We start from the raw sequence: 144,179 nt of genomic DNA on the forward strand, positions 1-144,179 counted from the left end.
GGCGGCAAACTTGAAAGGCACCCCTCCCTGCGCGCGTTGTGACATCACAACGTGTGTGCAGCCTCCTGGGTGGACTGCGCATGTGTGGACATGCGCAGTCCACCCAAGATGGCAGGCGCGATCACCGGCACCGCTTCTGACCGGCACCAGGCCACGCCGCGCTGCGTTTTAAGGCTGCAGCGGGCGAACAGCAGCGCTGCTGTTCACCCGCTGCAGCCTTAAAATGTGGCGTGGCGCAATCGCCGGTCGAAAGGTGCCGGCCGATCACACCCGTCATCTTGGGTGGACTGCGCACCTTTTAAAAGTTGCCGTGTCACCCTCCCCAGGGCGGTACCCGCCCCCTTGCTCCGCCCCTGCAGAGGTGAGCAATATAGTCAGCCCAGAAAAAAGGAGTGGCACTGTAGGAATGAGGAAAGCAGAGGCACATTCTAAAAAATAAATAAAGCAAACTCTCTTATATAAGCAAGCTCATTACTAAGGTCTCTGTGGGTTGTATTCAATGTGGTGCTAAGCTGCTGGTTCCAGCAGTGCAAGGATTTCCCTTGTTAAAACAGAATATTCTCCCCTTTTTCTCCCCCTTCTGCACCCCCTTAAATCCATTCTGGGGGCCCACAGAGCAGATTTGAGGATGGTGTGCGGTGCATACAAGGGGAATGTCCCCTTGCTCTAGTGCTAATTCTTGCAGGTGCACAGCTATTTAGTAGAAGACCACCCTGAGGATCAATTTCCACACAAGTTCTCTCCTGGAAGACTTCTTGCTAACAGGAATGAGCCATGTCTGAATAAGTTTGAAGGGAAGCGAAGGCCATCTATGATGGGGGCCTCAAGTACGGGCACACCTGAGGCAGCGGACAAAGGTACACAGAAAGATCAGAAGCTACTTTAAACAGTAGGTCAGATTATTGGTCCATCCAGCTCAGTATTTGTGTCACCTGTGGGAATGTTTATATAATATAGTAGCAGAGTTAAACGTTCCTTATTTAAACCTGCACAGCGGCAAACGGCTGCTGACTCATTTGAGTCTTTCGTCCTTTCTTGATTGTCAATCCCTATATCTCTCTCAAAATAAAGATACACATGAATCTGATTAATAACTGAAATAAAGTAATTTACTGACAGATTCATTCATGTACATGTTTAGGTTACAAAACAAAAGATATAAACTATATTAGTGAGTCCCTTCACATCTTTAAGCAGCAGCAGCCTAACCGACCAACAGACCAAAACTAACTGACACAAAGTGGCAGTTGGTCCTCCTTTAGAATGTTGGACTTGACTGACATCATCCCACATCACCAACTGGCCTTAACTATGCCAGATTTCAGACGGGGGGCATTCCCAGTAACCCCCGCAGCTGCCGGGGACTGAACCCTATCAGCATAGACTATGGCCTGAGCTGAAAGGACCAGTAGTCTGACTTGTAATGAGATAGCTTTCTATGCTTTTAAACCCTCTGGCTCCAGGCCTCTGTATCCGACTTTTGGAAGTCCTCCTAGACAACAGCCTTTTCCAGGCCACACCCATATCCCCAAGCTACACCTCAACGGCCTGGTTCTCCACCCTCCTCAAGTGCCTTTGCCTGGCTGGATAAGTGTTCTCAAGCTGTGCTAAATTCTTTCGCTTGCCTGGACAGGGAACAGAGAGAGCTGCAAGAGAGAGAGAGAGAGAGAGAGAGAGAGAGTGTCACGGCTGCTGTTCCACCCGTTCCTGCCCTGTCCACCGTCGGCATGTGGCTCCTGGAAGATGGCCTCTGAGGGAAGGCTCCCCACCCCTGCCCTGAATGCCAACAGCTTCCTGCCTGCCTGGGTATTGCAGAAAATCCACGCTGCTGTGTTCGATGCTGCCGTTAGGCACCAAACGGGGTCAGCCCTTCCCATCAGCCTCAACAGAGAGATGTTCTTGCCGCGGCATCTTTCGGTTAAAGCAACAGCCTCGCCATTCGGGCCGCTCTGCCGCAGCACTCCTGTTCCTAATGACTGCCATTGCTCAGAAGGTTCCAGTCGATTAGTTAAAAGAACCAGAGCAGCTCCCATTGGTCATTTTTAGCCTTAAGGCCCCTCGGAAAGCGAGCGGCAGGCACATCCATCTTCCTCGGAGGTGAAGACGCCCTTGGTGATTCTCTTTATAGTTGTGGGCCTATGAGAAATCACGCTCCCTCCTGCCAACGTTTTGAAAAGAAGAACAATTCTTAAGCTTTGTCCTTTTACTGTTGAGAGAGAGAGAGAGAGAAAGAAAGAGAGAGAGAAAGAAAGAGAGAGAAGATCTGCATGGACTGGGCTTACTGGGACAATCGCTGCTCTTCACAGTACGCAGAGTGGCCATCGAGCTGTCAGAGTAAATTTCCATGTGATTAAAAGGTAAGCCTGCTGTAAGTAATGAGGCTGCTTGTGTGCCCTAATTTACAGAGGAGAGTTGGAGACATCTGGTTGAATGTCTTCCCTGCCCAAGGCTAAATTAAAGCAGCGCTGTGCCAAAGTCTGTCCTGTAAGAACATAAGAAAAGCCGGCTGGATCAGGCCAATGGCCCATTTCAGCCCAGCATCTTGTCCTCACAGGGCAACCAGATGCCTGTGAGAAACCCCCTGAGCACGACAGCACTCTCCCCTTTTGTGGTTACCAGCGATGGGTATTCAGAAGCATTAGCTACTCTTCTCCACAAATTTGTCTAATCTCTTTGAAAGGCACAGTAAGTGGGTGGCCTTCACCGCTTCTTGTCGGAGCGAGTTCCATATTTAAGTAGGCACTGTGTGAAGAAGGACTTCCGCCGGACAACAGTCCTCAGATGAGGTAAAAATGGGAGCGGGTGGCACTGTGGTCTAAACCACTGAGCCTCTTGGGCAGGGGTAAGCAACCTAAGGCTCGTGGGCCGGATGTGGCCCAATTGCCTTCTCAATCCAGCCCACGGATGGTCCGAGAATCAGCATGTTTTTACATGACTAGAATGTGTCCTTTTGTTTAACATGCATCTCTGGGTTATTTGTGGGGCCTGCCTGGTTTTTTTTACATGAGTAGAATGTGTGCTTTTATTTAAAATGCATCTCTGGGTTATTTGTAGGGCATAGGAATTTGTTCATTCCCCCCCCCCCCAAATATAGTCCAGCCCACCACATGGTCTGAGGGACGGTGGACCGGCCCATGGCTGAAAAAGGTTGCTGACCCCTGCTCTTGGGCTTGCCGATCAGAAGGTTGGCGGTTCAAATCCCCATGACGGAGTGAGCTCCTGTTGCTCTGTCCCAGCTCCTGCCAACATAGTAATTCGAAAGCATCCATGTGCAAGTAGATAAATAGGTACAGTACTGCTGTGGCGGGAAGGTAAATGGCATTTCTGTGCACTCTGGCTTCCGTCATGGTGTCCCGTTGCTCCAGAAGCAGTTTAGTCATGCTGGCCACATGACCTGGAAAGCTGTCTGTGGACAAACGCCAGCTCCCTCAACCTGAAAGCGAGATGAGCGCCGCAACCCCATAGCTGTCCAGGGGTCCTTTACCTTTTTACCTCAGATGAAAATAGGGACATTCCTCACTTCTCCCCACAACTGACCCTCCTCGAACTCCCATTTTTTTGGTGTCTCCCCTCCCCAGCATTTCCTATTAAGACTCCTTGCAGTCCTCTCTGCTCTCCCTTTCTTCCCGCCCAGAGGCCTTGGCGGTCCCTGCCTCTCCTCCTCCTTGCCCACTCTCCAGCAACCACTATGAGCTGCCCAAGGCGGGAGGCCATGGAGAGGCGACAGGATTCTCCCTCGCTACCACTACTCTGGACAAGTACTGGCTCATCCTCTTCCTGGAGCACTGGCGGGGCAAATAGGGACATTCCAGGATCAAATCAGAAGCTTTCATAATTCCAGGACTATCCCTGGAAAATAGGGACACTTGGAGGGCATGGGGATGGAATGAAAGTTTTTAAAGATCTTCCATGTTGATTAAATGTTCTACTGGTGGCATTCAAAACTTTATTGCCAAGACCGATTAGTATAGTGAATCTGCTGTAGTCAACCTGTTGCCACGAAGGAATGCCTGGCCCTGACCAAAAACTCATAAAGGGGAACAAGGAGTCTCTCCCAGCCCTACGTGGAGATGCTGGGAATTGATCCTATGATGTTCTGCAAGCAAAGCAGCAAACTTTCCCTTGAAGGGAGTGACAGCAAGGAGGAACAGCTGTAGGGCCAGGAGGCTCTGGGTGTCAGCCTTTGACTCCATTGGCAGATGCCTGATGATGCCAAACCTGCTCACGGGCAGGCTGCTTGTGACATCTGTCTGTTCCCCTTCCCCTTTACCATATTCCCATGGAGCTACTCCACCCACCAATGTAGCAATCACAGGAGAACGCTAAATACACAAAGGATCCATTGAAAGGCAGCTCAGCATTACCAAACATCATTTCTTAATTTGTTGTGAACTCTTCCAGGAAATTGTTTCTCCAAGAACAAGCAAAGTTTGAAAGCCTGGGATATTTGTTCTTTTGTCTCATACTGGTTTCCCTGGAGAACAGCCTTCAGGTCTGAAACATACCCAGACCTGTTCCTTACAAACACTGTAGGTTTCTATGGGTTTATCTTTCTGTTGTGTTACACGGCTTGGAAACCTATACTGAACTCAAGAACTCCGATATACGTATAAGTTAGGTCTGCAGTTGCATTTTAGTCCTTGGGCCAATAGCAATATTTGCCTCCTGGTACCACAACTTTGGCCAAATATCTCTATGTCTAGGTCAAGTCACACCCACCCATGCCTTCCTCCCAACAATCCTGAGAACTGTAGTTTGTTATGAGTCCTGGGAACTGCAGCTCTCTCAGGGTTAACTACGGTTCCTGGTATTTTTTGGGGGAAGTCATGTGCTTTGAATGTATGGTGCAGATGTGACCTTAGATTTAAGGTCCAGGTTTAAAGTGGAGATTCCCAAGAGGGAGGGAGGAAGGGTCTGGATGATGCCAGCCTGGGATTATTTTCTTGGTGTCAATAGAACATCACCCACACTAGTCCTCTGTATGTGTTTGCTTCGTTTGCATGAGCAGGCGAGAGAAGGAGCATGATGACATCAACATGCACATCTTTACAGCAGTGGTTCTCAATTAGCTAAGTACTGCGGGGCTCCTGTTTTTCAAAAGCCAAGCCATGAACCTCCTGTTTTTGAAAATGTTGACACCTCTGTGGTAGTTTTTATACGCGAATGGTGCCACCATACCCTCCAACATGTCCCAGCACAAAACTGGGAGTGTGCTTCTGGGCTGCACTCACATGTGAGTCATGTACCTGTGCAAGAGCACAGCACCCCAAAGTGTGTGTTTGGGGACACCATGACCTTGCACAACATATGCACCTGGTAGGGTTACAATTTTTCAAACAGTGAAAATATGGACAGAAAAGTTGTTTTTGAGCTATTTTGATGGAAAAACTGCAAAAACGGCACTGCTGGCATGAGCTATCATGGATTTCCCAGGACATCTGACAAATTTTCACCCAGACACTGCTGTCGACCGCATTATTCTGGGAAAATCCGGACATATGGCAGCTCACGTCGGCAGTGCCACTTTGGTCGTTTTTCCATGTGAGAGCATGGCCCCCCAAAATGGGATGTCCCAGACTGTTGATGGGTATATTCCATGGACCCCCTGGGTGGGTTACCTGGACACTCGGGGGGTCTGATCTATGGATCTCCCCGCTGGCCAATTGTCTTTTGATGCTGTGCCACCTGAGCAGATGCTCAAGTGTATTTGGGCATTCTCTATGCATGGAGGTCAAGCCACATCTGAAAATGGCTCTGTTCCTATTTTATTAGTTTACGTTGAGTTTGAGTCCCCAGTTTCATCGGTGTTCATTGGCTAATGGACTTACCAGGATATTTTGGAGAACGGATTGCGCTTCTGCTATTCTTTGCCACGCTCTCAGCAATAAAGCCCCATTTGTGTCCAAATCCATTGTGTTACGTATCATTTGATGCTCTTTATGGAACCATTCTGAACAGATTCAAGGGCTTCTGATAGCCAACTTTTCATGCCCAAATGCTTGAATATAGCACTAACCGACTCATCAATTGGATTCAACCTGCCCATCTGCTTGTGCATTTAAATCTCTATGAGAATAGACACGGTGGATGGCTTGAGAATTGCAATGTTACAGGTGGATAACAGTGAGGCATCAGTGGTTAAATTTAGCGGGTAACGACATGTCTAAAGCTATAAGTGTACAGACCTGACATTGAGGAGGTCTAAGTTGAATGCTGTCCTGCTTCATCCAGGCTGCAATGCCAGGAGATGCTAAGTAAAGTTTGAAGGGGTCTAGTAGTCAGTGCAGGTGTAGATACCCCAGGGCCTGCAGGAAGCATTCAGTTCCCATAAGAGGCTCTTTGCAGTCCCCCGAGGCTACCCCAAATCTGTCATTTATTTATTTTTAAAAGAATTAACTGCTCCTATGTGGTGCAATGCTGAAGAAACTGAAATTGACCAATTCTATGATGACTTACAACACCTTCTAGAAATGACACCAAAGAAGGATGTTCTTCTCATTAAAGGGGATTGGAATGCTAAAGTAGGGAGTCAAGAGATATAAGGAACAACTGGCAAGTTTGGCCTTGGAGTTCAAAACGAAGCAGGGCAAAGGTTCTGTCAAGAGAACAAGATGGTCATCACAAACACTCTTTTCCAACAACACAAGAGACAACTCTACACATGGACATCACCAGATGGGCAGCATCGAAATCAGATTGATTTTGGAAGTGAGAGCTGGACCATAAAGAAGGCTGATCGCCGAAGAATTGATGCTTTTGAATTATGGTGCTGGAGGAGACTCTTGAGGGTCCCATGGACTGCAAGAAGATCAAACCTATCCATTCTTAAGAAAATCAGCTCTGAGTGCTCACTGGAAGGACAGATCCTGAAGCTGAGGCTCCAATACTTTGGCCACCTCATGAGAAGAGAAGACTCCCTGGAAAAGACCCTGATGTTGGGAAAGATTGAGGCCACAAGGAGGAGGGGACGACAGAGGACGAGATGGTTGGACAGTGTTCTCGAAGCTACCAACATGAGTTTGACCAAACTTTGGGAGGCAGTGGAAGACAGGAGTGCCTGGCGTGCTCTGGTCCGTGAGGTCATGAAGAGTCGGACACGACTAAACGGCTAAACAACAAATGTGGTGCAATCATTTTGAAGGGTTTTTTTTTGTCTCTAAGACACTTCCCCAGACATGTGGCCCCCAGAAAGTTAACTGGGTGTCCATGTGGCCCTCGGCCTGAAAGAGGTCCTCCACTCCTACTGTAACGGGCATCATCCACAACAGAGAGCAGGTAACAGATTCCAAGCCACTGTGAAAGGCCAGCAGTGGCCCCACCAGGCAGGACTTGGGGCCAGAAGACCAGGGAGCCACTCGGAATGAGTAGGAGGGACCCCCAAATACAACAGAGCTGACTTGCCACATTTTGGTGGGGTCGAAAAAGTACATGCTGCCATCTGAATGGAGGGCTGTGAGACAGGGAAGTACAGAATCTGAAATGACTCAGCTGCACCATGGAAACCCAGCCTCTCCCTTTCATATTTTTTTTCCCAAGCCGAGAGCAGCCAACTCCTTAGTTTTTGCAGTGACATGTCACCTCTAGTTTACCTGACAAAAGGAATGGTTGCCAGGGCTAGTAAGGTAAACTTCAGCCATCTTTCCTGCCTGAACCTCAAAGTTAGATAAACATGATCACAGAGGCTGCACACACAGGGTGTTTTTAATGCATATGTGGGGATCAACCGAGCCATTTTGTGTATGTGTGTGTGTGTGTGCTTTTTTGTGTGCTTTCATCCACACACGAGTGCTTTTAGTTATCTTGATGTTACTCATCTATACCGCTGGGCTGTGCTCGCTGGGCTGAATTTGCACTGTGTCCTGTTGTACCTCCCCCTCAAATACTACTTCCCTGCCCTCCAGAAATTCCAGAAACCTGAGGTCTATAATGATTATTATTATTATTATTTTGCAAAGGCCAAAGTTTGAAACATGTTTTGCAGTTGGAGGGTGGCAGGCAGGAAGCATCGGCCAATTTTTTAAAAAATTTTTGAAACACATTTTTTTAAAACGTATTTGTGCCAAACAGCAGTTTCCAAAATAAATATGCATTTGTGTGCCGTTTTCATTGGGGCAGTGGCTATGGATGGAGAGGCGGAGGACATAATTTCAGTTTGAATGATTGCTTTCAGAAGCTGTATATTATTATTATTATTATTATTATTATTATTATTATTATTATTATTATTATTATATATTTTCACAATAATCTTCATATATCACATAGTTACGTTGTTTCATAAAATGAATTTCCCACCTCCACAGTGTTCTTAATCAAACATTTTCTACTGCATTATATCTTTTTCTATTACGAAAAGTTACAGTTATTTTATCATCTTTCTTCTGTTGCTCTTATCTCGAGTTCTGCCCATGATTTCACTTGACTACAGTATTATTTTTTTAAAAAATAGTCCATGAAAGGCCCTCCATTCTTATATAATAAGTTCATCATTTTGATCTCTTAATTTCGCTGTCAGCTTTGCCATTTGTGCGTAGTCCATTACTTTCAAAAGCCACTCTCAGAAGAAGGGATTTTAAGGAGGCAAAGCTCAGAGGAACATTGCTCTATCTGTTGTCAACACTGGCAGGCAGCAGCTCTCCAGGTTTTCAGACAGAGGTGTTTCCCAGTCCTACCTGGAGATGCCATGGGTTGAACCCGTGACCGTGTGCAAGTAGAGCACATGCTCTGCCACAGAGGGGGCTACTCGCTTTTGCATGGCAAACTGCACCCATGACGCTTCCACCTCCCAGGAGAAGTCCAGCCAGGCAGCCTCTCTCCAGACATCCAGCCTCCTTGATGCAAACATATTTCTCCTGACCGGGTGTCCTATTAAAAACTGGAGGTGTATTCCGCTGGCAGCGAGCGTGTCCATGCCTCGCTGATTGTTTTCTCCAAACCTTCAGTTTAGATTATTAACCACGTCGGAGCCCAAACATTTCCAGTCTGCGGTGGAGTTTTAGCATTCCAGCCTTGCTCCGCCGTGTTCTCAGCAAATTATTCAGGCTTCTAATCCAAATGACACATATGGGGGAAACTACATTTCAATTTAAGCTCAAGTTAATAGAAGCAAAAGTGCAGGCAATGGCAGGCCAAGCCGATCCCGGCTGTTTGATGCTGTATAGATTTGTTTGTATTGGCTCAGGGTTTTAAATTGCTCTATTTGCATACATAATCATGGAGCGTTTACTTGCAAATGAGGCCTGTGCTCCTGTGAAGGAGAGCCAAAGTGTCTCTCTTGCAACCGCCATCTGATCACCAGGAGAACTGCAGTCTCTGTGTGTTTTTATTAACACTCACACATCTGGGAAGTTTGCTTTATTGTCACTTTCTTCTTAGCTTGCGTTTCTTGGCAGGGAGAGGCGCTGCAATGTCTTAAATCCCAGAAATACATAGCATGGGATGCTTATAATTCTATACAGCCCTTTATTTCCTTTAGGTACAAGTATCGGTAATCTGAAAGGGACGCGGGTGGTACTATGGTCTAAACCACTGAGCCTAGGGCTTGCCAATCAGAAGGTGGGCGGTTCGAATCCCTGCGACGGAATGAGCTCCCATTGCTCAGTCCCAGCTCCTGCCCACCTAGCAGTTCAAAAGCACGTCAAAGTGCAAGTAGATAAATAGGTACCGCTCCGGTGGGAAGGTAAACGGCGTTTCCGTGTGCTGCTCTGGTTCGCCAGAAGCGGCTTAGTCATGCTGGCCACATGACCCGGAAGCTGTCTGCGGACAAACACCGGCTCCCTCAGCCTATAGAGCAAGATGAGCGCGCAACCCCAGAGTCGTCCGCGACTGGACCTAACGGTCAGGGGTACCTTTACCTTTACCTTATTGGTAATCTGACCCAATGTCCACCCAGTGTGCTGTTGGAATTTCATTCCTCTCATTGCTGATGTGTGATGGTTTTCATCACATGTCTGTGCTGACATTCCACACTGCTGGAGTCATGAGAACGGAAGTTCTGTTACACTGTTCCGTTCTGTTATGTTTTTGCATTTGCTGTTCTCTCTTGGACAAGGAGGAGAGAGGAGCCCTGACTTCTTTGTTCTGCAACAACTTGAACTTGTACATAATAAATCAGCTTAGTATTCACACCTCAAATCCAGCTTCTTTGAAATCTACTATGTTTGTGTGTGCATATATCTTTGGATATATGTCACAGTAGCGACTCGGGACAGAAAAGTGATGAATCATCCCAAGGGGCACTTTGGAGGGAAAGATGCAGTTCCCTGGCATTTTCCTAACATGTGCTGCATCTGTTGAAAAGGTAACAGACCTGGGAAATGATATACAATGAAATGAAAAGGATGTTTAAAATAACATATGTAAAAAAGCAAACAAACACCCAGAAGCCTTTATCTTGGGAATTATAGGGATAGAACTACCTCAATTGTATAGAAATTTATTCATGTATGCCACTACAGCAACAAGAATGTTACTTGCCCAAAAATGGAAAGAAGAAGAAGTCGCAGCAAAGGAAGAATGGATACAAAAACTTATGGAATACGCAGAAATGGCGAAACTTACCGGAAGAATAAGAAATCAAGAGAGCAAACTTTTTATAAAAGAATGGAAATGGTTTATTGAATATTTACAGATAAATTGTAAACAGATAAAAGCACTGGCAGGATTATTGTAATAACCTTCAGCTACATAAGGGTATATATTTAAAGAAGATAAATATATAATTTGGATATGCAGAAGATATTTCAAATAAATTTAAGGAACTGCAGAAAGAGGGGGAAGGAAGTCAAGTTTTAAAATGTCAAAATGATTGTAAAATCAGTGAAATGTATATATCTGAAAAGTGTGTGTGCGCGCACACACACACACACGTAAATTCCATTGTAGGGGTGACTGGTGAGGGCTGGGCTCCAGCAGTCCTGTTTATTGTGCATTCATGATGACTTGTGCACATAGAACCATAAAATTGTAGAGTTGGAAGGGACCCTGAGGGGGTCCAACCCCCTGCAATCTTTTGCCCAATGTGGGGCTTGAACTCACGACTCTGAGATTAAGAGCCTCCTGCTCTACTGACTGACCTATCCAAGAGGTGTTCCCTCTTACAATACTGTAAACATTTCTGAGCTAGGGTTGCCAGGAAAAGAACATCCTGGACCCTGAGACCCAAGCCTGAGAACTAAGGGCACCCCCAAGTGATATTTCCCCCCTCTCCATCTCTCTGAACATTGGGGAGACTGTCCTGAATTCCCAACATTTGGCTTCCTTGGATGCCCACAATTTCTAGTACAGTGGTACCTCTGGATGCGAGCGGGATCCGTTCCGGAGCCCCTTTCGCATCATGAGAAGTCCGCAACTTGAAGTGCCGTGTCTGCACATGTGCGCGCCGCGATTCAGAGCTTCTGCGCATGCGCGTGACGACATTTGATGCGTCTGCGCATGCATGAACTGCTGAACCCGGAAGTAACCCATTCCAGTACTTCTGGGTTCGGCGCGTTCGTATCCCATGACGAACGCAACATGCAGCGTTCGCAACACGAGGTATGACTGTGTTATGAGAACTTCGCACCCTGGAAGTTACCAAAGTGTGGAAAAGTGTAGGCGGGCTATCTCTAGCCAGATAAAGTGGACACGTCAACCAAAGCTGGTTGGAGGTGCTCCTACTATTAGCGGCTGCCATTTCTTTGGGGGTCTCCGACATCATTTGGGACAAACAATTCAAATCCACCCCTCCCTCTTACCATTGCATACAGAATGTAGTGCCTTTAGTAATAATGCAAATGCTAAAGGCTATAAAACTAAATGCAAGGGGCATCCATATTAGCCTTTGGAAAAGTTGCAAATCTGACTTAGACTAAGTTCCAGGCTTCCTCAAACTCGGCCCTCCAGAAGTTTTGAGACTACAATTCCCATCATCCCTGACCACTGGTCCTGCTAGCTAGGGATCATGGGAGTTGTAGGCCAAAAACACATGGAGGGCCGAGTTTGAGGAAGCCTGGACTAAGCTATACCCCCACAATAGTGCCCTGCCTTTGCTTAGAGTTAGACCATTTACTTTTTTCCAAGCTATCTAACACCCCTTCCCCTCTCCAATACCTAAGGGCACACAGCCTGTAGCCAAAAATGGGAAACGCAATCTTCTGCCTCCTTTAGGGTCATCCTCACTGTAGCAAGACTATTCCCTCCTCCCCACCTGGTCCATATTGTGCTAATACCCTTGCAATGTTATATTTACGCGATGGCGTCATGTGATCCCCAGATGACGTCCGTTGAAACGCAAGCTGCTGCACCGTATGCAATCTTTTGGACTACCACTAGAGGGCAACCCATGCCCATATTTACATTTCTCTTCCTTTTTAATCAAAAGAGAACTACTGTATTGAGCAAAACGATGTTTCTTATAGAGTGGAACCAATGTTTTGCAGGATGAATCCCCACCCCACCCCTTTTCCTCAACTTTACAGAATTTCCCCCAAATATTATCTGCTTCTGTTTGGATGGCAGCAACCATGCTACACCCCGCCCCACACAGAGTGCCCCGGAGTGATGCTCCGTCCAGGTCATTGTGGAGGAGGCAAAATGGCTGTGAGGCAGCCAACACAGTTGCTGAAAAAGAAAGGGAGGGAGGGAGGGAGGGGCTGGGGCAGAGGGGAGAGAAACTGCTACTGGTGAATTTCTTCCCTGCGAAATGGTTGGAGAGTTTTTCCTCGCCTTGGAGAAACATGGAGAAATGTGTGGCGATTTTGTACGGGCGAAACCGTGTGTGCTTTTGCGTTGCTGTGGTCCATTAAAAGTTTTTATAGATGCAGAGCATGAAATCATAAGGTGCTTTTAATGTACATATATTTTGCATGCCGACAGGCTCAATGCAAGCTGTTTGTTTAATGTGAGATTGTTAACTTTGCGTGGCAGCCGTACCTATGCATGCAAATGTAAAAAAAAAAAGTGTCTTATTTCTATTTGCATTGTCCTTTCTATCACATTTTGCGGGTGATGCTATGGGGCAGCCTATCCTTGACCCACCTTAGGCCTCCGCATGTCTTCTTAATCTGGCTCTGCCTGTGACCTTCTGCTGGTCATTGAGTGATGGTTCCCTCCCTTTGGATGACAGTGACACATTCCTGTGTGTGTTAGATAAGCCTCGTAGTTAGATAAGCTTGCAAGCTTCAAAAAAGCAGTGGAAAGAATATATACTTTCCTTCTTTGTTTCTCAATAAAGTCATCAGCTTTTTCTCTGCCAGAGCTCCTGCTGCCTTGGCAGCGTGACAAGCAGAATTTCAACAGGTAAAACTTTCTCAATCTCAGCATGTCTATGCTGGTGGAAAGCTTTTGTGGTTGAATTTCAGCTTTGCAGTCCATTATCAAAAGCACAGGAGCCCCCCTGCCAGGAAAGCTCCACCCTGCATCCTTGTTCTCACTACATGAATGGCCAGTGGTGCCATCAAGTTGGGAGTTTAGGGCAGACACCCAGGGTCCTGGTCCAGTAGATTAAACAGGAGGGCCCCCAAGCATAGCTTGGCTGGCCGACCACATTTTGAAGTGGGTGCCATCTAAGATTCTGTCCCGTAGTGCCCTCCCTAGTGAGCTGCACCTGTCCCCAACACTATTAACTTTCAGGAGGAATTTTAAAATGTCTCTGTCTACCCAGGCAAGTATACCTGAAGCAGAATCTTCACCCCAATTGTTCAGCCCCGACACTGAGATCCAGCTCCGAGGGTCTTCTGCCACTTCCCTCACTGCGAGAAGTGAAGCTACAGGGAACCAGGCAGAGGGCCTTCTTGGTATTGGTGCCCCATCAGATGTCAATGAGATAAAGAACTGCACAACTTTTAAAGGACACCTGAAGGCAGCCCTGTATCAGGAAGTTTTCAAAGTTTGATTTTTTATCATGCTTTTATATGTGCTGGGGAAACTCAGACAGATGGGCGGAGTATAAATAATGAAATAATAATAATAATTATTATTATTATTATTTAGTGTCTGAAAGGTACAGATCCTTGAGATCATTGGATGGAATACTGTTTTTAATTGCAAATGCTTTTATAATGTTTTTAATTCTAAGTGTATTCAATTCAGATGGTTTCTAGAATGCTTTTGGTTTGCTGTTCTTTCTTAACAGGATGTCTGTTTGCTTCCCCAAGTTCCTTGGGGGGGGGGAAGGGTGGGGAGAGAAAATCAGCCAGTCAGATCTGAGAATGACAGCTCTCTTCTCTTTCTCAAGGCTCAAGAAAGGCATTCTTGCCTGAATTCGCTGGCAGTTCCAACCACCAAGGTGCCAGTCCCATTTCCCAGATTTTCCTGCCTCTAGTTGTGCGACAGAAGAGGAGCAGCTGTTGGAAGACAGGGAGCAGATAGATGCCACTGATGAAGAGTTTCAGCTGCTCACCGGCAGCAACTGCAGTTAGGGGAAGAAGAAAAAAAACAACAACCCTAGATGGCAAAGCAATTCTGGAAGGAACATTCCTGCCGTTGAAATCCAGCCGTCTGATTTTTATCCCCCACCTGCCTGCCTCCAAGGCCACGTTCCAGGTGATGGGCAGCAATGGGGCCCAGCGGAGGCAATTGCTTCGAATTGCTCTTCAAGAGCTCTCGAAGCTCACGCGACAGCTCTCTGCAAGGCTTTGACACCTTCCTGGGCTTTTCTGGCTTGCCAGTCAAAGTGAAGCAGGCAGTCGAGAGCAAGGAAGTGAAAAGTCTTCAGAAAGCAAAGGGGTGGGGGAACAAACCTTTGCCGGGAGTGAAGAGTGCCGTATGGAAGCCGGCACTCAGAAGAGGAATGGGGAGGGAGGCTCATGTCAACACTGGATGTAAAAAAGAATGATTTGCAATGCTGGATGGCCTAAGTCACCTTAGACTTTCTCTCTCTTAAATATATTGTTAAACCCTAGAAATTAATAAATGGTAGGATTTTGGCTAATTGGGGTATGGATGAAAGTATAAGCTGCAGAGCTGTGCCAGACAAGGATATCCCTGGGCTGACTTAATGCAAATCAGCCTGGCTGGCCCAGCGAAGGGCAAATCTGTTAACATGACAAAATATGTTGATGGGCCACCTGAGAGGGATCCTTTGGCCTGGGGAGACAGATGTTGCCAAGGTGATGGGGTGCGTGTTTGAAGGGAAAGAGAGGTTTTGAGCAAGGTGTTCTGGGAAGAAGGAACAAAATCGAAAATTCTTTCTAGTAGCACCTTAGAGACCAACTGAGTTTGTTCCTGGTATGAGCTTTCGTGTGCATGCACACTTCTTCAGATAACTTCTTCAGGTATCTGAAGAAGTGTGCATGCACACGAAAGCTCATACCAGGAACAAACTCAGTTGGTCTCTAAGGTGCTACTAGAAAGAATTTTCGATTTTGTTTTGACTATGGCAGACCAACACGGCTACCCACCTGTAACTGGGAAGAAGGAGGGAGAGAAAAGACTGGGATCCATCTTGGGCAGGATGGCTGAAGGCTGGCTGCACTGCTGTGGGGGACAAACCCTTCCTGAAATGCCCACGTTGTAAGATCTGGACTCCCTCCATGCAGATTGAAGGTGTAAATAGGCGAATAAACCATATTTCTTAAAGCTGTGACAGTCTCTGTCGTGTCTCGGTTCTCCAAAGGAACACAGACTCTGAGTATCTGGAGACCCATGGACTCTTGCTACTGCTCGGCAGTGAAAGTGGGTGGCACCAAACTGTAACAATATTTTGTGCTTCTACAAACCTTGGGGGGGGGGGTCCCCCTGGAGATGATCCCACCCTCCCCTTCCCATTGGCACCATCAAAGGAAGTTATTTGGGACAACAGAAGGAGGTAAACCCAAACCAGCCAGACTCTGAGCAGAGCACAAGAGAGCAGAGAAGGGAAAGGGATAGAAAAATTTATATGAATAAAATAAAATCCACCTGGGGGGGGGTTCTTTTAATACCCTGGACACACCAAGCCATAAAGCAATGGGCAGTGGGCATTTTCCTTGGTATGGCAAAGAACCAAATTAGCAAGAGGCTTGCTATGCAGCGTAAGATACCGTATTTTTTGCTCCATAAGAGGCACTTTTTTCCTCCTGAAAAGTAAGGGGAAATGCCTGTGCGTCTTATGGAGCGAATGGTGGTCCCTGGAGCTGAATTGCCCAGGGGCCAAAAGAGGATCATGCTTTTTATTTTACAAAGAGAAAAGGGAGTGTTGAAAGGACCCGCTCAGCAGCTGATCAGCAAGAGATCGGGAGAGAGATAAGAGTCCCGGCTCCCTTTCAGCCCCGCCCTCCTTTGTTGAATGTGCTGCAGAGGGAGGTTGTTTGTTTCCCCAGGACATGTGACTGGCTGATTAGATTATCTGTCTGGAAACTGTAGAAATGGCTCCCTTTCCTTAAGATTTTTCAGAAATGTGAGTTAAACCTCATAAAAATGGGGCTTTTCCTCTTTGCTTTTCCCCCTTTGCAAAAGGAGCTTTGCTTTTCCCCCTTTGCAAAAAAAGCTGCAAAACCTTTAGCTGATCCTGGGGGGGGGGGAAACCCAGGGCTTTTCCCTTTGCAAAAAAAGCTGCAAAACTTTTAGCTGATCCTAAAAAAAGCCTTTTGCCTTTGCAAAAACAGCTGCAAAACTTTTAGCTGATCCTCAAAAAAGCCAGGGATTTTCCCTTTGCAAAAAAGCTGCAAAACTTTTAGCTGATCCTCCAAAAAAACAACAACACAAAAAAGGGCTTTTAGAGGAGGAAAACCAGAAAAATATTTTTTTTCCTTGTTTCCTCCTCTAAAAATGAGGTGCGCCCTATGGTCCGGTGCGTTCTATGGAGCGAAAAATACGGTGAGCTTCAAATGAAGATGTTTGGGAGATAAACAGTACAAATGCTTGATAAGAAAGCAATTAGAATTAACAAAGAGTTTGCTAATCACTCACCCACCAGTGACACAGAAGGAAGGTGTGTGTCTCTCTGTGCGTGTCTAAATATATACCTATGTGGACCCCATGAGAAAGATTAAAAACACACACATTTCCTCTCCCCCCCCCTACCTGCCACATCCTTTCCTGTTGCTTCATGGTAAACAAATATCCTCACACTGATCCTGGGTGTGCATTGCACTTTTGGCACAGGTCACAGGCTGCAATAAGCACATTTAATGTTTGGATCCATCATCCTACCCATCACTGACTGGTTGGATGCAGAGGGTTGGTGGGGGGAAGCAGCTGGGGGACCCCCACGGGAAGAAGGTTCAGAGCCTGGGGAATGGTGGCGAGACAGCAAGTGGCCACTGAAGATGTAATAGGACTTAGTGAGCTGGGAGAGTCTGGGGCAGAGAAATCCAGAATCAGGCAGAAGCCATGGGTGTCTCCTCCTCCTGCTACGACAAGCTCCCCTCCCCTTTGTCTCCCAGAACCAGAAGAGGCATGAAAGGGGCTCAGGAGAGGTTGGCTTCACAGCTGGTAAAGGTACCCCTGACCGTTAGATCCAGTCACGGACGACTCTGAGATTGTGGTGCTCATCTCACTTTATTGGCCAAGGGAGCTGGTGTACAGCTTCTGGGTCATGTGGCCAGCATGACAAAGCCGCTTCTGGCGAACCAGAGCAGCGCACGGAAATGCCGTTTACCTTCCCACCAGAGCGGTACCTATTTATCTACTTGCACTTTGACGTGCTTTTGAACTGCTAGGTGGGCAGGAGCTGGGACCGAACAACGGGAGCTCACCCCGCCGTGGGGATTCGAACCTCCAACCTTCTGATCGGCAAGCCCTAGGTTCAGTGGTTTAGACCACGGCGCCACCCGCTGATTAATAAAACAATGAAAAATGGAAGAGCACCCTCGGTAAGTCCTGGCACACGCAAGGGCACTGAGCCCACCCAGGGATGGCTGTGGACAGGATTCCTTTATTGCAGGGGGTTGGACTAGATGACTCTCAGGGTCCCTTCCAAATCTACGATTCTATGATTCTAAATCAGGGCACCCTCTTGCCCAGACTGGCTGTCTAGCCATGATGCTCGCTCACCAGACACAGCACCTCACTGACCTTCTCCGCCATTTATTTAAGGCTACAGCTCTTTAAAAATGTATAAAATACAGGAGTCATGTTGGAACACAATAGGCTCCCCAGTTGGGCTGTGGTTCAGTGATGTGGATGGAGTGACAAAAAGCAGCCAGAGAGGAGAGACTTTGGCATCTAAGCCTCCCGAGGGAGCCTCATGCATTTATCGGTGTCACCAGAGCTAAAAAGATAGGCAGGGAAGAGACTTCTAGGAAGGTTAAACCTACAGTGTGAATTGTGTTTGGGAGAGCTTTTCTAACATGCCTCGTGCAGTTGAGCATGAAACCCTCCGAATCTGTTCAAAATGCCGTTTGTGATAACAGAGGGGTTAGCTGACAGCATGCACGCTCTGTCTGGAACAAATAAACAAGGCTTTTAGTGGAAATTCAGAGGGATGGGGAGAAGATCTTCTTTTACTGCTAGGGAGTCTAGAAGGCTCAAGGTCACCTTCTCAGGACCTCAAGGTAAAAGCACACTTTCAGGCTTGAGGTCGCAGCAAGGGTTGCCAGCTTTTCAAGAGGCCCCTGCAGAAGTAGCATGAGCAACGGTTTACAGGGTAGCCGCTTACATCTTGGCAAAAAGGCGGAGGGGCATGACCCCAAAGACAAAAGGTACAGAGGGGGGAGATTCGATTCCAAAAGGCAAACCCTTCCAGTTTCCCCTTTCCCAAACAATATGTGAACCAAAACTCAGCCGCCACCCTTCTTCTAAACTTGTGCTTCTCTGAATTTAGCAATGCTGTTCTTCGGCCAAATAATTTTTTTGCAATATTCCATATACTAGCGTAAAGTGTACGTAAAGACACATGGCATGGAAAAATAGGGGAAATTAGGAGAAATTCGCTGGTGACTTAAAGAGAAAACTGCAAGACAACTGAACTTAATTAAGACTGGTAAAATGAGAAACCAAAGGTGAGCTCCCTTTATTCGGTCCCTGCTCCTGCCAACCTAGCAGTTTGAAAGCACGTCAAAGTGCAAGTAGATAAATAGGTACCGCTCCGGTGGGAAGGTAAACGGCGTTTTCGTGCACTGCTCTGGTTCGCCAGACGCGGCTTTGTCATGCCGGCCACATGACCAGGAAGCTGTACACCGGCTCCCTTGGCCAGTAACGCGAGATGAGTGCTGCAACCCCAGAGTTGGACACGACTGGACCTAATGGTCAGGGGTCCCTTTACCTTTTATTGAGAAGACACATATTTCTATTTCTATCACATATCCCAACCCAATCAGTGAGATCAGTGGGGGTGTTTCAGTGCACCCCCCCATGCCTTAGGTGCACATCCAGAAATATATTTATGAGAGGGCAAATGGGGCAATTTCCCAGGGCAGTGAAGGGCCATGGTTTGCAACACCAGCAGAAGGACCTAGCTAGAGTCTTAGCCTTCATTTAAAAAAAGAAGAAGCTCCTATTTCCTATTTAGGACAAAACGGCAAACCTAAATCCTGTGCATATTGACTCAGAAGTAAGTCTTACAGCATTCAATGGTGCTTACACTCAAGCAATGTACATAGAATTTCAGCCTCAGTCTGGGGAGAGGGGGGCTTATTCTGTACCCATTGCTGTTAGCTAGGTTCCCTGCTGCCCAATTTATCCTCATCACAGCCTTGTGGGGTGGGCTAGGCTGAACAAGAGTGATTTGCCCAAGACCATCCAGTGAGCTTCAGGGCTGAGTGGAGATTTGAAGTCTTGTCTCCTGTCTTGAAAAGAAGATGTAGAACTGAACAAGCTGGAGGGGTGGGAGGAGTGAAGATGCTCTCCCCCCCCCCCGCTCCCCGGGGCGCATTCCCCATTTCTTGCTGTGTAATTAGAATCTTGTACGCCTGTTATCTTCTGCCACAGCTCAACTGCGTCTGTTCGGCTGGTTCTGTCTTGGATATCTTGCAGATGCATCTGGCTCCCTGGCACAATTGCCTGTATGTTTAGGTAGCTTGCAGCTCTGTCAATTACCACATTTGGATACTAAAATCCAAGCCTTTATTTCAGTCAGAGCTCACCAGAGCTGAGCTCCGGCACCTCTCAGGTGGGCACCATTGCCTTTCTAAGAGGACAAGGAAGAAGTTCACGGTGAGCTCCGGAAACTCTTTTTCTAGAAAAATAGCTCTGCTAAAATCTGTCTCAACCATTCATCATCATCATCATCATCATCATCATCATTTATTATTTATACCCCGCCCATCTGGCTGGGTTTCCCCAGCCACTCTGGGCGGCTTCCAACAGAATATTAAAATGCAATAATCTATTCAACATTAAAAGCCTCCCTAAACAGGGCTGCCTTCAGATGTCTTCTAAAAGTCTGGTAGTTGTTTTTCTCTTTGACAACTGGTAGGAGGGTGTTCCACAGGGCGGGTGCCACTACTGAGAAGGCCCTCTGTCTGGGTCCCTGTAACTTGGCTTCTCGTAGTGAGGGAACTGCCAGAAGGCCCTTGGCACTGGACCTCAGTGTCCAGGCAGAATGATGGGGGTGGAGACGCTCCTTCAGGTATACTGGACCGAGGCCGTTTAGGGCTTTAAAGGTCAGCACCAACACTTTGAATTGTGCTCAGAAACGTACTGGGAGCCAATGTAGGTCTTTCAAGACCGGTGTTATGTGGTCTCGGTGGCTGCTCCCAGTCACCAGTCTAGGTGCTGCATTCTGGATTAGTTGTAGTTTCCGGGTCACCTTCAAAGGTATCCCCACATAGAGCGCATTGCAGTAATCCAAGTGAGAGATAACTAGAGCATGCACCACTCTGGCGAGACAGTCCGCGGGCAGGTAGGGTCTCAGCCCTGGACACAGAATTAACCTGCGCCTCCATGGAGAGCTGTGAGTCCAAAATAACTCCCAGGCTGCGCACCTGGTCCTTCAGGGGCACAGTTACCCCATTCAGGGAGTCTGCCACACCTGCCCACCTCCTGTCCCCAAAAAACAGTACTTCTGTCTTGTCAGGATTCAACCTCAATCTGTTAGCCGCCATCCATCCTCCAACCGCCTCCAGACACTCACACAGGACCTTCACCGCCTTCACTGGTTCTGATTTGAAAGAGAGGTAGAGCTGGGTATCATCCGCATACTGATGAACACCCAGCCCAAACCCCCTGATGATCTCTCCCAGCAGCTGCATGTAGATATTGAAAAGCATGGGGGAGAGGACAGAACCCTGAGGCACCCCACAAGTGAGAGACCAGGGGTCTGAACACACATCCCCCACCACCACTTTCTGAACATGGCCCAGGAGGAAGGAGCGGAACCACTGTGTAACAGTGCCCCCAGCTCCCAAGCCCTCTAGACGGTCCAGAAGGATGTTATGGTCGATGGTGTCAAAGGCCGCTGAGAGATCCAGCAGAACTAGGGAACAGCTCTCACCTTTGTCCCTAGCCCGCCGGAGATCATCGACCAGTGTGACCAAGGCAGTTTCAGTCCCATGATGAGGTCTGAATCCCGACTGGAGTTGTTCAGCAACCACTCGCTCAATCACCAAGAATGGAAGATTTGAGACTGGGTGATAGTTGGCCATATTGGCCGGGTCTAAAGATGTTTTTTTAAGAAGCGGATTAATAACCGCCTCTTTCAGCGGGTCTGGGAAGGCTCCCTCGCAGAGAGAAGCATTCACCAACCCGCGAAGCCCATCACCCAGCCCTTCCTGGCTAGCTTTTATAAGCCAGGATGGGCAAAGGATCAAGGAGTCAGGTGGTTGGTTTCACTTGTCCAAGCAGCCTGTCCACATCCTCGGAGGTAACAGATTGGAATTGATCCCACGCCACCGGACTAGACAGGACTCTAGCACTCTCCCGCCCCGGCCCTGCTCCCATGGTGGAGTCTATCTGTTCCTGAATCTGAGCAACTTTATCTGCAAAGAAACTTTTTTATACACCTTTAGGTGAAAACATTCCTTTTTAACCAAACCTCTGACTGATTCAGTTGGTAGCCGTGTTGGTCTTACGTAGTAGAAATATATATTAAAAATTTTAAAAAAAATCCAGTAGCATCTTAGAGACCAACTAAGTTTGTTCTTGGTATGAGCTTTCGTGTGCATGCACACTTCTTCAGATACAGTGGTACCTCAAGTTACAAACGTCTCAGGTAACAAACACTTCAGGTTACAAACTCCGCTAATCTGGAAGAGTTACCTCGAGTTGAGAACTTTGCCCCAGGGTGAGAATGGAAATCGTGTGCCGGCGGCGCAGTGGCAGGAAGAGGCCCCATTAGCAAATGTTAAGAACAGTTTCAGGTTAAGGAAGGACCTCCGGAACAAATTAAGTTTGTAACTAGAGGTACAACTGTACACTGAAACAGAAGTCACCAGACCCTTATATATAGTGGGAGGGTGGGGTGGGGTTTTTCTCAGGAGGCTGTTATGTATTGAAGTTCTCACCCTAGGCCACTAAGGGTGTTGTGTATATAGTTTCACTCTGCCCACCATGACTACAGTTCTCACTCAGGTCCACATGCAAATTAAGGATTGAGAGTGCCATTCACGGATTGGGTAGCTAGAGAGAGTTGTTACTGTTGCATGTTACTGAGTACTATATAAGCAGGCTGGCTCAGCCCTTCAGTTCAGTTTTGTTCCAGCCTGAGAACAAAGAGAGCTGTTTGGAGAATCACTGTGTCGTCTGCCATGTCCACCCACTACTTAATACTTAATACTAGCAGTGACAAGCAGTGCAAGTAAGAGGGCCGCAGGTGGGGACAAGCTGAAGGCAGGCTGTGCTTGGTGGGGCAGTGCCCCCCCCACTGCACCCTCATGGTCAAGGCTCCACTGCGTAGGTTTGCATGAAAATGCAGAGCTAACCGAACCAAAATTTCTCCTACCATCCTTACAATTTAAGGACATGGGCCCTCTGCATGCTAACTTGCCCTTGGAAAGAGCAACAAAGTTCTACCTCAGTTCTGGGACTGAACAACTGCTTAAGATCCCTAGCCCAGGGCAAACTGAGCAGCAGCAGAGTGGAAATTACTGTTTGGGATTATAAATTTCTGCCACAGGGACTTTACAACCGGATCCCTCCCTCGCGCCACCTCAATAAGCTATAAGAAGGGAGCTGCTAAAATGAGAAGACAAAGAACCCCCATCTTCCGTGAGGTACCTGATGCGCTGAGGCATCGCTGCACCCATTATGGCTGCAAATTGATAGCCTTGTCTATCATAAAATGAGCCTCTTTAATACACTCAGACCATTTATGGCCTCTCTTTCTCCAGGCCCAGGAATGCGGCTTCCCGTTACTTGGTCTGCATCTGTCTGAGACGGCTGGAGGACCAGATCAATTGCTTCCTCTGCCGTGGAAAGTTTGCCCTGTAGACTAATACAATCCAAAGTGACACTACATTTTGGGGAGATGAGTTTTTGTGACTTGGGCTGGGGTGGAAGAGAAAGGATGCATGGCCAGGAACCCGTAATGGAGGAGAAGAAGCCAGACCAGGAAAGATGTGCGAAGATTGCTAATGTCATCCACGAGCACCGTTTCTAGAGGGGCAGCCTCCGCTCCAAAGCCTTGTGCAATTAGCTGCAGTGCAACAGGTAGAAATCCAACACAGGTGCAGATTTCTCCTCAGTGGACCGCACTTCAGGGCAACACTGCACTTGTTGAAGTCCTGGCTGTTCTGTAGTAGTTAAAGGTGACCCTGTTGGCGAAAGTGGGGAGGAAAACCCCAGGAGTGCCCCACACTTGTTGGGATAAAATGTGGTCATGCATGCAAACTCATACCAGAATGCAGGGGTACCTCCTGGCCCATCTCCGTGGAGAACCTGAGGCTCTTCAGTTGTTGTTGGACTCCAGCTCCCATGATGCCGAGCCAGCTCGGCCAACAGCCATGGATGATGGGACTTGTAGTCCAACAAGATCAGGAGCACTACAGGCCCCTAAACCCTGCTGTGGGGCTAATGGGTTTGCAGTTGGGTTGCTGACAGACAAGGCGGCTTCTTCTGCCTACTCCAACTCCTCCTGTTGTGTTTTTTTTTCCAGTGAGCAAGTCTCCAAGACTGCTCCAAAGGGGCACTCTCCAGATTGCAGACCAATAACCCCACATATCTGCTCTGGGATTGAGAATTTTGCAGAGCACCACAAGCAGTCAGGAGGGGAGGTGGGGGAAGGAAAAGTGACTGTTCCAAGGGAGCAGGGCGGGAGGCCCAGCACCACCTTGCAGCCTCTTCCAGAGGTAAGCGGAAACTCCGCACTTGTGCCTGACTGGCACGTATAGTTGCAACGCCAACTTTTCACTGGCATTGTTACTGTGCCTTTATCAACAACTCCACAGACAAGAATTTAGCAGCCACAGAGTTTCCTTCTGTGCCAAGGAAAGCTCCTGCTGCCAAATTTCTGCATGCTGGGCTGATGAGTAAAGCTAATACAAACAAATAGTGCTAATAGAAGTTGGCAAGCCTCCTGGGAAGCTGATTTCAGGACTTAAGATGCAATCCCCAACTTCCTCCTGCCACCCCGCAGTAGAATTTCTGAACTTTTAACAGAAAAACCTACAAAAATACTCTTCTGTTCACACCATGCTCAGAAGTAAATGGTCCCTGTGTTTCCCTGTCAATATTCTAGTTGACTCATTTCCCCCCCCCCCAATACCTAAGTTGAACTCCTAAGTAAATGTTCAAAACTATGACATTTACTTTCTTCCTTTTCTTCCGGTTAGTGTAAACTTTCCTCTACCCTCCAACTGCCCTCTCCTTTTGCCTCATTTTTTTAAAGACTGGGAGTCTGTGGACAGACCTTAACTTGTGTGTGTTGCTATCAAGTTTCTCTTTTGTACTGTGTCTTTAAACTTGATCTCTTTGTTATTAGTATCACCTGGGGTTGGCTATATATATTTTTCCAAAAATGTTGTTAGTAGCAGTGACTACATAATTGCATGAGCACTGTTCCAGAGTATTTTTCATTTTCATGTATATTATATCTATTTGAAAAAAGATTGGGTATGTAACTTCTTTTTGTTGTTGTTCAGTCGTGTCCAACTCTTCATGACTCCATGGACCAGAGCACGCCAGGCACGCCTATCCTTCACTGCCTCCTGCAGTTTGGTCAGAATCATGTTGGTAACCTCGAGAACACCGTCCAACCATCTCATCCTCTGTCGTCCCCTTCTCCTTGTGCCCTCAATCTTTCCCAGCATCAGGGTCTTTTCCAGGGAGTCTTCTCTTCTCATGAGGTGGCCAAAGTATTGGAGCCTCAGCTTCAGGATCTGTCCTTCCAGTGAGCATTCAGGGCTGATTTCTTTAAGAATGGATAGGTTTGATCTTCTTGCAGTCCATGGGACTCTCAAGAGTCTCCTCCAGCACTATAATTCAAAAGCATCAATTCTTCGGTGATCAGCCTTCTTTATGGTCCAGCTCTCACTTCCATACATCACTACTGGGAAAACCAGTAACTTTTTTATATTACAGTTTATAATTTCTACGCTATTTGAAGTTGTTGTTATGCATGTGCAGGTCATAGTTTGAAATTTTTATGTTCAGTTAATGAAGAAATTACATATATTTCTACCTACGAGTGTTGAACTAACTCGCTGATGAAGAATTCAATGAAACAGTAGTTGATATCCGGAAACACTGTTCAGAGTTGGACATCAGAATGGGACACTTTCTGATCATACAAAGCTTCATAGCTTGTTCTCTGCCAGGTAAAATCTGGCACCTTGATTCATTTAAGGACTTTCAGAGACTTCCGTTTGTTAGTTTTGATGTTTTGAATCATTTCATAAAGTTTTTCGTATTGTGTTTGTTTCTGGTCATCGTGTTCCTTTTGATATTGCTGACTCACATTTTGCTACACAGGGGTTTGTTTGTTTACTGGACTGATCCAGGCTCAGCACGCAGCATAAAACAAGCATTTTAACAAACAATAATAAATGAGGATGGTGCCCACTGGACTGGTAGGGCAAAAGGCAAGGAGACCGACAGCATTTGGCACTAGCACGAATGACAGACAGAACCATACCTTGACCAGTTGTAAGGAAGAAGGCAGGCAGTTGGGGCATGGAAAAGGGCAGACTAAGGTTGGTGGGGCAGCGCCCTACTTGCCCTAACAGAGTAGCCTCCGCGGATGATGCCCAAGTCTGCATCCAGATCCCTCCTTCTTCTCTCTCTTCTGAAGGGCAATCAAATAGTGTAATGCAGGGCTAATTCCATATAAATAGCAAATACTCTGGATTGATTTACTTGGACCAAAAGTCATGTCTGAATTGAGGGGGGGGGGAGGTTTGTCCTCTTTGCTCCTTTAAAAATTTGTTATGTACTGAGTTGAATAGGATCCAAACTGCAGCAGGCTGATTGGTCCTAGAACAATAGGATTGAGATTGCAGCAGTCTGACTGGTCCCAGAACAATAGGATTGAGATTGCAGCAGTCTGACTGGTCCCAGAACAATAGGATTGAGATTGCAGCAGTCTGACTGGTCCCAGAACAATAGGATTGAGATTGCAGCAGTCCGATTGGTCTGCAGGAGCCACCCAATCCAGCTCCAGGTGAAAGTGAATCCGCATTCGGATTGGCATACAGGAGTATCCCGGAATTAGCCAATCACGTGGGGCCCATTGTGTAAATAGTGTATATAAAGCAAACATTTTGGGGGAACTGGATTCCTCACTACTATGAGCTGAATAAAGAGCATGAAAATCACACTGGACTCCGAGTATCTTTCACTGGCGACGAGGATGGGATCCCGCTGAGCTGACTGCCACACACAGCACCGCAGCAACGCCACCTGCCGCACAGCTGCCTCGCACCGTGTATCCAGGCTTCAGCTCCAGGTCCCAAGGAACTCAAGATGGCAACGGACAGCAGCTTCTCGCCGTTCAACCCAGCATCAGGAGACTGGGAAGGATACGCCACCCGTTTCACCTTTCTTCTAGAAGCTAAAGGGGTCACCAACGATGCCAAGAAGAGGGCGATATTCTTCAGCGTCTGTGGAGAGGAGACATTCGAAATCGCCCGGGCTCTCCTTGCACCTGATGATGTCGCTAGCGTTCCTTACAAAACAATAGTGGAACGGCTGAAGGGGCACTTCTCGCCACAGCCCTCGGTGGTGGCTCATCGAAATGCCTTCTATGCAAAGCGGCAAGCCCCTGGGGAAACCATAACGGGGTTTGTGACCTCCCTCCGCCAAGCCGCTCGGTTTTGCAACTTCTCAGAGTTGGAGAACATGCTGCGTGACCGCCTCGTTGGTGGCCCGAGGGACGAGAAGCTGCAACGACGCCTCTATGCCAAGAAGGACCTAACGTTCCAGGTCGCTCTGGAGGAGGCCCTAGCAACAGAAGCCGCCGAGAGGTCGATGCAAGAGGCACGGCCGAGCGTGCCGTCCCAACCAAGGGTCCACCACGAGGACCTCATCGATGATTCAGGATCAGACAGGGAGGAGGTGCACAGAGTACAGCAGCGCACTCAAGCCGTGCACACACCACAGCTGCCTCGACCAGAAGGAGGGAACTGCGCAAGCTGCGGGGAGAATCACGAGAGGAGGACCTGCCGTTTCCGCAATGCCGAGTGCAGGCAGTGCAGAAAATCAGGCCACATCGCCCGGGTGTGTCGGGCTCGGCCCATCCGACGCCAGGCATCAGATGACCGCCCCAAGAGCCCCAGGTCCCGGGGCCCAACACACCAAGGCAACTCGACGGAGACCACGGACTACCAGGTATACCAGTTGCCCCACCCCAACATAGAGAAAATTTATGTAGAGGTACAGATAGAGGGGGCCCCGTGCCACATGGAGCTGGACACAGGTTCAACCCTATCCATAATCTCGGCACGGACTTTAAGGAAACTGTGCCCTAGTGGGGGTCCCAAACTCAGGCCAGCCCCATTCACCCTCCGGGACTTCCAGAAACGTAAGGTCCCCACAATGGGGGTGGGGACCTTCAGGGTGCAATATCGAGGGCGGACGCGGCAACTGGACTTGCTCGTGGTCAAGGGCTCCTACGTTAGCTTACTGGGATTGGCACGGTTTGGACCACTGGGGCTAGCCGTCACCGGGGTGAACCGCACTAGCTTACAAGTGGATGTGGACGCCATATGCAAGGAGTTTCCGGCGGTTTTCGATGGGAAATTGGGACAGTATACGGGCCCCCCTATTGCCCTACAGCTGGACCCTGCAGTACGACCTATCAGGCTCAAGGGCCGCCGGGTCCCGTTCGCCCTGAAACCCCGTATAGACGAGGAATTGGACCAGCTCGTGGAGCAAGGAGTGCTGGAGCCTGTGCCTAATGCCACCTGGGAAACCCCGATCGTCACACCCGTCAAGCCTAATGGTTCGGTCCGCATCTGCGCAGACTACAAATGTACCATAAACAAGGCCCTCATGGCCCACGCATACCCAGTGCCAGTGGTCAGCCATGTCCTCGCCACCCTGGCTGGGTCAAAATTTTTTGGCAAGCTGGACTTGGCCCAAGCCTATCAACAGCTGCCAGTAGATGAAGCCACAGCAGAGGCACAGACAATTGTGACGCACAGGGGAGCGTTCAAGGTAAAGCGGCTGCAATTCGGTGTCAGCGTGGCACCAGGCATATTCCAGAATCTAATGGACTCGCTGCTTAAAGGGATTCCTGGCATCACCCCCTTCTTCGATGATGTGTTGATTGCCGGGCCCACAGCAGAGGAGTTTGAGGACCGCCTTCGCACCGTTCTGCACCATTTCCAGACGGCGGGTCTCAAGGTGAAGCGGGAAAAGTGTCTACTAGGAGTGCCTCAGGTGGACTTTCTGGGATTTATGGTGGATGCAGAAGGGGTCCACCCGACTGGGGACAAGGTACGGGCCATTTGTGATGCCCCAGCGCCCAAGGGCAAGACTGAACTTCAGGCCTTCTTGGGGCTATTGAACTTTTACCATGCCTTCCTTCCCCATAAGGCAGCAGTAGCAGAGCCCCTACACAGACTCCTGGACAAGCGGGCCCCTTGGGTGTGGGGCCAGCACCAGGAGGCCGCATTCCAGGCAGTCAAGGACTTGCTCGTCGCAAACTCTGTCTTGGCACACTTCGATGAGAGGCTGCCGGTGGTGCTAGCATGCGACGCCTCACCCTACGGCATCGGCGCTGTCCTTGGACACCAACTCCCAGATGGAAGAGAGGTGCCAGTGGCATACTTTTCCCAGACACTCACCGCAGCCGAGCGGAACTACTCGCAAATCGACAAGGAAGGTCTGGCAATCGTGAAGGGAGTAAAAAAATTCCATGATTTCTTGTACGGGCGGCCCTTTACCGTGGTGACTGATCACAAGCCGTTGCTTGGCTTGTTTGCCCCCGAAAAGCAGACCCCCCAAGTGCTGTCTCCTCGCGTTCTCAGGTGGTCAATTTTCCTTGCCGGCTACCAGTATGCACTGATTCACCGCCCTGGGAAGGCGATGGGCCACGCAGACGCCCTCAGCAGGCTACCACTACCAGAAACAGGCCCCGACCCAGCACCCGCACAAGAGGTTATGAGCCTGGAGCTGCTTCCCGACCGCCCTATTCAGGCACAAGAAGTTGCACACCATTCCAAGAAAGATAGGGTCATCTCCCGGGTCCTGGACTGGGTGTGGAGGGGATGGCCCAGCAGCAGCCCCGGGCCAGAATTTGCTGGCTACAGAACCCGTAAACATGAACTGTCGGCCCACAAGGGGTGCCTGTTATGGGGAAGCAGGGTCGTCGTTCCTGAGCCCCTTCGCAAAAGGGTCCTTATAGCCCTACACGAGACACACCCAGGGGTAGTGAGAATGAAGGCCCTCGCCAGGAGTTATGTATGGTGGCCAGGAATTGACGGAGAGATAGAGACCTGGGTCAAACACTGCCAGGCCTGCCAAGAATCCCGCCCAGATCCCCCAAGGGCCCTAGTCCAGTCGTGGGAGTCCGCCCGAGCACCATGGTCATGCCTGCACATGGACTTCGCGGGCCCCTTCCAGGGGAAAACATTCTTCATAGTGGTGGACTCCTACACCAAATGGCTGGAAGTCGCACTGGTACCATCCACTTCTACGTCTGCAGCCATCCGGGTACTACGCAGGCTGTTTGCAACCCATGGACTCCCTGACACTCTCGTCTCAGACAATGGAACCGCATTTACGTCAGAAGAATTCCAGACCTTCACAGCGCAGAATGCCATCCGCCACATCCGCTCAGCACCATTCCACCCTGCCACCAATGGCCAAGCAGAGCGCATGGTGCGGACCACCAAGGACACCCTACGCCACATGACGCAAGGGGACTGGGAGTACCGCCTTGCCACATTCCTTCTAGCACAGCACAGCACCCCTAGCTCAACGACTGGCCGGAGCCCCGCGGAACTACTAATGGGCCGGCGCCTCGCAATCAGACTGGACCGCCTCCACCCCGACAGAGCTCAGGATGAGGTAGTGGTGGGTGAAGGCAGGAACCCCCGGACCTTTGTGGCCCAGGATCCAGTGTATGCAAAGAATTTTGGGGCAGGCCCGGCATGGGTACCCGCCACAGTCACCAGGGTGACTGGCCCCGTGTCATACGAGGTGCTAACAGAGGGGGGGCAATGCTGGCACCGCCACTGCGACCAGCTACGGCGACGATTCCCAGGAGAAAACCAGGAGGAGGACAGGTCAGAGGAGTCCCAAGGGAACAGTGGGGCATTGAGACCCGTAGAGCAGGAGGGGCTGGCAGGGGAGGCAGAATCAGTAAATACTGAGAGGACCCGCGAGGCCGAAAGGGCACCGGAACCAGAGCCACGACAGAGCGAGCTGGTTGCGCCAGACCAAACAGCCCCATCACAACCAGCAGCCTCGGAACACGAGCCAGAACCAGAACCCCTGACCAGGGAACAGCCTAGGCCGCAACGCACACGTAGGCGACCAGCGTACCTTGAGGACTATGGATGCAACCTTCCAGGCACTACTGGAACTTAGAGGGGAGGGGTGTTATGTACTGAGTTGAATAGGATCCAAACTGCAGCAGGCTGATTGGTCCTAGAACAATAGGATTGAGATTGCAGCAGTCTGACTGGTCCCAGAACAATAGGATTGAGATTGCAGCAGTCTGACTGGTCCCAGAACAATAGGATTGAGATTGCAGCAGTCTGATTGGTCTGCAGGAGCCACCCAATCCAGCTCCAGGTGGAAGTGAATCCGCATTCCGATTGGCATACAGGAGTATCCCGGAATTAGCCAATCACGTGGGGCCCATTGTGTAAATAGTGTATATAAAGCAAACATTTTGGGGGAACTGGATTCCTCACTACTATGAGCTGAATAAAGAGCATGAAAATCACACTGGACTCCGAGTATCTTTCAAAATTCTTCGATAATTCAGGGTTCAATCTATGAATGGAGGGTGAGCTGAAATATGATAAGTGAAAATGGATCTGTGACAAATGATCTTGGAGTTTCCCTTATAAAGTCCGGAGTGTTTATTGTAATCCTGGTTACTGGCAGCGAGAACAGAACTAAGGAGTGGCTTTTTAAAAACTAATCTCAAACCAAATAATCCGGGCTGGCCAACTTTTCAGCATTTTTTATGTCTCTTGCACCTCCGACTGTTGTGTACATTGGGTCCATTCCCACATACACCTGCAGGAAGGAGGATGGGGCTCAACGAGAGTAAGCTGGCTCTGCCTCCTGTTGGCTCTTCCGCCTTCTGACTCACCCATTCCAACAGGCACCAGTTCCCACTGAGCTAACCTCTTGCCTGCTCCCCACACCCCATGGCATATAGCAATAAGGCCTCACAAAAAAGAGGACAACACAGAGCTCTGCATAAAATGTGCATATTCCAATTCATCGGTGTAGATGCAAATTGAGAAATATTTACTGCGATTACAACCTTATCATATTGGGGGAAGACTCTGTGACAGGTCTGCCTGCTGTCTAGGTTATCCCTACTGACAAGCAGATTCAAGGCTCTCGCTCCCCGTCTTATTTATGTTATTATCACATTTGTAGTCTACCTTTAGCGACGCGGGTGGCGCTGTGGTCTAAACCACTGAGTCTTTTGGACTTGCCGACTGGAAGGTTGGCGGTTCTAATCCCCACAATGGGGTGAGCTCCCATTGTTCTGCCTCAGCTCCTGCCAACCTAGCAGATCGAAAGCACGGCGGTGCAAGTAGATAAATAGGTACCGGTGCGGCAGAAAGGTAAATGGTGTTTCCGTGTGCTCTGGTTTCCGTCACAATGTTTCCGTTGCTCCAGAAGCGGTTTAGTCATGCTGGCCACATGTCCCAGAAAGCTTCTGTGGACAAATACCGGCTCCCTCGGCCTGAAACCGAGATGAGTGCCACAACCCCATAATCGCCTGGACTTAACCATCCAGAGGTCCTTTACCTAGTCAACCTTTCCTCCAAAGAACTCCAAGTGGTGTAAGCGGTTCCCCATTTTATCCTCACAACATCCCTGTGAGGTAGGGGTGTGATGTTTGGTAGGGCAAAGTACAGGACAGGTCAGGGGATGGGGATTGGGGGGCACACACACACTCGTGACATCAAATCCTCCCCGCATTCAGCTTCCTGCCTCCCTTACCACCCTGGCATGGCCCCGCTCTTTCCCTTGACAGGCAGGGGCCATGGGTAGATGGCTCCCACAGAAGACTTCAGCCGCAGCTCCAGCCTCTCACCGTCGTGAGACACTCAAGCGGGGGGGGGGCAGGTCGGGTGGTGGAGGGGGCCAAGCAGCAGTGGACCTGCACCTTGCTAGACCAAAGGGTGGCAGTTGAGGAGGAGCATCAGCAAGAGGGAAGGAAGGAGGAGGCAAAGGAGGGAGAAGGGAGACCGCTCCTTCCCCCTTCTCTCTATTGTCACTCATGCTGGGCCGGGCTCCTGGTCAGCTGCACCAACAGCAACACAACCGCCATTTTGGGTTGGCCAAACTCGAATACAGGAGAAAAGGCATCCCGTTTGAAGTCCAAACAGGACACTTTTGTCCAAAAATGGGGCGATCCTGTTTTACTAGGGATGAGTGGCAACCCTACTGTGAGGTAAGGTAGGCCGAGAGGCCTTGACTGGCCATCGCCCAATGAACGCAGTGTCTGGCTGGGGATTTGGGCCCCGGTCTTCCATGTCTAGACCCCTCAAACAGAGGACTGACCTCTGTACAGCGGGACATGTTGGCAACCCCATTGCTGAGGTAACCAACTGGCAAGAAAGAATATACCTGCCACAACTTTTAGGAGAGGGTTGGCGATAATACAGAGATAAGCAAGCGAACGTTTACTTGCTTGGAGCTAAATATGCTCACCTGCTAAATGTAATCACCTGCTAATTATTGCAGCTCAAACTGCTGCTGGAGGGAAAGCCAGAGGAAGGCAAAGCTGGCAACTTGACTCTGGTTTCCGAACTACTAGGCCTTTGATTTATTAGGCTGGCCAGCATAGCTGTCAAGTTTTACCTTTTCTCATGGGAAGCCTATTTGGCATAATGGAATTTCCCTTAAAATAAGGGAGAAATTGACAGCTATGCTGGCCAGATGGAAAGGAGGCTGGGGCTGCATCTTGCACCTTTTAATAGTTGCAGAAATGAGGGGGATCTGGCCGGTGTTGCTTGCCAGGTAGGTACAGTTGTTGTTGTTCAGTCGTTCAGTCGTGTCCGACTCTTCGTGACCCCATGGACCAGAGCACGCCAGGCACGCCTATCCTTCACTGCCTCTCGCAGTTTGGCCAAACTCATGTTAGTAGCTTCGAGAACACTGTCCAACCATCTCATCCTCTGTCGTCCCCTTCTCCTTGTCACTCCTCTGTCGTCCCCTTCTCCTTGTCACTCAAGAAGGGAGAAGGAGGAGGAGAAGGTAGGTACAGAGAGAAGCTGAAATCCCCTAGGTCTGTGTAACCACTAGGAAAAGTACTAGCCCAGAGCCCTCACTTTCAGCACAGATAAGTGGGCAGGTAATTTGGGGGCTTTCCCCCTTCTTGATTCAGGATCGTGGACTGGCTCTTTCTCTGTCTCCTTCCCAGCGTTTGGGAAAGGGACGTGCGTTGAAGCCGTCCAAAGCCCTGCCAAGTGTACGCAGAGGCTCCAGGGGCAGGAGAGACGCTGATGATCTCCTATTAAGGTCTGTCAGAGCAGATGGCCTGTTCTGCTTGCTGATTCCGGAGAAAGCGGCAAAACTGCTTGCGCCTTGCCCAAAAGCAAACAGGAGTTGTCAGCTCAGGAGTTTGCTCCCTTGCCTGGTATTCAAGCGGGTTCATTTTAGCAAGGCTCATTGACCGGGGGTAATTACAATGGCCCAGCAGCTGCAGAAGGGCCCACAGACCCGAGCTGGCTGCTGTTCAGGGAGCCGACAGAGATGGCAGAGGAGATGCACGGCTCTGCGTGTTATGTGATGAGCTTTTAGTGCCTGCGACAGAGCGAGGGTCCCAGGCGGCCACGGGGGCTGATTTGCACAACCGTTTTGACACGCAGGCAACACGATGGAGTGGCTGCCGTTGCCAAACTCTCACTTCACTGCAGCCGAGGAAATCTTATTATCGCTCTGAAAAGGGCGCTGCGGCTCAGGCAGTCATTTGCCAAGCAGGGCAATCTGTTGCCAGGAATGTCTCTTCCTCCTCGAATGGGTATGTAAGGGTGAGCAGGGTTGCCAACCGGCCGGAAGCAACAACAAAACACTGCTCCTGTGCCTTTTGCTGAGATCTGATGGTGCAGAAATCAGCATTAGCTAAGTATAGGGATTTCCTAAGTGCTGCAGAATCAAACTGCTCCCAGAGAGATGGGTACATGCAGTCAAACCCTGTGCTGCTCTCTTATTTACTGTGCACTTATCTAAAAATGCATATGTACCTTGTACTTTGTTATGGAATGCTACTGTTTGATGTGTTGTTTCTCAAAGCAGCCTCTCTCCAATCAATGTCTGTACTGAGCCATTCCTAATTCTAGCAAAGGTGTGAACCACCTTTGCATAGGTTAAAGACACCCCAGCACTGTCAGCTTCCTCTGGTGTGCACACAAACAAAAATAAACCTCACAGCAATCACAGAATTGTAGAGTTGGAAGGAACCCCAAGCACCATCTAGTTCATGGGTAGGCAAACTAAGGCCCGGGGGCTGGATGCGGCCCAATCGCCTTCTCAATCTGGCCCGCGGATGGTCCGGGATTCAGCGTGTTTTTACATGAGTAGAATGTGTCCTTTATTTAAAATGCATCTCTGGGTTATTTGTGGGGCATAGGAATTCGTTCATTCCCCCCCCCCTTCAAAATATAGTCTGGCCCCCGCACAAGGTCTGAGGGACAGTGGACTGGCCCCCTGATGAAAATGTTTGCTGAACCCTGGTGCAACCGCCTGCAGTGCAGGAATCTCAACATAGGGTCCCCCCATCCAAACCATTAGCTTGCAGAGATGTGAACAACTGGGGATGGGGGTGGGGGGAAGAACTGTGAAACTGAAAAAGCAACATGGTGCCCTAAGAGGGTAACTGAGGGTTTTTTTTAAAATAAACACACATGGCCAAGTTTCCAGTCCTCTTGATCACACGGCGGGCAGGGGAAGCTGAGTGTGGAAGCATTGTCTGCTGATGGCTCAGAAACTCATGGGATTCTTGCAGGGGTGCAAAATAGCAGGCCTAATGATATCCCCTCATCTGCACAACTACATATATTGGCCCTATATGTAGTGGCAAGGCTGATAATTCAGAGACATAGACTTACACCACACTATTCTGTTGACTAGTTTATGGCATGTTCTCCTTAGGGAGGCTCACATTTTGGTTTTCTGGCAACTACATTATTGTTTTCCTGGCCATTTGGGCAGTACCAGCACGATTACATTGTTAAATCTGTTTTTAATATGTTTTTTCTAGTTTTATTATTGTATTTTATTTTTACTCGTTTGCAAGCTTTGCTTCGGTACTTTAAAAAATGCAAACCTCTTAAGGAAATGACCATTTGGATCCCAAATCATTATACTGTCTTGCTTTGCATCTGACCATCCTAACCCAATATGAAAATGTGATCTGGGGGCAATCTTGCAGTGTGCAGAAGTATCCCGCATCTCATGGCTTGGTGTTCTAGTTTCACCTTGGTTACTTGAGGAGAAGACATTGTCCCAGGATATGCAGACTGAGATGTCTTAAGTCCTACTGCTGAGCTTCACCTGCCTTGGTCACACTGGTCGATGATCTCCGGCGGGCTAGGGACAAAGGTGAGAGCTGTTTCCTAGTTCTGCTGGATCTCTCAGCGGCCTTTGACACCATTGACCATAACATCCTTCTGGACCGTCTAGAGGGCTTGGGAGCTGGGGGCACTGTTACACAGTGGTTCCGCTCCTTCCTCCTGGGCCGTTTTCAGAAAGTGGTGGTGGGGGATGAGTGTTCAGACCCCTGGTCTCTCACTTGTGGGGTGCCTCAGGGTTCTGTCCTCTCCCCCATGCTTTTTAATATCTACATGCAGCCGCTGGGAGAGATCATCAGGGGGTTTGGGCTGGGAGTTCATCAGTATGCGGATGATACCCAGCTCTACCTCTCTTTCAAATCAGAACCAGTGAAGGCGGTGAAGGTCCTGTGTGAGTGCCTGGAGGTGGTTGGAGGATGGATGGCGGCTAACAGTTTGAGGTTGAATCCTGACAAGGCAGAAGTACTGTTTTGGGGGGACAGGAGGCGGGCAGGTGTGGTGGACTCCCTGGTCCTGAATGGCATAACTGTGCCCCTGAATGACCAGGTGCGCAGCCTGGGAGTCATTTTGGACTCACAGCTGTCCATGGAGGTGCAGGTAAATTCTTTGTCCAGGGCAGCTGTCTATCAGCTCCATCTGGTATGCAGGCTGGGACCCTCCGTGCTCGCAGACTGTCTCGCCGGAGTGGTGCATGCTCTGGTTATCTCCCGCTTGGACTATTGCAATGCACTGTACGTGGGGCTACCTTTGAAGGTGACCTGGAAACTGCAATTAATCCAGAATGCGGCAGCTAGACTGGTGACTGGGAGTGGCCGCTGGGACCACATAACACCGGTCCTGAGAGATCTAAATTGGCTCCCAGTACGTTTCCGAGCACAATTCAAAGTGTTGGTGCTGACCTTTAAAGCCCTAAGGAATGGTAAAACACAAATAAGCAGTAGGGTGCTCTGTTTGTAGGCATCCTTGATTTCAGGTGTTGCTAAAATAGGACTCTACTTTTGAGCATGCAGGAATACTGTGAATATGTTGTTCTGAAGTGTTTGTGTAATAACTTATCATTAGCATCTCCCCTACAAGGGAGAAGCAACTTCTCTTTCCCATTCCTTCCCCACCTGCTGCAGCTCAGGGTAAACTTTTTGCTAGCTGACTTGATCATAGCAGGGTTGCCAACTGATTAGAAAAAAAGCTCTTTGGTCTGCTCTTGCACTATTTAACACCACCTTGATGTGCAGAAATCTGTGCAACTTTTTACAGTTCGGGAAGAAACATTATCTCCTGCTAGTGGCTGTGTACACGTTCCCATTTACTCCACATCCAATGCACTCCTGCTTCTGGTTGCACCCCCAACCAGCTTCAGTCCAAATTGAGACAGAGAACAACCCAGCTGTGCTTTAAGCTAGTAATGTGTAAACAGCTTTGTGTTTCAGGCAGCTGCTAAAGGCACAGGGATGGTGGCATGTTAAAAAGTTGACAACCCTCGTCCAAACCGCTTCCCTCCCCTCTCCATTAGTATTCAGAAGCCCGAGAGGCTGAAAAATAGTCACAGTTCAGCTGGAATGAGAATTTGGCCCGTATTGGGGATGGAGGCAGTAATTTTTGGAGAAGGCAGATTTGTCTGCCAACTTAAAAGCACAGTATTGGTCCCCTGTACCACTGACAAATGAGCTGTCCTCCCCTCTCCTTGATACGGTGTCATTAACCAAGGAGATTGAAACCTTTCCATATTCTCATGCCCCGGAGGGACTTGCATTTGCAGTTCTATTAGTTCGGCAGAAGGTGGAGCGCAGCGAGCAACAGAACTCACACTTAATTGAACCAGTGCTTAGTGGTTTTGCACGAGCAAATTTATTTTTTGGGGGAGGAGGGAGGGCAGGGAAGTACAATTTCTGCACAACAATCAAGTTCTTAAGCAGAGAAATAGAGGGTTTGGGTTGGTGGTGTGGTTTATTTTGTTTCCATGTGGCAGGGATGGGTGGTGCTGTGGAATCCACAGCTGTAGCCCTTGGTAGTTCAGTGGTGGCCACTGGGTGGTCAGTCTGGAGTGAGGGATTCAGGTTTTGGGTAGGATTTCCAGCTTTTAAAGGGTGTAAAAAAGATAGGCTCGCAAACAGTTGGAAGTTGTTCGAGTTTGTTTGCTAGCTACCCTGATCTCAAGAGTTCTGCATAGCACCAATAAGGTCTGAAGCCCAGAACATCTCATCTAACCTGGCCAGCTGTTAGTGGAGATCTGTGTTTTAAAATACACAGGCTGCCTGGCTAGATGTTTAAGGTTCCAGTTGTGCAAAGATTTGCGTGTGCGCTTAAAACTTGTTCACATGGACCCAGCACCAGGTTACAGAATAGACGGGTCACGAGCAAACCATAATCTGGGGTCTCACATCTTGTTACCTTCTCTGTCTAGCCACAAATTTCCTGCCCTGTGATTAGGAAGCAGCCCTCATGGACTGCATCGTGGGTAAACCTCACAGAAGCACCTGAAGGCAGAAAGATGCTGTAGCACCACCCACTGAGTTACTGGGTCACAAGTCAGTCATTGCCCATGGACCTTTAAATCTCCCGCTAAATCAGGGCACGGCACAGTAGTGACTTCTCACATTCACTTTGCCCTATATTTTTGTCTATTTTTTCTCCTGCCCTGCTTGCCCTGCTTCTGTCCTCCTAGTGCCCTACTTGCTTCAGCAGACAAAAGAGAGGGCTACACAAAAGAATCAGGAGACCAGTGGATGAGAAACATCAAGGCTTCCTGATTGCCTGAATCAGCAGTGGATTTAAAGCCACAAGGGAAAATTCTGGGTTGCACAAGAAGGTTGCTGTCTTCTTTGGTGACCCTTCTATAGCCTGACATATTTCCATGCTTCAGGCTATTTAGGTGGCAACTCTAATGCAGAGGCGCTACAGCAGAGGGCTAGCTTTCTTTGTGCCAGGACTCTATTCCACAGTGTCCTCAAGCTAGTGGCTAATTAGTCTGCACAGATTATTCTGTGGACCCCAATAAGACACATTATGGTAGTAAAGTTGTCGGTGTGCATGCAACTTTGCAGAATCATCTGGGCTTGCTTGCTTATTTGCATGTGCTCATGCTGGCTATGAGCCTGTTGTCACAAAATCTGGGCGCATCCTTTCGCATTGTAGTCCTGGAAATCCGGGACAGATCAGATGTCCCATCCTGTTTCTTGTTTGTTGTTCCCACTCACATCATAGACAACATGCTAGTTTACAACAGCAGCTTTGCTGAGACCACCAGTGGACCAAGGCATCTGCCACGTTTTGCATGACTCATGCTTTGCCATGCTTGCTACAGCTACAACCAGCATTTTCTCGGCATTAAGGGTAACAAGTATACATATAAAGGAAGCTCCTTCCATCTCGATGGATCCCAAAGTGCTTTACAAGCCTCTGAGCGACGGGCTGGTACATGAAACACGTGCAGCAGTCGCTTTGCAAACGCTGCAGGAGTGTCAGTGCTCCTGCAGTGAAGTGCAGCAAACTGTCTGACAACTCAGAGCAACGCTACATGCTAGGTTTTTTTTTCTTTTTAAGGACAGCAAGCGAGGAAGAACACTTTACCCAATGGAAACGGCACGAGGGAATTTCAGGTACAAAGCATCTAAATGGCAACTCGGGATTCGATGAATTTGCCAGCACGAATACGTGAAGTGTCTGCGATATTGGTCTTCCTCTTTCAGCCTAAATGAGACTAAAGCACGCGAGAAATACCATGGGAAGAACAGCTCAGAAGGGGGAAATATCAAGCAATCAAAGCTAGGTAAAGTTTTTGTTCTTTCATCCAATACTTTCATCCGGGGGTGGCTGAGCAGCACGTTCTACTTGGACGATTACTGGATGGGCTGCACGGAGCAAGCATATCCAGGTTACTTTTGAACTGGGGTTGCCAACTGATCTAGCGAAAAAAATTGCCCAGTGGTCTGCCCCAATAGCAAGTTTGGTCTGCAGCAGAATTCGGCAGATGAGTTTATCCGCAGCATGGAAGATAAGCCTTATGTCACTTGCCGTTCCCGTTGCAGTGCATGGAGCAGAGTGGCTGGCTGAACAGTCGGCAACCCCAGCCACTGGTCTTATTTTAACCACATGCATGCAGGCCCCAGTCAACCCTTAGGTTGCAATCACACTCAGCCCCAATCACGACCCAACAATAGGCAGGCAGGGAGTTAAGAGAAGGAATCTCCATTGCATTTATACTGCCTATGTGGTATCATGGAAGAAAGACTGTGTCCACTTCCTGTCTCGGGTGCCAACCAGATGACAGCTCACCCCGGTTTCTTTTACAGGGCCCGAACAGGAAATGTTTCCTGTTAGTCCATTTGATACTTCACCAATGTTATCACTCTGTGGGTGTTCCTTTCCCTCCTTTTTTTTTTTTGCATAAGCTAGTTGCGTATTTGCATAAATATTTGCTTTGCAAAGAGGGTGCAATGGCATATTAACCTAGCTAAGAACTGAAACGGCTAGCAAATGCCCAATAATATATTGCACAAATGGCTGGCCCTCAGCTGGCCTTGCTTTGAAACTTTGACAAGATTGAGGAACCACAGGAGCGGTGTTGCTCCAAACTGTGCCCCTCTGCTACAAAGGGCAAGAGAGGAGGTTCCTATCCTGATCATCTTAGGTTGACGTGTGTCTCATGTGTCTCGTAGACGTGTTCCCAATAGCGAAAGCCACTGGTTTGTGGTTTTGTTTTGTTTTTCCCCTTTGTATCCCTTCATTTGTCTTCCTTGGATGTAGCTATTCTTTTGACATTATCTCCCCTGTGTAGAGAAATGCTTCAATGAAGCAGAGGAGATTACTTGCCAACAGTGACGTGCTTACAGATCTCTTGCTCTGTGCCCCAGTTAAACAAGAGGAAAGCACTTCAGATATTGTCTGGGGTTTCTCTCTCTCTCTTGGCCTGGACTGACTCCCACTGCATAGTTTGTTTTTCTTTTTCTTTTAAAAAAAAAGAAATATCAATTTCCTCTTCTTAGCCTTACTCAACACCGCATAAGCACAATGAACGTAATCAAGTGGAAGCAAGGGCAGGTTGTTGTTGTTGTTGTTGTTGTTGTTGTTGTTGTTGTTGTTGTGTGTGTGTTTTTGAAGGGCAGTTGTTCAGTGGGAGAGAACATGCTATGCATGCAGAAAGTCCCAGATTCGATCCCTGGTGTCTCTGGTTTAAAAGGATCTCAGGTTGCAACAGGGCTGAGAATGATCCCCGCCCGAGACCTTTAAGAGCTGCCGCCAGTTGATGTGGACAAGTGCTGGGCTTGGTAGACTAACCAAGGTCTGATGGAGCAAAAGGCAGCTTGATAACTTTTGCCATGACATTCCAAGTTGGCAGCCCGTCTGGCTTCTCTGGCGGTGTCTGGACACAAATCTTTTTGCGTGTTGCATTGTCTCTGGTGCTCTGGTTTATCCTTTTGTTTTTCCTAGCTTCGTAGAAGTGGTCGATTAGCAAGGTCTTTCCTCCAGCCTGTCTGGAATAGAGGGGACTTTTGGAGAGACAAAACTGTGGGCTTATCGCCTAAGTATCTCCCTGACAGCCTGCCTCCCAAATTCTTGTCTGGTGGTCTACACGAAAAAAGGTACAGTTCCAACATTCCTTCTTCTTCTTCTTCTTCTACAGGAGTTCACATGGAGAATAGCAATGACTGTATCTCGAGAGAAGGAATCCAGCAGAAGGAGATGAGAATCAGATTATAGAATACAGAAAGACAGGTAATTTATCCTACCCTGTGCAAAGAATATAGAGTAAAGTGGGATGGCAGCTGCCTAGGCTGTGGGAGAGACTCTGCTCTTATGGCTCACTACGGAGCAAAACTGTTTCCCAGCTTCTTTCGTTAAGTGCTTTATTCCCCCTCCAGGGCTCTCAGATAAGCTGCATGTGTGGAGCAGCACAGCTGCTAATGATACCAGACAATTGATAGGACACACAGTGGCAACGAGCATCTCATTCGCCATCGGGGTGCTGGTGCTGGTGGGAGGCAGAGAGGCGAGCCCAGGCTAATGACCCCTGGAAGGCTCTGGCTTCCTTCGCCCCCCCCCCCCAATCTCTGCCCCAGACTTATTTGCAGAGATGCTGAGCAAACTGCTGGATCTCCCTGTGCAAACTCTGCTCACCCACCTTCCCAAAATGGGGGAAGGATAATAAGCCCACCCACCTTGCAGCAAAGATGTCAGGACATGTGATGGATTGCTGACTGCAAAGCAATCTTGAGATGGCGAGGATGAAATGAGATGTGCAAAAACTGCAGAGGAGGCTTATTACAACCATGGTAATTGGGGGCGGAGTAGCAAAAGGGGAAAAAAATACAACCCACCAAATTTGAGTTTGCAATAATGTTTTGGGGAAGGGTCATGGGCACTGGGTTTGGGGCAGAAGCTTGGGTCCATGGACTGTTCTTGAGCTGGGTTGAAAGCATCGTCTTATCCCAGACGTACTCTGACCTTTCCCACTGTCAACTCAGAGGTCAAAACCAAATCATAGGGGCCACAGCAGAATGCATGGTTTGCATGCAGAAAGGTCTAGGTTGACTCCCTGGCATCTCCATTTCAAAGGATCTGGCAGCAGGTGAAGGGAAAGACTTCCATCTGAAACACTAGCACAAGGGTTGGGATGCGGAACCTGTGGTCCTCCTAATGCCGCCCCGCAGTTCAACTCCCATCAGCCCAGCCAGCTTCACCAGGGTCTGAGGATTATGGGAATTGTAGTCCATCAATACCTCAAGGGCTCCTCAACCTCTACTTCAGAGACCTGCTGCCAGTTTGGGTGGCCAAACAGATAAATAGCCTGAATTGGCTTAAAGCTGCTGCTTCCTGTGAAATTGACTGAATGCGAAAGCTCATACCAAGAACAAACTTAGTTGGTCTCTAAGGTGCTACTGGAAGGATTTTTATTTTTTATTTTTTTTACTATGGCAGACCAACACGGCTACCTACCTGTAACTAATTTTCATGGGTTTGTGCTAATCCACACTGCAGATGTGGAACAACCATGCAGCCCATCTTTTTCCCCTGTCAAAGGAAGGGAAGGGGTACCTGTTGGGGTTTGCAACTCTTCTTGTGTGCACCCTCTTATTTAAAGCACAATGTTGTTTTTGAAAGAGCTGCTCTGCTTTTTTTTTTTGTAAAAAAGAATCTGATTCTCAATACTGTATCTCTGTTGGCCCAACTGTACCTTTTCACTGGATGGAGTCTGAGGAGCAGGGCATCGCCGTGCGCTGGCCAGAGAGAACGTTCTAGGTTGTTAGCAGTCTCTTGCCTTTGTCTCTTGCCACAACGACCGCTTCCAAAAGAGTCCGAGCTAGTTTGATAGCTGTGATGGTTTTTCTTTGAGGTTAGGTTTGTTCATTTGTGCCAGACTGAAATGGACGGGATTACTCTCATTGACTCACTGAGGGGGGGTGGGCAAACGGCCTTGTCATTGAAAACGATTTTTCTCACCCCCGGCCCCTCAGTTGTTCGGAATGTCCTGCCTTCTTTTATTGTTAAAACGACGACAAAAATGCTGGGCGAGCTCGTCGTGAAACCCAGACTACAGTCTGGCCAGAAAGGATGCTGTGTCCTTGGAGCCCAGTATCTTCTTATGCCTTGTTTTGGCGTGGACTATATCCATTGGTCATAATTCTTCCATGTAGAACGAGCCTTTATTTCTGGGCCACAAGCGGTTGTTGTGTTCTACAGTATTGATGGCCTCGGAAAAATCAGATGAAGCAATACTGAATGCTGTCGTGTACAAAGCACTGTAAACATGAGGTTGCTTCATCTACTAAACAAGCCTCTCCTGTGAGGTAGAGGTATATCGTCATTCTCCCTCAGATACAAGTGAGGGAAATGAAGCACCTTCACTGTGTGTTTCCACAACTAAATGGAGACCACAGAAGTCAGGGTGAGAAGTTGGTTGGAATAGCACCTCAGGTTTCTTAGCTTCCCACCCTAATGCCTTTTGAGAGAGTTGTGTTCCTTCAGCTTTTTGTTTCTTTAAAAAATTAACCATGAAAATGTGTGTAACAACAGAGGGAGAGGGAGAGAAAGATGCTGCAGGACAGTCTTCCATCAACTACAGGCCCTTCAGATGTTTTGGACCACAACTCCCATCACCCCCTGTGCCAGCAGGGGGTGATGGGAGTTGTAGTCCAAAACATCTGAAGGGCCTCAGGTTGGATGTAGGGTTCCCTGTTGTAGGGAATTAGATGAGTACAGGCTGTGTCTGCACCTGCAGCTGGATCAGGATGAACTTTTCAAAGGAGAATTGTGGTGCAGAGGAGAACCTAACAGTGACACCACTGTAGACATGAACAACATGACTGTACGAGCCGTTGCACCTGCCTGCCATTCTGATGGCATGGGCCTTGCACACCTCTGATGATCTGATCCTCTGCATTTGAGCTATAGCTGACGCAGCTCGATCGGATTAATCTTTTACAGTCTAATTATGCGAGTGGTTAATTGTACCTGCCTCCAATAGCAACCGCTTGGATGGATCTGAATGTTAGCTGTGCAAGTGAACTGTAGCATGCTGCAGACTGCACAGGTGTGGAACCGAAACTTAAATTTATGCCTCACATCAATACAGGTGACTCCCCACTTATGCAGGGGTTATGTTCCGGGGGCCCGTGTGCATAAGTGAAATATGTGTCGTGGGGAGCCCCCTGGAGAGTCCTTGCGGCTTCTGAGGAGACCCTCCCGAGAGCTCAAAGATGTCCTCTTCAGGCTCCGGGGAGGGTCTCCACAGGAGCCAGAGGGACAGCAGGGCTTTGTTGAGGCTGCTCAGCCTCCCCAGCTAACAGCTGATGTGTGAGGTCATCTGAGCAGCCTCAACAAAAGCCCCATTGTGCCTCTGCCTAACGAGGAAACCCTCCCCAGAGTCCGAAGAGATGCTGTGTGCAGTTCTGCGCAAGGACATCTTGCACAAGTGGGGAGTTGCCTGTAGTGGCACTGTGACATCTCAAATGCCAAATGGAACCTATGAAGAGGCAGGATTATTATTATTTTTTTGGCTCTGCATTATTGATCTTTTTTTCTTAAAAAACAAAACAAAAACAAAACAGGTGCAAAATTGTTGGCACAAAATTGCAGCTGTTTAAAGAAACAAAGGAGGGGAATTCTGAGAGGGGCGAGGAATGCTGGTGTAAGATTTGCAGTATCTCCTAGCCTGCAAAGCACACTTTGGAAGCAACTATACATATGGAGAAAAAATGGATTTTGAAATGGCAACCAAACATTCCTGATTGGTCTAGGCAGAAAGGGGGCTCCCCCTGCCTTCGAACCCTCACTCACATAAGATCTCTGACAATATTTGAAGGCAGAACATCCCCAGCCACATTTCTTGTCCCCATCCCGGTCTTCTTCCTTGTCACGAGCACCATGACCTGCACGGTTCTCTTCAGACTTGGCCGGCAAGTTGTTCCGTCCGCCAGGATCGCCAGCGGCTTGGCCTTGGCGGTCGTGTCCGACTTCGGCGTGAGCCTGTAGCACCGGGGATAGTTACTGAAACATTCAAAAGTGTCCGTGCAGTTCCTGCAGGATCCACGGTGGTCGGTAAAAGCGGTGGAGAACTTCATGGAAGCCCGGCCATCTCGGGTGTGGAAGGACTGGAGGGTGATAACCCTCGGCCGGCTGCAGCAGAAGACGGCACAGACAGCTTGCAACAGGGACAGGTCCTTGGAAAGGAACTTCTGGAAGTTGGGCTTGAAGAACAGATAAACCAGAGGGTTGTAGGTTGCCGAAGACTTGGCAAACACAGCAGAGAGGGCAAAGGCCAGGACTGGCACCTGGCTGGCATCGCCAAATGCTGACCACATGGCAACAATAGCGTAGGGGGTCCAAGCGGCAAGAAATCCAATGCACACAGAAACACTAAGCTGGAAGAGAGAGAGGACAACCAATTAAAAAATGGTAGAACAGCCTGCAGGCACTTTCGCCCCATGCCAAGACTCCATGACTCATCCACTGTCGAATTTGACTCCGGTATGCTCATACATCATTTGCAGCGTATGTATTAATCTGGCTCTGCATGTGGAGTCCCATGGCATATTGGTAAGGAGTTACCATAAGATCTGCAAATATTGCGATGAATCAGTACAAAGCTCTGCAGCGCACAACACACTGAGAGAAACTGCACTCCAAACTTACATTAGACACAAAGCCATTTAAAACAAACAAACAAAAACGTATTTCACCCAGCTCCGCAAAATACAGAGCAAGCAGCCCACCAAGGAACACATTGTGAGGGCAAATAATGTCCAGACAGACAAAGGCTTATTTGCAGATTGGGAAAACTAAAATTTAAGCAGAGAGGAGGGGGTGCAGGCTCCTGCTTAGATGAGGACATAATGTGGATGCAACGACAACAAACCTTGAGACACAAGCAGCTTCAAATCCATATTAAACTCCTGTGCGGATGAGCGCTTAGTTTTATACTAGGAATGGGATTTTCCCAGCTTCCGTGAAGAATTCAAGGAACTGTGATTTGATGAGAGTGCCGAGAGTTCTCAGCACTTCCTCACAGAACGGTCACAACTTCCTCACAGAACTGCATCCCCCCGTTTCCCCCAGGGAAAGGATGCAGATTAATCCAGTTTTTAGGTAGGTAATATGCCCAAGGAGGTGCTGGTACGAGATTAATCTGCTGCAGTCCATATCATGGAAGGGAATTGTGCAAGTATCAGCACGATGAAGGAGGGGAGTCATGGTTCCTCCCTTTTTAAGTGTCACCTCCATGCAGTGTGAGCAATCCATGAACATGATCTTTCCAGAGGAAAGGACATAATTTTGAAAATCAACTCCTTGAACCCAGCAACCCAGTGAGTCCAATAGGAACATAGGAAGTTGCCTTTTTACTGAGTCAGGCCATTGATCCATGGAGCTCAGTATTGTCTACACTGACCGGCAGGGTCTCTCCAGGGTTTTAGGCAAGGGACATTCCCAGCCCTGCCTGGAGAAGCCAGGGATTGAACATCTGCATGCATAGCAGATGCTCCAACTCTGAGCTACGACCCTTCCGTGTGTATGATAAACTAGTTTGCTTTTTAATTATCTCACCTTAGAAGCAGGATACCATCAAACAGCACCAGCTGCCTGCAGAAGAGAAGGAGCAAGCCAGCAAACCGACCTCTCCCACCTCTTATGAAAAGCTATACATTGCGGCTGCAAATAATATTCTGTGCATGTGTGTATTAATTGCATTAGTCTGTAATTAATGAGTTAATTAACTGAACCTGTGAATTGGTTAGTGCACTCGGCTGGATTACAAACAAGCCCTGGAGCTCCTCTTCTTTTTCAGATAAGCAGCCCTTAATCTACCGATGACAAAACGCTTGCAAATCAGTAGGGTAAGGTGTATGCACAGTTAAATTAAGTTGTCAAGTCGTGACAGACAGCCGTGCAACATGAGTGAGCAAATCATCCTGGTGTGATAGAAGAGCTCGGTTATATTTTACTTTTGCTCACTCCAGAGCATGTATCACTTCCCTGCTCCCCCACCCGCCACCATATGGCATACAGGAAATATGTGTGGGTGAAACTCTCTTTTTGTTTTTGAAAAAAACAACAACTCTGTGCTGGAGATTCATTATACTTTGTCCCCAAGGGGTTCTGAAAGAACAAATTGTCGGCACAAGTAAGGACCAATGGCTGCATTTCTACTTGTGGTGAGGATGCCATGAAAATCAGATAGATGCACTATTTAGAACCAAGCAAATGGCTGCCCTTGAACATTACCCCACACATGTGCCCATATGGAAGTTTATGGTGACACTGGAGCACCTCCAGTTGTTGGACTTCAATTCCCATCAGCCCCAGCCAGCTCAGCACATGGTCAGGGATGACCTGAAGTTCAAGATGATCTGGAAAGCCACAGGGTGGACTCCAACTAAAAGCTACAATTCTTGATTGTTAAACCACTCTGGGGATTGCATTTCTCTGCGGAGAACAGGGTTCTCCTAGCAACTCTCAGCACCCTCAACAAACTGCAGCTCCCAGAATTTCTTGTGAGAAGCCGGTGTTTTAAAATGTTTGGTGTGAATGTAGCCTGAGCCAGCACAAACAACATAACACACAAGTGTCCCACAATAAAGGGGGACATTCCATTTTCTCACACGAGAGCAAGGCGGCTATTTTGGGTGCCAAAATCTTGTGCAATTTCACCTGGAAAAAAGCGTTTTTTTTTTCGAGGCCACAATCTCACGGAGCTCCCCAAAATGTGCATTTTTTGTGAGCACAGCCCTGAAAAAGCACATCTTTTCAGGTCTGTGATCTTGCACAGGTCACATGACTCGTGCAGGAGCTCAGACGGGAAGATGTGCGTCCTGGTTTTGGCACTCGAGTTGTTGGTGGGTATGAAACAGGCACTGACTCCCATTTCAGCAAGGTCCACCAGCTTCGCAAAACTGACTGGAAAACTCAGGAACCAAGAGGACAAAAACTTTATAAAAGAATGGGAAAATTTTTATAAGTTATTTAGGAGACTGCTGTAAGCAGATGGAAACATTGGCAGGATTTTGATTCCACTTGTAGTGTAACAAATACCATGGACAATATGGATTGATATAAAAGTTAGAGTATGGAAGAACATGCAGTTGTAAATGTTCAAAATGGGACCCTGTGGAGGGGGGGGGGGAGTCGTGAGATTCGGAGTAATCTCTGTATATGGATATATATTTGGATTTTTATAACTTTGTATTTGTAAAATCAAATGAAAATAATTTCAAAAAAAAGAGAGAAAAAGAAACAGGCACTGATTGGAAAGAGAAAGCAGTTTCTCATGCCCTGTGGATTTTTGACATGGTATTTACTGAGACCACTCAGAGGCACTGCAGGAGGTGCTGGCTGGCGTCACACTGGCGACCCCTGCATGAGGGAGTTTTAAGACTTCAGGGGGGAAGCTTAAGGTCACACTTACACATGGTGATGGTTATAACAATAATGCACACACCTATGCCTTTGTTCCCAATCTCTTACCTTAACGATCAGAGTGTGGACGCTGTTGGCTTTGGTCCGCGAGGACATATGCTGCCTGACGGCTCTTCGGGACACTTTCACAGTCCACAGGATGAGGGAGTAAGAGATGAGGATCAGGAGGCAAGGGATGATGTAGCAGAAGACAAAGAGGGCCCCGATGTAGAACTTTGTTTCTCTGGTGGACACTTTCCACTTGATGCAGCAAGCCGTCCCGTAGGGCTCTGGCCCATAGCTGCCCCAGTTGGCCAGAGGGGCCACTGCAAAGATGAGGGCGTAAACCCAGACGCAGGATAGCAGTGCCCCAGCACATGCGGGAGAGAACTTATTGCCTATAAGGACAAACAAAAGAGACGGAAAGTGAGAGCCTGTCTGCTTGGAACTTTCCCCGAGAGGAGGGTTTCTTTCTTTCTTTCAAAAATGATCCTGCTGAGATAATGTGGGGGGCCCCATCTGCACTGTACATTTGAAGCAGCACCATACCACTTCAAACAGCCAGGGCTTCCCCCAAATAACCCTGGGACTTGTAGTTTGCTGAGGGAACAGAGAGTTGTTAAGAAACTCCTGCTCCCCTCTCAGAGCGACAGTTCCAGGAGCCGACTGGTTGTTAAGCCATTCTGGGAACTGTCACTCAGCGAAGTGATTAAGATCCTCCTAACGACATTTGTTAAGCAACCTTAACAAACCACAGTTCCCAAGGATCTGTGACTGTTTAAAGTGGCACAGCACTGATTTAAATGTTTAGTACAGATGGGGCCTGGAATTCAGAAGCAAGGTCAGTGCAAATGGAGCTAGCCATCTAAAATATGGATGGAAAACCAGCTGTCATTAAGCCTCTTGTGCCAGAACTGGTTTACTGGGTGGCGACTAAAAGTCCCTGCCTTCCAACAGCTGCCTAAGTCTCCTCCTCTCCAGGGTTTTCCCCAAGCAATCTGAGACTGTGCCTGCATGCCTGCCTTTGTTCCTCCCACTTCATCCCTCTCCTGGTTCTGGGAGACCAGAGGGGAGGGGAGCTTGTCGCAGCAGGAGGGGAACACCCTGGCTTCTTCACCAGCCTGACTTATCTCTGCCTCTTGGCCTCTCTCCTCTCCTGATTCTGGACTTCCCTTTGCCACAGAATCTCCCTGCTCACTAAGCCCTGTTACCTCTTCAGCTTCCTACTTTGCTTCCTCCCAGTCTTCTCCCTCTTCATCCTCTGACCACTCATTGTCATCCTTTGACCACTCATTGTCATCCTTCTATCAACCCCCAGCTGGTTCCTTCCACCATTCCTCTGCATCCAACCAATCCATGCCAGTGTGGTGCAGTGGTTAAGAGCGGTAGACTCGTCATCTGGGGAACCGGATTTGATTCCCTGCTCCTCCACATACAGCTGCTGGGTGACCTTTGAAGTCTCTCAGCCCCACTCACCTCACAAAGTGTTTGTTGTGGGGGAGGAAGGGAAGGGAGAATGTTAGCCGCTTTGAGACTCCTTCGGGTAGTGATAAAGTGGGATATCAAATCCAAATATCTGGAGGGCAACAGGTGTCCCACATCTACACTGACCAGCAGTGGCTGTCATCTGGAGTCTTTTCCAGTCCTACGTGGAGGAGCCATGGATTGAACCTGGGATTTTTGGCATGCAAAGCATATCCTCTAGTCTAACACTCTGCTATGGCTCTTCCTGCAATTGTTGGAGGTTTGGCTATCCTCGATCTTAGGTGGGGGGGGGGGAGAAAACAAAGTATATGCCCTACAGAAGTTTGATTTAGTTGAGCGAATGTCACAAAAGAAGGCCGCTGGTTTCATTATCTAGAACAAGGGAGAAAGAAGACCTTGAAGGTGCTCAGCCAACGATAGATTAAGGTCCAGCGCTTTTATTTCCCTGGCTAACAATAGGGTAACTTTTAAAGAGCAACTTTGTGTATTACACATAAGTGGTTGAGACCTGTGAGCTTCAGAAGTCATTTGAAGGTTCTTGCAAATTGTTGCAAGTAGGAAGGGCAAATCAATCAAACTCGACTTCCTCCAAGCTGTTCATTGTTGGACCATAAAATAGTACCTGTGGTTATAACATGGGAGGAAGCCATTGCAATGTGGGAGGGCAGTAACCCTACACATAAGGCTGTACAAGCACAGGCTCTAGGCAGAGGTTCAGGTCAGCCTGCAGAACAGCAGTGGCTAAACTTTCTTGACCCAAGGCCACCCTTGGCCAATACTCCATGGGCTGTGTGACTCTGATGGGTGTGGCCAAGATTGAGTGTGGCCACTCCCACGCTTATTTATTATTTTTTGTTGGATTTATTTGCCACACCTTCTTCCAAGGAGCTCAGGATGGCAAACACGTCAGTAATAATACAATTAAAATTTCAAATAATATGGAATTCATCGAAGTCAAGTTAAGATGGCGACTGGCGAGATGAGACTTTTGGATTTAGAATGGAGAGGCACCGTGCCAGGGGGGTGAAAAATGTACGGACATAGAATCCACACAGTCATGATACTTTTTCGGTTGTTTTATCTCACTTGTGAAAGCACTCAGTGGCGTGAAAGAAAAGCAGAAAGAACGACGGATAACATCAGAAAGGAGATGGATGACATCGGATTACGGAAAGCAATGGAATTATGAAGCTGATCAAAATCCTAATTGTCTGAAGCAAGGGAAGTCATACATAAAAATTAATAATTTGGCAATTTATTTGGACTTATTTGGACTATTTGGATTATTTGATATTTATAATTATATGATGTGATTTTTGTAATTGGAAAACCTAATAAAATCAATTAATAATAATAACTTGGGGGTGGGGGGAAGACAGTTTAAAACTTGCACTGTATTATTCCATTACAGTCCCAGAAGAATATAACATGGAACATAACTGTTATGGGAAAGTTGCGAAAATGGAATAAATAAACTGTTGAACAGATGGGAAGAAGGTGGCAAAATTCCTTGAGGTGGGGGAAAGAATGGAATGTACTAGTTATGACTATGGGTTGGGGTGGGGATTCCATTTTTAAATGCTTCCCCTCTCTGTGTGTTTATTGCTTGCTTGCAAGTAGAACAATAGTATAGTAAGCAGGAATTTAAGAGCAAAACTTTTTTTTCCCAAGTGTCGGATCTGCCTTTTGTTTCTTTTAACTTCCGGGCTGCCTTTTTTGTGGGGTGGGGTGGGGTGGCTTCAAAATGGCGCCCTTGCCTCCAGTCTGGACCCTCAGTAGAGCATGAAACTCTTAATCTCAGCATTGTGGGTTCGAGCCCCTCGCTGGGCAAAAGATTCCTGCGTTGCAGAGGGTTGCTCTAGACCAGTGTTTCCCAACCTTGGGCCTCCAGCTGTTTTTGGACTACAACTCCCATGATCCCTAGCTAGCAAGACCAGTGGTCAGGGATGATGGGAATTGTAGTCCGAAAACAGCTGGAGGCCCAAGGTTGGGAAACACTGGTCTAGAGCAACCCTCATGGGCTCTTCCAACTCTATGATTCTAGAATGCTGCAGGTTCTACCACCTCAGGGCCTCTATCAGCTCCTGCTGAATCTACAAACCAGGTCTCAGGCCAAGTATCAAGGACAAGCCTTGCCCACCTGGTGTCCACCAGGTATATTGGACTACCATTTCCACCATAGCCGTAGTGAAGTGGTGTCCCAAACATCTGGAATGCACCAGGTTGGCAAAAGTTAGCCTAGAGAATATAATAAGGGGTTGTTTTTGGAACCAGTGGTGCACTAGTAGGAATGATACCAAGCCTTTGGCTACCAATTGCATGTTCTTAGGGCAAACTCACATTTAGATGTCTCCCCGCCCCTCAAAAAAATACTGTTTGGGATTAGGCAGCTTGCATCCAAGAAGTGGCTTGTGTCATGTGCCCAACTTCTTGGTAGAACCCACCCACGCCCTTATTGGGAGTGACTATGGCTATTATATGACTATTCTTAGTTATCAAGGATTATTGGGGTGGGGGGGTTGGGGGAAGAGGTGTTAGCAGCCCTATCCTCTTGGGAGTTGTTTCCACCTTCCCATTCTCAGTTAGGGTCATTATTTGAAATAACTATTATTTTCCGTTTTTGTTTCTCGGAGAATTGATCTCGGGGAAACGATAACGAACGTTCCGCTGAGGGAAAAAGATTTACATTTGAGGCCCTGAGATTTATGTTGGCTCCGAATGACCTTTTCCAAAGAACTGCTGGCAGAAAATAGAGCGGGGGGGGGGGGGGAACCACTATTTGAATTTGTGCCCTCCCTCCTTCCTCCCCCCTTTTTTTGCAGAAAAGCCTTAGCAAACAGCCTGACAAATAGCCCTTTGAGCACGAAACTGCATATTTACACGCACATGCAGAGCTGCACTGGCAAATATTTTCAGAAGCCCTTTCAACACATTACCTTTAATGTCAGGTCTGATAGAAAGCTTCAGATGTGAGGGCTGTATTATCCTCTCAGTATGCAAGAGTAACTCCCATTTGCTTCGAGATGAGCGATCATACAGGCACATCAGCGCCTGCCTCACAAAGCAATGCACACCATATTGATGCTGCCCTTGTTAACAAGGAAACATCTGCCCTTCCTTCAGACATGCTTTTATCCGTGCCGTAATCAGAAGCAGTAAATGGACTACTTGGAGTCAAGTTGCTGTGTGTGGACAGATCAGCAGCCCATTGATCAAATTCGCATTTGCTTCCCTTTGACACTAGACCAGAAGCAGCAGTAGCTCCTGTAGGGCATGTAGATGCTGGAAAAAAGAGCTTCTCCTGGTCACTCCATAATCTAGACCAGGCATGTACAACAGGTAGATTGTGATCTACCAGTAGATCACTGGTAGATCATTGGCTCCCCCCAAAGAAGCTGAACTTGCCAGTTTTTAACTCTGTGAGTAGATCGCCGTCTCTTGGGAGTTGGCCACCCCTGATCTAGACATATCTGTGCTGCTGTCTGTCTATCTATCTATCTATCTATCTATCTATCTATCTATCATCTATCTATCTATCTATCTATCTATCTATCTATCTATCTGTCATCTATCTACTTACTACCTACCTACCTACCTACCTACCTACCACTTATTCAATCCCATGAATGCTATCTGTAGTTGCTGCTGCTTTCAGTCTGCAAATGTTATGCAACTGATTATGTTATCCCCTGGCTTCGTTTGCATTGCATTTCCTTTGCATTGAAACGAGCGGGTTGGAATAACGCAACGACAACGTAATTGCATATTTTACGCCACAAATCACGTGAAAAATACGCAGGTCACGTCGTTTTGCCAACCGGCGAGCCGAATGACATCGCTTTTGGTGGAAGATGAACTGCAGCGGAAGAGAAACAGTGCTGCAAACACAGTGTTACATGGGATGGGTGCGTGGGATGCATGGGGTGAAGGTGGAATGGAAAACAATGTTCTAGTACAGCCACGTGTGCATGAACAGACACACACTCTCTTAAATTCAGTTCTCCACATTTCAGCAGCAACTTGTGAAACTTCATCAGCATTTCAGTTGGTTGGCTGGCATACTGCATTGGGAAATTAGGAGAAATTTAGCGAATTTCTAAGTAGAGTTGTGTTTTGTTTGGTGCATTGGCTTGAAATTAGAATACATGGGTTTCTAATTAAAACACAAACAAAACCAAATCCCCCTCCACACCCCTAATACATACACACTTAATATACACTACACACTTGTGTGATGTGTGTGTGTGTGTGTGTGTGTATGTGCGCACACACACTACAATCCTATATTGCTGGTGGACCTCCATTCCCATCATCATTGGCCATTGGCTGTGCTGGCTGGGGTTCACTGGAGCTGGGTTCCAACCACATCTGGAGGGACACAGGTTCCCCCATCCCTGCTATATTGGTTTTAGGCCAGTTTGTTATGTTTCCCCAAAGGAACCTGGTAACAGTAGTTTGGAGATAACTCTGCAGGCAGTGAACAGGGCAAGCAGGCATTTGAAGAATGGTGCTGTGATAAGGAAACTCCCCTTTCCGTGCAAGGCCCCATGCAGAGGTGTAGCTAGAAACAGGGTTAATCCAGCTCTTCTATTCTTTATGAGATGCCGCATTGGACAAAGTGAAAGCTCTTAAGTTGTAATAAATTGCCTGCAGCAACTTGGTAAGGCTTCCAAACTGAGCAATGGTGAGGACTAGTAGTAAAGAGTAGAAGTTAAAGATAGCAAAGGAATGGGCTGGAAATTACCGTATACTGGGGTGAAGATGCTAGCCAAGGGACATAAAAGCGGTCCATTATTTTACTTTCAGTCATTTTTACTGCTCATGTTTGGCATCTAAGTTCCATTTGTACATTTGGTAAAAACACTTTAAAAAAACAACAACAACAACGTGGAGAGAAAGATTTTGTATACTGAGATGCAAAGTGACAGAAGGGCAGCTCATGTAAAATAAAATGTTTGTTTTATCAGAATTCCCCTCCTCTAAAAGGCAGTTTGTGCTAGGCAAGCTGGATTTTTCTGTGCACTCCCTTGCCTCCCTTGCTTAAATCCTAAACTCTCTGATCTTCTAAAGGCTTAATTTAAAAAAAACAAACAAACAAACCTTCAGACATATGCAAGGCTAACGTTTCTTTGAAACCAGGCAATTAAAGATATGCTGAGATTAGTCATTTCCTAGTAGGGAAATGCAGTAGTGCGTTAGAGGAAAGATAAGACTGTGAGGCCGTGGAACTGTGTTCCATAGTCCTTGGGAAAACAGAAGCCGTAATCTCAGAGGGGAGGCAGAGCTGCTTGTTGGCTGAAGCTTAGTAGCTAAAGGTAGCCTTTATCTTTCTTCCACCTTCTCCAGTAATCTGTCCAACTAAGAAGAGAGGTCCCTTGAGCTTCGTGTTGGCTCCACACAAAGCCCATGTGCCTCAATGTATGTATAGTGGGGGCGGGCGGGGGGAATCTATAAATGGCATACACTCCAAGTGTCCCGATTTTCAAGGGACAGTCCTGGAATTACGAAAGCCACCCCAGGTTCTGATTGGATCCCAGAAGGTCCTTATTTCCTCCGCCAGTGCCCCCACTGCTGAGCTCGGGAAGGAGGACGACTGCGGTGGCTCCAAAGGTGCATCCCGTTGCCTCTCCATGGCATCTCCATGGCCACCACTGCCGGCCTCCTCCCTTGGGCAGCTTGTAATGGCTGCTGGAGAGCACGCAAGGAGGAAGAGAGGCCACCACCGCCAGGGCCCTGCCCCACGTGATGAGAGGCAGGCAGAAGGCAGGACCACCCTGGGCAGGAAGAAAGGAGGAGCAGAGTGGAGCACAAGGAGTCTTGTTTTTTTTTTTAATGCTTTGTGTGTCTACGTCTAATCTTAAAGGTAAAGGTAAAGGGACCCCTGACCATTAGGTCCAGTCGCGGACGACTCTGGGGTTGCGGCGCTCATCTCGCTTTACTGGCCGAAGGAGCCGTTGTACAGCTTCCAGGTCATGTGGCCAGCATGACTAAGCTGCTTCTGGCGAACCAGAGCAGCACACGGAAACGCAGTTTACCTTCCCGCCAGAGCGGTACCTATTTATCTACTTGCACTTTGACATGCTTTCGAACTGCTAGGTTGGCAGGAGCAGGGACCGAGCAACGGGAGCTCACCCCATCGCGGGGATTCGAACCGCTGACCTTCTGATCAGCAAGCCCTAGGTGCTGTGGTTTAACCCACAACGCCTCCCGCATCCCACCACGTCTAATCTTGCCCTGTTCTAAAATTTATTTATTGGTATGTGTTTATATTTTTGTAAATCAATTGAAGAATAAAATAAAATAAGGATTTGGGGGTTTTCTCAGGACAGTAGAGGGTGCATGTGCTGTGTAGTTTTGGTGGCAATTGCCCCTCTTCTGATAGGAAATGCTCTGAAGTGCCGGGACGACAACAAAAAAAAGGGGTTGAGGAGGGTCAGTTGTGAGGAGTGAGAAATGTCCATGTTTTCACCTGAGGAATGGTGGAGAGTATGGAATGGCAGTAACATGCGCCATCTTTTGTATGGGCCTTCCTATTTCCTCTGTGAACAGAGCTGTCGGTAAAAGCATTTAGCATCTCTAATAGCATCTTGGATGCAGCTGGATTTCAACTTTTTGTGGAGAACCTGGGTTGGAAGAGGAAAAAGGCCACATTTTTGTAGGAGCTGGAAGAGTTGGGAGGAGAAAAGAATTGATGCTACTGATCCCTTGCACTGCAATCTCTGGGCCCCTTCAGACTGATGTGATGTTGCCGGCGCATTCTGCCATGCGCTCGTGACAAAATAATAACAGTGCATTAGCGGTGGATTTATTCTGCTTTCATGGGGTGCATTCAGACGTAGAGAACATTGCATTAGTTTTCCTGATTACGAGGCTACTGATTCTCTGCAGTTTTCTAATGTTCCTTTCACACTGCAGTACCTGTTGAATTACCAAACTGTGAGTTTTTGACTGAAATACAAGCATGTCATGCTAAATTTTGTTCACACAAAGTGGGCAAGGAGTGGCACGACAACAAATGTCCTACAGCCTTTACACACACACACACACACACACACACACACACACACACACACACACACACACACATTTTACTGGTTTTCAGATGAAACAGAGCTAAGAAAAGGCCTGATTTATATTTACATTTTATATTTTGACTGAAATTATGGTGCTGGAGGAGACTCTTGAGAGTCCCATGGACTGCAAGAAGATCAAACCTATCCATTCTCAAGGAAATAGGCCCTGAGTGCTCACTAGAAGGACAGATCCTGAAGTTGAGGCTCCAGTACTTTGGCCACCTCATGAGAAGAGAAGACTCCCTGGAAAAGGCCCTGATGTTGGGAAAGATGGAGGGCACAAGGAGAAGGGGACGACAAAGGATGAGATGGTTGGACAGTATTCTCGAAGCTACTAACATGAGTTTGGCCAAACTGCGGGAGGCAGTGAATGATAGGTGTGCCTGGCGTGCTCTGGTCCATGGGGTCACGAAGAGTCGGACACGACTGAACGACTGAACAACAACAACAATATTTTGTTTGTTGTTTGGTACCCAAAGCTTACATGGTGGCACACAGATGCTGCCAACAAATACAGTGGTACCTTGGTTTAAGAACAGCTTAGTTTATGAACAACTTGGTTTAAGAACACTGCACACCCGGAAGTAGGTGTTTTGGTTTGTGAACTTTGCCTTGGAATAAGAACATGTTCCGCTTCCTGTTGAGTGTGTTCCATTTGTAAATTGAGTCCCTTGCTGCTATGGGAAAGCACGCTTTGGTTTAAGAACGGTCTACTGGAATGGATTAAGTTCGTAAACCAAGGTACCACTGTAAATAAATAAAAAGCAAGGCAGTCTTACCCAGCCTGGTGCCCCCCAGATGTTTTTGACTACAACTCCCAACAATCCCAGACCAATAGGGCCAATGGCAAGGGAGGATGGGACATGTAGTCCCAAAAAAATCTGGTGAGCTCCAGGTTGGGGAAAGCTGGGCTAAGGGATTAACCCCACACTGCCCAAAAGGAAGCTACCGTATTTTCTGGCATATAAGACGACTGGGTGTATAAGATGACCCCCGACTTTTGAGATTTTCCTGGATTAAAGGTTGTTTTTTTTTTTTTTGCTTGCTTGCTTGCTGAGAGAGAAAATGCACTTCTTGGCTGGGTTTAGGGATGGACTAAATTTCACTTCTTATTTTATACATTTCTGCAAGCAGTTCCTCCCCCCCCAAAATATAATGCATATCCACATGCTGATTTCACCAATATAGGCATTTATATGCACACTTTATGCTAGCATACATATTTCTGCACGCATTGCTTGGCTGGAGAACTGCACTGGAAAATTTGGAGAAGTGCAAATTTCAAAGAACGACTTTATCTTGGTTCTTGTACTGTTTTGGAAAGTGTGGATTACATCAAGTTCACCTTTAAACAAGAACTGAAACTAATTCTTCTCCCATCCCTAGTTAGGCCACAGCAGCATTTATGTAGTACCTGGTTAATTTGAGCACCTTACACCGATCCAGTCCCACCGGCACTTGCTACCAATTAGTTTCCAGCCCAGGTTTGGGTTTTGACCTATAAAGCCTTAAACGGCTCAGGACCACAGAACCTCAAGGACTGCCTCTCTTCATATGAGCCTCCTTGGACCCTGAGACCATCATCTGAGGCCCTTCTTTGTGTGCCTCCTCCATGAGAGGTCTGGAGGGTGGCAACACAGGAACGGGTCTTTTCTGCAGTGGCTTCCTGTTTGTGGAATGCTCTCCCAGGGAGGCTTGGCTGGTGTCTTCAATATGCATCTTTAGATGTTGGACAAAAATGTTCCTCTTTAACCAGGCCTTTGGCTAATTGACATCTGATCCCCTTTTAAAATGTGTTGTGGAAGCGGGGGGATTATTGGGTTGTCTTTGTTTTTAATATGTATTCTGTGTGTGTGTGTAGTAATTTTATGTTGTGAACCATCCTGAGGTCTAAGAGTATAGGACGGTATACAAATTTAATTAAGAGAGAGAGAGAGAGAGAGAGAGAGAGAGTTGTGTTTCTGCATGTGCTGTCAGGGTATGTATGGATTTGCAGTGAATGTTATGCATGTTCGAAGGCCACCTTTGCTGCAAACACCAATTGCATACAGCTGCAAATAAAACATTTTAAGTGTGTTTTAAGCACAATATACAATGTGACACTAGATGGCGATGGGGAGCCTTATGGAGAATTCAATGTATTTTTAAATACGCTTTGAAAAAAGCATTTTCAGAACGTTTTTTTATATGTGTGTAGATTCCACCCCAGTTCTACAGAACAAGACAAATAAAAAGGAAAAAAAAAACCCAAAAAGGAGAGAAAGAAGATAACTATAAACCCCTTTAGTTACAGGTAGGTAGCCGTGTTGGTCTGCCATAGTCGAAACGAAATTAAAAAAAATTCCTTCCAGTAGCACCTTAGAGACCAACTAAGTTTGTTATTGTTTCAGTGTATCTGAAGAAGTGTGCATGCACACGAAAGCTCATACCAATAACAAACTTAGTTGGTCTCTAAGGTGCTACTGGAAGGATTTTTTTTTAAATTTTGTTTAATATAAGGCCCTTTATCATATTTATATCCTATCATTTATCCACACAGAGAGAGGTAGACCCTCCCATACCCTCCCATCGGCCACCTGAGAGCCTACTTCTTCCAAGTCTCTCACTATGGGAGACTCTTTCTACCCATTCAACCTTGAATGCCCCTCTTGGGCTGAAAAGGATTAGCCAACCCTGCTTTATGCTTTCAGATTATGCGATTCTGTCATCAAAATGTTAATTTGTGTGAGCAATTTTTATTTGCCTCTTTCACCATTTGTGAACATTTATGTCCTTCTTTACTGATGTACCAAAAGGTTCTGAATTGTCTGAGTGCAGGAAGGAGACAAATAATGATGCCCCCATGACTGGCAGCGGTGAAAAATAAGTTGTCACCCTCCACAATCATATATCTTAGGACTTAGAAGTTGGACACAAAATAGAAGACAGGCTGGTGATTAATCTGCATATGCAAATGAAAAGGGGAAAATGGGTAGCTGCTGTATTATTTTTTTGTGCTAATTACTGCAATTTCAAACCTTTGATGAATAGGCTCCCTAATGGACAGTTCTCCTCGGAGAGATGTTGCTAAGAGATTCACGACTTTCCTAACCCTGTGAAAGAGTTGCCAGGCCCTGGGGTGGGGAGGGAGGAGTGGAGAGAGAGGAACAGAACAGAGACAGAGATGCTTAGCAAGGGGGGGGGGGGGTATTTACGTTGTGTACCCCAGCACCTACCATATGCCGGATAACAGACTTTCATACAGCAAACGGTACTCAGGGCTGTCAGGCTGGTAAGACTGCACAGGCCAAAGAGAACTCCACAAAAGGCATAGAAAGTGCACATAGCATGGTTGAACAGCCACCTGGAAGGGAGAGATAACTAGGGGAAATAAATGATTTTCCCACAAGGCCTTGTGTCCCAGGCAACCCAGTCACAGAAAGAGATGCTTGAGCATCACTGGTCCAAGCAGGACTTTGCACAGCGGCCAATGACAATGATTAAAAAAAGCATCCTAATCACAGAACCGTGTGTGTTCCATGAGATATCCATCCAGCCATCCTGCAGCAGGAAAAGTTGAATTCCGCAACCTGTGTAAAATCGGTATTCAACATACAGTCCCTTGTTCTTTCCTTGTAATTTCGGAAACATAGAATCAATAAAAGGACATCGTAATTGCAACTTTGTGACATGGACCCCATACAAATTATGCACATGGAACAGATTTGCATATATATACTGCTATTGCGTGATTTAGGCTTCAATTCGAACCCTGGTTATCTGAGAGTAAGTCGTCCCAAATTCAGTAGGGCCTACTTCTGAGTAGACTTGGTTAGGATTGTTGATCCTCCCAGAAATCTGTTTCTGCTGGACAAGGAGGGCAGGAACGACCTATGGTGCCAAGGCAGCAGAACGCCACCCCCAGTCCTCTGACACAAGCCTAGTATTGTCCATGCAGTTTTACCCACAAGGATTAGACATTTGGTTTTACTTCAAAATGAAAGCCAAGATGGCCTGGATGCAGCTTTTCTGAACTTTGGCTGGATTTTGCACAGCACTTCCTAAGCACAACAAGCAAAAACTAAACACCTCTTGTCGTTAGAAAATTCTGAAATGCAGAAAATTTCTAGGTGTAGTGGAGCTCAAGCGATGGTGGTGTCAGAGCTGAACTTTCTTAAATATGGCAGATGGTTCAGATGACCCATTTAGATTTAAGAAACATACAGTTGGATCCAGTTGTTAGCAGAGTGGTCTTACGAACCATTCCAAAGGGTGGAAAGTGGGTCAAACTATGTCATGAAAATTCCAGAAGGGTCCAATTTGGGGGAAATATGCAGACTTAAGAACAGAAATCCATACCGTTTTCATTTTGAGGTTGATAGTACTTTTGGGGTGGGAAATGCAAATGGGGGGGGGGAGAGAGCTAACCCAATTTATGCCCTACAGCACCTACCCAAATTGCCCCCCCCTTTTCAAGAATGAAAAAGATGCTGGGAGCTTCAAACATGGAGCTCTCATGCCAAATGTAGTTTGGCCCTGATGCAACATCATCGCTGAAGCTAAGCCAAAGAGGAACCTGATCGCTGCTTGGAGAGGAAGGGCTGTAGCTAAGTGATACAGACTCTGCTTCACATGCAGAAAGTCACAGGTTCAATCCCTGACGTCACATACAGGTATTAGGAGCAACTGCTGTCAATTGGTACGGAAAACAACAACAACAATTTATTATTTATACCCCGCCCACCAATCAAATATTAAAAACACAATACAGCATTAAACATTAAAACTTCCCTAAACAGGGCTGCCTTCAGATGTCTTTTAAAAGAAGGATAGTTGCTTATTTCCTTGACATCTGATGGGAGGGCGTTCCACAGGGCAGACACCGCCACCGAGAAGGCCCTCAGCCTGGTTTCCTGTAACCTCACTTCCCGCAGTGAGGGAACTGCCAGAAGACCCTCGGTGCTGGATCTGTGTCCGGGCTGAATTATGGGGGTGGAGATGCTCCTTCAGGTATACAGGACCAAGGCCGTTTAGGGCTTTAAAGGTCAGCACTAACACTTTGAATTGTGCTCGGAAATGTACTGGGACAAGACTGAGCCAGACCTAGCTTATTAACCGCTCTGAGCTTTTGAAATGAAAGAGTGGAACCCAAGGATGCAACCCCATGACCAAATGAGCAAAGCAAGCTACCTGTGTGCAAAGAAGGATGGCGTGGCCAGAGGGAAGAGGGTTGCGGTCATGCCCACATCGCTGATGGCAAGGTTCACGATGAAGAATTCGGCAGGTTTCAGGACGGCTCTCTTCCGATAAGCTACCAGCAGCAGGAGAGAGTTTCCAAAGAGAGAGACTACACCTGTGGGAAAAGAAAAGAGTGAGCCGTACTAAATTCCACGTTCAGTGGCTGGAGAAAGAATGGGACAAAGGTGTGTCATAGCTACATCCACTTGCAAATACCTGGCTGAGTTGCAATACCCAGTATGCACATGCGTTCTACATATTATTGTACATATGCTACTTATTTATTACCATTGTTTCTGCTAGTAGTATTATTTAGGGCAGTTTCCCCCCAACCACTGTAGAAGTAGGGTGCTGAACTAGATCATAGAACCATAGAATTGTAGACTTGGAAGGGACCCTAAGGATCATCTAGTCCAGCCCCCCTTGTAAGGTAGGAACATGCAGCTGTCTCATATGGGGATCGAACCTGCAACCTTGGTGTTACCAGTGCCAAACTCTATCCAACTGAGCTACCCAAATCCTGATCACTGGCTATGCTGGCGAGGGCTAGTGAGACTTGCAGTTCAATATCATTTGTAAGACCACCCAGCAGCACTTTTTTCACATTGTCTCCCCCTTAATGTCAGTGATGCATAGGGGTATTTTGAGCCGGAATAATGCCCCGTGTGGTTTGAATAGCAGAATCTGACCTTCATGCTGAGAAAGCAGGAGACGCTGTTTTCAGCTGGGTTTCATCCTACAAGCTTGAGAGCGGCGGTGTCCAATTCCTCCCCCCCCCAATGTCCGTCGTCCCCCCCCCCACCTTCCTGGCAATCTTCCTCACATATAGATCTGCTTTCTACAATAATATATTGTGTGCACAAAATAAACAGGAGAAGGAACATTGTGGAGATTATGCAAAATCCAACAGGGGCTGCAGGGACAAGCTGTTCTTTTGTTTGAACATAGTTGAGACAACAGTGGTAATTAAAATTTAATGCCCTGGATTTTCCTTTTCTATTAAGTCATGCTAATTTCATTTAAAAAGAGTTTTCCTGTGTAACCATCAAAGAGATCCTGATTACTCCAAGGGCAGGCTATGGGCGATTGGAATGACTTCTTGATAGATTAGCTTGCAAATTAAATATTATGATAACAGTAACATGCTGGAGGTGTAGAACGGCCTCGATAGCCAGTTTTCCTGTGCCAAGTCTTCTGTGGCCCTAGGACAGTGGTAGCCAACATGGCGCCCTCCAGATATTTTGGGGCTCCCACCAGCCAGTAACTATCAATGGTCATGGATGATGAGATTTTTCCTGTAACGTAGAGCATAATATCTGGTCAGGTTCCCTGGAGGAAGCCTGCCGAACAAACTGTCACCATGAAAGCATGGATATTGCCAGACCAGCTCAAAACATCAGGATAATTGCTAAGGTTTGGCTTGATGGTCAAGGACAAAGCCATAATTTAGGGCAGTGGTAGTCACAAGGTAGCCAGAGGGGGATCTCCAGCAAATGGCAATGGCTTCTCAAGAAACTTCCTGCACAAATACTACTATGTCTATCTTGCAGCCACAGACTTATTCCAACTTGGCACCGACAGCGTAATGCAAAACTGATGCCGAGTTATTCCTGGCAAATGAGTGCTAGTTATTTAGAGCACTTCTGTGTGACACTTTTGGAAAGTGTTTTGAAAGTGCATTAGATGCAGTTCTGGGATCCTCCGACACAAAAGATCGGAGGTGTTGGTGGAGTGCTGATTTCCACCAGAGCCTACAAGCCCTTTGAGGTCCACAGCAAAGAAGGCAATTGGTCCAGTGAGTCATGCCATGACCTCCACTTGCAGCACTAATATGCAGACGGCGGCCATGGTTTTGACATACAAACCCACATTTTCTTCTTCTTTAATTAGAAATGCATGGCATTAATGCGCAGAAAGTGGAATTAAGTAATTAGGCTTCTTTTGAACCCCTGCTTTCGTTTTTAAAAGAGGTAGTGGAATAGAATTCCTAGTAGTTACAGATGGGGCTCCAGGACTAATATAGCTCTTTACTCCTTCCAGAACAGATGATACATAATAGGGCTTGCTTTTTTTTAAAGCATGGCACATTTAGACAAAATAAAAGAAGTTATTCAGATTTATCCAATTTGCATACTTTATGCAGGTTGCAGAATTTAGCTTTGCTAGCTGCAGAATTTGGAGTTGGAGTTTTCTTTTATTTGAAAGATGAGAAATACACATAGCCTTGATCAGAGGGCATGGGAGGCAACTCCTTTGCCCCCCCTAAAATATTTGAGGAAGCTCCCCCCCCCCAGTTGATGGGCATTGCCATTCAAATGTTGTGCATGCACCATGTTATGTGATCAATTATGTGGGGCAGGGCTTACCTGCCCCCCCATATCTTATTCAAGTTGGCACCACTATCAACTGAGTGTGTACGAGGAAATATTCTTCCAGTATGTTCTATATGAAGGTATGTTAACATTCATGAACATTGGTACACTTAAGTATTCTTGTGACTCATGCAATGAAATGTTTTCCACACCCCATTTTGCAGTCTTCTGGTTTAGGAGTAAAAAGTGAGAACGTGAGAGCATGGGACAGATTTGACTGCATCTCCAGGCCCAGAGCACTTGCCTGATAAGACACCCAGGTTGATCCCTTCATTTTCCAAGTTATTTTTGCCAAGGGACCATCAATCCCCTTTCACTCTGACAGCAGTGATCCCTTTTTCAGTGCATCATTAAGCATCTCCAGGAAGCAGACAGGTCTGACACTGATTAATTTCCCCTGCTGCCTTTGGAAGCCTGAAACAGACAAGTCCCCGGCAAGGCAGATGGCTGGGATCGTGTGTATCGAGTTTCTGTTCTCGTGCCGCACTGTTAGCCCAGTGCTGAGAGTGGCTGAAGTAGATTTACCCCGCTTTTGGAACTGTGACCAGGATCACAGCCTGTGAAAGCCGGGTGAGGGTGTTCACTTACATGTCACACGCGCTAAAAAGGAAACGCAACACCAGAAAGAGTGCAGAAGGGGGCACAGATTTGCATAAAATGTGAATGTTGCCATTTATATGCATGGATGCAAATTTAGAAATAATTACTATAATTTAAATAGAAATAGAATACATTTCACCATAGTGGGGGGAACTGCAACCAGGTGTCCTGTGTGTCTGCTCAGTCTGATTTCCAGGTGCAAACAAGACCCTTTTCTCCCTTCTTGTGGTTATTTACCCTATACCATACCTGGTACCTGGCAAAGCATCCTTCCAACAGCCCCCTGTTGCTAATAATAATAATAATAATAATAATAATAATAATAATAATAATAATAATAATAGAATCACACACACACACCCTATCTGGCTGAGTTTCCACTGGGCGGCTCCCAACAGAATATTAAAAACACAATAAAACATCAAACGTTAAACAGGACTGCCTTCAGATGTCTTCTAAATGTCAGGTAGTTGTTTATTTCCTTGACATCTGGTGGGAGGGCATTCCACAGGGCGGGCGCCACTACCGAGAAGGCCCTTTGCCTGGTTCCCTGTGACCTCACTTTTCACAGAAGGCCCTCGGAGCTGGACCTCAGTGTCTGGGCTGAACAATGGGGGTGGAGAGGCTCCTTCAGGTATACTGGGCCAAGACTGCTTAGGGCTTTAAAGGTCAGCACCAACACTTTGAATTGTGCTCGGAAATGTACTGGCAACCATTGAAGATCTAGCCCCATGTAGAGCACATTGCAGTAGTCCAAGCGGGAGATGACTAGAGGATGCACCACTCTGGTGAGACAGTCTGCGGGCAGGTAGGGTCTCAGCCTGCGTACCAGATGGAGCTGGTAGACAGCTGCCTTGGACACAGAGTTGACTTGCATGCCAGGGAGACTAGATTGAACACTCCACAATGACATAATGATTTTCTGTATGCAGGGAAATGAGCCAGAAGAGCAGACTTAGTATAGTAGACAACACCACCTTGAAATTTAAGGAACACCCAATGGGGCTCCAGTCAAGGAGGTGGGGCTGCATCTCAAGCCCTGGGATAAGAGAGACAGTCAATGGCTGCATAGACCCAATACAATTAAAGCACATTCCCCACCCCCACCCCAAAGAATCCTAGGAATTGTAGTTTTTGTAAGGGTGCTGGGAATCGTAGCTCAGTGAGGGGTGAACTACAGTTCCCAGAATTTGTTGTGGGTGGTGGTGGAATGTGCTTTAAACGTATGATGTGTATGCAGCCTTAGTCTTTCATTCCTTCCATTTGGGCCTAACCAGATGTGCTGAAGGAAATCTGAACAGGATCTCTTGTGTGGTTTTAAAAGTGTTAGCAGCAGCAGCAGCAGCAGCAGAATTCAGCTCTGGAATAGCTGCACCGCTGTAATGTGAGGTGCAACTTATAGCACTCCTCTGGGTGGCCTCTGTGATCATGCTGGGAAATAAGGACTCAGACGGTCCCTTAAAGTATCCTGGCCCCAAGTTGTTCAGCGATTTGTACATTAAGACAAGGGCCTTGGTACAATTCCTATAATTTCAGTGGGGTTGATGGGGAGTCAAGAGTCCAGCAGCAGGGAGACAGCTTCCCCATCCTTGCTTTGAATTAAAAATAATACCTATATCCAGTGCCAGGATTTTAATTCCCAAGAGGTTTCCAGTTTTGGATTCCTGCCTCAGGTAGCATTTCCCTGACACGTGAAGCTGTGGTGGAATCTCGTGACCAGAGCCAAACAGCAAAGCACTTCCAAGCAATAAAAATAACGCTGGTTCAAGCAAACCCCAAGGTCCCCGCAACATCGCCATGCTAGATCTGCTGGTAGCTTGCAGGTTTTCGCACCAAGCTACGTCTCTCCCCTTCCCTACTCTTACCAAAGAGAGTGTAGAGGCTTCCAAAAACCAGGTCTTCTCCTTCAGATAAGGTTGACAGGAATGCTGAGGAACTGGAGGCATTTTCCATCTGCAAAAAAAGGGGGGGGAGAGAAAATGCAAGTCAGGATGAATTTGGGTTAGCCGCTGAGCCTTTGGTATGTGTCTCCTCCAGAGAACAGGACGGCTGTCGGGAAAGATGGCATGACTTTGGCCATGTGCCTTTTTTTGCAGGCTGCTGCCAAAGCAAAGTCAACTGCCGGAGCTCTGAGCATGTTGCTATGAAGAAGGGAGCCGACAGTTCCTATAGCTGGTGCCGATGCAACTTGGACTGTGCGTTGGGTTGATAATGGGATTGGGCTGGTCCGCCAGGCTCCCAGTAATCCCACTTGATTACAGGCTGGCACATTTAATTACAGATCGTGCTGATTAGCTGCTGAGTAATACTTTCTTCTCCTCCTTAAGTTTTTTTATTTAAGTACTTTACAGTAAGAAAAGGCCACTTAGCAGGTCCAGCTGTTACGCTTCTATCAATACTATTTGCCGAGGATGTTGTGAGATTCTGATCTCCCCGGCTTGCGGCTCCTCTGGGGACTGCCAGTTTGAGCCTTAATGCTAATTGCAACGGGCTTTGCCAGCTTAATCACAACAGGAGCAGCCAAAGATTACATTTTCCGCCAGGTTCCAGGCTGTCTCTGCGTCAGGTCCAGTTTAAATGACAAATTAAAGCAAGCTGGCAAATAAAGACATGCAGCGTACTAGTCCACATTTTTATTGGCCTGTTTACCGTTTTCGCTTGCCTGTACATTGGTTATTTGCAATGCAACAACAGCCTAAAAGGAGAAACAAAACAAAACAAAACTACTAGTTCTCTCTTAAATGTTCAACTGTTTCTTAGTTTCGTCAACTGGAGGCCACTTCCCCCCAGCTACAATGGCTTCTGACACCTGCGATATGTCTTTGTAGGACCTAACTTACGTGACTGCAAGCTGTTTTAAATTGTTTTTAACATTGTGTTTTAATTGTAACTTTTCCTGGGAGCAGTACATTTTTTTCAGGGGGTACTCCAGGGTACGCAGTAAAGTGGTACCTTGGTTCTCGAACTTAATCCGTTCCGGGAGTCCATTAGACTCCCGAAACCATTCAAAAACCAAGGTGTGGTTTCCGATTGGCTGCAGGACCTTCCTGCACTCAAGGGCAAGCCAAGTCAAACGTTCGGCTTCCGAAAAAATGTTTGCAAACCGGAACCCTTACTTCCGGGTTTGAAGCGTTCAGGAGCCAATTTGTTCGGCAACTAAGCCGTTCGGGAAACAAGGCTTGACTATACCGGCACCTCTTTTTTATTATTAGTATTGAAAAGTGTTGCGCTTACTGTAACAACTTCAAGGTGAGTCCTGGCACCTATTTTTCTGGGGGGAAAGAACTCCCTGGGACCTTAGAGTGAAGAGTGAGTAAATAGTAATAAGGAGGTGGAGAAGGAAGAGCAGGGACTGATTACATATATGAAAGAATATTTGCAGTTTGGAACCTGGGCATGCAAAGTGGGCGTGGAGAATCTGTGGTCTCCAGATGTTGTCTGACTGCAACTCCTATGCTGACTGGGGCTGATGGGAGTTGGAGCCCAACGACATCTGGAGGCCACAGATTTCCCATCCCTGGTCCAAAGGAGCACCTACTGCCCCATGAACCTGTCCAGATATTAAGGACATCTTCTGAGGTCCTTCTTCAAGTGTCCCCTTCTTCTGAGGTTCAATGAGTGGCAGCAAGGGAATAGGCCTTTCAGTGGTGGATGGATCCCGTATGTATCTGCTTGGCTACTGAGATCAGCTGGGGAGGCATGACTCCAAGTGGCCTCATTTTTTAAGGCAAGGTTGGTAGCTACCAGTGGACAAAGAGCAGCTGGAAAGAGTGCGGGGCTGCCGCTTTTGTGCCCTATCTGCAAGTTTCCAGAACATCTGGTTGGCTACTGTTGTAGATGGACTTTTAGTCTGATCCGGCAAAGATCTGCTTTTAAAACCCAGTTGGACATTCTGGCATTTGTTTCTGAGTCGACTTGCACAGAATTGAGCTGCCCAAATCTCTTAACTGAATGGGAGAGGGAAAGGAGGCCTTTGTGATGTAACTTTGGTTTTGACAGAACAGAACAGTTTTTGGCTCTGTATGGTTTCACATCTGTGACGCAGAAGTGTTGCACAACGTCCAGTGGAGGAAAGGTTTGCTGTAAAACATAATCCAAGGCTCAAGAGAATGGAGATGTGAGGGCTCTTGCTCTCTTTTTGCTTCCTCCAACCTGGAGCAAACAGCTTATTGAAGGGCTTTCCATTGGTTTACTTTCATTAAACTGAAAGATGTGAACTAATCTTTGTTGGCTTCCTTAGAACCGAGACGAAAAGAGTTTTACTCAGAAAAAAAACAACTTAACAAGGTAATCCTTAGGTTCTACCCATGCACGTCCTCCAACATTACAAAACCATCAACAAATAATAACAATTAAGGAAGCTATCCTTAATTGGAAGGATGTAACCTAGTGCTGGTCAGCACTCTACATGCAGTGAGTTGGGATAGGGACAATTTGATAATTTCCCTTTTAGTGCAATACTTTTTTTATTCCCCCTATCTCTAGGGATGGATGAACCTGGCAATTTCGGCTGCTCACTTTCCCAGTCTGAAGTTCAGTTCTGCACATTTCCACATCGGTTTGTAATTTTTTTAAATTATTTTTAAATCCCCTAATTTACACAGTTCTGTACTGTTGCATGCTGCCCCAATCTCTGAGCGGTGCAAGATTTCAGGGGTTGCAGGCTCTTAACAAGGCTTCATGTTTCCTTTTGGAAATGAGGCACAGCGGAGACTGTGGTGTCTTGGTGATATATGGTTTATTTACACATATATGCAACCTGGGCCTACGATGGAGGGGTTCACAGCATCAACACCCCAAGAAGGTCTTGTTTCTCCCATAGCTGCAGCCATAGCCTTTCTCTCCCTCTCTCTGCCTTTCCAGCCGGCAGCCTTTTCCTCTACCTCATAGCACACATAACTCGACCCTCGACTCTGGCCTTTTGCCTTTCTACCTAACAGAGACTTGGGGGAGGGGGGCCCACCCATTTACCCTCTGGCACAGAACCACTTCTTTGTTTCCCTTAATGGCTCATACTTAGGCTAGCCTGGCTATTCCAAGCAACTGAATCGGTGCTGGAATTAGAAGGGCCTCACATACGGTCTACTTCCTCCCCTCTGAACTGGTATGGCGCCCACAAACTCACAACACTATATATGCATTTGGATGTGCACTTCATCTCAGCGCACGAATTTCAGTACATCTTACTTGGCTGGAGAAAGACACTGCAAAATTCGTGAAAGTGCGAATTCAAAGAAATGTGAATTTTGAAGGATGGCTGTCTTTCAGTTGACATATTGTTTCAGAAATTGAAACTCTTCTTATGTGTTTGGGAAAGAGCCACAGCTTAATGGCATTATGGTATCCATTGACAAATCAGGGATCACCAGTGATTACCTTTTTAGTGTATCACACAAAAAAGAGGTCAGAAGAAAGCAGATTTAATTAGAAATACCAAACATCTCACCATAGGATGGAATCCTGTGACAAAGTGACCAGCATACCTGCTCAGTCTACTGACCAGGTGTGAACTTTGAATGGGCAACTTCAAGGCCGCTGTTGCTCTCCCTTCTCTCTGTGTATTTTTTTTAAAAAAATCTTTAAACTCTGCTTGTACTGGGCAGCCCTTCAAATAGAGGACTGTCCTATGTAAAGTAAGATGCATGGCTACCATTGATTGCATTTAGTCCTTTGCATCTCCAGTTTAAAAGACCTTGCATTGTGGGGGAAGCCTCCACCTGTAACTGTGATGATCCACTGTCAGACTAGATAATTTTGAGCCAAATGGACCAATGCTGTAACTCACAAGAAGCATCCCACTATATGTATCCAAAAAATCAAAGGTGCCTAAGGTTAAATCCTATACCTGGTTACCTGGCAGTGAGCCCTATTTAAACTGCGTAGAACTGCATTCATCATGCATTCATCTTGTGAAAGGCTGGACTCGATGAATCCCAAAGCGGAATTAAGATTGCTGGAAGAAATATCAACAACCTCAGATATGCAGATGACACAACTTTGATGGCAGAAAATGAGGAGGAATTAAAGAACCTCTTAATGAGGGTGAAAGAGGAGAGTGCAAAATATGGTCTGAAGCTCAACATCAAAAAAACTAAGATCATGGCCACTGGTCCCATCACCTCCTGGCAAATAGAAGGGGAAGAAATGGAGAGATTTTACTTTCTTGGGCTCCATGATCACTGCAGATGGTGACAGCAGCCACGAAATTAAAAGACGCCTGCTTCTTGGGAGAAAAGCAATGACAAACCTAGACAGCATCTTAAAAAGCAAAGACATTACCTTGCCGACAAAGGGCCGTATAGTTAAAGCTATGGTTTTCCCAGTAGTGATGTATGGAAGTGAGAGCTAGACCATGAAGAAGGCTGATTGCCGAAGAATTGATGCTTTTGAATTATGGTGCTGGAGGAGGCTCTTGAGAGTCCCATGGACTGCAAGAAGATCAAACCTATCCATTCTGAAGGAAATCAGCCCTGAGTGCTCACTGGAAGGACTGATCCTGAAGCTGAGGCTCCAATACTTTGGCCACCTCATGAGAAGAGAAGACTCCCTGGAAAGGACCCTGATGTTGGGAAAGATTGAGGGCACTAGGAGAAGGGGAAGACAGAGGATGAGATGGTTGGACAGTGTTCTCGAAGCTGCTAACATGAGTTTGATGGCCTGGAAGCAATTCTCTTGATGCTAACTTTTCACATAAAAATTGCTTTGTGGCTAGAAGACCTGGATCTGAACTTGTTGAAAGGTCATTCAGACTTAGCGAATGGGAGCTTCCACCCTACCCACCCACCAGTGAAAATAAGCAGGCAATCCCCCAAACCAATCTGGATTGGGACTGCATTGGAGCTCAGGTCTAAAGGCCCCTACTCCCCACACCAGGGTTGCGATCCAGATTAGAGGTCGCCAATCACACAAATGCTAAATCGTGTGGATGTTGTGTACAGGGCTTTTTATTCAGTCAGAACTCACCAGAACTCATTTCCAGCACCTCTCAGGTGGGTGCCATTGCCATTATAAGAGAACAAGGGAGGAGTTTATAGTGAATTCCGGCACCTCCTTTTCTAGAAAAATAGTGTCTACTTTTGCACTTAGTTATAGTAGAGTACTGGAATTGGAAGGGTTGTGCCAAAGTCTTCAGAGAAAATAAATGTGTATATTGAGGAAGGATTGGAACGAACCCTTATCCCTGACATCTAAGTGTAGATGATGTATGTAATGCTGTTGTTGATGATGAGGATAAAACAAATAAAGAGGAAACTACCAAGCAGAAAACGTATGTCCTGTTATGGTCAATGGCCGAAACAAATCGACGGAGCTGAATCAAATAGCAGATGTTCCTCTAATTGAGAACACTTAAAGTTATTATTCCAGTACAAAACGAAAGAGACCCATCTCTGCAACAGTTCATTCCAATTTCCATTTCCACCTCAAACTCCAAAATCAGAAAAGCATGTAGGAGGATAGTATACAAGCAACATCCGTGCAAGGATTTGCACTTGTTCAATGGGACTTTCCCTCTTCTCCCCCCCCCCGCACGCCTCCCCTGTTGTTGTTGTTGTTGTTCAGTCATTCAGTCGCGTCCGACTCTTCGTGACCCCATGGACCAGAGCACGCCAGGCACGCCTATCCTTCACTGCCTCTCGCAGTTTGGCCAAACTCATGTTAGTAGCTTCAAGAACACTGTCCAACCATCTCATCCTCTGTCATCCCCTTCTCCTTGTGCCCTCCATCTTTCCCAGCATCAGAGACGCCTCCCCTACCATCGCCAAATCTGCTCTGGAAGGCTGGGGGATTTAGGGGGCACCCAAGAGGAGGAGGAGGAGGGATGGGGGAAATACTGTTGTGCAAGCAGGAATCCACCTGCTGGCATGATGTGTTAGTTGGATCCTATCCTGAGTCTTCTATATGTGGGCCCTTAAGGAAGGCGTCTAATTTTCTATATGCAGGACTGGAAGGTTGTGTGCATGGAGAAGCACTGAATTATAATGTTGTTGTATTTTGCTGCTTTCTGCTGCTTTTACGGGATGTCACCAGCTGCCTTGCGTTCCTTTGTTGCAAAAAGGTGGGGTAAGTTTATTTCACTACAAGAGAGGAAGAAAACCTACCTGCGCTTGAAGGCCCTGACACAGTTACAGTGAGAATTCCCATTACAATGGAGCAAGTTAATTGTGACTGTGGCATTTCTCTCAAGGGCCCTGTGGCTGCTGTGCAGAATGTAAGATGCCTTTGTTTCAACATGACCTTAATTCATTTGCCTTCAACCTGGCCCTATATGCTGCCCAATGCCTTAATGACCCACCAGGCACTTTTGGACTACAACTCCCATCAGCCCCAGGCAGCATGGCCAATAGTGAGAGATGCTGGGAGTTGGAGTCTGACGCCGTATGAGGCCACTCCGTATGTAAGGATATTGAAGGTGCCTAGCACAACCCACTCTGCTCATTTGATTTAGTGACGTATTTCTATATTCCATGAATAATAGCAACAACAATAAGGTGGTGTAGGGAAAACAAACAAAAGTTACATAAAATGACAACTCAGAATGAAACGGCAGCCTTTTGGTCAAACAACTTGAAAAGGAATAAACTGGCATTAGTGGATAATAAAATTATTTTCCATCTTACTGTAGGTTTCGTTTTGAAAAATAAAAAAACCTACAGTTTATTATGTTTATGTTTTGAACCAGATCTATATGGGGGCACCAAATTCTTTTAAGTGCTTAGGGCCTGTGAAGGTCTTAATCCAGCCCTGGAAGGATCCCTGCCTGTAACCACAGGTATTCTCCATGTATTGCAGACTGCAATTCTCATCAGTCCCAGCCAGCACAGCCAATGGACAGGGATGATGAGAATTGTAGCCCAGAATAATTTGAGATTATCATCGGGTTAGGGAAGGCTGCCCTAGAGAGGTGCTGGCCATCAGTGTAGGCAATACCAAGCTCGATGGACCAATGGTCTGACTCTGGGTAAGGCAGAGTTATTCATTCATTCATGCATTCATTCATTCACACTGCATTTCAGTCATTCTCCCTTTCTCCTTCTGCCTCCCTTTTTGTCTTCAAGCCTTGCACTTCTGTTTTTGACTGCAAAGCAATTTCTCATTATGGAGTCTGGCAGAGAGGATGGCAAGGAACTCACTCGCTAATGTGTGCGCATAAAAAACAATCAAGTGGAAGTTGGAAAAGTTATGTTCACTTTCTCGGAGTGTGCCTGACAAAAATCATCATGCTTTATTGCCCTAATTAGTTTTCCTGGTATTTCATGCAAAGGTTCCAGGGTGTTTAGAAAGTTAATAGGGGGTAATAGAGTGGAACGTGCCGAGTGTTTTTCCCCCTTCTTCAAAGTACTCCTTCCCTCTGCTGATAACAAGTAAGTGGGGAAAAATATTTTGCTTGCTTTATAAGAAGCGGAAGTTCACGGGGTGGGGAGGGTGGGTGGGTGACTTCACAGTACATCTTAACGGCTGTTTGCTAGCTTGCAACTGCTATACTTAATGCCCACTTTGCTCCTGGGTATTTCCTGAACACCTGTGCAGGGGGTGAGTCTCTGGTTTAAAAAGAGTCGCCTGTGATTGCTGTATAATAACAACAGCCAGCACTGTACATAGGTCAGAGCTGAAAATGTCTCCATAGTACAGGAACTCTTTGCAAGCACCTCTGTTTGTTAGCATCGCCCTTGGCATGGCATCATTAACCTTGCAGAGTACCCAATTTCACGGTGGAGAAGGGGAACTTGCATCAGGTAAAGAACAGCAATGATCCAGTGGCCCTTGGAGTCCCTTCCAATTCTACAGGTCTCTGGCTCCATATGAATCCATCGTGTGTGGAGGAAGCACAGGCTCAAAGGCCCTGTTCACCATCGCTCATGAGTCAACCATTCAGATATCTCATTGGCCTGCCACTTGCAATCATAGGCTGGAATGACCCCAGTCTTGCAAAGCAGCACAGGCCCAGGGGTGCTTTGGGAGCCTAGGATCAGATCAGATCCCAGCCTCGCAAAGTGGATCAGGGAGGGTGGCATGAAAAGGATGCCATGTGCCCTTTGATCCCAGCCCCTTGAGGGCGAAACTGGGATCGAAGGGTGCAAGGCATCCTTCTCATGCCGCCCTCCCTGGTAAGACTGGTTCGCGACCCCCTCAACAATGCACCCAGGACGATCGCTTCAGTAGCAGCCCACCACGTTATGCCCTGTGACTGAGCTATTAAGGCATTCAGTTTCCGAAACTAAAGGGCAGAAAGCTGAAGCTAGGATTTCTGAAAAACCTGAGCAGGGCAGCTGAAATTTTATGCCCCGAAACCACATTATGAAGGAGATCTGTAACGGATTTCCTCACTTTTTAAGAAGAACCTTAAATGCAGCCACTGCAGGGCTGCCAATTTGTTTACAGCAGAGACATAGGGGGGAAGTGGGTGTCCAACTTTTCCCCATGCCTTTTCACATTCAAAGCTGATCCCTCCTCCAGTGCTGATATTTGCCCTGCAGAGATTAATGGACCTAAGTTAAGTCATGCTCATAAATTTTCATGGGCCTGCTTTGAATAGGACTACTTTTGGATGCAACCCTTTGACTGTAAAAGTGGCCCATAAGAGAAAGGGTTGAACCCCCCCCCCCCACACGGCTACTCCAATTAATTCAGCAATCCCCCGAGGCTGCATTTCATTATTATTATTTTTAAAGTCAAGACAAAAGATCAATCATGGATCTCCCCTGTCTCGGCCTTAAGCTGAAAGTGTGGTAATGTCTCAGAATTCATTCTGACATCACTGAAGTTAAGAGGGATTTAGCTTTGATAGAACGATAGGCGAACATTCATTCTTCATTTCTTTGCAGAAAAACGAAAACCCCGTCCCTAATTTTAGGCAAAAAAGGCACCGGGGGGGGGGGAATCTTCAGACCAGGGAACTGAATGTCAGGTTGGGATTAAACCTGACAAATTCCTGATTCCCAGGGCTTCATTTAGCTCTCTGGGCCATGCTACTAATTATACACTTTGATGGAACTTGTAATAGATGCTAGACTACCTAGAGAATTTCCTGAAGTGTTTCTTTTCATGAAGTGCTGATGACATTGGATCTCACAAATGGAGCAACCACAAATTGTTATCTTGATTTTCTCTCCTTTTTTACAGTCATGCTCACATCCAACACTCTAGTCAGACAGATGGAGCTAATTACTTCAAGTGGCAAGTAAATTGGCTTAGAGAGTTAGTGTATTTTAACATACTAATTGGTGCTAAACTGCCAATACATCCTGCCAATAGATTTTTAAGTTCCCTGTGTAACTGGACCCCATACACTCTTGAGCTGATTAGCCTGACCAGCTACTTGGCTGTGCAATGACAGGTTGGCCTGACTTTCGCCTCTGAAGCAAGGAGTATTTATAGTTTTGCTGTCTTTGCTGTCCTGCAAGCCATCTTGAGAGCCAACTGGAGCCTGTTGGGAGACTCTGAGTCTGGGGATAGAAAAGGAGTCTATAATCTGAAGAATGCTGTGTGTGTGTGTGTAGATTTTGAACTAGGAAATTTGCAAAGATGATGCCAATTTTGAACTCAAATCAGGTTTGCAAATTCAGGGCAAAATCCAACCATAAATCAATGTTCACGATTTCCTCTTGATTAACAGGAGAGACACTGTGGAATATGGAAAAACATGAAGATCAATAATAACAAATTGAAAATGAAATTCCTACCATGTTGGATAAATCAGTATATCTCTTTATTTATTTGAAACATTTATATGGCTATTATGTTGACCCAATTAGGGTCTCCAAACCAACTTCTACTATATTTTGGAACGTTGTTTATCTGTTCTTTATGCATTCAGACACTCTTAAGATAGCATAAGAAATTTTTGCGGGATGGTTGGTTCCTGAGACCAAGAAGCAGGTTTCTGTGTTTGTTTGGATACAACTGGCTGTCATTTTGAATCAAGATGGCAGACTGTACCTTTAAAAACTGCACTGATTTTAATCGCTGATTTTTAAACTCTGCGGATTTTTTGGTTTCTTAGAATTTCCAAGCAATGCTGACTATGAGGCTGTATAATGTAAAAGAATAAGAAAAGCCTGAATCAAGGAAGATTTAAAACAATGAATGGCAAAGTAGAATTATACATCTTTACCATCAACAGGTACCATGAGCATAAAATGGTTATAAGCCACTCAAGACCCCAGTAAACACTGAGGTTTTGAGTTGGCACCAACCCCAACCCCCCCAACAGTCAACTTCAAGTTTTCGGGGACCCAATATTCTCCATGCCCCCTGTTCCCTCCATCAGTAAGTCTACTTACATGTGAAAAGGATCTAGGGATCTAGGGGTCTTAGTAGACCCCTTTAGCTTTAGCTTCTAGGAGGAAGGTGAAACAGCTGGCGTACCCTTCCCAGTCTCCTGATGTTGGGTTGAACAACGAGAAGCTTCTGCTGGTTGCCATCTTGAGTTCATTGGGACCCAGAGCTGAAGCCTGGATACACGGTGCGAGGCAGCGGTGCGGCAAGTGGCGGTGCTGCTGTGCTGTGTGTGGCGGTCACCTCAGCGGGATCCCATCCTCGTTGCCAGTGAAATACACTCGGAGTCAGGTGTGGATTTCATGCTCTTTATTCAGCTCATAGTAGCGAGGAGTGTCTGCTTTAAATACATTATTTACACAATGGGCCCCACGTGATTGGCTAATTCCGGGATACTCCTCTATGCCAATCAGGTTGCGGATTCACTTCCACCTGGAGCTGGATTGGGTGGCTCCTGCGGACCAATCAGACTGCAGCATTCTGGATGCTATTGTTCTAGGACCAATCAGACTGCTGCATTCTGAATCCTATTGTTCTAGGACCAATCAGACTGCTGCATTTTGGATCCTATTCAACTCAGTACATAACAACAAGCTTAACATGAATCAACAGTGTGATGCAGCTGTTGGGAAATTATGCTTTTTAATTAATTCTGATAATGATTTTAATGGATTTTAATCGTTTTGTTAACACTTCTAGCTGAGCTAAGTTTGATGTGCAGTAAAATATGGATTTTGTTTATGATGGATTTTTATGTATGCTGTCAATGGACACTTTACTTTGTAAATTATTTGTTTGTGGTATGACTGGAGAATGTGAGGTTTGCAGTGGTCTTTGGCTCTGTGCAATAAAAGCTTGTGACAGTGTACGAGAGATGGGTTGATCTCTCCGTATAAATGCTAGATGTGTAGAGCTGCAGCGGTGCCCCAACAGTTCCCATGTTATCCAGTGGCATCCTGATATAGTACTTGTCAGTTACAATAGGATGATGATGATGATGATAGAATCATAGAATCAAAGAATTATAGAGTTGGAAGGAACGCCAAGGGTCATCCAAGGGGAATTAAGACTAAGAGGGCTGAGTGGGGGTGCTCATGTAATCTCACTGTATACAAGTTGTACAAGTGACAATAAAGTACCAGTATTTCAAAATTTCAAATCTCGTCCAACCCCCTGCAATGCAAGAATCCTTTGCCCAACATGGGGCTCAAACCAACGATCCTGAAATTAAGAATCTCATGCTCTACCGACTGAGCTATATATGATGTTGATGATGATGTTATTTCATTAAATTTATATCCCACCCTTCCTCCCAAAGTAGTCCAGGGTGGCAAGCAGCAAGTGATAAAACAATAAGAAAGGATTGAAAACAGTTAAATCTGTATTCCCCAATACAGATGGGAAAGATATCAACTACTTAGAAGACTTGTTGGAAGAGGAAGGTCATCTGCAGGTACCAAGAAGACAACAGAGATGGCAGCTGCCTAATATTGAAAGAGAGGGCATTCCAACGGGCAGGTGTCTCAACACTAAAGGCCCCATTGCTACAATGTCAAGAATGGGTATATAAGGGGTGAGATGATCTTTCAGGTATCCTGGCCCCAAGCCATACAAGGCTTTATGCACCAAAACCAGCACCTTAAACTGAACTTAATTGGCAGCCAGTGCAGTTCTTTCAACAGTGGGAAAGTGTGTTGGCAATATCTTGCCCCAGTGTGTCCTTGAGCCACTGCATTTTGCACCAACTCTCAGACCAACCTCAAGGCCAGCCCCACAGAGAGCTCATTGCAGTAGTCCAGCCAGGAGGTTACCAGCACATCGGCGACAGCTGGGTATGTTTAGCCTGGAGAAGAGAAGGTTAAGGGGTGATATGATAGCCATGGTCAAATATATAAAAGGATGTCATATAGAGGAGGGTGAAAGGTTGTTTTCTGCTGCTCCAGAGAAGCGGACACAGGGCAATGGATTCAAACTACAAGAAAGAAGATTCCACCTAAACATTAGGAAGAACTTGCTGACAGTGAGAGCTGTTCGGCAGTGAAATTTGCTACCAAGGAGTGTGGTGGAGTCTCCTTCTTTGGAGGTCTTTAAGCGGAGGCTTGAGAGCCATCTGTTGGGAATGCTTTGATGGTGTTTCCTGCTTGGCAGGGGGTTGGACTGGATGACCCTTGTGGTCTCTTCCAACTCTATGATTCTATGATTCTATGAAACTGTTTCCTGCTGACTGAGAGTGTTGATCTACCTAGTTCAGCCTTCTCTGCACTGAAAGGCAGCAGCTCTCCAAAACCTCAGACCAAAGTCCTTCCCAGCCCTATGTGGAGACGCCAAGGATTGAACCTGGGATCTTTGGTATTCAATGCATGTGCACAACCAATGAGATATGGCTCTTTGCTGAACATTCACTGCCAGTTTTTAGATTTGGGGTATTGTGCTAATGGAGCTGGAAGTGAAAAGCGGACAGGCAGGATTGTCTCCATTGTATTTTCAGGTAACATGTTCATGAAAGAGCAAAGTAACCTAGCAAATCTTTATTAGCGATTTTTTAAAAAAAGAAAAGAAAGGGATCTTATGACACTGATTTGTTTTCTTGCTGCATCATGACCTCTTGCTGCTCCAACCTTAAGCTGCATTGATTTTTCCAGAGGGCTTGCTGTCATTCAGTTTGGAAAATAGCATTGCCCCATATGAGAAGCAAGGGAAGAGCTGCCTCTTTCAATTAACACACATTGTACAAAACAAATAAAAGCAAATGGAACATTGCCACGCAGAACCTGCCTTCAAAGGATAGATCAGCGGTACCCACCATGTGCCCTTCAGATGAAGCTCCAACTGCCAACGACCCTGGCCATTGCCCATGCTGGCTAGGACTGTAAGGGAGTTGGAGTCAATGTCTGAAAGGTACAATGGCTTGCAGATACTTGGCATCATCCATTCATCCAAGTCAGATTGGGAGCTACATTTCCCCCCCAGAATGGGAACAGCCTAATACTTTGCTGGATCATATATTTTAAGCTAATCAACAAGGGCCCTCCCTGCACTTTACCCCCATGTGCCTGCCTTGCCCAACCACCTCTTGAAGTAGTCTGTTCTGCTGTCAAAAAAGCTCTTACTGTCAGAATGTTTGCCCCCAAATGTTTAAGTGGAATCTCCTTTCTTGTAACTTGAAGCCATTGGTTCGGGTCCTACCCTCCAGAGCAGGAGAAAGCAAGCTTGTTCCATCTTCCATGTGACAGCCCTTTATATATCATCATCATCATCATCATCACTTTTAATTTGTATACCGCTTTTCTATCTTACAATACTCAAGGCGGTTTAGAAGCTGAAGAAACAAAGAATGCACACCTTATAACAATCTAATGCAATACAAAAATGTGATAAAACATAGCTTTAAAATAAGCAATCTACATCAAATAAAGTAACATTCAACAATCATTAGAATAGTATAGAAGAAGAATATCAGCATATAAAAATTAAACAGAAAAGCACACTTAACAATTACAATAAATTCGAAACTACGATCAATAAAACAACGGCAAGCCACAGTGCATAAAATAATACAATACAAACTGAGAAGCGGAGACTGGAGGGTGGGGCAAGGCAGATGGAGATATTTGAAGATGGCTATCATATCTCCCGTCAGTCCTCTCTTTTTTAGGCTAAACATACCCAAGTATCTCAACTGTTCCTTGTAGGCTTGGTTTCCTGACCCTTGATAATCTTGGTTGCCCTCCTCTGCACACATTCCAGCTTGTCAATATCTTTCTTAACTTATAGCACCCAGAACTGGACACAGTATTCCAGGTGTGGTCTGACCAAAGCAGAATAGAGTAGGACTATGACTTCCCTTGATCTGGACACTGTTGATGCAGCCTAGAATAGCATTGATTGTTGTTTTTTGCTGCTTCATCACACTGTTGACTCATGTTCAGCTTGTGGTCCACCAAGACTCCTAGATCCTTTTCACGCATACTACTGGCAAGCCAGGTGCGCCCCCCCCCCATCTTATATTTATGTAACTGGTTCTTCCTTCCCAAGGGTAGAACCTTGCAAATTTGCCCCTGTTGGAATTCATTTTGTTAGTTTTGGCCCAGTTTTTCAATCTGTGCAGGTCATCTTGAATCCTGATTCAAGGCTACCCCTCCCAGTTTAGTGTCATCTGCAAATTTTATGAGCCTAATCTCTCAGCCTAATCTACCTCACAGGGTTGTTTTGAAGAATAAAATGGGAAAGGGGTGATCTGTTTGTGCCACCTTGAGCTCCTGGGAGGAGAGGTGGGATGTAAATGAAACAAACAAATGCTAGTGTAGTGACTCTGGGTGCATGAAGTGTCCTCCTGTGTAGGTCAGTGGACAGGGAGACAGAAAGGGAGACAGACAGACAAACATATGCACCACACACAGACACACACCTATCTTTTATGACAATACTATTACAGGACATCTATGTCATGATACTATGGATGATGCTATATCATCCAGAACATCTGGGGTTTCATTTGCCATCTTCCAAAGTGATATATGCCGTCATCTGCAAGCAATACCTTTCTGTATAGGAGAAATGGGACAATCTCTATGCAAAAGAATTAACACAAGACACTGTTGTTGTTTTAAAGGTAAAGGTACCCCGACCATTAGGTCCAGTCGCGGACGACTCTGGGGTTGCGCTCTCATCTTGCTCTATAGGCTGAGGAAGCCGGCGTTTGTCCACAGACAGCTTTCCGGGTCATGTGGCCAGCATGACAAAGCTGCTTCTGGAGAACCAGAGCAGTGCACGGAAATGCCATTTACCTTCCCACTAGAGCGGTACCTGTTTATCTACTTGCACTTGACGTGCTTTCGAACTGCTAGGTTGGCAGGAGCTGGGACAGAGCAATGGGAGCTCACCCGGTCGCCGGGATTCGAACCACCGACCTTCTGGTCAGCAAGCCCAAGGCTCAGTGGTTTAGACCACAGCACCACCCGTGTCCCAGTTGTTTTTTTACTTGAGAGTAAATCCAGTTGAACGAAGCAGGACTTACAAACACACGCACAACTAGGCATTACTCACACATGCGTAAGATGCATAATATGACTCATGGCTTGGTAAGAATTGATATGCAGTGTCGGGGACCAAAGAAATCTACTTTCCAGAGAAATTTAGATTCAGATCTCTGCCTAGCCACCAAGTGCTCTCAGCAACAGTGGGCATCTCATAATTTCTCAGCCCAACTGACTTCATAGGCTTGCTGCAAGAATAAAGTGGGATAAGCTATGTCTGTTTCCTTGAAATCTTTGCAGGTCAGGCAGGGTACAAACACGATAAATAATGAAACAAAACAGCAGCACTTCAGCATTCAAATCAACAGTTTGGCATGTACATGTTCAACATGCAACCACTTCCAGATACCTTTGCCTGCATCTGTCATTTCGGTGGCCAAGACTTGTAATTATCCTTAGCACTAATAAACTGGCATTATAAATGTGCAAACAGAAAACCACAGGTATCTCTCTGCATCCCACCCAGGAGGAACAATGGGATTAGCCACTACCCAAACAGTCATTTATTCCACTCAACCCCCTCCCCCTGCCTGCTTTTTCATGTAATAGGTACTTTACAGTTAATATACATGTAGCTAATATCCATTTTTAAAGGTAAAGGGACCCCTGACCATTAGGTCCAGTCGTGGACGACTCTGGGGCTGTGGCACTCATCTCGCTTTATTGGCCGAGGGAGCCGGCGTACAGCTTCCGGGTCAAGTGGCCAGCATGACAAAGCCGCTTCTGACGAACCAGAGCAGTGCACGGAAATGCCGTTTACCTTCCCGCCGGAGCAGTACCTATTTATCTACTTGCACTTTGATGTTCTTTCGAACAGCGAGGTTGGCAGGAGCAGGGACTGAACAACGGGACCTCACCCTGTTGCGGGGATTCAAACTGCTGACCTTCTGTTCGGCAAGCCCTAGGCTCTGTGGTTTAACCCACAGCGCCTCCCGCGTCCCATAATATCCTATTTTACTGCCCTGTTTTATGGCTGCTGTTTTGTTTGTTCAGCTGCAGTTATTTTGGCATTAGATTAGTTGCTAGTGATAATCCATCCCATTGCATTATGCTTGAATATATCCGTTTTGGGACTGGTTGGTTTAACTGTATTGATTTCGAGAATGTTATTAATTTGCAAGGATTCTCTGAAACTCATCCCTCTGATCTCTGCCCCCTGACCCCCACCACTTTGTCTTAATTGCCTGGAATGCCATGGAAGATATTCATGCCACAAAGGGGGTATTTCCTTCCTCTCAAATCTTTTCCTAAATGTGTGGGATTTTGTGTGCGTGCCTGTATCCATACTTTCATTATTTAGAAGCCAGTATGCCCTCTGCCCACTCAGTGACATTTGGTAGTAATGGAGGAAAATTCCTGGTCTTCCTTCAGCAATTGCAAACACAGCATAATTAATTTTTATATAATAAGCTGGCAGCCTTTGAAAGAGAGCAGAAGTTGGAAAAAAAAACCTCTTCGTGAGCTTTGCCCATGTGACAAACGTTGTTTGCACACAAAGAAAATGATCAAACCTCACGTCAGACACATGAATTTGCATATATTGGTTTCTAGCATTTGCTAAGTAATCAAGGAGAGTTGCGTGCTTTCACACCTACACCAGGCAAAAGTGCACTGCGGAATCCTCTGACTCACTCAGATTTCACCTCTGCAATCAAGGGCATTTCCCCCCCCCCCCCCCAAAAAAAAATGATGCCTGGGTCTCAATCCATCAAAGTGTTAGGCAATGTTTGCTATTTCCCCTGATGAGCTGCATTTCTCTTTGTCAGGGTCAGCTTGAAATTTGAGGGGGCCCTCAGCAAAGTGTCCACTGGTGGGCCCCCAGCTGCAGACTTCCCTAGGGGCAGAAGTTTGGGCAGATATCAGCCACCATTTCCCATTTCCCACAATGCTTCTGATGTAGTGACACTCCCCAGGGCATTGTGGGAACTTTGGGCAGCTTGTGCACAGTGACGCTGGGTGCTGATCCTTGCGTGCCTGTTATCGACCCAGTAGCTGAGTACAATTCCAGGTCGGTAGTGGTTTCTGCTGCTTGACAGAGAATTTCCATAAAGACCAACTGAACGTTCTGAAAATACTTCTCGTTGACAAGTTACATAAGAGTTTCTTCCACTCCAGCATGGATCCCCCAAACCAATCATTTATGCCTTGGCCAAACAGCACATGTCTTTATTTCCTCCGGTTCCCTTTCCTAAAACTTTCATCAAGGGCTGCACAGTCTTTCCGTATTGAACAACACTTCTCTCCTATTGTAAAAAAACAAACAAAAAAAAAAACAGCACTGAGCAGATAGCCCTCCTGTAGGAAGGCTGTCGTTGTTCCTATCCATCTCTTGGAGACACGAGACAGGGAATTGCATGACTGCATGGGATCAGGGCCAGGCCTAAAATAAGCAATAATAATCCAGGGAGCTTGCTGCCATTTGGAAAGGCCCTAAAAACAGCTTTTAATCCACAATATATCGCTTCAATCATTGTTATGCATGACAGCAAGTTAAAAGGGGGGGGGCGGGGTTGAGAGAGATGGGGAAACCTGGCATTCATTCTAATCAATGTCACTTTATTATTCGGCTTAAACATGTGGGGAAGTGGAAAATCTGATGTAAGCATCATTTGCGGAAAACCTGGCAGCAGCAGACCCAAAGAAGGCTGTTCATGTCTCTTTAATGGTTGTGTTGGCAGCGAGGGCTACAGCAATTATTGCTGCTCTCATGAGTAAGACGCAGCTATTAAAAGCACCAATGCACCCTTCCAAACCAAACATTGGCAAGCCTGTTCCATTCAGATGCATGAGGTTTACAAAGACTCCGTGTCCTCTGTTGCAGCATTGGATACTTTACTCTAAACCATGGGAAACAAATGATGGGAAATGATACAAAGACAACACATTTCCACTCTTACAAAAGCCATGCATTCAGTTCCCCCAGGTCAATGGTTTTCAACCAGTGTGCGGTGGCACCCTGGGGTGCCTTGAATGATGGTCAGGTGTGCTGCGGGCAACACTGGCCTCTGTCTCTCTTTCTTTCCTTCCCTCTCTTTCTTTCCTTCCCTCCTTCCTCTGATACCCTCTTGTGTCTCTGACTCCCAAAGGTTTGCACAGCTGTTTGTTGCAGCAGCCCTGGCTACAAGCTCCCCAGGTGAACAGTGCCTCTGGGGATAGCCAGGGGGTGCTTCCCAGGCCCCTGTGGGGCAGTGGGACAAGGTACCTCTCTTTGGGGTGGGGGAGGCAGCTTAGAGACATGGGGCAACAGCTGCAGCTGCCCAGAGGACACCCAAGGAGAGGGGAGAGGAGAGGAGGCTGAGGGAACACTCCACAAGGGAGTGTGTTCGAAAAAGCGTGAGAGGCTGCCAGCTCTGCAGGGAAGGGGTGGCATAACTGGGCTTCTGAGCCCCACAGGCGTGCCACTGAAAGAATGTAGTTGGTCAAGGGAGCCGCGGACTCACAAAGGTTGAAAACCTCTGCCCTAGGTACCAAATGTGGCTCACACATGGGTGCAGAAACTGGTAAGAGTTTGACTGACATTCTGGATTATAAAATAAATCATTGTTATTTGAAGTTTACTCATACATCTGGTGTACTTATTTTTTTAATTGTGTAATTATTGTTTGCTTATTTCCTTTGAGTACTTGCATTTTCAATGCAAAAAAATTCCTAGTTTAATAATAATAAAAAAGAAATTGGATGGGCAGTTTGGATATGCACAATCCTCTCTTGACCTAAGAAACCCCCATATTAAGCTTGCCAGATTGCAAACCAGAGAAGCTGCAAGCAGGACTCAGCTTTTGTCCCCCTTGATAGGCGTAAGAAGGGGGTGGGTAAGAGAACTGGTGAATAAATGAGGCTGGAGCGGTGCTGCTGATCCATAATATCCTGCAGCACTGCCATTTTTGGAAGCTAGCACAGGAACTCCGCATGGCAGCCTGACCACCATGTGGTGCCTGAATTGGGTGCTTTGACTGTGTCAGTCATACCACAAAGCCAGAGCAACACATCTCTTGGCCCAGCCGATTCTTCCGTTTGTGTTTGTGTGTACCAGTGGACAGCACTTAAAGTGCTAGCAGCTAGGCAAATGATAAAGATGCAGGAGCCGAGGTTTTGCTTCTTTCTTGTGTGAACAAGCACGCCACCTCCGACACCCCCCACCAACCCCTTTGCTGGTGACAGCAAAGCAAACAGTTTAATAGCCACAGCTTGTTGAGCAACAGACTGGCCCATTTTTCTTCTCCGTTGCCCCCATTTGTCTCCCAAAGAAGCGGGTGAAATTGTTCCTGGGCAACAGGTAGGAATGTTTCCATTGTACTTAACCCAGACTCGTGCCTCTGTTGTTTTTAAAAATGAAATTTCATTGTGACACAGACAAGCTATTGACTTTGAGACGTGAGCCAACTGCAAATGAGCTGCCTGCTTTCGCAACAAGTTTGCTTCACGAAGCAATTTGACTCTCTTTCCCCTTGCCCGGCGCTCCATTTTGATTGGAACTGGGCCTGTGCTTTTCCTTTTTGCAGTGTCCATTCCCTCCTGCCCCAAATCAGCCAGAATTGCTGGATGAATCTGTATCCTCCCTGTTCCACACACCCCAGATCAGCCTGAATCCCTTCATCCACATCTTCTCCCACTTGGGGCTCATCTGCTTGTCCCAACACTCCCCCCCCCTTGTAAAACTTGATCTTTACCACTGAATCAGAAGAAATGTCATTTAACAACAACACCTACAATTCGGAGTCACTATTGAGGCAACTGTGGGTGCAAGGATGTCTTTGACATCTTCCCGTGGTACCCACAAAGCCTCTGAACTACCATCCCATTCGCTGCCCTCCTGGTCATGAAGTGGTGAGGGTAATTATTTAAGCATGGATTGTGCCTGGAAAGAATGGAGGGAATGGCAAGCCCACACAGGAACAGAGAGGGGTTTTTTTTTTGGGGGGGGGGAATATTGGCAAGTCCATTTGTACCTCAAGTGATCCTGGAGCACACTTCTTGGATCACATAATGCCATGGGGGAAACAACAGTCCAAAACAACTTCTGTTCTGCTGGCATCAAGGCTGGGGACAGCTTCCAACTAGAACTGTCACAAAGCGAACAATTGCTAGGGCCCTTGCACAGATTTCTGGAGGCTGGGAGCTGAATTCAATATGATGTTAAATGCATCTTTGCGTTTGAAGTGCGAGTGATTAAGAATACAGATAGCATCAATTGGGAGGCAGCTGAGAATTATAAGGATCACAGCATGCATGGACGGAGAATGTCAGCCTTTTGCCAAGTAACCCTGAAGCTCGTGTTTGCATTGGAAGGAAATCTTCCATTGGCACGTCCAAAGCAAATACCTGTTTCAAAGGAGGGTTTTTCCCTCAGAACCACAGCTGAGGAGAAAAGAGTTAAAGTTCCCTCTCTTGCCTGATGTGATGCCAATAATTATAAGCCCCCCTCCCCAGGTAATTTTCTGCTGCTATTTGAATTGTTAAAAAACCTGCATGTTAAATGCAAAGCTGTGCAGTCTAGCTGTGTTGTTTATTTAAAGTATCGATAACCCACCTGTCCACTATGGGATAGCTAGCCTCATGTAACCAACATGCTTAATATAATTAATGCATGAAGGGGTTAATACCATGGAGTAAGCTGGCCTGCCAGACTCAGCTATGTCCACTTCCCTTACCTTGGGAGGAGATGGGTAATCAAAATGGAAAACCATTTGGACTCTTGCTTAGAAAGCATGGGACGTGCAGAAAACCTCCCAGGCTCATGCTTTTTAGACACAAGGCAAGCAGAAGTGTGGACAAGCCCTCAGTGTGCCACTGAAACAGGAAACAGGCACAGCCACACCCTGCCTATTTGTTCCCCTTAAGTCTCTCAACAGGCCAGGAAGCAAAGAAGGCAGGCAAACAAAGCATGGCAGGTAATGGAAGCATAATGGAAAAGAAGAGACTGAGAGGAGATACGATAGCCATCTTCAAATATCTTAAGGGCTGTCAGAGGGAGGAGGGAGCATGCTTGTTTTCTCCTGCTCTGGAGGGTAGGGCTCGAACCACTGGATCCAAGTGACAAGAAAGAAGATTCCGACTAAACATTCGAAAAATATTTCTGACAGTAAGAGCTGTTCAGCCGTGGAACAGACTCCCATGAGAGGTGGTGGACTCTCCTTCCTTGGAGGTTTTTAAGTAGAGGTTGGATGGCCATCTGTCGTGGATGCTTTAGCTAAGATTCCTGCATTGCAGGGGGTTGGATGAGATGACCCTTGGGGTCCCTTCCAACTCTAAGATTCTATGATTCTATGACCATCTGCTAATAATTGCTGGAGTTCAATCCACTGCTGAGAGGAACAAGTATGGGGGTCAGTTGGCGACCAGCAGCAGAGGAGTCCAGGTGTGCGGTACAGCCAGAAGAGAGGGGGGGGACAAGACAAAGAGAAAAGACCTGTGTGTGTGTGTGTGTATGTATGTATGCATGCAGAGAGAGAGAGAGAGAGAGAGAATGGCTGGTTTGCCTCTCAGTTCATCAGTGTACTGAATAAGGTTGCTCTCTTTTGAACTGGTCCCTGCAGCTATTCCTTTAGTAGTCATTTGATCAGCAGCTAGTGGGCAGGTGACTTCTAGCTCCACACCACAAAAAGCTGGCCCTGCTGATTTCTGCACATCAAACCCCTGTGAGGAGGAAGACAGGTTGCTTGTTCATATCGTTTCTGTCCAGCTGGCATCCGAGGACTGAAAGATCAAATGGGAACATCAGTGTGACATCCCTATCTGGGAGCTTGCTCTCATCCTGTTGGAGGTAACTTTACCCTGAGCAGCTCTCTTGCTGCAGGAACTGGGCTCCATCTCAGGTAGGCAAATGCAGAAGGAAACAAAGCAGACTGCCTTCACCTATAATAGTGGCATAGAAGGTGGCCTTTTAGCAGGTGGTAGCTTTGGGGAAGGGCTGCAGCTCAGTGGTAGACATTCCCAGGTAGAACATCTGCATGCAGACATTCCCAGCTTCAATCCCTAGCATCTGAGAGAGACTCCCTGTTGGAAACCCTGAAGAGTGAGCACCAGTCAGTGTAGACAATGCTGAGCTAGCTGGAGCAATGGTCTGGCCCAGTTTAACTCTGCTTCTTATTTTCCTAGATGTAGCTTGTCATACGAGCTACATCTGCTGGAATCCCATCTCATGCACGACAACTAAGGGTCCTTTTTTGCATCTAGCCACAAAAGCTCCAGGCCAATTGTTATTGTAGCTGGATAATCTATAATATTGCGCCGTTAAATTTGGCTATTCCGTTGAGTTAAATCTGATGATAACTTTGCTTGTGAATGTTGTAAAGGAAAACTGTTATGCAGCCTGGTTTTTATTATCTGAAACCTACCACTTTTATGACCTGAAACCTACCAAGTTTTTACTGCAAACACTTAACTCTATTTTTCAGCCCTCTCTCTCTGACATTTTTGCATCGCCTGACCTCAAAATGAGAAATACCACAAAACTTTTCCCAGAGGCAAGTGGCAGATCTTTAAAATCTAGTTATATCTAACTTAAGCCAGACTTCCTCACTCCAGGAACTTGCTCGCCTCAAGCAAGAGTCAAACATTTGCTTGTTTTTGAAAGCAATTTCCCCCAGGCCAGGAATGATGGTTTGATTGTAGATGCTTATGTGCAGCTAACTACAGTATTTGAATTCAGGATCTATCTTCTATTTGTATTAAGGGTGGGAGAGAAATTGGATCCAGTTCGTATTTTAAAGGCAAACCTACCTACCTACCTACCTACCTATCGATCTAATCTGCACTTTATATAAAATACACAAACAGAAAGACACATTCTTCAAAAATTACACTCTTTTGAATTTTTCTATATAGTTCTCAGATTAGATAATGCATGCAAAATTGTGTGTGCATGAAATGCATATTAGTGAAAATAACAAAAAAAATGAATTGCAGTATTAGAAAAAATGTGAAATTTTTTAAAAGAAATTCACGCTTAAATGATGGTAAATTTTCACAAGGATGTTGCATCATGGACCACTGAACTTGATTGGGGAAAAAATGAGAAACTGAGACAAACTGAAATGGACAGGTTCACTAGTCCCTACTTGTGATGATCACATCTGGCTTCTGTATTTGTATAAACTTCCACCTTCAACAGAACTTTAGCTAGCAGGAACGCAGAAAGGGAGGAACAACAGAAATGGTCCTCTGGTCCTCCTTCCTCCTCCCACACGGAGGTCATGCTCAAGGAGGCTCTGGAATGCAAGCTCTTTGTTGCTGCCTTATATTAACTAGCTAAAGCCTCGTGGAGAAAGGCGCTTGCAAGCATCATTCTCTTTTGATGTTTCCATAATTGTCAGGATGAAGAAGCTGCTTTGCAGTGTTTAATTTTACAGCTAATGAAAATCCAGTCTCCGTGTGCTCTATATGATGAATGTCTAAGGGAGCTCACCTCTTGCTTCCTTTTGTGTCTGGCTGATTTAAATTGATGCTAAGTTTAAACTTATTAGACCATCACTAGGTCATTAGATATACCGCACTCTGGAAGCACAAGGGCTCATACCAAAATAACTGTGCATTCCCAAAATATGATATTGCCAGGTAGGTTTGCTCAAGTTGGTTCAAGCCCTCAAATCCCTAGCAGAGAAAATAATAGAGTTGGAAGGAACGAGGACCATCTAGTCCAGCCCCCTGCAATGCAGGAATCTTGCTCTGAGCTATCCCAAATGAGGACATATTTAGCAGTCTGAGGGTTGATCAATGGTGCACATTCAGCAGGTCCTAAATTTACTCTATGGTATCCCCAGTTAAATGAAGTCTGGATTAAAAAGAAGTCAGGGCTCCTGCACATTTAATTTCAGCAGGTGTAGGCTTAATACAACCATAGGATTAAAGCACATGGCACTTGCGAAAAAGAACCCTGGGAACTATAGTTTACCCCTCACAGAGCTGTGGTTCCCAGCACCTTTAGCAAACTAAGTTTTCCATAAGAATCATAAGAAGCTGCTTCATACTGAGTCAGACAATAGGTTCAGTTAGCTCAGTACTGGCAGCACTGACTTTCAGTAGTTGCCCCTTCTTTACCTAGTTTTCAGGGAAATTGCAATTTTCGACCGACGAATCCCGGCTATGTCCAGGAAATTCTAGACATATGGCAGCCCTGCTATAGATGCTTAGGAGTGAACCTGGGAACCTCTGCATGCAAGGCAGATGATCTACAGCTCTTCCCCCAGGATCCTTTGAGGGAAGCCATGTGCTAAAAATGCACAGTGCAAGGGGAGCTGTAGCCTGCCCTGCAACCCGCACCTGCTGAAACCCCCTATTCTACACCCCTGTTAAAGATGCCCTGGCCTCTTTTGCATCTCAGGTAACAGAACAGAGGGAGAACTCAACCTGAGATCATAAGGAGTTTCTGCTGGGTGAGTGGCCAATCCTGGGTTAGATGAACCAATCGCCTAACTCCGAGCGAGGCAGCTCTGCAGTGGTGCAGTTAAGTCACCTTAGACTCTGGACATCAGAGTCTCTTTACATTGCAATACAGGGGATGTTTCTGAACTACAACTCCCATCATCCTTGGCCACTGGCCATGCTTGCTGGGGCAGATGGGAGTTGCCATTCAGCAACATCTGGAGGGCCAAAGGTTCTCGTCCCCTTCTGGTAATGTGCATTACTTCAAAGGGTGGTCAGCAGAGCGAGCTGCATGGGGGGGGCTTTCTAGCCCATTCTCTGAGTTGTGCCCCAAACATCTGCTCCAAAGCCCTGCCCTGCCAGCTTCACTGCAGCTTCACCTGTTCATTTCATGCCCGGTGACCCAGAGACCAAGTCAGAGAAATCAAGCCTACAACCATTGAGAACTGTTTGAAGGAGAGGAATTTGAGGTTTCCGGGAACTAAACGAACACAACAAATCCATTAGATCAGGGATGGGGAACCATAGGGAAAGGTAAAGGGACCCCTGACCATTAGGTCCAGTCCTGTCCAACTGGGGTTGTGGCGCTCATCTCGCGTTACTGGCCGAGGGAGCCGGCGTACAGCTTCCGGGTCATGTGGCCAGCATGACAAAGCCGCTTCTGGCGAACCAGAGCACAGCACGGAAAAGCCGTTTACCTTCCCGCTGGAGCGGTACCTATTTATCTACTTGCACTTTTGATGTGCTTTCGAACTGCTAGGTGGGCAGGAGCTGGGACCGAGCAACGGAAGCTCACCCCGTCGCGGGGATTCAAACCGCCAACCTTCTGATCAGCAAGCCCTAGGCTCCGTGGTTGAACCCACAGTGCCACCCGCGTCCTCATGGGGAACCCACGTCCTATGGGGAACCATAGCAGGGGGCAAATGTGGCCCTCTGTTCCTGTATCTGGCCCTCAGAACCCTCCCAGGCCCAACCTATGCCTCTGGGCCTTGTTGACCCCATTTTGCACTCCAACTGTTTTTGTCTGGCTTTAATTTACCCTTCCATTAATGCCTCTTGCTCGCCTGGATGAAGGATAGAGAAATGTGTGTGCAAAAAAACCAGACCCTACTGTGCGATAGAGACATTTGCATTCCTTTCTCCACCCACTTTGGCCTCTGGCCCCTCCCATCCCTGGCATGTGGCCCTCAGAAGGTTGACCAGAGTGGAATGTTCCCCTTGGACTGAACATTCCACCCCCTTGGAATGTTTCTGCAAGCTTTCAACAGAGCAAGCCCTCTATAGTGGTGGTTGGGCATTTGCTCCAAGATCCACCAACTGGAACCAGCCGCAGAAGGCATCCACTTAGAAGTAAAGAACTCAGAGCCCGGGAATTTGCTTTGGTGCTAGATCTAAGCAGAGCTCACAGACCTTTCTACACAAAAAACCTACTCCTGGGTAACACCTCCCCTCTCCTCCTCTTGCTTTCTTCCTTTAATTGTTTTTATTCAAGATTTTCTTGGGTTACAAAAGTACATACATTGTCTATTTCCAGATCATAAAGTCCTTTCTACATATCAGTTATATTCGATGTGAGACTTTAATGTTGCATACGGTATAGGTTTGGGGGAGAAGAGAGGAGGGGAGGTATCCATGATATAGAATCATAGAGTTGGAAGAGACCACAAGGGCCATCCAGTCCAACCCCCTGCCAAGCAGGAAACACCATCAAAGCATTCCTGACAGATGGCTGTCAAGCCTCTGCTTAAAGACCTCCAAAGAAGGAGACTCCACCACACTCCTTGGTAGCAAATTCCACTGCCGGACAGCTCTCACTGTCAGGAAGTTCTTCCTAATGTTTAGGTGGAATCTTCTTTCTTGTAGTTTGAATCCATTGCCCCGTGTCCGCTTCTCTGGAGCAGCAGAAAACAACCTTTCACCCTCCTCTAGATGACATCCTTTGATATATTTGAACATGGCTATCATATCACCCCTTAACCTTCTCTTCTCCAGGCTAAACATACCCAGCTCCCTAAGCCGTTCCTCATACGGCATTGTTTCCAGGCCTTTGAGCATTTTGCTTGCCCTCCTCTGGACACGTTCCAGCTTGTCAGTATCCTTCTTGAACTGTGGTGCCCAGAACTGGACACAGTATTCCAGGTGAGGTCTGACCAGAGCAGAAATATACAAAATACTGTTCCAGAAACCCACAAGCTCCCTCTTCTGAATCAAAAATAATGACGGGAGCTATGAAATAAACCCTACCCAATGGACTAAACTGTGGTCTAAACCAGAGGTATCATTTGAGTAGGGGAAGGAAGTTATTTAAGAGCCAGTAATCTTTGATGACCAACTCCAGATCACCCAGAGACAAGTAGATTCTGATTTGCCTTCTTCCAAGCCCCTGTTCTATGGGCTGCATTTTTCTTTTGCTTTCACTAGGAGCAACCCTCTTTAGGAGAAGGACCTCAGGTGCAACAGATGTGGAGAGGTGTGTTTTATGCCTCTCAGCAACGAAAGACAAGGCTCTGGTCCATCACATTGCTCATTGCTCTGTTATGTTTGTTTCCTGCTTCTCCTCCAGGCAGCTTGACTCAGGTTCTCAGGCAGCCTTCCATGGAGGCACTGACCAGACAGCAATCTGCTTAGCTTCATCAGGTTACAGCATCATATGTCTTCAGCCCATGCCATGCCGCAGGCTCACAATGGAAAGGTGTTCTAAGGACTCGGCCATATTTGCTGCAGACCTCGGTGCAATAAATAAACAAAACCTGCAGCCTCATTACCCTAATTGGACCTAACCTTTATTTAGTTCTACTCTGGTAATTTCCGAGTTCTCCGGTTATTGGGAGCTGTGTTTTATTCTTCCTTGAAACCACGGCACAGAAACAGGAGGCAAGTTGCATGTCTGTGCACTAATTCAGAAAACATTTTCTATTGAACAAAGGAGGAAAGGGGGAAAGCAGGGAACTCCCGAGGCAGAAAAATCCAGAATGCCACCTTACTACTCATTCATTCATATGACGCACACAGGCTGAGGGGCAATTATTCCTGTGGAAAGGCACATTGAGGGAGAAGGGAAACTGCAAGAGCTTTTAAAACTGCCCCTTGCACCGAGTGTTAAAAGGCATTTGATCTGCGGCGATAAACTGCTCTGTGCTGAGAAAAAAAGTCACCTTCTAATGTCTGCAGAACAAGCGGAGTCTTAAAGGAAGAGCACAACAGCCCATTTAAAAAGTTGCCTTCCTGGCACTGTGGTCTCACTCTTGCTCAGCTCCCAGTCATTTGAGCAGGGCTTACAGAAGAAAACATCTTATAGCCTTGTGCCCCATGGGTCAGATCCATCTGTTCTCAAGTATTCTGCTGCCTTCAAGTCTGTCTTTCAAAATCTGCTGCTGGACCACCTCTCTGCCTACCCACCCACTTAGTGCATGAAGAGATGTTTCTTAGAGCCACATAAATTATTGTGAAACCTTGGGATTTTCTTCTAGGTAAATCTCTCTCTCCCCTATCCAAGTTGCCATTTAAACCTTTGATTCAAAGCAACAAGTGTTGAAGGGGTTGTTGGGGGGGGGGTAGTATAGCTGTAAAAACCAGGCAGGCCAAAAAAGAAATCCAGGAGATGAAGTTTTATTTCTGATAGATTACGTCAGGTGTGTCCATTTTTATGGTTATGCCGAAGCCATTTGTAAGGCGTTCATCTATCACTTCGGCTATTATAATGAAAGGCATGTCTGGATCAGAGTGATAGATGTGCTGCTATCATTAACAGTAAGGTACGCTTACTGCAAGTGGTTGTGCAGAAACAAGGAGATTTGTCAATTTTTGCCATTGAAGGGAGACCATAAACTAGGTCCTTTAAATTCACCTTGCACCGGACACAGGTACATCTAAGGAAGTTACAGTGATATTGCTGGAGAAACGGTTAAAATACAATTTAAAAAGCATTCGCGTATTTAATGTGCCAATTCTGCTGTATGCTTTGTGGTGGGGTTTTTTTTTTTTTTTAAAAAAATATAATTATATTTTAATATAGCAGATGCCACAGGGTTTTGCTTTTGAGGGTGGGGAGGGGGTTGTTGTTGTTGTTGTTTTAAAGAGCTCACCCCACCTTCAGATTCAACTCCTGCGGAAATCTGCCCTGAGAAATAAAATGGGGCACAGCCCTTTGGAGAAACCTGACCTTGATGTTAAGCAAGAAGTAATGGGAACAGAGGATATGGTCATGAGGTCTTAGGTCAATGTGCCTCCTGACGCCACCGTTGCTTCGTTGAAGCAGATAGATCCAAATGTCATGGGTTTATTTTCTTCCATAAATAGCACGGCACGGTTCTGCTGCTGCAAGCCGCTGTCTGTGATACTGTCTGTGTGCCAAGTGCAGAGCTTCACAGGCAGGTTCTTGGTGGAAACCAGAGTCTTTGCACAATAGTCACAGTTGTCTTCTGAGCCAGGGTTTCTGGAGCGTCAGATGGGGGGGCTGTGGAAACCAGGGTTCAAATCCCCACTCGGTCATGAAGCTCTCCGGGTTTGCTCTTAGGCCAGACACTATCTATAAGCTTAACCTACCTTACAGCGTTGTGGTGAGGATATCATGGGAATGAAAAAGACCATACACACTGCCCTGAGCTCCTTGGAGGAAAAGGTGGGGTGAAAAGTTATGACATAAATAAAATTCATCCCACAGCTATGGTGACATTTCCCTTCAGTCTCCTCTTGGAAAGGAGTCTGTGATAATATGTGCAACTACAGGCATAGGCAAACTTAGCCCTCCAGATGTTTTGGGACTACAACTACCATCATCCCTGACCACTGGTCCTGTTAGGTATCTGAAGAAGTGTGCATGCACACGAAAGCTCATACCAAGAACAAACTCAGCTGGTCTCTAAGGTGCTACTGGAAAGAATTTTCTATTTTGTTTCAACTATGGCAGACCAGCACGACTACCCACCTGTAACTGGAACACTGGTCCTGTTAGTTAGGGATGATGGGAGTTGTAGTCCCAAAACATCTGGAGGGCCGAATTTGCCTCTGCCTGATCCAGCACATAGAACCAACTGGATTTACAAGATCACAATGAGGCCATAGGCAGGCAACATTTAATATGAGTGCAATTATTTTCTAAATACTTCATGCAAATTATGTCCCCTCCTAGTGGTGTAGCAATAAAATTACTAGCATATTTGCAAAGTTAAGCAGGACTTAGTACACGGTTTAAAATTGGAAGGGAGGCTGTGTGTTGAGATTTCTGCATTGCAGGGGTGGGGTGGGCTAGGTGATTCCTCAGGGTCCCTTCCAATTCTATGTAGGGAATTTTTTTGCAATAGCTTTGTGAGGCTGGCCAAGTCCCCTTATGGCAATTTGGGAGAGGGGAAGAGTTAAAAGAGAACAGTTTGTCTAAAGCCACCTTCTGAAATAAACATATAAGACACATACAAGGGCATGACTTGCCACTCAGAGCAAGAGGAGAAGGGGGGGGCAAACTCGACATAACTACGGTCCTCCATTTTGAAATGAATAGAGTAATACATGTTGCTTTTTCAAAAGACATACTTTTCTCATTTGATGGGCCTGCCCAGACACAGAGGGTTGTGTCCAATGCTCGCCCTACTCAGAGTAGACCCACTGAAGTTAATGGACATGACTCACTTAGGTCCTTTCGTTTCAACAGTTCTGCTCTGAGTAGCACTGGCATTTGGAGGAAGCCCATGATTTGGCCATACCTGCTCTTGAGTTCGTTCTAGATGCTTTCTTGTTTTTCTTAAAGAATGCTTTAACCAGTTTTAAGTTTTGGTTTTGGTTTTTTCATTTTTAATTTGGGGTGTGTGTATGTGTTTGTTTTATCACAGAAGTGTTTGCCACCCTGGGTTCCTTTCTCATTCGTCTCCGGACCGCTTTGCTTCAAAAGATAGCCAGGAATGCTTCAAAAGATAGCAGACTGAACTGGACTCACATTCAAATCTCCAGTCACGGACTTGGGAGGATTACACTCTTGCTCAGCCTAGCCTACCTTACAGGGTTGTTGTGAGGACAAAATGGTGGTTGTGTGTGTATGGGGTGGGGTGTGAAATAGAGGTGCTGGCTTGGTCTCCTTGGAGGAAGGATGGGATACACAAGCTATCTCTCCATGCTCTGCTAGCTGCTACATCATGGGGACTGCTCACCAGTTTGAGGAGGAAATCAGTCTCTGGGCTGTCTTCCTACTGCTCTCATCAGTTCTAAGCTTTTAATGGCATTTTCTTGCCCACCACTGCAATAAGACCTTCTGTGCAGTGTGCCAGCTCATTACAGAGACAGTATGCAGTACTGCTCCTCATGCCAATGCTTCAGTATCAGGGGTGCCTTTTGCAAATATAAAATGCACACTGTACACTTGGAAGCTTGCAAGTACACACACACACATACACCTTTAATGCCCTAAGCCTCTAAGGGTAAACTAATTTTGACCTTTCTTCCCTAGCATGAAACTGTTCCCATTTTAAGCAAAAAAATAAAACTGCTTATCCATGGACTCTGTAGATGTACAAATCTGCTGCTGGATTTGATTTAAGCTCCATTGCTCAAGCCGGTTGCAGGAAAAGATACAGATACAGTGGTACCTCGGGTTAAGAACTTAATTCGTTCTGGAGGTCCATTCTTAACCTGAAACTGTTCTTAACCTGAGGTACCACTTTAGCTAACGGGGCCTCCCGCTGCCGCCACGCCGCTGCTGCGCGATTTCTGTTCTCATCCTGAAGCAAAGTTCTTAACCTGAGGTACTATTTCTGGGTTAGCGGAGTCTGTAACCTGAAGCATCTGTAACCTGAAGCATCTGTAACCCGCGGTACCACTGTACACATCTTATCCACTTTAAAAAAAAGTTTAGATGTGTCTTTAAAAAAAAAACAACAAAAGAAACTTGAAGTTTTTCAAGAAGCCACAACTGCAGCTGCTATGCTGGAGAGGCTATGTCTTCTGGGTTTCTATTTGACTCTCCAAATTTTCCTCTTGGAATTCAACACAGACAAGGTACAGAACACCATGAACTTTGAGATGCCATTCTGTGAAATTGCCGGATTCTGCCCTTTCAGCCAAGCTGTCTCTGAACTTAAATTTGTACCCCAAGTCTGGATTTTAACCAGCAAGATGTGAGATCAGAAGAACACCGTTCAGCTTTGAAACATGGCAGATTTTCATCTTAGCTTCTGCTGCTTTGAATGTCTAGTAATTTCTGAAGGGGGGTGGGTGGGGAAAGGTGTCACTGATCAATATGAAGTTCCATATTTAATGGAGAGTGATAGAATGCCCTTAGGCAGCGGAAAGAGGCCATAGTTCAGTGGGAGAGCACGGCTCTCGCATGCAAAAGACCCAACATCCAATTCCCAGCATCTTTAGCAAGGCTAGGAAAGACCCTTGCGTGAGACCTGAATAGAAAGTCACTGCTAGCCCAAATGGACCAGAGGTCTGATTCAGTAAGAGGCAGGTTCATATGCTCATAAGAAGAGGGAATCTGCAATATGTGTCGACATAACGACAAGCAATTTCTACGGCAATCATGGGCACCTTGTCTCTTCTCAAGTGAATCCACCTGCTCAGCTAATGACAGCTATTCTCTAGAGTGCTTTCTCCCATCAATAAAGTCTGTCTACAATAGACCCACAGCACTAAACAACCTGAACACAAACGTAATGGCTATGCGTGCATATTCCACCCACAAAAGAAGAATGCTTCGCTCACAAAAATATAAGCTGTATGGTAGATCTTGCTGCAAAGAGGTCACCCGAGTTCTAGGAAGGAAGAATAGTGTGGGAAGAAAATGCTAGGTCTGGAAGCTTTCGTCAGCTGATTCCAATCAGCATCACATTTTTAATATATTTTTCCTCCTCCAAACAGCTCGGGGGGAGGCTTACATTTTACTCTCACAGCAATCCGATGAAGCTGAGGCTATCTGACCAGTCCAAGGTCACAGCTTCATAGCTGACCAAGAATTTGAACGCAGCACTCTCTATAACCACTGCCCACTGCTACATTCACCAGATTAATTGGGGTGAACAAATTTCATTCAGTGAGGCAAAATTAAAGATTCACAAATTCGGGGGGGGGGGGACAACTATTGGTGATGGCAAAATTAAAAAGGGAATGAAAAAGGTAATATTTAAGATTGTCTCCCTTCTAGCAAAGAATGGTAACTTCTTCTCATTAAAATTGCAGGTATATCAGACAATTTGAACTATATTGAGCTATACTGAAGGTTTAGGGCAGGGAGTGGGAATTTCACTTCCCATCATCACTGACCATTAGGCATGCTGGCTGAAGCTGATGGGAACTGGGAGTCCAACAACAGGGCCCCTAGCCCTGATTTAAGGATATGCAAACTGAATGAAATGTAAACCAATTCATGAATTGATTGATCATTTGAAAGACAGAAGAATAAGCGACCCTTTTATCAGTTTCCATCCCTAGAAAACACAGACAAAGCCCAAATCTGAGGGGCCGTAACACCAGCACAAACAAACTGACAGAAAGGTCCGATGATTCTGAACTTTGGGTTAGGTCCGACTTGGATGTAGCAGATAATGAACAAGGAATGGGCCTGTTTTTTGAAAGAAACACTTGATTTGTGCCTCCCTCAAATCTTTTCACTGGTCATCTCCCCCCCCCATGCAGTCTTAGGTCCTAGAGTAAGACCTGCATTGGACAAGGGTGTGGATTGAATGATCTCAAGGATCTTTTCCAGTTCTATGATTCCATGATCACTATTCCTACTGTAACTCCCACTGGAGTAACTTGTTCATTCTCATTCTCTCTCTCAGAATACAACATATTCCCCCTTTGAACACTGATTATGTATTGGGGTATAGTAGCAAACTCTTATGCCCACAGTGGAAAACCTGAAGATTTTTGCTGGAAAGGAAAATGACTGGCATATCCCTGCAGAACCATATGTAGATTTTCCATCCTGCCGTGACGTTTTCAATATATATTGCTCCAAATCATTGCGTCAGAACTGGCCCTGAGTATGCCTCTTCTGTGTCTCTGTCGCATGAGGAAATAAAGAACAGAGCAGGGTGGAGGGCAAGAGTTTCTCTGACACGCAGCCTTTGCTCTTGCAAAAAAGAAAAAAAAAAAGGGAAGTGTCTGTCTGAGGAACGTACGTGTGCACACAAAGGCATATCTGCGTACCCCGAAATCGCACACACACACGCCACCCACTCAGTCTTTGCTCTGAGATTTCTCCCACTTATAGCTCCTTCTCTGAGGGGGTGTATCGAACATGATAGCAATGTTATGAAGGGTCTTTCTGATACACAGTCACAGCAGGGAGGATTTGCAACTCAAAAGTGGAGAACATCCTTTGCATGCAGAAGGTCAGTCCTCAGCATCGCCAGGTAAGCCTAGGAAACTCTGGAGGCTCCCTGCCCGTCACCGTAGACAATATTGCGCTTGATGGACTAACAGCCTGGCTTAGTATACCAGACGGCTTCCTCTGTACCTTCCCAGGGGAGACCCTTTTCCCATCTCCATTTCTTGCCTTTGGGCTAAGATTTCCTAGTCTTATGCACCCCCCCCTTCTCCCACACAGCTCCAGTGGCAGGGGGGAGGTTGTTCTCGTGCAGAAACACAACCCTCTCGATTCCTAGGCAGAAGGGTTTAGGAGAAGACTTGTGGGTCACAGACTCCGAGACATACCAGTCACAGCAAAACTGTACAGTTAAAGTACACCCCCTATCCTGGGAAATGTAGTTATTAAGCTAGCATCTCCATCACTCTTGGCAAACAACAGTTCCCAGGATGCTTGGGGTAGGGAGAGATGTGCTTTGAATGTATGGTGTGGTTGTGACCAGTCACAAGAGCTGTTGTCTGTCTCTCTCATGCATACACAGGAAGTGTATTCCTGAGGTCCAGTTTGGTGCAATGGAGAGAGCAGGGGTGTAACCTGTAGCCACCCAGATGTTGCTGTTCTGCAACTCTCAGCACCCCAATTATCCCTGGCTGGGGTTAAGGGTTTGAGTCCAACAACATCTGGAGGACCACAGGTTAGTCACTCCTGGGTTAGAGTATTGGACTAGGACAACAGAGACTCAGGTTCAAATCCCCACTCAGCCATGAAGCTCATTGGGTGTTCCTGGACCAGTCAGTATTTCTCAGCTTAACCTACCTCACAAGTTACAGGTGGGTAGCCGTGTTGGTCTGCCATAGTCGAAACAAAATAGAAAATTCTTTCCAGTAGCACCTTAGAGACCAACTGAGTTTGTTCTTGGTATGAGCTTTCGTGTGCATGCACACGAAAGCTCATACCAAGAACAAACTCAGTTGGTCTCTAAGGTGCTACTGGAAAGAATTTTCTATTTTGTTTCTACCTCACAAGGTTGTTGTGGGGGTAAAACAGAGGTGAGAAAATCGTGTGCGCCACTTTGAACTTCTTAAAGGAAAGATTGGGATGAATGCTATATAAATGCTTCCGAAGAGAAAAGATCTCTCTCACCACACTATCCGGCCTTGGAGATGTCATTCCATCTTTGTAAAAGGCTGTTAGAACATACTCTGTTTTTGGACTGAGGGTCATACTAAGCTCCCAATTCTGGCTGGGTCTCGCACACATACAGCTCATGTTGGTGCATAGCTTCTGATCCGGGGATCTGAGATGGTACAAAGAAATGTATACACACCTCCCGTTGGAGAAAATCTGACCTTTACACTTGGCACTAAGGACAACATTATTTGCTCTGGTGTGTTTGTGTATGGGCATATATTTGAGAGAGGGGGAGCTCTTATACACACACACACACACACACACACACACACAACTTCTCCTCCTTGCCTGCTTATTTTGGAAGGAATACTGTATCACGCAAATCCTTTTCTAAAGAAATCTCTCGCAGGCTTTGGAAGAAAGCCTGTACACACAGCCATGATCTCTGAGCAGGAATTACACAACACCTACTGTTTGGTATTCCCTCTCCTCCAGCTCACAACTGCATACAAGAATTTCAGACTGAGTGTTTGCACATTACAGGAGTGTACGAACTGCACCTGTGCACACAAAGAGTTTAGCTGCACACTTGTAGAGTTATTCACCTATAACATTCAATGAATGTGCAATCTGGGTGTTGGGGGGGGGGCATAGCTCAGCCAGGGAGCTTCTGTTTTTGCATGCAGAAGGTTCCTGGTAAATTCCCGGGACATTTCCAGGCAGGGCTGGGAGAAACTGAGACCCTGGAGAGCTGCTGCCAGTGTCGCAGACAATCCTGAGCTTGAAAGACCAACATCAGGCACAGAAGCTGGCTGCTTCCTTTGTTCCTATGTGCACCTGAACTGTACAAATCAACAAGTGTGCACTCTCAAACAAACCCGTGTGCATGTGTAGAGAGGCAGCTTGTACCTGTGTTCAGTGCAACATGTGAACATGCCTACAGTCCAAGACATGTTCCTTCACAGGACAGAAAACTTATATGCATACTCCTCCAGCACAGTTTAGCTTTCAGCTTCCGCTTTTAAAATAGTGAGCTGAAATGCATAGTCCTTGGATGGAGGGTAGTACTTATTTTTCTATATCTGTTGATTGCATTACATTTACAGCCTGTGCTTTCTCCAAAGAGCTCAAGGTACCACACGTGGCTTTTCCCTCTACCCCTTGTGAGGTGGGTTAGGCTGAGAGTTACTGATTGGCCCAAAGTCGCCCAGTGAGGTTCATTCATGGCTGTGCAGAGACTTGAACCTGTGGTTCCTGAGCCATAGTCCCAACACTAACCATTACACCACACTGGCTTTCGATATCATATCCCTTGGCTGGCGATGCTGCATTGCACACAGCCACTACCATCCCCAGAGTATTATCCTACCTGCTTCTGTGATGTGTCTGGAAAGAGCCCCAACTCACATAAATCTTCAAAATGGGGGGCAGAGGAATCTCTAGCACAGCACCTGCTCTGCTAATTGTCCCCCTCTTTCTTCTCTCTCTCTCTCTCTATTTCTCTCTCATAATTGTAATGTAATGATCTTCACAGAATCACAGAATGACAGAGTTGGAAGGGACCAGGAGGGTCATCCAGTCCAGCCCCCTGCAATGTAGGAATATTTTTCCCAATGTGGGGCTCAAACCCGCAACCCTGAGATTATGAGTCTCATGCTTTACCAACTGAGCCATCCTCAGTTGTTGTTGTTGTTGTGAAGTTGTCACACACACAAACACACAATCCCTGATTAAACTGAGTCATTCATTCTTCTAGCTCAGTGTTGCCTACTCTGACTGGCAGTTGCTCTCCAGAGTTTCATGCAGGGGACATTCGCAGCCCTACCTAGAGATGCCAGGGACAGAACCTGGAACCTTCTGCATGCATGACAGGTTCTCTGCCACTGAGCTATGGCTCTTCCGTAGCTGTGGATATAGCCCTTAGTCTTGAGGACTAGTTACCATACCTTCTCTGGAGGTAGTGGTGGATTAAAAAAAAAAAAAAAGTATTGGGGGTAGTCACAAACACGCAATCTCTGCTCTGCCAGGGTGTTTCTATCCCTCTTGCCCCCTATCCCAGTACATAGTCTCTCTCTCCTCCCCCACCCCCGGCATGTAATATCCAAACGGTGCGGTGGAACATTACCCGAGGTAATAGCACACAGAACTTTGCCCCTTCATACCCAGCGTTTCTTAATCCGGATGAGAAGCTACTACTCATCCTGCCTCTGTATGGCGAGCCACCCCTGCGGATCGGAAACCACTCTTTCCCACCCTCTGCGTGCATTGAAGCGGGTTGCAAAGAAGACAGACCCCCCCCTCCCCCAGTATGACTCCATCAGAGCGAATAACCCAGGAAGTAACTCGGGGCAAGTGATTTGCAGTATGACAGCGCTGTCGAGTCTCTCTCCCCGCCGCCCCCTGGCGCTTTCGTGTGGCCTGGAGGTCAAGGGACCCCTCTATCCGCGCGTGTCAGGAGCCCGTGGGCGTCCGCACGACTTTGCCACGACTTCCCTTTCCCCACCCTCCCAAGCTCAGGCAGGACCGGGAGAGCCCCGTTTCCCCTTACCTTCTCCGCGCGGAGAGGCGTGCAGCGTGTGGGCAGGGGGACTCCCGGGCGCTTCCTCCTTCAGCTGGGCTCCGTCCTGTGCACCGGCAAACTTTGGAGAGCTGCCGCGGCGCCCATGGCAGCGCCCTCCTGCCGCCGCCCTCCCTTACCCCGCGTCTGGGCAAGGAGAGCGCGGAGAGGCGCGCTCAGGGGCTGTTCAGCACCAACAGGGGGCGGACAGCGCTCCTCGACAGCACGCTCGCACCTTGCTGGCTAGCAGGGCAAGGTTAGCTGGCTGGCTGGCTGGCTGCTGCTGCTGCTGCTGCTGCTGCTGCCGCCACCACTGCGGCGCCGGACTGTGTGTCTGATGTAGGAGCGGAGTCGCACGCAGCCCTTCCTCTGCCTGCCACCCACGGAGAGCCGCGGGTGAGTGCCGGGACCACGAGGGGGAGGGACGAGGCGCAGAGGGTGGGGGGGGGAGAGAGGGGGGAAGAAGGAGGGCCGGCCCCCCACGGGGGTGGGGGCAGGCGGGGTGGGATGGGATGGGATGGGGAGAAGAGAGGGGGACAGCTGGGACGTGCAGCGCTTGGGAAACAGCTCCATTACAAGGCACCGAGAACTTCAATGCCATCACTTGTGGGTTTAATGAGAGAAGGGGTTCTTTTTAAAAAATTACACTCCTCATGTGTTAATTGGCTTCCTAATGCCAGGAGACCTGAGCTATCGACACTGTTTCTTGCTCAGTTAGTAGTTCCCTGCCCAGCTACCGTGTGTTCATACAATCATCTCAACAAATACCACCAATCAGTGAAAGGTTATAAATCTGTGCCAACGCAACATATGTACACCTAAGATTGCTGGCTGTCATTTTTGCAGCTCCTTGCCATTTGCCCCCACTTTACGATTGTCTCCTTTATGTAACTGAAGAAGTGGATTTGAGTCCATGGGAGCTTCTGTCACAATAAATGGGTTGGTCTTAAAAGATGCCAAGGCACTCTGTGCTTCTCTTTGCTGCAAGAGGCCAAAACTCTGTGGCTGTCAGAACTTTGAGTTACTTGAATGAAGATGAATGCGGATTGTATCATTAATTGGCTAAAGATTCGCACAATTAATCCATCGTAATTTTGTGACTTTTAAGCAGAGGTTTGTTTTCCCCCATAAATTAACCTGCACTGTACTTATGCTGCTGGCTACAGTCTATGATGCAGCGTCGACTGTTTACCAAGCGCAGAGCTTCAGGGAAGGTTTTTGATGAGTCCCAGACTCCTGCAAGTGAAAATTGTCTTCTAAGCCTAGATGGCATACTGGTTAAAGTGTCAAATTGAGGCTGTGGAGACCAGGGTTCAAATCCCCACTCAGTCACTGGGTGATCATAGGCCAGTCACTATCTTTAAGCTTAACCTACCCCACAGGGTTGTTGTGAGGATAAAATGGGGAGGGAGAAGACAACACACACTTCTGAGTTCCTAGAAGGAAAGGGTGGGGTGACCATGTAATCAACAAATAAAATTTAACCCAGAGCAACAGTTTAGCAAAGGTCTATTTCCCTTCAAATCTCCTGTTTGAAAGGAGTCTGTGAGCATATGGGCAGATGGCATGCAACCCGATTGACAAGATCATGATGGGGCATAGGCAGGCAGTGTTTAGTGGGTGCAGTGATTCTCCTAAAAGCAGGAAATACTTCACACAAATTATGTAGGGGATTTTTTTTGCAACAGCTTTGCAAGGCTGGCCAATTCCCTGTGGTGCAGATTTTGAGGAGGAGAAGGGATAAAAGCAAATATCTTTTAAACCACCGAGATGAACACTGAAGGCACATACAGTGGTGCTATCAGGGCATGACTTAGGGATCCCACACAGCAGAACAAGCTTTTGATCAATTAACTAATCAACTGACTCTTTATCCATTGTAATGCAAGCAACTCATAGTTAGGGAGAAAGAACACAAACTTCATTATTTATTTATAGATAGCACCCATGTGAGGCATTGTCAATCTCCCCTGGCAATATTGGAGTACTTGTATTAAAAATGATTTTTGGGTAAGGATAGCAGAGCCAGTGGTCCTCCAGATATTCCTAGATGACAGCTCCCATCATCTCTGATCATTGGTGATGCTGACTGCATGTGAAGAGACTTGAGAGTCCATCAACATTTGCAGCATGCTGGATTTTGGACATCCTGAACAAGGGCGCCTTTTAAATCTATCCAGTGATGTCTGGTGTCCTTTGGGACATGAAGCGTGGAAGGCAGGGAGATGCACAGTGGGTGACAGGCACAGCCAACTAACTGGGGTTCCCCTCCTCTCATCCCTGCTAAGTTCTAAAAGGGGTGACACAGAGACTATGAAGAATTATTAAGTAAGTGGCAGGCAGGTGGGGGGAAGGATGGCTAAGAACAGGCTGAGGTTGGTGGAGCAATGCCCCCATAGCTCAAATGGACCAGCCTCAACTGTACAAGCCTACCTCTGAATTACTAAACATTAGGGATGCTAACAGAAAATTAATTAGGTGGCCAATACAGTTGCAACATATTAACAATGTGTTTATTGGTCAGAGGCAACCAGTTATAAGGTACATTGAGGCTAAAATATAAGCAATCAATTATTATTTCTTACAGTTTTACTACTGATATCTGTTGCAGATCCCCCCCCCCCAGAGATGTATTTGTAGAGCACAGTCTACCTTCTGCCATGAAGCATACGCAGAGTACCATTTCCTTACCTATGAATAACCACAGCTGCAAGCTCCCACAAATCTGGGCTTAGGGATAGCAGTGCGGGAAGGGGGGGGGAGAGTACAGAGCAAGCTTTTCAAGCAGCTGCAAGATTGCTCAATTAAGATATAAAACTTTCCCAATTCTCTATTTCACTTTCTGACCTGGGGGGAGGGGAGTCACGTGTCTCCTACTTCTGCACCATGTAGAATGCTCTTATCACCCAATTAGGGTCAGTTTGGAACCTCTGCATTAGAGCATTATTATTATTATTATTATTATTATTATTATTTGCATTTATATCCCATCTTTTTCTCCAAGGAACTCAAGATAGCATACCTGGTTCCCCCCCCTTCTCATTTAATCCCCACAACAATCCTGTGAGGTAGATCAGGCTGAGAGGCAGTGACTGGCCCAAGGTCAGTGAGCTTCACAGCATGACACTCTAACCACTACATCACACTGCCTTAAGAGTCCTCATTTAAAAGGAAGAAATTTAACAGGCAGTTCTACATGAACTCAATATTCCACACCAGTAGATGGTCCCCCTACCATTACTTTTGTATAAGCATTCTCAGTGTTTTTTATGCTGCTCCTAATTGTACTCTGGCACTAACTTCAGTAGCACTGCTCCGGTTTCCCTCTCAACCTGACGGCGCTGAGAAAACAAAATTGGCTTCAACAGCCAGCTGAGATGGTTTAATGCTACTGTGATGAGGTGCTAGTTGCAGTCGTTGTTGGGATTTCCTCTGCCACTGTTACAGCTTATGACTTTACGGATTGTTGGGTTTTTCTATTTTATGCTGCTTAAATTTTAGTGTGCCGATTTGTAAAAATGCTTTACTGCTTAATAGCAACAGGGAACCTCGTGGGCATGAGGAGCAAACATGGCCCCCTAGGCCTCTCTTATCTGGCCCCCAGGGCTCTCTCCAGGACTTCCAGGCCACCAGTCTTGTTTTGCAACCTCTGTGAGTGCTTTTGCCTGGCTAGAAAGTGCTTCTTGCTTGCCTGGATCGAGGCTAGAGAGGGGTGTCTTAGTGTGTGCAGAAACCTGTCTACTGCACAAAGGTAAAATTCACATGTAATGCACGGCCCACTTTTGCCTCTGGTGTGTGGCCCCCAGGAGGTTCCCCAGGAAAGACTGTGGCCCTTGGGATGTTCCCAGCCCCTGTTGAATAGGGATGTTGTAAACTACCTTAAGACTTCTCCCCCCCCCCAGAAAGGTGGAGTATAAATTGGTCAACTGATTCATTAATAATGTAGCTATCCCATACTTCTTTGCCATGAATAAACAAATGTATGGAAGATGCTGCTGGTCTGAGCACTCTCCACAAAATAGGAATAACAGCTTGGATCCAAGGATATTTTGCATGAGTAGAAAGGCGCTTGCAGTTCTGCAAGGCTGGTTGGCACTCCCCAAATCTGCTCCAGAAGGGGTTTCAGGAAAGAAAATAAGGTGAGGTCCTCTTGTGCAAGTGGTACTCCTTGCAGGGATGTCGTGACCAGGGATTCCATAACCATCCATGCTACGCATCTCTAAATCAACTTGTGGTGTGTTTGGGTCCAGGCTAGGTATGACAATAATTGCACCACGGGATTTTCTTTCATTTTCTTTTCTTTCTTTTTTATTGTTAGTAACAGCATGGGGGTGGGGGAAGCACCTGAAATGGGATTGTAGCTGGAGCAGAGAGTCGATTTCCCTCTCCCTCCCCAACAGCGGTCCCAATCCACCCATTTCTTATCAAACAAATGAAAAGCAAGTGGTGTGACTATTATCATCCATCCTTCACCCAGGCACTGAGGTCCAGCGCTGAGGGCCTTCTGGCAGTTCCCTCACTGCAAGAAGTGAGGTTACAGGGAACCAGGCAGAGGGCCTTCTCAGTAGTGGCACCCACCCTGTGGAATGCCCTCCCATCAGATGTCAAGGAAATAAACAACTATCTGACTTTTAGAAGACATCTGAAGGCCTCCCTGTTTAGGGACGTTTTTAATGTTTGAAGTTTTATTCTGTTTTTTAGTCCTCTGTTGGGAGCTGCCCAGAGTGGCTGGGGAAACCCAGCCAGATGGGCAGGGTATAAATAATAAAAATAATCATCATCATCTTCATCATCATCAACAACATCATATCTAGTCTGACCCGTAGGATATCAAAATGCAAGCAATTTTTTATTCATTTACTTACTTCATAAAATGTATATGCTACTTGACTGTAGTTTGCAAAAAGAGAAAAATAATAAAACTATCAATAAAAACTATTAGAACAGCAATTTAAAACATTTAAGTAATAATTTAAATCAGCAATAAACTAAGCACAGATTAAAACACTTGTACACATTCTACATAAGGAAATAAAATAAAGACCAATAATCAAACAAGGTATAAAGCTTGTGGCAGCATACACACAAACACACACCTTAAAACCTTTAAGCAGTTTACAAGAAATATCAAAATTATTATTATTATTATTTTGTTGTTGTTGCTTATTATTATTATTATTATTAAATTTCTATACTGCTCTTCATCTGAGGATTACAAGGCAGTTTGCAATATAAAAACACAACAATACATAATATAGTTAGTAACAAACAAACAAACACAATAATATTAGTATATTAGTATTATTTATCATATTTCTATAATTACCAATAAAGACCAAAAAATATATGAAGTAATTTTTTTTAAAATAATTAAAATTTACAGTAGACTAAAAAGAGCCGAAAATACATCACTGTCTATAATTCTGGATAGGCCTGCCTAAACAAAAATGTTTTAAGCAAGTGATGAAAAGAGTCACTTGCCTGGTGTCAATCGGCAGGGAGTTCCAAAGTGTAAGTGCTGTCACAGCACTAGGCCTGTCCCCCCCCCCCAAGTGCAGAACGAGTATTATGCAGCACCTGTAACAGCGCCAGTTCCATAGACCAAAGTGTTTGAGTGGGGCAAGTAAACTGGGCCCAAGCTGTTAGGGGATTTCCAATAGCAACACCTTGAACTTGGCTCTGTAACAAGTGGTCCACCAGTGCAGATGTCTGTAGAATTGCAGTGCTAGCTTTCTGGGTCAAGTGCAAGGGAAGCCCCCCCATAGAATGCATTGCAGTAATCTGGTCTTGAGATCGCCAATGCCTGAACTACTGTGGTTAAGCTTTCCTGGTCTAGACAGATAGACAGACGGATGGACAGACACTTTTGCTATGGAGGCGAGGAGCTAAGGGTATTATTCACACTCATGTAAAGGGAAATGCCACCTCAACCTTTCATGGTAACTAAATAGCCACATTTGTTAAGGGGTTTCCATGCGCCATGAGGAACATGCAACCCCCTCAGATGTTGATGAACTGCAATTCTAATGATCCCTGATGATTGACCATGCTGACTTTGCGCCTGATGGGATTTGGAGTCCCAGAATATCTGGAGAGCCACAGGTTCCCCATCCCTGATGGAAGCTGCTTCCTCTGTTGCATGCTGCAGGTCCTTGCACTCTGTTTCTTTAAAATGAATGTCAGATAGGAAAAGAAGGAATAATAAAACATTCATGATGGGAATGCAGTTACCTCTTTTCCGCTGGTCCCTCTCCTGCAGGGGGACAGGCTATGTGAGGAGCGTTAGTGATGGGCTGTTCTCAGACAATGCAGAAGGCCATTGAAAGTCTCCACTGAAATCTGGCCCTGTTTGTGTTTATTAAATCAAATCAGTTGTTGGCTCTGCCTGGCTTGGCAAGTCTCTAGTCACGACAGTCACTTATGCATCTATTGTTCATTCCCTACACATGAAAATGTTTTATTTGGCTGCCAGCAAAATGTAAGAAGACGGGCTTCTACACACACACACACACACACACACACACACAAAATGTTGACTTTTTTTGAAAGAGCTACTTACAGTTTAAATAGGCATGGATATGTACGGCATCTGCTAAAGTAAACCAAGGCAAGACATGCTGTGCAATCTTATACACGTGTGCTCAAAAGTAAGCTTCCATGTATTCACTGTTGGCATTGGCTGTGGGCAGTGGGAGAAAGTTATGCCATGACACCCAGGTCTAATGCTCTGGTAAGGGTTACAGGTGGGTAGCCGTGTTGGTCTGCCATAGTCAGTGTTTCAGTGTATCTGAAGAAGCGTGCATGCACACGAAAGCTCATACCAAGAACAAACTCAGTTGGTCTCTAAGGTGCTACTGGAAAGAATTTTCTATTTTGTTTCGGCTCTGGTAAGGGTTTGTGTCTTACCAGTTTTCAGAAGCAGATTCAGGTCATCTTGTTTGTTGCTGTCTGTAAATGGCAGAGAGGTAGGGCCCAGTTGTCTTACGAGCTTTTAAGGGCTTCTTTGAGTTCTTAAGAAAACACAAGGATTAGCATTGCGTTTTGGCTATAAATCATGGGATGAATAATGCCCCTTTCACATAAAACAATTGCAGCCCGTTGGAAATGTTACAAAGGCAATAGACAATGGGGCAGATTAAGTTGCAGTTTCACACCACACCTCCAGTAATGTAAACTGGCAGCTGCTGTCAAGTGGAAAAATCTAAAACAGAAGACTCACCAAGCAGGTTCCAGATAGTTCCTCTTCCAGATAGGAACACACATAGCTCCATACCCTCTCAATGCAAACATTATATTAACCCTTTAGACCGCACACTGTGCTTTCCACACACCTGAGAATGAGTTTGGTCTGAATAGATTCCATTACTTTCCCCTTACATAAGGACATGGAGTGTATGGGATTTTAGGGGAGGGGTGGTACCTCTGGTAGGAGCCATGCCATGCTCCTTCTGGGGTAGTTTGTCCACCTTTGGTTCCCCCACCCTCCTTTCACTCAGCTCTCACCTGTGACTCCTAGAAGCTGTCAGCATGAGACAGAGGCCACTGTTAGCAAATGTCCCGTGGGGGCAAGTTGGGAGACTGACCCCCAGGTAGGGACGAAGCCTGCATGTGTGAGAAACAACGCATGTGTGAGAAAGCTGGGAGGACTGGTAGCTTTCTCACAGGATGAAAACAGACACATAGTCACGTGAGCCTCGCTGCTGCAGCTTTTGCAGCTCGGCGTGTAATAATATCCTGACAGCCACACCCCAGGAATAGCCTCTACAATGGGTCTCAAGCCCTCTGCGAGTTAGAGACTTCCCCTGCATGTGAAGACAGGCCCCCAGCATGACCAATAGTGGGTCCCACGGCCGAGAAGGCAGTTTCTGCACGTGCTGTAGAGCAAAGTTTTCCAAACTTGAGTCTCTAGCTGTTTTTGGACTACAACTCACACCATCCCTAGCTAGCAGGACCAGTGGTCTGGGATGATGGGAATTGCAGTCCCAAAACAGCTGGAAACCCAAGTTTGGGAAACGAAACCCTGCTGTAGAGGGAAGTGAGGGGCAGATGGGGCTTGTCAACCTGCTGATACATTAGCACTGCATCAAGCTTCCTGCTACCTTGCCCCTCCCAGGAAGCAACAGTGATCCACCAGCCTGGAAGCTAATGTAGCAGTTCTGTCCCACACAGCAAGCCGCTCTTATTTCTCATTGTGGCAAAGGACCTGGCATTCTGTTGGCATAGCAGCACTTCTGCCCAACCTTACAGCCCTTCACCCAATACAAAACTCCAATATAGCATTGCACCCTCCAAGCTGTTTGAATTATTATTCTTTAAATGCAAAGGGGGTTGCAAGAGGCACAGATTACTGCAGCATTGAAATTTTACAATTTGATCCCTTTCATGAGTGTGTGTTTAATTTGGTACCAGACAAAAGAAATTGTTTTCTTCTAATTGAACTTGTTCTTCCAATGTATTTCAGAAGCGAACCATTAATCATGGCACGTGTTCTTTTCCTGCCATGTAATAGAGATACTTGTGGGTGTTTAATATGGGCAAAACTCAGGGCATTTCTGAGCAGCCCAGTTTTGTGAGTTTCCCATTTATTGTGCACAGTCAGCATACCTTCCCTCCAGATTAAGCTTTTGTAGCAGGGATGTTGCAATTTCCAAGGGCTCAATCGGTAATATTTTATACCAGGGAAGATGCAATGCTTCTCTTGGACAGCACGTATCAGAAGAACCTACTGGATTTCATTGTTAGTTCTGTGGAGATGCCCTGGAGGGGCTGGTTGGATTAGGACAATGGATGGGAGAAACTTGAAGAAGAGTTGGAGCTTGACGATCCCATGGCGGGATCAGGGCTGTCTGAAAAAGATGCAGTGTGTGGTGAATCAGATCCCAAGGAGGGACCTAGTCACTGTGCGAGTCCGCATCCATTCCACCCTCTGCATCACCAGATATTCCCCTCCTTCCAGCACCTGATACAGAAGAGGCTTCAGGTACCAAGTCTGGTTCTGAGCTGGTGCTGTTTCCTCCTCCATCACCTAGGAAACAGAGATGCCAAGTCCGGCATGAACAGACAGCCTGGGCCCCATCCATGGGCTTACCTAGTCCAAAGATGCATCCCATTTGTTGTGCTAAGATCATACCCACCCCACTCCTTTTTAATAGGAATCCAAGTCAAATGTTGAATCAACATCTTAGCTTATTTAGCCATGCATTGCGCTGGCTGTGCCTTTCACCCTTGTTTTACCTGTGTACCACACTGATTTGAGCATTAAGGATTTTGGTAGAAACTGCAACCTGTGTTAGAATTCTTCATTCAGCAAGAAATTATAGGTTGGATCCAGATTTCATTCCCACCAGCAAGAGCATCTCCTGTGTGGAGTCCTGCTCAGTAGGTGCTGCCACTGGAAGAGAAGGCAAATTCTCTCCTTACAGTCTAGACAACGAAATCTCTCCACCAGACTATTGATATATTTATGTATTTACACAAATATCCCACCTTGCTCCTCTCATGTAACCCAAGGCAGCGTACAATGCTTTCACCAAACTGATACTGCAAAAGTGTGGCCATTTAACATACATTTAAGCTCTAACCATCACTGACTGTAATCTTTGCATGTCCTTGCCATTCAGCTCCCACCTTTTCTCCTTTATCTACCTGCCAACGAAGGTTTCAGTTCATGCAAATGAATAAGTCTATGGAAGCTGATGCCGTAATAAATGTGTCAGTCTTTAAGGTTGCTGCAAGACACTTTGTTGTCTTTGGTTGTTGTTATTTTTAACTTTTTGTTTGGTTTTATATTTTGTCTGGTGCTTTGATAAACTCCTTTGGGGGGGGAAGCACAATATACTGTACATTTTTTGTATAAGAAGAATTTATTTTGGAAAAATGATGAGCCAAGCAATAAGGAATTAGAAAGTGGATCCCCTTTAGGCAATTACCAGCTAGCACACTGGAGACACCATGAAATAAAATTTATTCTGTAGTTCTGACTTCCAAGAGCTGAAGGTGCACATGATTCCAGTGTCTCTGGTGGCTTTCTAAGTGTAGACCTTTGCAACGCTGAGGAAGATCAGCTGAGAGGGCAGTCGATACCTCTCCTTAAGCTTTTTTCTTTCAGAGGATCAAAAGGAAGATGGGAATTCTGAATGGCTTCACCTTTCCCACCCCTTAGAGAAAAGGTGCATCGATTTTAATTTTGTTTGCACCCACTGGCATCCTCCTCTGATGAAATAGCTGGCTTCTCCCTAACCTTTAATACAAACTGGGGCAGTGCAGTGGGCAAGTCGGTTTGTGGTCAGGCAAGGTCCTGATCCCTGCCCCATTGTAGAATAAAGACACTTGACACCAGAATTTAGATTAATGGGCTGAAAAAAGGCCACAACTTTATTGATTACAGAATTATGATAATTCCCAAGAGTTATACCCGCTTTTCACGGTGGGGAATGGGCTTTGCTTCCTGGATTCTACCATACGTCGGTTGTCCTTGAAGGGTGCAGGGGTAGGGCTGAGAGAGAACCCTGCCTGAAATCCCAAAGAGCTGCTGCCAATCAGTGTATGCAATTCTGGGTTAGATAGGTATATGGTCTGACTCAGTATAAGGCAGCAGTGGTGTAGTGGTTAAGAGCGGTAGACTCGTTATCTGGGGAACCGGGTTCGCGTCTCCACTCCTCCACATGCAGCTGCTGGGTGACCTTGGGCTAGTCACACTTCTCTGAAGTCTCTCAGCCCCACTCACCTCACAGAGTGTTTGTTGTGGGGGAGGAAGGGAAAGGAGAATGTTAGCCGCTTTGATACTCCTTCGGGTAGTGAAAAGTGGGATATCAAATCCAAACTCTTCTTCTTCTTCTTCTATGATCCTATACAGTGATACCTCGGGTTAAGAACCTAATTAGTTCTGGAGGTCCATTCTTAACCTGAAACTGTTCTTAACCTGAGGTACCACTTTAGCTAATGGGGCCTCCCGCTGCTGCCGTGCTGCCACCATGCGATTTCTGTTCTCATCTTGAAGCAAAGTTCTTAACCCGAGGTACTATTTCTGGGTTAGCAGAGTCTGTAACCTGAAGCATCTGTAACCTGGGGTACCACTGTATTCCTCTTCAACCTACAAGAGTTGTGCATAAATGGATTTCTCAAGGTGGCAAAATATTGTCCTTTATGTAGGGAACAGGTGGGAGACCTTGCTGGACTACATCATCCCTGACCATTGGTCATGCTGGCAGGATGAAATATTGTATTTATATTTGTTTATGTTTATATTAAAACAAAAACTTAAAACCAGTTCAATAAACAGCCATTTTCCATTTTCAGGGCAGTTTAACTGTCAATCCCTCTTCCCAGGGAACTCTAGAAATTGTAGCTCTGGGATTTCAGTTCTGTTAAGCAACCTTAACAGTTCCCAGGATTCCCTGGGGGAAGCCATGACTGTTTGAAGTTGCCTACCTAGTTGGACCAGTGGTCAGGGATGATGGGAATTGTAGTCCCAAACAGGCCTTTGCAGAGCCAGGTAGAGGCCCGGGCCAGGTAGATAATGTGGCCCTTTTAAAAAACAATTATTTCAAGACTTGAACCATATATGCATATAAATACAAAATGGGAAACATAGATATACAATAGTGCTTTTTAAAAAATACATAGAGAAAAAGATTAAGTATTTACATTTAAATAATGGTGAGCGATTGTGAATATGCTGGCCGAGGCCCCCTTTGGAATTGGAGGCCCAGGCCAAGTGGCCCATAAGACCCCCCCCCCCCGTTTGGGCCTGGTGCCAAAACAGCTGGAGACTCAAGTTTGGGGAACCCTTGTTTAAACCAAGGAATGGAAGCAATGTTGGGTAGACAAACTTAGGACAGGTACATAACACAAAGAAGGATTTTGTATTGCTTTAGTCTAATGCTCAGAAACGCAGGTCCTTATGAACCATTGCATGTTTAGCAGTTGTAAGAGCATCATGATTTGTTATGGGTTGTTTATGGGTTGTTTATTATCATCATCATCATCATCATCATCACCTTGGAACTATTAGTAGCAAATAATAGTGTGCGGTAAAGATCCTCCAGCTTCAAAACAATGCTTGGCTGAGTCCTGGAGAACTGCAGAAATGGCACAGATAATTGAATGAATACATTGGAGAGACTGAGTCATTTCAAAGAGCAGGGTTGCCTTTTATTAATTTTATGAGAAATCAATGCAATTTAGACCTTCATTTGTATAGATTGCTTGCAGCAGTTTAATTGCTGTTACTTTTGTAACTGCATATGTATTTCAGAGCAGGATCTTACATATTGCCAAAAAGGAGAACAAAAAGAAAACACAGAACTGCAAAAAGAAAAAAGAAAAAAAGTGTGGTGGTGTTGGTATCCTTCTGTCTTGAGAGACAATGGAGTGAGTCTCTAGGGGTGAAGTCAAAAAGTTGAACTGCTGTGTTAGCAGCACTGAAGAGACCTCCCTGGGCCTGGGCTGTGTGTATGGAGGTCCTGGACTGCCCAGATAACAAAACCCCCCTCTTGGCCTCGCTGATGTGGTCAAAGGGGAATCAGAGCAATATGTTTGGCACCAGCTTGGCTGCAATAGTTGCTAGAAGGATGTATACGAGGCATCATCCAACGGTCTTAGGGACTCCACTCCAGATTTATGTAGGTTTACTCCTTAGCCTTCTGAAGGCAGTGGATATTTCGGATCATGGTTTTCCTCCTTCTAGATTGGCCACCTTCTGGGGCTGATGCGCCCCATCTGCCCCTATGTGTGTCGCACTAGATAGATAGTATTAAATAGTGGGTGGACATAGCAGACGACACAGTGATTCTCCAATCAGCTCTGTTTATCCTCAGGCTGGAACAGGACTGAACTGAAGGGCTCAGCAGCCTGCTATATAGAACTCAGCTACAAGCAACAGTAACAACTTTCTGTAGTTACCCAATCCCTGAACGTCACTTTCAATCCCTCATTTGCATGTGCAGACCTGAGTGAAAACTGCAACAGAATGAACTATATACACACACCCCTAGTGGCCTAGGGTGAGAACTTCAATACATAACAGATAGATAGATAGATGGATGGATAGATGCAAATTTTGAAACAATTACTTTAATTTAAATTGGAAGACAATACAACTCATCATAACGGGAAAGAAAGTGACTAGGTGGCCTGCTGTCTAGATGTTCTGTTGAGGGCAACTTCCAGACTCTGCAACCCAGTCTCCCTTTTTACAGTTCTTTATATTTACACTGGACTTCGGCCAAAACAAAAAATAAAAATAAAAAAATTCCTTCCAAGATTACTATCACACCTGTAAGTGATTTCAGATTTTATATTCTTTCATATAGTTTATAAATTTACTCCACTCCAATTGAAACCTTTGATCTCTTTGTTCTCTTATTTTTCCTGTTAATTTCGCCAATTCTGCATATTCTAATAATTTCTTTTTTAACAAAAAAATCTTGTAATCTTGTAACAGAACAAAACATGGAAAGAAAAATGTTTACAGATAGTAATTGAAATAAGAACAAAAGAAGGTAAAGCGAAGGAATGATGTAAATTTAGAAAACCAAAGTAAGAAAGGAAGGAAGTCCAAAAAACTCGGCGGAGTTTATGTATTACTGTAATCGTTTGTATGAGGATTTGTGAGTGTTTCTTTTTTGTTTTCTTTTTTGGATGAAAATAAAAAGAAGTTTGCAAAAAAAAAAAAAATTCCTTCCAGTAGCACCTTAGAGACCAACTAAGTTTGTCCTTGGTATGAGCTTTCGTGTGCATGCACACTTCAGCCAGACAGCTTGGTTACTGAGAAAACGGAACAAAAAGAGTGTATAATCAGAGAAGCAAAGAACAAGGAGGGTTGGTCTTTCTTACTTTAGGTCTTGTACATAGCCAGGAGGCAACCGAAAATGCAGAGGAACACTTCTTCAGAGATACAGAGCCAATCAGGGCACATCCTGCCTCAGCCAACAACATTCTGCTCTGCCTATCATCTGAAACAGAGACTATCCTCAACCTTAAAAGTTGTGACAATTTGCTACACGGCAGGCGAAACCCAAATGGCACCAGCCAATCAACCAAGTGGGAAAAATTCCTGCCGTGCCCCTGTCCCAACGACAGACAACACACGACGGCATAGCAAGGTCAAGCGCACAAGCCCTAAAAGTAGGGAGAGGTGGGTGGGTGTTCCGATGCACGCACCAAAAGAGGAAGCTCTGGGTCCCTTGATTCATCTGGCTTGCATCCCATTGGCCTGATTACACCCAGGATCAAGGGACCAACCAATAGGGTGTTGTGGCTGTCCAATCATCCCCACCCACAACACAAGGGTTTGGTTGCCACGTCTCACCACAACATGTGCCCCCTTTAAGGGAGGACATGATTTATCAGGTCAGCACAGAAGAACTGAACTGTAATTAGAATATTATAGGAAGATACAGGAGCCATTCAGGGTATAACCAAATTGGATACTTTTGACATTGCTCTGTATTTTTTAAGATATGTTAACGAAGGAGGCAGCTTCAGATGGCCTCCTGCATCCCATTCTTCTCAACTCCTGGGCTGTTTAAATATCTAAATATATGCTGATCTATCTTAGGCTTTTTTATGTCTATTGGGCTTAATAATTGAGCTGTATTACTGAAGTGTTACTGTATTTTTCCGTGTATAAGACTATTCCCCCCCCCGCCAAAAAAGTTTGAAATTGGGGGTCATCTTATACACAGAATGTTGCAATTATTTATTTCTTAATTTGGGGCTCAAAAAATACGGGTCGTCTTATACATGGGGGCGTCTTATACACGAAAAATACGGTATATTATACCATACGTTGTGCCAATTTTATGTTAGGCAAAAATTGCTCCCCCCCCCTTCTTCTTCTTCTTCTTCGGCCTTGACTAATGGAAAAACCAATAAATGTTTATATATAGAATATAAGATTATAATATTGGAAAACGTATCCTCATCCTGTTCTAAGCTTTGCCACAAGGGGGGATTTTCCTGTATCAAATGAAGCCAATGAAACAGCGCTGACTAATATCAATACAGCAGAGCCGTTCAGTGTAACTCACGAATGTTGCACTGTCATAATGACCTTTTATCCAGTTTGGGGGATAGCATATCTCCTGTGCTGTATATTGAGCAAAGTTCTTCCTAGTTTCCTAGCAGACAAACTTCATCGGCTGAACTTGAGTATTTCCCGCCCCCGCCCCAGAATAGAGTTGTGCGCTGAATTCAGCAATGCCATTCTTCCGTAAATGGAAGGAGTCCTTCTGTTAGCGTAAGTGACTTATCCAGTGCAGGCTACTGCTCAGAGAAAGGAGTGAGGCCATTTTCAATTATTCCTAACCTGCAGCACCGCCTGCAGGCAACCTCCCATGCTGCATTTGGAAATAGGCCTTTGGAGACAAGGGGAAGACCCTGTTAGCTTCAAGGATGTTCACAGAGGGAACATCCAGTGAAACTGATGGTTGGAAGAATGGGTAGCATTAAAAGAGGACTAGACAAATTGATGGAGAATGATTCTATCAATGGATAGGTTCTGCCTCCATTGTCAGATGCAGTTTGACTCTGAATACGTGTTACTTGGAATCATGAGGGCTGTTGCCCTCATATTCTGCTTGGGGGTTTCTCATACCATCCAATTAGCTCCTGTAAAAACAGGATGCTGGACTAGATGAGTCACTGGCCTGACCTAGCATGGCTCTTATTTTGTTCATATTTACAGACATATCTGAGCCACGAAATCCGTCTTATAAACACAGGTTCTCCAAGATCCAGTGTCTTGTTTTTCTTTATTCTATCCTACAAATTTTTAAACTGTTAAGTCTAAAGGTGAGGTGACTGCAAATCGCCTTTTTGTGTTCTCCCTCTCCCTCTCCCTCTCCTGAATTCTCTCCATTTGTCTTGCATCTCTCTAATTACCCATATTTATTATCCCCTATTAAATAATGATAGGGCAATATGATGCTAAGAACCGATGTGGAAATTATTAAAACAATAACATTGGCCAGGATTCAAGCAGGTGCTTAGCCTTATGCAAGAGGGTTGTGCTAACCCAGATTTTTATATATATATATATATATATATATATATATATATATATATATATATATATATATATATATATATATATATATATATATATATATATATATATATATGTCTTTTATTTTCTTTCACTGGCAGACCACCCCCCATGCTGTCATTTCACAAAGTGATTCTGAATTTTCTTTCAATCTCGTGAGCAGCTTCCTATGCAGGAGTGGTGGGGGGGGGGCTTGAGAAAAATAATCTAAAGCTCCCAATGGTCTCACATATATTTGGATCCCAGCCATGAATAATATCATTGGGAACCATGAGTTCTTTGCATTTAAACAAGCAAAGCATTTAGAATTAAAGGGCTTTTCTTTCATTCATTTATTGACATGGAATGTTTCGAGTAGAATGTTTAATTTCTCCGAGACAGGGGGGCGGGGTGGGGGGGATCTTAGCAACCTGCAAGCAGTGTCTGCAGAGAGCGTACTAACTCTGAAGGACATTATCAGTACAAAAGGTGTGCTAAGTAGCATTATAACAAAACAGACGAGCTTTATTGTTTGTTTTTTCACATTGTTCATTAGGGGCCTTGAACATACTTGCAGGATTTACACTCAATACTCTTTGTTGTTGTTTAGTCGTGTCCGACTCTTCGTGACCCCAATGGACCAGAGCACGCCAGGCGCTCCTGTCTTCCACTGCCTCCTGCAGTTTGGACAGACTCATGTTGGTAGCTCTGAGAACGCTGTCCAACCATCTCGTCCTCTGTCGTCCCCTTCTCCTTGTGCCCTCCATCTTTCCCAACATCAGGGTCTTTTCCAGGGAGTCTTCTCTTCTCATGAGGTGGCCAAAGTATTGGAGCCTCAGCTTCAGAATCTGTCCTTCCAGTGAGCACTCAGGGCTGATTATCTTAATAATGGATAGGTTTGATCTTCTTGCAGTCCATGGGACAATTAAGAGTCTCATCCAGCACCATAATTCAAAAGCATCAATTCTTCAGCGATCAGCCTTCTTTATGGTCCAGCTCTCACTTCAATACTCTTAGTGTAGCTTAATTACTTCTTAGGAAACAGGCCCTCTTCAGTCACTTCTCCATGTAACTGTGTCACACTTCCCTTGAGCAGAACACTATAAAGGAGATTCACCAAATGCTAATCTGTCGCTCAGCCGTCTAACGGAGCCAGATTGTCAAAGGGACCTAACATTAAACATTGACCTGAGATCTCTGGGTTGAATTCAGTGCAGTGCTGGATCTTTTGCAGCACCAGAATGTTGCTTCTGCCCTGTGCCACCCCAGCCCAGATTTCCGCCCGCAAACTGGTCCCCAGAACCCAACAATCTGACAAACTAGTGAAAATGTACTGGTTTGAAAGTGCTTCGGTATTTGGCACTTGGGTTTTGTTTTTCAAAGTTTGGTGAAATGTGTGTGATTGAAATTATACAGTTGAGATCATCATATGAAATACATAGCAATTTAGGTCTTTTGCTGTTTTGTGTGGACTTGCGATGCCCTCATCCTATGAGACTTTGAGCCTTCTAAAAGCAAGGTGTGGTTAAGAAAGGCGAGGAACAGCTCGTCTTCATGAGCTGAGAGGTGTTGAACCATCCAGCAGGTGCATAAATCTGCTGTATATCACCAGGCTGTGCAGTTGAAGTTTTCTGCATGCTGAGAACCTACAAGATTGCTCCTTGAATTAATCTTCAAACACTTCCCCTGCATTTCACAATTCATTTTTCTATGACACTCATATATCAGGATGCTGGAATATTTTTAGCAGAGGCCAATGCACCACCAGGAAAATCGTACAGTAGATGAATGAATGGGGAACACTGCTTTACAAAAATGTATGTATTAGGCAAAATTGCATACAAACATGTGTGTATATTAAGAGGTATTCACACTAAAATGCTGGTTAATGTGCAGATGTGGAGAACTGAACTTAAGGTTGGAAAAACGAGAAAATGAGAGAAACCAAATTTGACAGATATGCCCATTCCTATCCATGGGCATAGCCAAATTGCAGCTGCCCCCCCTTAAATCAAGTAAATAAATAAAAATACTTAACTAAAAGTAGAAATAATCATAATATTTGAAATTGAAATGCTCGCTGAAGTCCCTTGGATGATGTTGTGGTGCAACGCAACTGGCAACCCGACTGAACTTTTGGCCCTTATCATGTTGGAGATGACCATTCAAGACTTCAAGATGAAAGCCAAGCAGTTCTCAAGTGTTTGTAAGTCGCAAGACTCCAAAGCTGAACTATGGTACACCATGTGGAAGGAGAAGAAACTCAGCAAAGAACAGTTAAAAGAGCTGAACGTAGCAGATCTAGTAAAAGAGGCAGAAATCTTTTTACTTTACCCTACCCTCAGTTGGTGGCAGGAAGGTAAACAGCGTTTCCATGCGCTGCTCTGGTTCGCCAGAAGTGGCTTAGTCATGCTGGCCACATGACCCGGAAGCTGTAAGCCAGCTCCCTCAACCAGTAACGTGAGATGAGTGCCGCAGCCCCAGAGTCAGACACGACTGGACCTAATGGTCAGGGGTTCCTTTACCTTTACCCTCAGTTGTGCACCACTTGACCATAGAGCGGAGTGTAAAGACCTGGCTTAGGCTGGTGATGACAGGGGAGTGTATCAATGGGCTCTGCTTACTGAGTGTGCACAGAAAAACTGCATTGGAAAAAAGGAGGCATTTGAGAAGGAAGTGCTGAAAAGGGTTTTGGTTTTTTAATTTGTTTTCAGCAAATCCAAGTTTAGAGGTTTTTTTAAACAAATAAGATGAAAAAAGGAGTGATCTTTGTAATTTTGCAAAATATACTTGTTAACCGCATGAGTTTTTTTTTTAAATTCACCTCCTAGTTTTCAAATGACAGGAGATTTCGACCGTTTTTTTCTGAGCACTTGGGATCAAAAGAATGTAATTTGAAACAACTGTTGTTGAAACATTTCATTCCAAATCTACTAGACCAGGGGTCCCCAAACTAAGGTTCGCGGGCCGGATAAGGCCCGAGGGACTTGTTTATCCGGACCGTGGCAACCCCTGCTGCCTGCTGCCGCCACCCACTCTTACCGGCGATGCGCTGTGCGGCTGCCCGCTTTCGGGTCGGAGGAGCACCGGAAATAGCTTGTGTGCATGCGCAAGCATTATTTCTGGTGCACATCCGGGTCAGAGGAGGCCCGTGGACATGTGCACAAGCTATTTCCGGTGCTCCTCCAACCTGGAAGTGTGCCGGAAATAGCATGAGCGCATGTGTATGGGTGCATGCTCCCCCACCCTCCAGTCCGCCGCGCGATCAGTGCTGCAGACACTGGCCCGAGGCGCGGTAAGTTTGCTGACCACTGTACTAGACAGAGCCAGACGGAAGATGATGACAGGTGAGTGTCCTGACACCCCCCTCCCCAACATAAATTCTGCCTACACCCCATCCCCAGCAAATAATTTCCTGTGACGTTAGGTGCCCACACAGTTTTGACTCAAGTAGTTTTTGGCTTGAGTGTGTTTGCCAGGGCATTGTGCCATAAAACTGCCTCTCCTGGTTCAGAATGAGAAACCTAGTTGCACAAGGGCCTTTGCACATAAATCGGAAAAGCACACAAGGCGCTGGGGCGATTGTGCAAACCAGAACCCAGAAAGCCTGGGAAACCATCCCAGTGCCAGAGCTGGAGGAGATCTCTTAAGGTGTGAGTTTACAATTTGGAGCGGATAAATGGGCTGTGTTTGCAGTCTTGCAGAACTGACTTCCAGAATGAACTGAAGCCCTAACAGGCTCTTTATGGGTTCTGTCATTGAGAGAGTGAATTAATCAGGCATTACAATACACCTGGGCTGCTTAAAACGAGTGAAACGGAGTTCCCGGCTCCTGCCTCTTCAGCTGAGAGATCTGCGTACACCTCACCACCCACACCTGCAAGCAACGGTGGCTACTGTATAAAAATGCTATTAGGCTCCCGAATGCTACTGACCCCTCCATGAGGCAGCCGGGGCTGGTTTTTATTACACGTACCTTCCAACCTTCCCTTCAAAGTTTCCTATTGGATTTGTTCCTCTCTTTTTTTTTGGAAGAAAGGAAGAGGCAATGGAGTCCGGAATTACATTGAGGTGTTTTATAGTGTTATGGCTGGGAGGTAATTTGTGAATTTATTGGATTTCAGCGGTTCACTTGTACGCATGTTTTATTTTTAAATTAGATGAGGTTATCTAGTGCTCCTCTGAGCGCACTTTAGTCATTGTTAAGAGCATTGATTCACTGCAAGCCAGGACAGGAGGCAGGTATTCGCTTGATCTGCTAAGGCAAGATTGGCTTGAAAGCGATGGATTTCCCATTTCTTGGGGGAGTTTATTTAATGGCTGGTTAACGCGTACTAATGGTATTTGATTAATCACTAACGATCTTTGGGCTGTCGTTCCTTATTCCCTCTCCTCCTCTTCCTCACTTGCCACAGACCTGTTGTCCTCTCTGGTACAGAGATCGATATGAATGTCATCGTGCAGCCCCTGTTAGAGGACTTGTAGTGCCATCATGAATTTGCATGGGGAACAAAATGGTGGTCGTGACAAGGGACACAAAGAGAGGGGGATGTGTTGGTCTAGAAAGGATTCCCTAAAAGTCTCTGACCTGGTCAATTGCAGGATGAGCTCTTAGCTGCTTTAAAACATGGCTCAAGCCCATTCTTGCTCCCATGGTCGCAGCATGCCAGTTTTCAGTCTCTCCCTCTCAAAAGTCTATTTCTGGGTTAGGAATACAGGTGGCTGACTTACAATGAGTTACCGTATCAGATTGGTCAGAGCTGCTTGACAGTGGAACGGTCTCCCTCGGGTTTTTAGGCAGAGGTTTTTAAGCAGAGCTTGGATGGCCATCTGCCAGGGATGCTTTAGCAGAAATTCCTGCATTGCAGGGGTTGGACTAGATGGCCCTAAGGGGGTCCCTTCCGATTCTACAATTCTGATTCTATGGTCCATCTAATTCATTTGGCTGGCAAGAGCTCTCCATGCTTTCAGACAGTGATGTCTCCCAGCTCTACCTGAGATCGCACCTGTACCATTCTGCACCACTGAGCTATGGCCTTTCTGTTCACAGAATACCAGTCGCTGGGAGTCACAAATGGGCAGAATGCTGTTGCACTCAGATCGTTCTTGCAGGCTTCCCACAGGTCCTGAGTTGGCCATTATGGAAAACGGGATTCTGAACTAGATGGACTGTTGTTCTGATCTAGCAGGACTTGGTCTTGTGTTCACCCTGGGCTGTGTCATAAAGACATACACTGTGCTAGTACCAAAGCTAACCCCTTTCCAAGGCTGTATGCTTTGAGAGCACGATGGGATTCTCTGCAGACTTCAAGGATACTTTTCTATCTGACGCATGAAGGATGACTTTGAGTCCGCAAAGTTCAAAACTCCACATGATGGGAGCCTCATGTGATCAGATGTTTTGGTTTTAAAAAAGGAAAGTCATTCATTTCCATTAGAAAACTTGTCAAAAGAGCAACCCCGTTCTCCACGAGCAAAAAAGATGTGGAAATTAACTCTTAGGCTACCTGGTGTTCTGCAGCAAGTGAAAGATCAGGAAAATATCTATGTGTTTGACTGTTTACTGGGAGGGTTTGTTTGTTTGTGTGTGTGTTTGTTTTACTTTAAAATACTGTTCTTGCTCCCAAAGGAGCAAAATAAAAATTGTGAATAAATGGGAGAGGGGGTGAGCAACTGTTTGGAGAGATGTTGCAGCGAAGATGTTATGCAAGACCTAGTTTTGATATGATGCAGCCGTCACAATTTTAAAAACAGATTAACACAAATACAGGCAGCATTTGCAGGCCAGGAATCTGTAGCTGCTACAGACACACTGATGGTGTGCTAACCAGTTAAGTTACCAGATAGCTCAGTTGGTTAGAGCATGGTGCTGGGTAACGAACGCCAAGGTCACAGGTTCGACCCCCGTATGGGACAGCTGCATATTCCTGCAATGCGGGGATTGGACTAGATGCTCCCCAGGGTCTCTTTCTACTCTACAATTCTATGATTCAGTGAACAGGTTGACCATCTAAATGTGAGGCTGAAGACATGGAGAAGGGTCATAGCTCAGTGATCGACCGGCTGCTTTGCATGTAAAAAGGAACCAGGTTCCATCTGTTGGCACTTCCAGGTAGGAAAATTTAGAGAGTGACTGAGCTGATTGGAGAATCACTGTGTCGTCTGCTATGTCCACCCACTATTTAATACTATCTATCTAGTGCGACACACATAGGGGCAGATGGGGCGCATCAGCCCCAGAAAGTGGCCAATCTAGAAGGAGGAAAACCATGATCCGAAATATCCACTGCCTTCAGAAGGCTAAGGAGTAAACCTACATAAATCTACCTGGGAAAATTTAGAGAGTGACTGCCAGTCATAGTAGACAATACTGAGCTGGATGCACTTTTCTTTTCAATAGAACTTAAGAAGAGTCCTGCTTGATCAAGCCATGGATCCATCTCCTACAGCATCCTGTTCGCACAGTAGCCAACCAGCTGACTGTGGCAAACCCACAAACAGGACCCGAGCACAAGAGCACTCTCTATGCTATGACTTCCAGAAACTGGCATTCCTTCATTCAGAAACTGAGCAGAGAGGGGTGGTTTCACGATAATTACTTAGCATTTCAAAGAATTGTGGATTTGGAAGGGACTTTGGAGGTGGCCTAGGGCCAATCCCCTGCTAAATGCAGGATGCAGCTACAGCATCCCAGACAGATGACCATCCAGTCCCTGCCCAACACCTCCCAAGGCAGCCTGTGTTCCATGGTTGAAGACCTTGTACTATTGCAAAGTATCTCCTACTATTTAGCCCCAACCTGCTTCCTTAGGTGTCTTTATTCTTGCATACTCTTCTGTGGCCCAAACGTCAGGTGTTTTTGAGGCTTCTCACACTTTACTTGAGATGTACCATCCTGAACAAAATTAAGGTACTAAATTTTCATAGTATTTCAGGAATTTTTCAAAGCACTTCAAATGTGTTGTGTCTGTAGCCCTGACAACAACCCTGCAAAGTAGACTAGTATAATTTTCCCCATGTTGCAGTGCAAGTAGGGGTGCAGAAACGACTTCCCTCAGGACTTCCTGATTCATAACTCTGGCTCTCAGCCATAATTATCAATTTAAATTAAATAACTAATAATGCATTGCCTTCTCCAAACAGCCCGAGGTGACCTCACTCTCTCTAAATAGCAGGGCTGGAAACTTTCCCACCATTTCATCGATTCCAGTTATCTTTAATGGGGGGGGGGGAACCTAAATGCTATTCTTCCTAACGATCTTGCAGTGACCCATCATGAACCTCTAAGCCTCTGGCCGTGATTTTTATTCTGCAACAAGAAGAAACCAATAAGAAGAACAGCAGCTTCTCTTTCCTAATGCCTTTTCCCCTAGTGGGCATACAGCATTAAAGCCAATTCTCACAATATCCCTCCTGGACACTTTATTAGAATCTGTATTTGGCAAATGGGGAAACTGAGGCATGCCAAGACTTAACTGACATTACAAATGCCACTTCCCTGGTATTCCATTAGTCTGCCCTGGAAATATAAACAGAGTTGTGCATACTCTGCTTCAGTGCTCCAAGGACCTGATCAGACTGGCTGGATGAGATAGATAGAGCATTTCATAGAACTTAGAGTTGGAAAGAACCACGAGGGTCATCTAGTCCAACCCCTTGCATTGCAGGAATCTTTTACCCAACACATAAGGGATTATCTCCTTTGTTACAGAATTCCTGCCTAGAGGAGGCAAAGAAGAAGAAGAAGAAGAGTTTGGATTTGATATCCCGCTTTATCACTACCCGAAGGAGTCTCAAAGCAGCTAACAATCTCCTTTCCCTTCCTCCCCCACAACAAACACTCTGTGAGGTGAGTGGGGCTGAGAGACTTCAGAGAAGTGTGACTAGCCCAAGGTCACCCAGCAGCTGCATGTGGAGGAGCGGGGACGCGAGCCCAGTTCACCAAATTACGAGTCTGCCACTCTTAACCACTACACCACACTGGTGGCCACACAGAGAGTCCTCTCTAGGAAGTTTAATAACTCTCTGTGTACTAGCCCTGTGCTTGTCTAGCAAAGCATGCATTTGTGATTTGGCTGCAAACCACATACAATGTTCCAGGTGTGTTCATTTCATACTGCTTTTGGTGTGCTATAGCACAAGAGTGCCCCTATAGATGACAATAATGCAGGAATGCTGGGGAAGCATCTCAGAACAATAAAGCAGAATGGCGTGTGGATAGTCCAATATAAACCCAACACTTATGCACTATTATTGCATCGGTGCTACAAGGAAAGGTTGCTGTGCTTGGGGGTTATTTGGTATAGAGAAAAGGTGAGCAAGAAGAGCTGTGATAGAAGAGCTATGATAAAATTATGCACGGTACAGGGAAAATAGAAGAGTTTTTCTCCTTATCTCATAGCACTAGAACCCAGGGACACCCAGTGAAGCTGAATCTTGGAAGAATCAGGGGAAAGAAAAGAAAGTACAGCACTTCTTCTCTTGGCAAATAAACTATGGAACTCACTCCCACAAGAGGCAGTGATGAGCACTATCCTGGATGGTTTTCATAGAATCATAGAGTTGGAAGAGACCACAAGGGCCATCCAGTCCAACTCCCTGCCAAGCAGGAAACACCATCAAGCATTCCTGACAGATGGCTGTCAAGCCTCTGCTTAAAGACCTCCAAAGAAGGAGACTCCACCACACTCCTTGGTAGCAAATTCCACTGCCGAACAGCTCTCACTGTCAGGAAGTTCTTCCTAATGTTTAGGTGGAATCTTCTTTCTTGTAGTTTGAATCCATTGCTCCATGTCCGCTTCTCTGGAGCAGCAGAAAACAACCTTTCACCCTCCTCTATATGACATCCTTTTATATATTTGAACATGGCTATCATATCACCCCTTAACCTTCTCTTCTCCAGGCTAAACATACCCAGCTCCCTAAGCCGTTCCTCATAAGGCATTTTTTCCAGGCCTTTGACCATTTTGGTTGCCCTCTTCTGGACACGTTCCAGCTTGGAAGCTTGGAAGCCACAGGAGAGGAGAGTGCTCTTGTGCTGGAGTTCCCCATGTTCAGCCACTGTGAGAAAAGGATGCTGGAGTAGATGGGCCCCTGGCCTGATCCAGCAAGCTCTTCTTAGGTGCTTATTGTGGCATGCCACTCCAATCTGAGCGGTGCAAAATTCCAGGGGTTCCAGGTACTTACTCAGGGGCCGTGTTTCCTTTTGGAATGAGGCACAGCAGAGATGGTGGTGCCTTTATGATATATGGTTTAGTTACCTGAGTCTACCATGGAGGGGTTCACAGCATTAGCACCCCCAAAAGGTCTTGCTTCTCCCATAGCAGCAGCCTATTCAAGGAGAAATCAGGCATGCCATCCCCTCTCTCTGTCTTCCCAGCCTACAGTTAGCTTCTAGCTCACACAACTCTCAACTCTGGTCTTTGTCTTTCTAATTAACAGACAGTTGAGGGAGGGTGCCCCACCCATTTGTCCTCTGGCACAGAGCCACTTCCTTTGTTACCTTAAGGACCCATACTTAGGAGGCCATTATGGCCCTTGCCTGGCTAATTCAGCCACTTGAATTCGTGCTGGTGCCAGGAATTGGAAGGGTTTCGGCATACGGTCAACTCAGAATACACCCCCTACAAAAATACTACCAGTCTGCAAGGACCCCCTAGATAAGCTCAGGCTGTTGTCCGCGGGCACCAACGGGAAGCTGTATCCGCTACTCTCGCCAAGGCTTCGGGAGGGATTTTCCCAACCCAAGCAAAGAGGAGGCGGGCTGTTGGCGCTTCGCTCGCTCGCTCGCGCGCCCGTTCGCTCCCTCCCTCGTAGGCCTCGTTTGTTCCCTCTGAATAAAGCATCACGTACTGCAAATTGTTCTCATCAATAATCAAGACAGGAGAGGCAAAACAATGTAACGAAAAGTGCGGAGGCCCAGCGGCTCCGCCGGTAAAACAGCTCTAAGGATTTCGGCGCGGTGGTTTCTGCTCGGCTCTGCTTTCTGCGGTGTTTTCGTTGCGCGCGCGCGCGTGCTTTTAGCCCACCTAGCAAAGCGATGCGCTTAGCTTCAAGATCGCTCTGAATAATCGCTCGGCGTCGCTGTAGAGATGATGGGCACTTGACGAGGTGGGGGGGGGGCTGGGGGCGGTCGGCCTTGTCCTTCACGTTGACTAGCTAAGGCAAGAGTCCTGCTGTCTCTCCCTTTCCCCCCTCCCCACCCGCCTTGCCCACGGACGCTTCCAGCCGGCAGGTGGCAAAGCTAAGGTAGAGAGAGAGAGAGAGAGAGAGAGAGAGAGAGGCAGGGAGGGGGGGGGAGAGAAGCGGCATTAGAGCTGCTTAAGGCACGCAGTCACTCGCCGCGATGATGTAAGAGGTGGAGAGAGCGAGAGTGTGGACGACGTGAGTGGGAACACGCAGACTAAAGAGGGTGGGCGGGTTGCAGCAGGCAGGAAGCGAAGAGGTGGACATTTGCAGCAGACAGGGCTTAAAAATCATTTAATAAAAAAAAAAAAAGTAAGCGGCTGGAAACATGATGAGAACCTGGAAAGGGTCGTAGAGAAAGCCAGGAGGCCGGGGTTATGAATGAAAGTCTGGGCGAATGAGTGAATGAATGAAAGGGGGAAGAGAATCCGGAGCAGCGGCTGCGTCTGTGCGCGCGCGGCCCCCTGCTGCGTTTCGAACGTGCCTTGTCTGCGAGATCAAAGAGGAAATGGAGATCAGGGCGGGGGCGCGATCCGTCCCACGGCGGGATGCAAAATTAATCAATGGGCTGCGTGGTGTGTTTGCAATCACTGCTCACAAGGAGCGCGGAGGACAATTGCGAAGAAATTTCTTTCTTTTTCTTCCTTCCTTCCTTCCTTCCTTCCATGTAGAATTAATAGGCTGGAGGAGCTGTCTAAACAGCTGCTTCTGATACTGGGGATATTATCTATAGGTGAGCCAAAACCTCCCGCACACGCACCTAAGGGGGGGGGCGGAGGAGGGGGAGAAGCAGACCCTATCTCCTTCTTGCAGGCCCAGGAGATGGCGTGGAGCAGAAAGGGCAGCGGAGTTTCGATTCAGCAAGGCTCGTTGTTATAGTAAAATATACCGCAGATCCAGCGCAGCGCTGATGGCAAATACAGTATTTTTTAAAAAAAGAGAGAGAAGGGAGGGGGAAGCCTGTGATGGATAGCCCCGTCGCAGCCACCTAAGTAGCGTGGCTGAAAATAGCAACACTTAGCACATGTATAACGTCTTTAGGCCGTCAAGGCAATTTTATTGTAATTATTTGTTTGTGAAACATGAATGGATGAAATTTCCCAGGTTGGAGGGGGCGCACGCACGCACTGTGAAACAAGAGAGATAAGGGCTCTTTTCTATAGCCTGCCATTGTCCGCGATTCGTGCTCGGTTTTGCAACTTCTGGCTGAAAGGTCCAGCCAGAAAAAGATCAGGGTGAAGCGATATAAAGGATAATGCGCAAATTTCCTTATATCTAGCTTTTACCGTACGTGCAACACTTAAATTACTTTCTTCTCTGTCGTCTTTGCAACAGCTCTGTAAGGCAGGCCAGTATATCGGAGTCTCCTACTGTAAATTGGTGGCTGTGCAAAGAGTATTTTCACTCTAACACTCTCTCCAGACACTCCTTTGACTGTTCTTTCAAGACCATTTGTGTTCGTTCAACACTGTTTGCATCTGCAAAGCCTCTTTGCAGGGAGGACATGGTGCTTCCTTTCTTTCCAATCGTTACACGTCCCCAGCTGTAACTTCCTGCTGAAGTTCTGTAACTTCTTATACCACAAATGTTCCAGGGCGGTGGTTGCTTTCGTCCTGTTTTTGTTGAGCTACAGTGCAAGAATGAGTGACAGCACAAGATAGCAATATTGAGTAACATTGGGGAATGATTGCAGGACAACTAATAAAAAGGAATGGTGTGTGTGTGTGTGTGTGTGTGTGTGTGGTCCAACATGAATGCACAATTATTGCATCAGTGCCATGTTGCACACTCCACCACCAACAACAAAAAAACCAAAAAGAAAAACCCAACAGTTTTAGACCATAAGGTCTATTTAAGGACTATTTTCTTGTGAAGGAGCAGGTCAGAACCCAACAGAAAATCAAAACATTCTCCATTGGTGAGTTCTTGGCATTCTTTGTAAAGGGAGGAACTACTTACCTTCTTCCGCCCCATGTGGCTCAACAATGGAGCATGCAAAGTGGGGGCTTCTGAAGCAGCCTATAAGAGAGGCTTCTCTGAATAGGATGAGAGTGAAATGGCCTAACTGGTCACACTCCGTGTGCAGTTAGGTCATTTGATATTCTGAATTTAATGGGGAGGGGTGCGCATAGGGATATATCTTTCAATGGTCAGGTGCATTTCTTTGCTCACTTCACAAGGTAGTAAGCCGGCCCTGCTCCATTTGGGGGGGGGCCTTGTGGCTCATTCTGCTGAGTGGGGGCTCTAGACTTCTGTCCTAAAGTCCTTCCTTGCTGCCTCCTAACAGTGGAACTCTATTGATGCCTGGCTGCTGAAGACTGTTCTTTTGTTGTTACTACCAGCTTTTGCCCTGCTAAGTATTACAACTCATTAATTTATTGATTTCATAGAATCAGAGAATGGTAGAGTTGGAAGTGACTACAAGTTCCATCTAGTCCAACCCCTGGGCAAGGTAGGTATCTTTTGCCCAACCTGGGGCTTGAACCCACGACCCTGCAATTAAGAGTCTCATGCTCTACCAACTGAGCTAGGTGCCTGATAGGTTTAATATATTTCTTAACTGCTCTTGACCAGAAGGTTCCAGGACAAAATACGCAAGATTAACACAACATCTAAACCCAATAATTTTGGAGAAAACACACATATAGAAGACAGGCAAAGACAAGAGTGGGAACTGAACTCCTCTACCCTCCATGGGCCAAGTTTGACAGGTGGGCAACCCCATGCACAACACATTGCAGTAATCTAGCCAGAAGATTAGAGAGTGTGTGAATACTACCTCTGTCCAGGAATGGCTGCAGTTGGTACAGCTGTCATATACATTCCAGTATTTGCTAATACCAGAGCACACACTAACAACCAGTGATGGGTTAGATCAGGCATAGGCAAACTCGGCCCGCCAGATGTTTTGGGACTACAACTCCCATCATCCCTAGCTAGCAGGACCAGTGGTTAGAGATGATGGGAGCTGTAGTCCCAAAACATCCGGAGGGCCGAGTTTGCCTATGCTTGGGTTAGATAGATATTTTCACATTTTTCCTTGCCCTATGTAAACTTCTATGATAGGCCGGCACAGACTGATTTTAATACCAAAACAGAAGCTTTTTGGAAGCAGTCGGCACACACACACAATGCATAATTCCCGCAACTTGCTGATTCAGAATTACTCTCTGACCATTTTTCACTGGCTCGTTTGCAGTTAGGAAATTTTCCACTGAGCTGATAACGGATGCACACCTCTCAGGATGTAATGGGCCGTGCCGAGGAGCCGCAACTAATCAGTGCTTTTTTGAATTTCTGGCTGAAGTTTGTGGTTGCACATTTTAAAATTATGTTACATTATTTTATTTTAACTTTGCAAACGTCTGCCTCAGTAACACATCTGAAGGGTAGGGCCAAAGTGCTGTGGCTAAGGATGGTGAGTTGCTTACTTCAGAAAATACCAGTTGTAATCATGGCAAATGTGACTTCTGTATCACAGTCATGTTGCCCAATAGTGGGTCCAACAGTCAAGGAGGTGATTTCTGCATGTGCAGATGGGGCTTGTCACCCTGGGAAGGTAGTCCATCTAGGAGAAGGAAAACTCTGATCTTAAACCTCTGTTGCCTTGCAGGACATCTTCAGGAGAAGAAATGACTAAGGAGTAAACCCTAGTGGAGTCCCTAAGACAGTTGGATGGTGTCTTGTAAGCTTCCTTCCAGCAACTCCTGCAGCCAAGCTGGTGCCAAACGTATTGCTCTGCTTTCCTCTGGACCGCATCAGCAAGGCTGAGAGGGAGCTCTGGTTGTCTGGGCAGCCCAGGACTTCCATACACACTGCCCAGGCTTGCACTCTGGGGAGGTCGCTTCAGTGCTTGACTTCACCACTGGAAGCGCACTCCATTGTCTCTTGAGACAAATGAATGCCAACACAGTTGCCCTAAGAACAAGTACAGTATTTTCAGGCAGAAGATGCACTTCTTCTATGGATCAAATAACCAGACACAAATTTGTCCTGTGCACAAATCACAAACACAATAGATGCAGTGTGAACTAGCTCTGTAGAAACAAGAAGCAAAGCCGCCGAGAGACTAACCACTAATCAACATTGCCTCCACAAAAATAAAAGAAAAAAAAATTAGGCCATCTCTTATCTTTCAGTGACCTCCAGAATCCTGCAGAGAGTAGTCCAGGTGGGCTACACTTCTCCTCCAACCAACATTGAGTTGTGCTGTCCATTTCCAGCACTATGTAAATATAAAAGCATTACCTTGAAATTGGTTTCCCCCTTTCCTTGGTTTTCACTTAGAAGTTCTGCTCCATTAGGTTCCCCCTAATGTTTATCGCCTCCGTAGAACTATTTAATAAATCCTTTCTTTCTTGTGCACTTCAGCCCATGCTGTTAATTCATTTTCTCTTCACAAAGTCATTTCTCCCTACCCTTCACAATGCAGACCTTTTCAGATAGCTGAATTGTGCTGCTTATGGCACAAGCTACAAATGTCCTTGTACTTTTGAAAAAGTAGTTAAAAGCAAAATAAATAAATAAATACAGAGATCCAGGACTCACGAGTTTCTTCTAGAGATGCTGGTAAAGATTGACTGAGCCAGGCTCAGCTACAAACTAGTGGAGCTTGCAAAAGCTAAAGCCTTAAAAACCAAGAAATTCTTCTCCATCTCAAAACAAAATCCAAGCCGGATAACAAACAGCACCTACTATGTTCATGCCAGCAAACTCTTCTCCCCAATCCTCCCCAAGTCCTCCCCAATTCAGAAAAAACAGCTCAGAATAATGCCTCCACCCATCCTTTGTTGCCTCTCAAAGCGCGCACACACACAGCAGCAACAGCATCCAGCCCGCCATGCACAGTCTCCCCCGTTACTTGTCATATTGCTTTCTCCATCCGTAAGTACTGCCATTTTGAAAGAGACTTAAGGAAGATTCTGCCATCTTGGATTTCAGTTTCACACAGTCATTGAACCAGCTCCGGCTGCTGTGTGATGTCACACACTGCATATGAGGTGCGCAACTGAGAGCTTGCCTTCCTAACATTGAGAAGGAACTGCTAATTATTGTGCTCATTTCTCAGTTAAGGATGTGACAGGTATCAGAGGTGCAAGCAGTTTGTTCACATTTTCAGTGAGTCACTGGTTAAAGCCAGGTTTAGAATCAAATCAAGGTCTCTTCAAAGTGAGGACCAAACTGGAGAAGATGTTTGGAAATCTGTGACTTGATGTTCTGTGTTTGTGTTTTTCTTAAGTTAGAAGTAGCTGCAAGGGGACTTGAATCAATGGAAGCTGAAGAAGGGAAGTTTAACCTTTTATTTGGACAATTTAGAGCCTCTCCTCCCCCTAAGCTTCTACTTGTATATTTTCCCCAATAGCAACAGGGCAAATAGCAACTGAGGGGCCCATTAGGTCTGGAAAACAGTATGAGGAAGGTCACCCCTACACCTACCCAGCAATACCACTCATTCACACTACTTGTCAGGAGTGAGCCAGCAATAAATCACACAGAGTAAGTGAAATTAACTATTAGAAGAAACAGGCTTTGCTCAGGAATGCTAGGCCTAATGAGCACAGCAACTCTCTTCAGTAGGTTTTGCCCCTTTGTGGAGACTGAAGGTCCCCGCCTTCCCTCAGCTGCCTAGCTCTCTTCCTTTCCTGCGTCTTTCCCAAGTAAATCTGAGACTTCACCTGTGTGCCCTCCTGCTTCATAGCCAGTGTGGTGTAGTGGTTAAGAGTGGTAGACTCATAATCTGGGGAACTGGGTTCGTGTCTCCGCTCCTCCACATGCAGCTGCTGGGTGACCTTGGGCTAGTCACACTTCTTTGAAGTCTCTCAGCCCCACTCACCTCACAGAGTGTTTGTTGTGGGGGAGGAAGGGAAAGGAGAATGTTAGCCGCTTTGAGACTCCTTCAGGTAGTGAAAAGCGGGATATCAAATCCAAACTCTTCTTCTTCTTCTTCTGGTCCTGGGATACAGGGGGGATGGGAGCTTTTCACAGCAGGCGGGGGAGACACCCTTCCTTCTTCACCGGCCAGATTCTTCTCTGCCTTTTGGTCTCTCTCCTCTCCTGCATCTGCTACTGCTTCTGGGCTTCTACCTCATCTGCTTCTGACACCTCCTCCTCCCAGTCTTCTCCCTCTAACCCAGGCATAGGCAACCTTCGGCTCTCCAGATGTTTTGGCCTACAACTCCCATAATCCCTAGCTAACAGGACCAGTGGTCAGGGATGATGGGAATTGTAGTCCAAAACATCTGGAGAGCCGAAGGTTGCCTATGCCTGCTCTAACCACTCATCATCATCCCACCACCACTCCCCAGGCTCTGAGCCTTCTTCCCTTGGGGGCTCTCCAGCTGGTGGCTCCCAGCATTCCTCTGCATCCAGCCAGTCCATGACACTACTGCTGCTTTGTTTTTGAAAAACATCCACTGTTTCAGCACCTTTTCTATTTTGGCCCCATGGCAAGAATAAGTAATTAATTTATTGTTTGCAATGATCAGCTAACGTACATTTGCAGCATGTAAGATTGCTTTTAAAGGACAGGTTGGTATGGAAGGCAGTACATAAATGTTTAAAAATATAAATAAATAAATTTCAACTTGCTGAAAATCCTGCAGATGAGGAAAATGGGCTCGTATCTATACAGCCTCAAATAGACGAAGATAAACAGTAGGAGAGAGTTCCCCATCCAGAATTAGAAGGGCGATTGCTGCTTGTGAGTGCGCCAAACCCACCTTTGACTCTGGCAAATATGTAGTCAGGTTCTTTGGCATTGCTTCAGAGATCTGCAATACCTGTTAGATTGGAGGCAATGATGGGTCAAAAGTGTACATCATAGGATGGAAACCCACTTTTAGGTTGCAATGTAGGCACATGTGTGTAAGGCCCATTAAATTTGGTGGGATTGACTTCTGAGTAAACATACCCAAGACTGGTCTGCCAGGCACTTTCTAGTCTCTGAAATCTTATCTGCCAATCCATCTCATCATCTAAGCATATTTGTGACCCATCTTTCCATCCAGCTATGTCCACGTTGGATAATAATACAGAAACCACTAGCCTGTGTATCTAAATTAGTGCTAATTAACTATCCCACCCGTGGGTGGTGCTGTGGTCTAAACCACAGAGCTTAGGGCTTGCCGATCAGAAGGTCGGCGGTTCGAATCCCTGCGACGGGGTGAGCTCCTGTTGCTCGGTCCCTGCTCCTGCCAACCTAGCAGTTCAAAAGCATGCAGTGCAAGTAGATAAATAGGTACCGCTCCGGCGGGAAGCTAAACGGTGTTTTCGTGCACTGCTCTGGTTCACCAGAAGTGGCTTAGTCATGCTGGCCACATGACACGGAAGCTGTCTGCGGACAAACGTCGGCTCCCTTGGCCTATAGAGTGAGATGAGCACCGCAAACTCAGAGTCGTCCGCGACTGGACCTAACAGTCAGGGATCCCTTTACCTTTAACTATCCCATCAATGCAAGGACCTATGCTTGTGAAATGGGGTTTTATCCCCTCTTTTCCACCAGTGCCGCCACCAAATTAATTCTGGATGGTTAGGGAAAACCCAGAACAGATTTAGGATGTGTTGCGGGGTGGGGGTTAAAGTTCTGTTGTGCAAGCACAAATCTTTGCAGTGATGGGACGATTCTTTGCACTACATTGGATACCAGCCTATCCATCAATATCTATCTAACAAGTTTCAGAACAACGGCAAATAAAACAAAGAGCAGACGAAAATGACAGGTGAAATACCAGCTACTGTCTGGCTCCATCCTGACCTGAGGCAAGCAGGAAAGCTTTTCAAACCTCCCCAGGGATAACTTGGGAGCAGGATCATATATCTGCTGTAAGGGGAAAATATATGTAAGGTCAAAGTAAGGATTCGTTCTGCAGGAGCTTAAGTTCCAGGTCCCTATCGTTTTTTTTTTTAAAAAATAACCAGGATCAAGCAGCTACTGACAGCTTCACTTTTAGAAGAGGAGAAGAAGAGTTTGGATTTGATATCCCGCTTTTCACTACCCGAAGGAGTCTCAAAGCGGCTAACATTCTCCTTTCCCTTCCTCCCCCACAACAAACACCCTGTGAGGTGAGTGGGGCTGAGAGACTTCAAAGAAGTGTGACTAGCCCAAGGTCACCCAGCAGCTGCATGTGGAGGAGCGGAGACGCGAACCCGGTTCCCCAGATTACAAGTCTACCACTCTTAACCACTACACCACACTGGCTCTCTTTTTTAAAAAAGACAGCCAAATTAACTCCATTAAATTTTGAAATGGTTCCTTTGTTGTCGTCTTGCTTAGGGAGACTCTTCACTGTGATGCAGTTGAACAAGCCCTGTTCCAACTGTTGTAAGAATTTTAAGGTATTTTATTTTTATATATAATAATTGTTATTAATGTACCAAAACAAATAAGGCCACATGTCTGAAAAACAGCACAGACAGGCCTCACTCCATTTTTACTCCCAACTGACCAAGTACCCTATTTCTTTGTCTCAGGAACAAAGGGGGCGGTTGCCCCTCCAGCTACTCAGCAGCCCTCTGCCTGAGTGATAATCTCTGGCATCCTGATATCAGAGTGTCAGACGAAAGGGTGTGATTAACTTGGCTGGGATATAGGGAAATGTAAATATCTTTTGTTTCACTTGATGGGTTTTTGGTGGAGGGCAAGAGGCATGGGGGCAGGGTCCAAGATGCTCAGATCATTGCTACCAGACCCTCCCAATTTGTGATGTAATTCTAATGTATGGAGGGGTGGTCTTGAGCTGGAGGGGGGCAATTTCAAAAGTCTATATAGTGTCGGAATACGCTGCGTGGATCCGTTAAAAGATCCGCGGTTGTTCATTTGTTTTAATGGGTTTTTGAGAACTACTTTTAGTATCCTTACGCGTGAAAGCAAAAGTGAAAGTAAGAATGAACAGTTGGTTTACCAATAAGATTAATCCGCCTTTTATTTATAGTTCCGGCAATATTTGAAGTTATCAATGGGCGTTAAACCTGCTTCCCGCCTTTTTGGAGGGCAGCAACAGTGGTTTTATTGGTTGGAGTGTCAATCGTGATGTCACATTTGTTCCCAAATAAAAGGCTGAGGCTCCCCGCTTAGGCACGTTCATTCACGTTCTTCTTTAGTTCTTTCAGTTGAAGTCAAGTTTAGTTTAAGGGATTTTGGGAGCGGGCTGGTTGGGTTGGATGGGTTTTGCTTTTAGTTAGGTTTAGTTCGCGGAAGTTTTTCGGTTTAGCCTTAGTTAGGTTTTTAGGTTTAGCCTAGGGCTAGAATTGCGGAAGATATTCGGTTTAGATTTAGATTAATTTAGTATCGCGGAAGAATTGGCGCGCAGGGACTTAGAGCTCAGGGAAACTTAGCTTAGGGCCACAAGACGAGCCTACGCGGGTTTTGCCAAAGCCGTAAAAGAAAGATCTGGTGTCTGTCGTCATTCGGGGAAAAGGGGGTAAAGGTTTTAAAATTTTTATTTCAACGCAATGTCCTTGGTTTGGTTTACATGGTTCAGATTCAGGGCGTCCTTTAGTTTTCGAGGCATCCATTAGTTTCCGAGGCGTTATTTTAGTTAGAAGGCATTCAAGAACTCACACACCTTCGGAGTCATTTTCCGTCTTACTCAGCTTCCTTCAGATTGTGAGACTTGGCCGGCGCCCGTGCTCATAAGCACGTGGAACGCTGGCCGCTTTCCCCCGCTACTGGTACCTCGTGCATGGGCAGTCTAAGTTTGTGCACGAGGAGCTCCAGCACCCGCACCCTGACAATATAGGAGCTTGCGTGCCTTTGTTCGGGGTCTTTTGCTTGCAAGACACCCTGCTGCAGCAGTAACAAATAAAGGGCTACCGCCTTGCTTTGGGAGATTTTGTATTGTCTCTATTTTATTCATAAGTGCTCTTGAGAGGAGGGGAGCCCTACTAAGGCTCTCCCCCGGGTTCATGGACTCCCTTCTGGGGTGGAACCTAATTTTTATTACACAACTCAACCCCCCCCCCCCGAGTATGTTCCAGACTTGCGCCAGTTTAAGAACAGGAGGCTTTCTTGTCCCTGACTTTCTGCCATGTCACTTGCGTAGTTTTCCAAGAGGGACTTTCCGGGGGCAAGCTGGAAATATTAGAGAGGTACCTTGGCCGGCCTCCAGCTGAAATTCATTCAGGTTAATCAATGAAAAGAGCTCTAGAAGCTGCAACGGGTCCGCTGGGATTTACAGATCAGAGTAAGCGATAGGGCTGGCAGCTTTTTAAAAACACCATGTCTTTTACAGAGGGGAGATCTATAGGAGCAAACAGTGGTGGGTTAAAAGGGATAATTAGTGGAGGGAAAAAGAGGCCCTGAATGCTGAAGCCGGGGGAATACTACAGCTAAAAATAAAGAGATCTGCAAAATATAAACACAGTGACAAATAGAGAATCGATCGGACGCATAAAAATAGCTAGGGATCAAAGGGACGAAATGGAGGAGTGTCATTCAGAGAGCTTACTTGAGCTATCATGTCTCCCAAGACCCCTTTGGCAAGGGCAAGGGGCCAAGGAAATCTCTGTTGCCGTTGTGTCTGGAAATTGCTGTTCCTGGGGAGGCGCTCAGGGCAGGAAGTGTTCTGCTGAACTTGCCATTTGTCTGCCCTCCATGTGAGTACTGGAAGTGGGAGCGGGTTAATTTGTGGGAAATGGTTAATTTCAAATTTGGCCTGGCATTCATTCATTCATTCATTCATTATTAAATATGCCAGCCTTTCACCCTAAGGTCGCAGGGAATGTTAAAACAAAACATAACGTTAAAACGATTTAAAGCCACTTACAATCACAGAGACAAAGGCCAGGTGTCAAAGACCAGGGGAAACAGGTGTGTCTCCAGCATTTGCTGAAAGCTGTACTGTGAAGATGCCAGATGCAACACTGTGGGCAAAGAGTTCCACAACACAAGGGCTGGCACAGGCAATGTCCTGAAACTGCTGCTGAAGCAAAGGTGGGGGGAACCTTGTTTTTTAGCTGTGCCTTGCTGCCTGCTAATGCTTTGAAGCCCCAACTTCAGGATTTCAAAGCACCCAATCCCCTGGCGTCACTTCTTATGTCAGGTGATTGACAGGTGGAAAGCCCCACCAATCAAAGTTGGCCTCTGGAGCCAAAAAGGTCCCCCACCCTCAGACTATAGACTCTCCCCAGACCACACCAATCATAGCCTTGTTGAGTGTTTATGTGTGGCTGGGAAATGATCCTGAACTCTCTGATAATGGCGCTTGTTTGCCTGGATGTGTGCATGGAAACTACTCTACTGTACAACGTTAAAATTCACATCCATTGCCCCACCTACTTTCACCTCTGGCCCTGCTCACTGCTAGCATGTGGCCCCCAGAAGGTTGTCATTGGAAAACTCCAATGATTATCATCTTGGTCCCTCTCCTGTCAATACAATCCAGCTTGTCATAGCTTTCCTAAATTTTGGCACCCAGACATAGGCAGTGCTATTGTTGCCCTGTTTCTTTTAGTGATTTTGCCCATAAAGCTCAATAACTTTGGGGAAAACTTTAAAAAGTTCAATAACTTTGGCCAAAAAACCCACAACTTTTCTGTCCAGATTTTCACTGTTTGAAATATGGCATCCCTATTCCTGCCTAAGTGCAGAACCTTACATTGGTCCCTATCAAAATTCATGTTGTTAGTTTGGGCCCATTTCTCCCTTCTGTAGTTATCTTGAATCCCAATTCTGCCTTGTGTGTCATTAGCTACCCCTCCTAGTTTTGTGTCATGTGCAGATTTGATGAGCACCCCCTCAATTCTTTTGTCCAATTATTTATAAAGACATTGAACAACAATGGGTCCAGGACACAACCCTGCGGCACCCCACTTGTCACATTTTTCCTGGATGACGAAGAATCATTAGTGAGCACTCTTTAGGTTTGGTCAACCAGCTACAAATCCACCTAACAGTTACCGCATCCAACTGGGGGGACTTTGCTCAAAGCCTTACTGAAATCAAGATACACTACATCCACAGCATTCCCCTGATCCACCAAACTTGTAACTCTATCAAAAAAAGAAGTGAGATTCATCTGGTGTGACTTTTGCTCCTTATGTAGCAGGTGTCTCTCAGGTGCTCACAGGTGCATGGAAACAATATTTTCCTCCCTGTAGCTCGTATTCACTAGCATAAACATTGGCCGGGGCACATTTTTTAAAAAAAATATTTTTATTAAAGATTTTCATGATTTACAAAGGTAATGCAATGTCTCTCTTGTATTTTTCCATATAACGTTTTTACAAATCAGTTGTTGTTGTTGAGACATTAGGGAGAGAAGGGGGAGAGAGGTGGGTGGGATGGGGAGATGGGTGGGGTAGGGTGACGATGTTTCTGTTTTACTTACGGTAATATGTGTAGGGTTTGGTGTCAGCATTGTCTGTGCAGGTTCTCTGTTGTTCGCTTGTGCTCCTTTGGTGGTGAGAGAGGTCGGGGTTGGCATGGGGCGTGATTGTTCTTTTGTGGTTGGCTGTGGTGTTCTTTGGTCTCCTGTGTGAGTGGGGTGGGTGGGTGGGCGTTTTTGGTCAGGTTATTGGCCGGGGCACATTGTGACTGGAAAGCAAGGAGGCCGATGGTGGGTGGAGTCAGGGCCGGTGGAAGGTGGAGCCAACTCATTCTGGCTTCATCCTCATGCCTTCTGTGCATTGCAAGGACAAAACAGACTAAGGAGGAGGAAGCTGACAGCCAAGGCTCTGGGCTGGTTAGCA

At 46.3% G+C, this 144,179-nt stretch overlaps 1 protein-coding gene and 1 long non-coding RNA gene across 2 annotated transcripts; one reads left to right on the plus strand and one right to left on the minus strand.

Annotated features, from left to right (window-relative positions):
* The first annotated feature begins 33,351 nt into the window (after positions 1 to 33,351).
* Positions 33,352 to 39,761, plus strand: LOC117048992. The gene is made up of 3 exons (XR_004426901.1): positions 33,352 to 33,435; positions 39,528 to 39,583; positions 39,674 to 39,761. It is a non-coding gene; the product is annotated as an uncharacterized LOC117048992 (long non-coding RNA).
* Positions 39,762 to 45,041: 5,280 nt separating this feature from the next.
* LOC117048991 (opsin-5-like) lies at positions 45,042 to 105,496 on the minus strand. The gene is made up of 6 exons (XM_033153520.1): positions 105,272 to 105,496; positions 67,485 to 67,572; positions 62,600 to 62,762; positions 60,646 to 60,773; positions 48,942 to 49,270; positions 45,042 to 45,844 (listed from the first exon to the last, which is right to left on the minus strand). Exons 2-6 carry the CDS (start codon positions 67,570 to 67,572, stop codon positions 45,257 to 45,259), a joined length of 1,296 nt encoding a protein of 431 aa, XP_033009411.1. The 5' UTR covers positions 105,272 to 105,496; the 3' UTR covers positions 45,042 to 45,256.
* Between the last annotated feature and the right edge of the window lie 38,683 nt (positions 105,497 to 144,179).

Source organism: Lacerta agilis, chromosome 6 (assembly GCF_009819535.1).
Source record: "Lacerta agilis isolate rLacAgi1 chromosome 6, rLacAgi1.pri, whole genome shotgun sequence".
In the NCBI taxonomy this organism is placed as follows: Eukaryota; Metazoa; Chordata; class Lepidosauria; order Squamata; family Lacertidae; genus Lacerta; species Lacerta agilis.

What these genes read in the sequence shown, in the direction of transcription:
- LOC117048991 (XM_033153520.1), bottom strand. Translation starts at nt 67,572, where the DNA reads ATGGAAAATGCCTCCAGTTCCTCAGCATTCCTGTCAACCTTATCTGAA. An exon ending in AAGCCTCTACACTCTCTTTG is followed by an intron (nt 62,763 to 67,484) that starts GTAAGAGTAGGG and finishes CTTTTCCCACAG; the next exon opens with GTGTAGTCTCTCTCTTTGGA. An exon ending in AGTCTGTTATCCGGCATATG is followed by an intron (nt 49,271 to 60,645) that starts GTAGGTGCTGGG and finishes TTGTCCTTATAG; the next exon opens with GCAATAAGTTCTCTCCCGCA.